The sequence below is a fragment of the Rhinolophus sinicus genome, linkage group LG15, assembly GCF_036562045.2.
Source record: "Rhinolophus sinicus isolate RSC01 linkage group LG15, ASM3656204v1, whole genome shotgun sequence".
Taxonomy (NCBI): domain Eukaryota; kingdom Metazoa; phylum Chordata; class Mammalia; order Chiroptera; family Rhinolophidae; genus Rhinolophus; species Rhinolophus sinicus.
Window position 1 is genome coordinate 33,813,874 of NC_133764.1, and position 144,179 is coordinate 33,958,052.

The following is a 144,179-nucleotide window of genomic DNA, read 5'->3' on the forward strand; positions in this document are numbered from 1 at the left end:
CAAGCCAGGGTGAAATATTTCTACTTTGCAGTAGAGAGAGAAAGAAAAAAAAAAATTTTTTTAGAAGATGCTAATGAACCACAAAAGAAAAAGAAGGAAGTATATATTTTTTTAAAATGAGACCTCACTTTTGAAAACAGCTCAGTTTGCAGCCAATTTTTGAAGACATGTCAGTTATTCCTTCGGGAGCTGTGTCAGAGCTAAACCAGGCTTTAGGATGATGGGAATAAAGAAGTGAGCAATTCAGGTGACTTTAGTGACAGGGCCCAGCTTCACCAGAACTGACCTTTCAGATGCTTCCTTTCGTCTCTAAAAAGGATGGAGCTGTAAGAGCCAGTGCTGTCAGGCAAAGGGAGGGCCCTTGGGACCTGGGTGGCAGACTGCTTTGTGGGGTAACTGTGTGAAGGTGAATGGTGTTGGGAAAGTAGTCCGTTCTTACAACTGTGCACTTGAAGGCAGGGGGGATGTCCTGTAGGCCAGTGAAAAAGAATGGAACCCACAGGTGGCTCTCAAAGTTGACGTGTCCTCTTCATTGGGAGGATTCAGAACCCTTTGGCCCCCAAGGTACCCATGCTCACTCCACTCTCCAGGATTCCAGTGCTACTATGACAAGAGACAGTCGACAGGCAGGAGTGCAAAAGAAGTGAGAGAAAGGGGAGCTCAGAGCGAGGGTGCCCCCCCCCCCAGCAGGGAACCAGAGTCACACCAGGAACAGCCAGGCCACCTTGGCTCTGCTCTGAGATGAAGACATCAGGTGTTGAGGTGATCTATAGAGCTGCCCAAGAAGCAGCCCGGAGGTTGTCAGTGAAAGAGGTCACCACCAGCTCCTACTCCAGTGACAGAAATGTCCTCATCAGTCGGGACTGAGGTGGGAGGCAGAAAGAAAGGAGCAAGAATCACGGCGTCTGACTGTGGAACCCTACTGTTTGCACTCCTCCAAATCCAGAGTGGCTTTCTTCCGCCTTTTCTCAGCAGGAGTGAGACATCTGGGGGCCCCACACACTGCAAACATGACTCCGCTTCTTATCCCACTCTGTCTGTCTGTCTGTCTGTCTGTCTATCTGCCTATGAAAAGTCATGATTGTCAGGCCGTTGTCCGGCATGGGTTTCCCCCTTTCATGCACGTGGCACTGTCAGCACTCCTTACCTCCTTTAAGTCAGATATGCCATGAGATTTGCTTTGGTCAATGGAATGTGACCATAGGAGAAATCAGACACTTTCAGGAGGAAGACAGGTTTTCAGAGCCAGTGCACAACCGCCCGTGCTGTGTCTCCCCCGTGCCACCGAATCCAGGCTATTCCACTGCTGGCCTGCTTCCCTGAGTGAAGAGAAAATGAGGCAGAACCACCCCAGCCCCAGCCACTGCCCCAGCTCGCTGACCCACAGTGAATGTGTAGTACAAATAAATAATATGCCTCTGTTATTTTCAGCCACTGCGATTTGCAGATTGTTTGTTCTTGAAGATACAAAAATAGAACAACGAAGTCTAAAAGATTTCTGATCACTTCCTAAATGACTCCTTTGATAATCTGGCATTGCCATGAAACAACCAAATTCTTTCACAAATTTCTCTCTTTTTGCTTATGGCATTACAGTGGTGTGTTAAGCATGGACCTTGTCTGCCTATTGGGAAATCTAACCCTCCTCACCGTAGAAACTCAGCCCTGGGGTAAAGTGCTTTTAAATATTGTCCTAAGTCCCCTCCGCTGTCATTTGTCAGCCATGTGTCCTTGGAAAATTGACTCAAACTCTCCAAATCTCAGTTTTCTTAGTTATAAAATTATTTCAATGTATTGTGCCATGGCGGCAGGGGCAGAGGGAGTATACAACTTGCAGGGACTCCCCCCATGCTTCTCCTGCAGCAGAAATGTCACTTGACCCTCCCAAAGAAGGGCACTCCTTCCATACAGTGGGGCTGACAATGCCTGCCTACCCACTAGGGGTCAGGATTAAATAAATCAGCCTTCAGCTCTTTGCAGGTATGTGCAGTCAATACATAGCAGTTGGTATAACCATTGGCATCACTGTGTTAATAAATTGCATAGGACCTGATATGCAGTCAACAAATCTTAGCTGTTCCCCTTGCCTTTGGTGGCAGGCCCCTCGGTGTTCAGGACTGGGGACATCCATATAGTCTTATCAATAGTTAATTGGCAGGGTGGCCAGCAACCTACTAAGAAGAGAAAAGGCCTTCAAAAAAAGAGTCTCTACTTTACATCCGTTTATGGCAAGACATGTCTGGATCCTTAAGATGCCAGGTTTTTTTCATTCTGCAAACACATGGCTTCTATTAGTTGACTGATACTGACACATCCGAGGCTTCCAAAGTACTCGGGGCCTCTGATGAGTGAAAGGTTTGCATGCCCAACAAGGGAAAGACAGGCTCTGCAGGCATGAAAAGGCGGCCAGGGGTGGGGCAGCAGAGGTGTTGAGTTTAGGTAGGAGACCAAATCTGGCTCTGTTTTTAATGACCATCCTGTCCACACCTGAAAATAAACTAGCCACACCTGGTGAGATTTCTCATGCTCCGGAGCTCGGATGCGATGTCAGTGTGCATGCAGAGCCCCCATTAATCAGAGTGAGTGTTGTGGGTGCGTGCTGAACGGACCAGAGAATGGGGAATCATTTGCACAGTGTGCACACACCACACCGTCTCTGCTGAGCTTTCTAATCCAAAGCAAAGCCAAGCCCCAGTGTTCTCCTTTTATTTTGTGTTCTAAGGACATTGTTGTTTGGTTGGCTTCTCAGAAACAGGCCTGAATTCTAATTAGTTTGCAGTTAGAGGCCGCATAATGGTAACTCAATCCTCGCCTAAACTTTATCATCTGTTTCCCATCTTCAGAGCTGCACGGTCACTTTTGTGGTGCTCAACAGTATGCTAGAGACCTCATTGGTGTTTTCTGTCTCGTAGCAACAAGTGCTATTTGAAAGGGGGGAAAAGGCGGGGGCATCGCTGACCTGAGAAGTTTGGGACAATTCTTTGCTCTAAATTTCATCCCCAAGGGGATAAGTCCACGGAAATAAGGCTTTGTGTTCTTGATTCCAGAAGAGACATACTGAGTTGGGCTGTCCTGGTATCTCTCAAAAAGTTTGCGGTTTCAGACTGTGCAGCAAGGGTGAGCAGATAAAAGTGTCATGAAGCATAATGACACTTTTGCCCAATTCTTGGAAGCTGACGACGTGTTTTCATATATACCAAATCATTGGATTCTTTCAACAGCCCTGCGAGTCAGGTGAACAGTTACTATTAGCCCATTTTACAGGGGAGGAAAGTAAGACTGAAGGTCAGCCCCCCTTGATTTGCATCACAGCTTTACCTGATGAACTCTTAAACCCTGGGCTAGTTTCTCCATCTCTCTGTGTCTGTGTGTCTTCACCTGTAAAATGCGGGGAAACAAGTCATTCTTCATGGGTTGCTGTTAGGTTTAATGAGCTAATACATGTATAAGTCTAAAAGTGCTTGAAGATCATTTGTGGCGAAGGAAGTGTTTAATATATGTCAGCCACTGTGATTACGAGGAAAGGTATAAAGTGGAAAATTTGGGACCCAAGAGCCTCTCCCACTGAGAATATCCGTGGGAAGAAGATTTGGGCTGAGATGAAATACACATCACCATAGCACAGAGCGAATAACAGCAAAATGCCCTTGTTCATATAGCTGTTCAATTCCCATCCCAGCTGCACGCCACACTCTGTCCTGGAATGTCCTCAGAAGGATAGAGGACACAAGTCCCTCATGGTCACCAGGAAGATTCTGACCAATCCTGACAGCTGACCGTCATATATTCCCCTCTTGTTTTCCAAAAGCACATGCAAAATGTAAGGGGGTGGGGGGAGATAAAATTTGATTCCCCCACCAATCCACTGAATAATGGCTGAAATAAACTTTTCTTATGTGCCAGGCACCACGTTGCACATATTTTTCTCATAAATAGGGTGACCAGTTCTCAGGACTAACGAATTACCTGAAACCTGGGTGTTCAGTGCGAAAGCTGGGAGAGGCCCAGGCAAACGAGGACAGCCAGTCACCCTACACGCGGTAGGTACTTTATCCATCCCATTTTGCAAAAGAAAGAGCCTAAGGCCGAGGAGTCCCAAGTTCACACAGACAGCCTGGCTAACTGAGGTTTTTAAACCTTTGCTTTTAAACTATTACACAGACACTAGCTAAAAAGAGCCTCTTCCTATGGGGCAAAGTTGCAGCACATCAGCAAATGAGTGAAATTAGCTGTTGGGCTCCTTATTAGACAGGGCTTACCGTCCTCCTAGACTGTGTTTCTCTGTTGTTGATGCTGTTTTCTTTCTGTTCTACTGTTGTGATACTTCCAAATGATTTGGGTCATAATCTAAAATGTTAATTCACAGACATTGAGGAAGGGATTTCTTATTTTGATGTATACTGAAAACTTTTAGAAAACGTACATCCTGGAGAGAATTCAGCTGCACGTCCATTAAGGTTAAGAACAAGACAAGATAAGCACTATCACTACAACTGTTGAACATTATTTTAGAAGTCATGTTTAAGGTTATAAGACAGGAAAAATGTGACACACAGTTTGAAAGAAAATTGTTATTTTTATCTTTTTTTAATTAAAGTATAGTTGACATGCAGCATTATATTAGTTGCAGGTGTATAACATAGTGATTCAACATGTATATTCTTTACAATTGCATCACAGTAAGACTAGTATATCTAGTATTACAATAATGTTGACTGATTTCCCTCTGCTGTACATTGCATCCCTATGACTTATTTATATATGTATGTATATATGTGTGTGTATATAGATATATAATAAAATATAATATATATACATATAAAACTGGAAGGTTGTACCTCTTCACCTTTTTCACCCATTCCCCCACCCCCCTCCCCTCTGGCAACCATCAGTTTGTTCTCTGTGTCTGTGAGTCTGGTTCTGCTTTGTTTTATTTGTTCGTTTACTTTTTTTTAGATTCCACATGTACGTGTAATCACACAGTATTTGTCTTTCTCCGCCTGACTTTTTTCAGTTAGCCTAATACCTTCTAGGTTCATCCATGTTGTTGCAAATGGCAAGATTTCATTCTTTTTTATGGCTGAGTAATACTTCATTTTACACACGCACATGCACACACACACACACACACAGAACAACTTCATTATCCCCTCATCCATGGACACCTAGGTTGTTTCCATATCTTGGAGATTGTAAATAACACTGCAGTGGATATAGCGGTGCATATATCTTTTCGAATTCGTGTTTTGGATTTCCCCAGATAAAGACCCAGAAGCGGAATTTCTGGTTCATGTGGTTGTTGTATTTTTTTATTTTTTTTTAAGGAACCTCCATACTGTTTTCCATAGTGGCTGCACCCATTTACGTTCCCACCAACAGTGCACAAGGGTTCCCTTTTCTCCACATCTTGACCGACACTTGTTATTTGTTGACTTTTTAATAGTAGCCCTTCTGACAGGTGTAAGGTGCTATCTTATTGTTGTTTGGATTTGTATTTATTTCCCTCATGGTTAGTGACGTTAAGCATCTTTTCATATGTCTGTTGGCCATGTGTATGTCTTTGGAGAAATATCTGTTCAGGTACTCTGCTCGTTTTTTAATTAGCTTGTTTATCATTTTTTTTTATGTTGAATTGTATGAAGTCTTTATATATTTTGGATATTAATCCCTTATTGGATATATCATTTGCAAACATCTTCTCCCATTCAGTAGGTTGTCTTTTCATTTTGTTGATGGTTTCTTCACTGTGCAAAACCTTTTTAGTTTGATATAACCCCACTTGTTTATTTTTTCTTTTGTTGCTCTTGCCCAGGGAGACATATCAAAAAAAAAAAAAAAAAATTGCTGAGAGCAATATCAAAGACTTTACTGCTTACGTTTTCTTCTAGAAGTTTTATGGTTTCAGGTCTTTCATTTAAATATTTAATCTATTTTGAGTTTAGTTTTATATATGGTGTAAAGAAGTGGTCCAGTGTTATTTTTTGCATGTTTCTGTCCAGTTTTTCCAATACCACTTATTGAAGAGACTGTCTTTTCCCCACTGTATATTTCTGCCTCCTTTGTCATAGATTAGTTGACCACATAAGTGTGGGTTAATTTCTGGGCTCTATTCTCTTCCATTGATCTGTGTGTCTGTTTTTGTGCCAGTACCATGCTATTTTGATTATTATAGCCTTGTAGTATAATTTGATGTCAGGTATTGTGATATCTCCAACTTTGTTCTTCTTTCTCAAGATTGCTTTGGCTATTTGGGGCCTTTTCTGGTTCCATATCAATTGTGGGATTATTTGTTCTAGTTCTGTGGTTAATTCACAGACTTTTCGTTTTGAACCAGTGTCATCCTACCTCCGAGAGAGTCAAGACTAGATTCTCTAAGAGACGAATTCTGTTATATTGTTTTTCTATTTCCCCCTCAAAAGAGATCTTAGCCAGCGATGGCTTTCTGTGAATTACAGTTTCAAAGACCACCAGTGACTCTCAAAAGGCATTATTTTACCTCCGATTTATGTACTTCCCAAAAGTATTTCAAGTCCACATGTCACCCACTCTACTGCGTCTGTAAAACAGAGTCACACAGTGGGATCCATGGGTTGTGTGAACCATCCTCTCAAGTTATCATGAGGCCCAGAAAGAAAGGTTCCACCTGGACAAGGATTCTTCCCATTTCCCAAATAATGAATGGATTTACTTAATCAAGGGCTTATTACATCTCAAAAGAGACCAGTGATCATAGCTGCAAGATGAACATTGCATAAATTTTAGGGCTACTTGGGGACACCCTAAAATGCCAAAGCAAAATTGGCTTTCTTGATTTGCTAGGAGAATAAGGCCAATTGGGAGTTTAGGCCAATTGTTTTTCATGAGTCATTTTGTCTGTGGATATGCCTCACAAATTAAAACACACATAATAAAATAAATTTTTTTGTCTCTAGGCGTGAGATGATTCAAGTTTCAAATTTGATCATTTGAAAATCACAAAAGTGTTGGATGAGAGCCAGGCTGTTTTGGGGATTTCATTTTCCTTTTTAAAATTCTAGGAGTTGCTGAGCTTATAAAGAATCCCTGATTCAAATAAAAACTGAGAGTATTTGGAGAGAGTCATTCTCTTTGATATCAGATGTATTTTAGTCTATAATTTTCCACTCTGGCTTATGTGGATGTCTAGGCTTGATTCCATCAACTCATTTAATCTCTGATTTCATTTTTAAAACATGTTTTCTGTTTATTTTCATCCAAACTGAGTGCAATCTGTGCTTTCTAGCTCTTCTAACAATCCCAACTTTCCAAATTTCATATCACAGTGCCTGTGTGGCATGGTAAATCTGTGCTTGTCTTGACAGGTTGGAAACTACATATTCACAGTGAAAAAATTAAGTTCCTACTCCCAAAGACAACCATTTACCAAACTATAATTTAAAAACTGATCATCACGTTAGTTTACTAGCGTTTACTAGGAGGGAAGAGAAGTTATGACAAATAAGCACAGAACTACAAGTTTAAAAATTAATGGGGAAAGTTTCCCCCAAAACATTAAATTTTCATGTACAAGCTAGTTGCTGAATTAGAGAAAAGGTTAGCATTCAATACAGGCTCATTGGAAAACAACCAAAAAAAAAAGACCAACCAAAACAAGACACTTAAACCAGATTCACTTAGTGTTACTTCCTTCTGTTTCTGAAAGCTGAGAAGACTGATTCAGCTTCAGCGAAAGCCTGACAAACAACTATTGGACCACAGAGACCAACATTTTAATATCACATACGCACCAATCCAATAAGCAGATGACGACACTGAGGACTAGCTTGTGTTACTACTCACGGTCCTTGTTTATAATAATTTGGTCATGAATTTATAAAGTTAGATTCCACTTCATTGTATACATCATTGCACCAAAAAGACTTCCAACTTCCAATAAATAAATAAAAATAAATTATTTTTATGGTCACAAACATTTGCTTCCCAAAACATTTGCAAGATGCTGTTTATCAATTTCTCAATATATATTTAGGATTTGTCCTTTCTGAGTTGTCCTTAACACAGAAAATCAGGCCTGAAAGAAGTATTAATTTTCTACCCCCACCATACACACACACACACACACACACACACACACACACACACAGCAATAAGTACAGTCTACCACATACCATGAATCAGACTCACTTAAGTTCACTGTTCATAGGGAATAAAGTCTTAAGAAACAACCCGAAAGGCTCAGATAAAGGCAATACATTTGGTTACTCATTTGTTTTTATTTCCAGCTCCTCATCAGCTATATAACTTGGGTCTTTTAAAAAAGAATTTATTTGTAAATAGGAGTAATGAGTTGGCAGTTGGATTCAGGTCTGGCCATTTTACCTGAGCAATGAAAAATAAATGACATGGAAGCCTTCAAAACTTTGTAACACCCCCTTTGGCAATCCTCTTGCTTCCTCCTGAAGTTTTCTAATTACAGAGTAATGCTGGAAGTATTCTTCATTTGTAGATTAATTAGTTGATGCCTAAGCAGTTCTTTGAACATAAATGGCTACATGTAAATCTAAGTATAATTATTCATCCTCAAGCTAATGGTCCTTTAACTAGTGTTTTCTTCTTGTTTAATGGTCCATAAAGAAGAGGGCAATTTGGGGTAGGGGCTTCTACCATTGCTATAAGAGAGGTTTAGGACTGTAGATCTAATTAGAAAGAAAAAACAATGTTCAGTGTTCAAATAAAGGTTCTAAGATTGAAACTAAACTGGGAATTGACTCTCTCCTCTCCTGGTAACTGGGGGCCACGGGGGATATGAAAATGAAGCATACCTTTTGGCATCATTTGCATATTTCCAGAGTCAGCAGTCATTGTTTAAATGAGGTTAATCTTTTGTGGCAAAATCAAAGACCTACCTGAAGTGCCACTTATAGAGCAGAAAAGATGTTCACTCTGAGGTGTGTTTGAACATGTCATGAAGGTTCTCTTGCCCTCTTAGTAAAATTGGATACCAAGTTTTTAAAATAGGAAATTATGTCCAGGTTGAAAGTCATTAGATGAAGCTAAGTGTTTTGCAAAACACCTGTATTAGAGCTTCTTACATGGTTTTCTAATTAGTTTTCTGTGTATTCATTCTCCTACTAGATCATACACCCACAGCCAGGTACGTTGTCTTTTTCATCATTCCGTTTTCTGCCTTATCCAGCCAACTGTCAAGATTCATTAAGTGAGTAAATCAATGAAGAAATAATAACTAGAAATATACACACATAACTAAGATGAGCAAATACATTTCTGGGTATAAGAATTATTTCTATGAACTTAAAAAAAAAGCCTATGTCAAAGAAATCATGACCGGTTCTGTTACCAGAAGTCCCAGCTCTGAGGCTGGGTCAACATAAACATCACAAACAGATGGTCCAGATTACATTCTCAGGTAACCTGACAAGCAGCTTTATTGGTCTATCTACTCGATATTTGCATCGAATGGCTTCCTTAAGTCACAGTTTCATCAGTTATGAAATGGGGCAGTTGTGACAATGAAATGGAATGGCCATAAATCTAACGGAAAGTAATTATTCAGCGTCAGCTATATTAACATCAGTTAATTTTTCTTTTAACAGGAACTTCGATTCAAGGAAGAAGAAAAATAAAACTTGCTGGAAAGATGTGTAACCTTCCCCTCCATGGACAAGAATTTACTTTGTTGACAGATAATTCAGGTAGCACAATAACAATTTTGGATATTTCATGACAGTAAGAAGCACACCCCACACCTAAGCTTTGGGGCAATGCTGTAAAATTAAAAATTCAAAAAAGTTTTTGTTTTTTTTTAAATAAAAGCAAAAGCAGTTATAAAGATATACAAGTCATGCTAGCTTTTTCTCAAAAGAAGAAAAAAATTTAAATACAAAGAATTTAACATAGCGAAAGTAAACTATAGTTGAAGGGAATATAATTATTATGCTATTTGAAATTTGACTCAAACAAAGAGTCATTTAAATAATAAGTGGGAGATAAGTATCTGAGAGTATTTGGAAGTCTACCCTGTTTTTCAGAAGGATGTTTTTCATGTTCCCTTCAGAACTTCTGGAAGAATTTCTAAATCCAATTTCCTGAAAAATTTCCACATCACATCAGACAACACGGAAGCCTCAGACATGCCTTACCCAGGAGGCTGGCAGCAACATGCATTTGACCAGATCATGAAACGTGTCTCAAGAAGGTCTGTTGGAAAGGTTCTTGCAAAGGATGGGCACACGGAATCTCTGCTGGCATTGAACCCACAGGTAAGACGTGATACGCAACACACCTTCTCCCTGCGCTCTTGTGACAAGTGTTCTGCCTGGCTTAGCTGCCAGTTCATCTTATATCTTGGCCAACTTTTACAGTGTATGAAAGATCTTGGTCTCTGCATCTGAAGCCATGTAAGAGAGTAGAAGACAATAGATCTCAATCTGAGTAAAATATCAGTTTTTAGAAGGCCTGAATCTGTTTAGAAACAAAGCAAGAGAAAAACAGACAGAAAAAAAAAAAAAAAAGGAAGCCTCCACTTAATATTATATTTGCTCAATCAGAAGACAAGTGTCACCTAACATTTTTCCTTGGCACCTTTTCTGAAGACGAATGCTTTCTGTATTTGCTTGACACTACGAGGGTTGGGGGGGGAGGGGGATCCAAAAACAGAACAAAATCTTTATCACTGATGATTTCTTTTATTCTCAAGTTTCTTTCCTGTATTTAGAAAACCAGGAAAATAAAAACAATACACAACAAGCACACAAACCTAAACAAGAGATGCTAGATTCTGTGACATTTACCACATTGCAGCTCCATTGGTGAAACAAGATAAAACACATGAGCGCCCATTTGCAGAAGTTATGGGCATTATGACATGTAAGGAAATTTCCTTTTAACATAGGAAGCCAAGTGAAATAGGGTGAAAACCTACGCAGATCATGCACCAATAATTAAAATACAAATGTATTTCATGAAGACTCCCCCAGACAGCTGCCCCCACTGTCCTCCTCCCCCTTTTATTGGAATCTCTGAAACTACTTTGCTTGGGGGAGAACGTAGATTTTAGTAGAGTGGGAAAAATGCCAAACATCCATGGCAACTTACAGTTTTTCCACTTTCTTTACATGTTCAATTGAGACCTTCATAAAATTATAAATGAAAGGACATATTATGAGCACTTTCTTTGAAGGAAAAAAAAAAGGGGGTCTTGCCTGGAAGTAAAATTTTTGGAGTTTATATCCTTCGCTTAGAACACTTGGGAGCTTTCTCTGCCAACAACAAGACCCCTAAAAGAGCTTGCCTTTACCTTCAGAATTCAAAAAGGGGGAACCATCAATCGTTTCCCTGATTGTGGGGGAGACAGTGAGCGCCAGGTTGGTCCCTCAGGGGCTGAGGTCAGCGGGTCCTGGCGCCTTCTTTCCACCTCCCTCCCACCCCGCCTTCTCCCCTCCCCCCACCAGAGACTCGCTCCTGTTTACATTGGGGAGACTTGCAACTTCTGTTTCTCAACGTCTAAAAGAAGGTTAAAAGCTTATTAAAAGGCTCTTAAGATTTTTTTGGACACCAAATGCCTCTTAACAGAACAATATTTTGATGAGTTCAGTGTAAATGAATCAGAAACCTGTGTATTAAATTTCCCTTGACATACACATCAGTTTAAAAAATGAATGGAAAAAGTGCCTGGGGCTCAAAGTGTTTGGGGTTTTCACAAACCCAAAATGCTTGAACACGAAGAGTGGAAATCCATTTGCATCAGCCAGGTTTGCTAATTCCCATCCCACCCTCCCCACTTGCCCCAGAACCCTAGTGATAATGGAGGGAGAAGCATATCTGGACATGACCTGTGACTGGCTGGCTGGGGACATGTCGCATTCCTGGTCATCATGCTTGGGTCACAGCAGAAGCCAAAGGCTGGCTGACACTGTGGAGATACCCAACCGCTATTCACGGAGGCTGACCCTAAAAGCTGTCTTTTTTCTAAGATGTAGGAAACTAAATAAACAATCACAGAAGACCATAAATCACTGACAAAGACATTTAGATCTAAAACAGCCCGAGAAGGCAGAATGTGCCACAATTTGTCCCTCAAAGATTAACTCAGTCCTGAGTCCTATTACTGTAGATTCCATAACTTCTGAGGCTCAATGGCAAAGGGTCAAAACTTGAGAGCCGGTAGAGTTGTGTTGTGTGTGTATATGTGTTTTAATGCTGATTCTGGGCCCAAGGAAACACCCCCAGGGACAGAAATAACCCAAAGTTTTGCAACCACACTTGATCCCTAAAATGATCGTTCTTCTGATTTTTGAAATTAGTTTTCCATTTCTGTGTGTTCCAGTTTGTGAATGGAGGACCACACTAGGTGAGCACCTGACAGGAAGACTGAGCCAAGTGAAGAAGATTTGGATGCTGTCCTCGTGTGTCCCGTAAGTGACCTGACCATTTTGGGACGTGTGTCACAGATAGTACAGTGTGAGCCATTGCTGATTCTTTGGTGAAACACGCTGTGTGTCCCGTGCGTCACAAGCCCAGTCATCAGGTGCCCTGTCTTAGGCATCTTTGTCCCCAGGACTAATCTCAGTGCCCAGCAAGGAGGGACCATGGATGTGGACTCCTGCCCGACTAATCCCCACGTTAGCACTCGCTCTGCTAAAGCAAAAGCTTTCCGTGAACCAGAGGAGCGGCCTCCACATAAGAGCTGCTACTATGATTTTCCAAATTCACGCCCACCATCCCCTGCAGGAGGCCTTGCAGCTCCCATGTTTCAGAGCACACCTGCCATGACCTCTAGCTCAGGAAGAGTGGAGATGCAAGACAGCGTTCTTTGGGTGGATTTGTGCCTTGCTCGTCTTTTGTCAAAGAAGCACTCCCTCTGAAGCTTGGCAGGGCCTTGGGGGTGGGAAAGGGATCTTCAGAGAAACACACCTTTTAAAGACAGCATTCAACCTTATGCCACTCAAAGCATATACTGGATATATGTTTGTTGAGTGACTGAGTGAGTGAGCAAACAAGAGCTCTTTGCACAGTGAAGTCGCACAGAAAAAGGAAAAGTTACAAGACATAAAACAGGCATAAAACAAATTCCCTCCACCTCACATAGCTGTCCCCTCACCACAGACAAAAGGTCCGTCCTCTCCACACAAAATTTTATTAGGGTTCCATAGGAAAGAGAAGCCATATAGCAGTGAAACGCCCCACAGAGAGCACAGGAAAGATTCCTTTGTCTTTTCTGTACCTTTCTAGTAGACACCAGTTTTTGAAAGCTCCACCGCTTTTTCACAGAAAATAGGAAAAAGAGGAATGCAACAATAGTAACAGCTTTATGGGAACTGGCAGACACAAAAAGGCTCAAAAAAATATGGAGGTGCAAGGACGCCTGATAACAAGTCATATTTCCTCTCACTGAGATGTGGGAACTGGAGAAATGTTATCAACAGGGAATGGGACAGACGTCAGAAAGGACCAGTTCCAGCACATTCTCTGACACTCCTTTCCCAGGCAAAGTTCAAGGACAAGGACTTGGGGAAATAGATAGGTATTCCTGCCCCCATGTGATCCCCTTTCGTCCTAAGTATTGAAAGCACCTCAGTTCCCCCTGGCTGGGCCTCTCTTGGTCCAGGTGAGAACTCAGGGTGAGGATGCTCGGCTGCCCTCTAAGGTTTGCTCAGGTCGGTGAAGGAGCTAGAAAGAGAAGCAGTCACTGGTGTCACCAACTGTCCCTTGATTGTGTGCAAGTTTGGGGGCCCATAGTTTATCCCGGAAAAAGCTCTGATGCTTGTTCTGATGTTTTCTCCCAAGCCCTACATCATCCTGTGTTCAGGGGATACAAACTCATTGTAGTGCTAGTTAAGACCCACCCTCCCACTAGGGGAACTTCTATGCAGGTGAAAAGCCAGCAGAATAAAAGTTAGGCTTCAAGGCATACAAGAATACCCACTGCTCAGCCCTCCTCTGGACTAATTGTAGCTGAGGGATTCTGACCGTACTTGACTTTGCTCGTTGGCTCAGAGGAAGAGGCACAGAAATGAGGTCTAGAAGTTCAGTTGGTGTCTGGCATCTTTTGGGACTTGGGCCTAACCCCCCCCCCCATCTTCCTCCCCTCCTGCCGTGGAGGACCTGATGTGAGAATGCACAGATTTGCTTCCCTTTCCCTTTGAAATGGACTCTGTGCCTACAGGGCTAAAGAAAACAGCCCTTTTGGAATCTGATTTGCCTCCTGCCCCCACCCCAGGGCTGTTAATCTCCGACTCCGCTGCCACAGCTTTGCTGCAGTTCAGAGTCGGTGTGGTGTCGTGGGGGCGAATGGCAGGGGTTCTTTCTTCTTTGGGTTTGATACATCCTTCCTTCCGCCGTTCCTTGCAATCAAGCGCTAGGAGAAGGAGGGAAGCAGGCGGGAGGGAGAGCAGGAGGCTTCCGGAAATCTCTTTCCTCCGTTGCCGTCACAGGTTGCCCCATAATGACCCTGGAGACAAGCACCTGCCCCCAGTGAAGGAATTGGTTACTGTCCCGGAGCCCTCCCAGGCATGCCCCCTGTTCACTTCCTCTTCTTCCTGCCCCCGGCCTCTACCCCTCCAGCCTCCTGTGGCTTCACAGCCAAGTTCCCCATCTCAGGAAGAATGAGAGGGAGCCCAGTACGAGTGAGCTTTCAACGCTTCACTCCACGCTGCCTGGCCCCTAATCACACAGGCTCCGGCAGTTGCCTTCTGGGTATCGCTTGGGAATCTAGAAGCATCAGGGTGGTTTCGAAGATAGTATGTAGCATATTCTTTCTTGTGCCGAGGTGCTAGAGGAAAGGACATTTCCATGTATATTTTTAAACTAACTTAGAATTGGTTTTAACGTACAGCCCCTTTCCCTGGGGTCCAACTAGGATGTAAAGCCTAAACTTGGGGCTTCTTCAGCTTTTTATTACAGCGGGAGGGGGGACTCACTCACTCACCTACCCTCCCACCCACGCACTTACTCACTCACTCACTCTCACTCACTTACTCACTGGTTTTGCCCTCACTAGGCACCTTGTTTTCTCTGATCTGGGCAGACTGAAAACAAAGGCTAATGATCTTCCTCAATTCTCCACTGACACACACACCCTTACCTGCAGCCTGTGGCTGAGTGAGACCCCAGGCAAAGGCACTGGTATTTAGAAAAAGTTTGTACGTTTGTTCCATGTGGCTTCTTTTATTGGAAGAATCATTATGCACACCTGTGGCAGTTAGGGTCTTTTATTAGAGTACTTACAGCGCTTATGATTTTCATGGAATCAACTCCCTCATTGCCAATTAATTGCACATTGTTGCAGGGTCATCGATCGTATCCCTAAGCCTGGCCAGTTGTTTCACTGATGTGCGTCCTCGGAGGCCTGGGGCGCGAACGTATGGATGGCCCAGCATAACCACTACTTCTGTTAGAGATAAACAACTCAAGAGACATGTCCCACAAAGAACAGACCACGGTTAGAGGCAGGCATAATTGTCATCACTGAGTTAGCATGGTTCTCTCGGCCAGGGGCTAATCTAAGCCAGACCTCATGTCGTGTCAGGCCATGAGGCCATCACAATTGCAATTAAAGGGAAAAAAGATTAAATCACCCTTGCTTCCCAAATGTTTGTTTTTAACATAGCAGGTCCTTAGTGATAATATGAGATACTAAGTCATCTGGAATAAGCAAGAAAGGTAGTTCGGGTGAGTCATCTTGGAAAGGCTAACGGAGTTTTAGTGTATCTGCAGGGCCAAGCCCGCATGCTCTCCCTCTCTCTCTGACATCAGCCACATCCGTCTGTCCATCCCACCTCTGTTGCCACCTCTTGATGCCACCCCAGATCTTAAGTCACACACAGTCCCACTGTGTTTGCTGGTTCAACTCCAAATGACTTCCCTTACTTGGTCAAACCTGCCCTCCAAATGCCCCCGACAGGACACGGTCCTTGGAGGCTCCAAGTTTGGTCTCTTCTTCTCTTTTTAGGTTGTCCTAACGTCTGCCAGGCCTCAGGCCTCCAGACTGCACCCTAACCCTGAGCCTGCACACAAAGGCAGAAACCAAGTCTGGGACCCAAAACACGCGTGCTGTCTCACTGGTAGAATTATGAGTGAATTTCCCCCCTAGAATGAACTTGCATTAATTGTGCATTCAAAAATGTATTTATTCATTTTTTTAAGTTCACTTTCAAAATTCAATACACAGACACACCAGACTTCGCTTCTCCTTTTAGAATTTAAAGACTTTTAAATTATTTTCCTAGTCCACAACCCTGGATTCCTTGGAACAGTTTGACTTTGAATTTGCCACTTAGGTGATTGGAATCAAAATGGGTAGCAGAGATCCATTGTGTTTCTACAGGTCCAGTCATATTCCAGTGTCGCCAGTGATTTCTTTCTGTGGGGAATGGGCAACGTGTTTCGCACAGTTTTCTTTTTGTTAGGGGCTTCTGCCTTGATAGAACGTACGCCTTTTCCTGGCTTGGACCTTGTAACCCCTCTGGTCGTAGCACAATACATTGTGAAAACCTTGGCCAAGTATTGGGCTCTACTGGAATTTCACCTCTTTAAATTCTGGAATGAGTAGATTATCAGCAAGACTGTGGACAACTTTTGATCATACAGAGCAACTCATTGTAATAGGATTTTTTGTGTGTTAATGTAATGATTTAATAAAGACATTTGGCACGTAAGTAAGACTCGTAGACCAAGCATTTTTAACAACGAGAGGATTAAGATCAGCCTATAGGGCATATTAGTAAAAGTGTCTTTTCTAGCTTTGGTAAAACTCTTCCATCTGTTTAGAGATAAATTCATTATTCTTAACTAAAAACCCTCCTGAAATAGATGTGGTGAAAAAGTGCTGCCCCTGTTATGAGACTTTCCAAACAAGCTTAAAATTGCTTAGAAACAAAAGGCAGGAGGAAAAAAGAAAGGGCCACGTCTCCAGATAATGAGGTCCTGCCTTTGTGTTTTATCTGCAAAACAGCACAGTTTGAAAAGTCTGGATCCCATTTCATTTGAACTGAACATAAATGCAGTGCCTGGAATTCTCCCAAATGAATAAGTTCTTTGCTGATAATTTTTAAGTGAGGAAAGATCAACAGGATAGGGGCATGAGGGAGGGTTATGGGCTCCGGGGTGTGTGTGCGTGCGTGTGTGTGCGCTTACGTGTGTATGCGCTTACGTGTGTGCGCGCTCACGTGTGTGTGTGTGTATGTATGTATGCATGCATGGAGTATGTGTGGGGATACTAGAATATAAATGAAAGAACACAAAACATTCTCATGAGTCCGTGGGTATGGGAAGCAGAAAACAAGAGGGGTGGGTATTTTTGTATTTAGCTGGACAATTGGGAGAGTTCTGGACACAATGTTTTTTCCTTTTACTTTTTGGTGTGCCATGCTGATCTCTCTCTCTCTCTCTCTCTCTCTCTCTCTCTCTCAAAACTCCAATAGATTTATTTCCCCTAAAAGAGCCCCTGCTGACTATTGCTCTTGTTAAATCCTGCACTTTTCCTAACCCATCCTGAGGACAGCAACATGACAAACCTCCTTCCTTACATCAGCTTCTAATCTTCTTTCTCTGTTTCTATAGGCTGGTCTTCCTCCCCTGGATGGGGGCCCAAAATGACGCCAATTTATGGCAGGTCAGAGAATACACCATGGACCATTTCTCTCTTTAACTTTCCTCCATTTTGTGAGGTCCCTCTGAGTACCGTCTGCAGCTTCTGTAGTGATGAAGAGAACCAAAAGCTGTAGGGTCATCACATTCATTCTCGGGGTCAAGGTTACCAAAGGAAGAACTGAATGATTTGTTTACGTAAATCTCTCCATCAGCTTCCAGAAGTCTGGCAAGGAACACGCTTCTCTTTCGGGCTGTATGTTCTCATTGAGCGTCTTTGTTTGGAAAATGGAGGAAAAAGAAAAAGCCAGTGAGTCTCCTCCTTCTCTGACCACTGGAAGAAAGGGAGAGAAAAAAAGGGGGGAAAATTAACAAGGAGAGGACACTCCTCCTTCCTGCCCCTCTCCCCATCCACAGGCAAAATCTAATAACGATGATTAAATTACATGTCTTTTCCTCCCATTGAAATCTACTGCATACTATTCAAATATTAGAACTCAGGAAATAAGGCAGGACAAGGTCCCTCATGAAACCTTAGAAGGCAGCACTGGGGTCTGAGCTGGAGGTCTGCCTGGCTGGGCGGCTCTAATTAAGAAATCACCCTGCTGAGCAGAACTTAATCTAAATAAAATATAAAAAGGAATTCAGTGAAAACCATTACCTCCTCCCCGCACACCTCATGTCCAGAGTCTCCATCCCCCTCGGTCCTAGGTTCTCTCCCCGCCAGGAGTGGGGAGTTCTGTGTTCTGTGTGCCCACAGCACAATCAAGTAGAAAGACGAAGAGGCAGCTGGGGCTCGTGCCGGCCTCTTGCTGTTGGGCCAGACTTTCTCGGGGCCAGGGGCAAATTTAGTCACGGTTGTGTTGGTTTGGAAGGGGCAAGAGGATAGGATTTGGTCAAGGATGGATGATAGACTTGGACACCTGGCCAGCCCCTCCATCCGTAACACAGTAACCTGCCAACCCATCACCTCGCTGTAGGGCGGCCGAGTTCCTGCCCAGCCATCAGCTGCCTTTGGTGGAGTGGCCACTTTACAGCCAAGACCAAACGTGTGGAGCTTGGTTGTGTCCAATACCCTTGTACTAGTTCGTACTTCAAACTGTGTACATCCAGGTCCTGGGTTGTCCCTCTGATGGTGGGTGACGTTTGTTCAGCCGTATCTCCATCTCCGCCTCATACTAGAAACCTGTTTTGTGTTTTCACTCTTGACCCCTGCTGGTGTGTTCCTGTCTTTTACACCTTTGTAGCTTTGTACAGGCTGCCGTGTCTGCCCATAACTGATTCTTAAACTATTGAAAACCTGTCAAAAGGGATGAACCCCCTCCCTAGGGAAAAAAAATCCACATATGCATATAAACACAGGTTTGGGCAATTTCAGGGAGTACCTGAACCCTCTAAGGCAGGGGTGTCCAAACTGCGCCTGCAGGCCAACTGCGGCCCATGATCCATCGTTAATTAGCCCGCAGCAAATTCCAAAAATATATTTAGTTTACTTAAATAAACGAGGGGAGGCAATACGTACTTCACCTCGAGTGAGTGGCACGGCTGTTTGTGTATTTTACCGCATATGGCCCTTGGTGAAAACCGTTGAAAAAAGTTTGGACACCCCTGCTCTAAGGAGTCCATGATCACCAGTTGAAGAACCCTTGAAAGATTGTCCCTTCCCTCTTTTCTTCTCTGACAAAGACTCAAAGATTCTCTCCTGTGACTGAACTTGAGTCAGGCTCTTGAGCCCTGTGTCTGACTAGGTCCAACCTTGGGCTCTGTCTTTGGACCATTTAGTCAAGTTTTAGCAAGAATCCTGCTGGAGCAGTTTTTGCAAAAACTCCCCACTGTTGACATCTGATCAAATTCTTTATCTCACACCCCAGATATCTTATCACCCTGGCCAGCCTGCAGCAAAAGTCCTGTCAAATTGTGTTAGCCAGAATCCCCCTACCCTTGATGTTTCCTTGTAGTAATTTTCCACTGACTGACCCCCACCCTGCTCCTTGGCTATAAATTCCCACACATACTTGTTGCATTCAGAGTTGAGCCTTATTTCTCTCCCTCACTACAAAACACCATTGGAATAGTCTCTCTTAAATAAACTCTTCTTTGCTTTTACCATCTTGAACAAGTGCCACGGATAAGTTTTCCCTTAACTCCTTCCATTTTAGGAAAACCCTTACTTACCCTTAAGGAGAACTCCAAAAGCCTTGACCAGCCAGAAACAAGAACGGAGAACTCCCGCTCTGTGCTCCTGGTAACTCTGTCTGTAAGTCTCATCTGTCACATATCACAATGCAGTAATTATTTGTTTGCATGTCAATCTTCCTCTAGACCAGTGGTGGGCCAGTTTTCTCTTAAAGGGCCAGGTCATACATATTTTCGGCTTTGTGGGCCACACGGTATCTGGAGCATCTATTCAACATTGCTTCTGTAGCAAAAGAGACTGTAGACAAACGTAAATCAGTGGGCGTGGTTGTGTCCCAATAAAGCTTTATAGGCACTGCAATTTGAATTTTGTATCATTTTCATGTGTCACAAAATATCCTTCTTCTTTTGTGTTTTCAAACATTAAAAAAAAAAACCTAAAAAGCATCCTTAGCTCAGGAGCTATACAAAAACCGAGATGGGAGAAGATTTAACCCACAGGACATAGCCTGCTGGCCCCTGGTCTAGACTCCAAGGTAAATCTTATTCATTTTTGAGTTTCATTATCTAGTTTCGCCAAAGCAATTCCTCTTTGAGTGTCGCTAGCTAGTATTCACTGATACATAAAATGACTGAGTAAATAAGCAACTAAACAAACAGTTGACTACACAAATGTCCTTGAGACAGACACCGAATAGAACGACTGTAAATGTGGCTTTCGGGACACTCTAAGGGTCCATGTTTCTTCATGATTAGGGACACGATATCTTAAGTGAGCTCCCAAAGCTCCAATCACAAATCCTGCAAGTCTGGGATTATTCTGCACGTCACGAATAGATGCCAAAATCATCTAAAGCAGCCCGGTATCCACAGATTCAGAAAATACCCCCTGTTAAAGATAAGATTTCTTACACCACTTTCTGTTTTGTCCGAATCATGACCCTTTCTTTAACAATCCCTTCACCTTTGTGTGGTACTCAGCTTCTGACACAGTGACCACCCCCCTCCCCGGCATTCAATGCCTGTGTAATCCTCTCTTTTTGAGTGTGAACTCTACCTAATGATTCACTTCACATCAATGGAAGGCACAAAAGTGATGGGCTGTCACTTCCAAATGAGTTTATGTAAGATGGTGACTTTGGTGTTATCAGCAGACTCTCTGCTGCCTTCTCAGCTTGCACACCTTGACGGCAAGTCGCCCTGTTGGAGAGGCCCATGAGGCAAGGAACTGAGGGGTGTCTCCAGCCAATCGCTGGTGAGCAGCTGACACCCTCTCTCAGTCCAACCACCATCAAGGAGTTGAATCCTTCCAATACGCACATGGGTGAACTTAGAAGTGAATCTCTCTCTAGTTGAGGATCCAGATAAGACACCCCCCACACCCCGAGAGCCTGGACCAACACTTTGATTAGTTGTGTGAGAAAACTTACAGCAGAGGGCCCAGCTAAGCCACGCCCAGATTCCTGACTTACAGAAACTGTGCGATGACACATTTGAACTATCTTAAGCCACTACATTTTGGGAGCAATTTGGAACACAGAGATTCATAACTAATACATCTACCTATGTGACAATTGGATGTATATTTGCTCATTTTTCCCCACCAAAATGTTCAATTTCTCTAGGGTAGAGCTTAGTCCTGTCATACTCATCTTGTACCATAATACACGTTTGACGAACGTTTGTTAAATTAACTTGTATTTTGAGTTTCATTGAATTCAGTTAATTTAAGTAACAGCAATAACACAGAAATACGCATCCGTGGTAGGACAAAGCCGAAAACTGCTTAGGGCAGAAAGTTTTTGACAACTGTGAGGGGAAAAAAGTATTTGAATTTGTAGCTATGGTACCCAGCTTATATTTCAAAGACTTTCTGGGGGTTTTCATGTATCTTCCAAAGACTTTGGAGTTGATGCCTCCATAGTACACCAATGAGATCCCTGTCCTCGTGGACCCAGCCACACCAGTTTGCCCATTTGTTGGTCATTCTCATTATTGAAGCGATTCTCCTCCCTCCCCTTCCTTCACATTTCACCTGGGCAGTGGGCAGTGCTATCGGGAGAGAGGAGAAGATGGAAGTAGAGAGAACAGTGAAAAGGCCGGGGAACAGTGGAGAAGAGGAAAGAAAACAGAGCCGAGGAAAGAGAAGAGCTGGTCAGAACACCCAAGCCAGAGGCAGAGAAATGGTTCAAAAGAAAATGTCTGATTTCCCTCTCTCTAGTCATAAATATTTTGACAAGGGGCTTGGCTTTTATCAAAAAGGGGGGAAAAAGAAAAGCAGAGGTTGTCTTCCCGAGGACCCAGCACTCTTGGAATTCTATGACCTAATTCTGTGTAAGGTTGCAGCGTACAGCTTGCCACTCTTGTCTGAGTCCCATGGCATCCAGACCTCTGTTTTCTCAGCAGCACATGCCACACCACTATCAGAGGTCAGGAAAAAAGAGCAGGGGATGTGAGGGAACAGTCTGGACGCTGTGCTTAGAACACATCTTTTTCAGTCACTGTAGATTTTCATTTGCTATCTTACTGTTTCCTTATCTTAGCAGCTAAGTCAACTTTTCATTGCTTTTGTAGACATTATATAATATCTTCTTCCCCCTGCCCCAGTCGCCAGCTGTTAGTTGGCCAGTCTCATCCCAGAATGGGTAGGGGGTGGGGTCAGCTGGAGCTCAATTAACCTTCATGCTGACATTTGAGGGAACCAATTCCCAGCCATTGAACAAACCTCAAGTTTCTGCAATTATCATAGAACCAAATAGATCTCAAGAAAGAAACCTGAGAGTGTTCAAAGGTCAAAACAATTCGAATTAATTACTTTAAGCCTAAATGTTCTCATCTGTAAAGTGGGGACAATAATACGTGCCTCATAGGGTTATTTTGGAGGTTAAATATACGTAAAAACCTCAGTCTACTGCAAGATTACTCAACCTTAATATTTCAAGTGGGATAATTCGTTGTTGTTGGGGCACGTCCTGTGCATTGTAGGAAGTTTAGCAGCACCGCTAGCTTCCACTCACTAGATGCTAGTAGCACCACCACGCCCCACCCCTCTACTGTGACAATCAAAAATGCCTCCAGGCATTTCAAATGTCCCCAGTGGGGCAAAATCACCCCTGGTTGCAAACCACTATTGTAGCGTTTAGCATCTAGTTACTGTTCCATAAATATTAGATGCTATTTTTATTATCATTAAAATTCTTAGTGACAGCAGCATGACCCTGCTGTGGTGAAAGATCATCTCTCTGACTGAATCCTTTAGTAGTTGCTCTATGTCTGCATCTTTCTGAGAGAAAGGACCAAAAAGGGTGAGGTCATTAACTTGACAACAAACCAACAGGACACCTACTGCCTCCTGTGACGTCTTCTTTCGTGTTCTGTGCCAAAAACTAGGTACAGTCTTTAGCCTCACTGCTTGTGAGACACTACAGATTCTTCTGTTGGCATCAGTCTTCCAGCCGCAGGCACTGCTGGTAGGGATGACTCTTGAAGTTGCCCTTGGCAATTTCCAAGGGTCTCACGCCCGTACCTGAGAAAGGAAAGAAAGAGATGTTGAAGAAGAACGCTTAACAGAAGTTATTCCCTTTGCAGTTTTTGGTGGTTTCGCGCTTGTGTGGGTTTACAAGTGGGTTTTTTGCCCAAATTGTTCCTGCATATTCTAACAGGTATTTTGATACCACGCTGATTTGAAGGTACAGATGTTTTTCATGGCATGTCTTGTGGTGAGTGGACAAACTGAGAGGTGAATGCTGGTGACTGAATGGAGTGCAGTATTCCTCAAAGTTTTTATCCAAATAAATGCTAATGGCAGAGAAAAGTTAAAAGAAACAAAAAAGATTTCTCAGGGTCTGGGAGCAGCCAGCTGAAACTATGAAATGTCTCTCCACCTTCTGTTTTTGTCTTTAATGCTTGTGCACATTTTATTTTCTCTGCTGAAATACTCTTTTTCATTTGTTTGAAGGTAAAATTTGTAAATGGACTAAGTTGAGCCTTATTTATCCCGCGACTCTTCCTTCTCTCTCTTTAAAGCACACACAATGCGCTTGCAAAAGGAATCTGATGGACCTCCATGAAAATTAATTTTAACTGAAGAAGAGAATCAGCCTAGCCAAGCACTCACATTTTACATTTATCCCTTCTTTATTCTTTCCCTTCCTCCTAATACTGCTTTGCTCTTCCCATCATGATAAGTGACTCTCTTTCTGTCCCGTTCCCATCACCCACCAGGCCATGCCAACTTCCTTACTCCCCCTCTCCATCCTGCTCAAACCTTTCTCCTTCTTGGGGCCCCTTCTCTCTGTGACCTTACAATTCTTCCAAACCTATCTTGAATCCAAGCCACCTATGAGGGTTTCTCGGATGAATTATACTCCATGACAGCTGCCCTTCCTGCGTGTTCAACATACCTTGTCAATTAAAGACCTCAACACAGAGAAATGCTTTTAAAAAAACTAACTTTGCTGTCAAGCTTTCTTCCCTCTTATTTTGAATGTGTACAATTTTTAACCTAAGGATGGCTGTGAAAGTGTGATGTCTGTTTGGGTCTTGACAGATGTATTTGCATTTCACAAATCACGAATTTCCTAGTAAATAACAGACTCCATATTTACATTTTACAATAAAAATATAAACAAGAGATTGTGATACGGACAGGGTAGTGGCAAATCCTGCTTATCTATGAAATGCAGTTAACATATCAGCTGGACCTATTTCCAAAACGCAGGGTGACCCTTCTGTTATTTAAAGATGTGAAAAATACTGGAGACTTGAGAAAAAAGGCCATGGAAATTGCCATTGATGATTCATTAATGATCAATGATCGATTTCAGATACTTGTGGCAGCAAACAAAGCAGTTCACCGGTACAAACTGGGAAAAATGAAGATGAGAACTCCATCTATTGAAATTATTTCCAACCTTTCCTCAAATAACCATATTTCAGAGGCTTTGAAAAAAATTGGTATTTCAGCAAATGACACTTCAATTCTAATTGTTTACATTGAAGATAGAGAAAAACTAATAGATCAAGAAGATTTAATATCTCAGGTAGAAAGTCATCAAGTTTCTCTGAAAAATCTTCCTGAAATAACAAATATTACAGAACTCAAAAAGATACATAAACTATCTTCACAAGAAGAAAGTATTGGGACATTATTGGGTGGTGTCATCGTAGAATGTCAACAAAAGACGTTTTGTGAAATGACAGAAATATTAAAAATTTGCATCATTTATAAATATATGTGTGTGTGTATATATATATATATAACTTATATTCCCACTTAATGGCTTAATTGTAAGCTCCTTAAGGGTAGGAAAATTATCTGCTTTTTATTATGTTTTCCTCTTAGCATTTAAATCAGAAATTTAGACATTTAAGACCTTCAAGAATATATAAGTTGAGTGAACCTAAGAATGAATGACTGATTATGTTTTTCTAATTCATTTCTATGAGCTTTAGTTGATGTGCGTATTTGGGCAAAAGCACATCATTATGGTATATGGTCAGCATCGTGCTTACACAATCTTTGTTGCCTCGTCCTTGTTGTCTAGTTCTAGGCATGGTCATCGAGTCTCTCTCGTTTACACTTCACCTCATCCCTGTCCTTCAGAGCTCCAAGCATAGGGTTTTGCCTATAGTAGGTACTTGAGAGATGTATGGAATGCCATTTGCTGCATAATAGAAAGAGCATAGGCAACAGATTTTAGAGAAAAGGTAATCAGTTAAAGTGAATCATAGCACCTTGCCTCCCCAATACGGTGAAGGTTAGATAAAATGTTTGTAGGGTGAGGGAAAACCATCTGGACGAAGAATGGTGAGTGAGTCTGGAGATTAGGATACCAGGACCTAGACCAGCTCTGCAAATACTGCCACCTCTCCTTACTTTCCAGGGTGCTGGCTTAATGTCTTCTGGACTAGGAACTGGATGGAGGATGGTATTTTTTTCTAGATACTTGGGCTTTCTTGACTCCTGTCTCTCAGGCAAGGGGAAGGTCTGCCTGTAATGAGGATCCTGTGACCTTCTGGGGTGTCACGCAGTTAATTAAAAATCATAACTTGTATTAATAATGAGTGTGGTCACAGGCCAGTCAATGCCTGTGGATTTTTCACTTATAGATGCTGTCGGGACTTTCAAAATGAAAACAAGCCAGCAGTCACAATTAGAAGCAGTAACATCAACCGAGGGCAGAATGCATCGATTGATAGAAGAAATAGTGGGAACTGGGATCACGAGGGCAACCTCGTCATCCATAGAAACTGGCATTATGCCTTCGCCTAGACCAAGTCAAATACCAGGGCCTGGGGCTCTTGCCCAGCTCTCACTGCCAACCAGGAAGTTCGAAAGCAACACTTAGAGCTTGTAGGCTGGACGTTACCCTGACAGGAACCAAAGTTCACATGAGGCGTTGTTTCATGGACCCTCTGGGCCCACTCTTAATAGTCTCGTGTGATTTGCTTGTGACGTCCTAAAGTCCAATATAAGTCAACAGGACACCACATTTAACAGTTTCTGTCTTCTGACCAAGTAAAGATACATGTGGTCCTCCAGTTACCAGAACCCATCCAGGTAGGACAGAAAGACAGCAGCTTGTGAGCGAGGGATTTGTTACTCCGTTTGACTAAAGAGTAGTGAGAATTAATCACCTGTATCTGAGCAGGACTCTGTTCCAAACATGTGATAAATGAGAAATCTGCAAGGGGACCTCTCAACTTCAGGTATATTTTTTCCAGCAAGAGTGAAGCAGAGCTGCACTGAGATGGGGGAGTACTCAGAAGAAAAGTTCTTCGATTAGTGAGCCTTAGTATAAAGGAAAGTTTGGCACAGGAGTTGTTCCAGGATGACCTTGTCTGGTGGCCATAGTCAAGCTGGCACTGACCCTGGCACCTGTCAAGCAGGTCCAGTGACACAACATGGGGGTGTTGTAATGGTCACACAGCATAAGGTGTGTAAAATGACAGGTCACGTGCCTGGTACACTGTAAGCATTTAGCCAATGCTTGACCCAGGAGAAAGACCAATACCCAACCACCCACCCAATGTCACACCTACCCTGGGACTCAGATTCCACTATTGGCTGCCATGGAGCAGTGCTGACCGAGAGAGCCCAGCCTGCAGAGGGTCAGTGGAACTTGCCTGCAAGCCTATCTGCATCTACAGCTCACGGAGGGTGATGGACTCCGTGTTCCCCAAGTGAGTCTGAGTGATGCAAGGAATGCTCCCCTGTGAAACTTTTCATTAGCTGTGGTGTGCTCGCTGCATCATCCCACTACTGAAGTGGCTTCCCTCCCTTACAGTAACTGTCCACTAGGTAGCTTGTGGCCGGTGGGCAAAGACACAGAAGGCAGTTGGAGTCAGCCTCCTGAGATGCCAAGAGGAGACCTTTTTCTCAGGTTTCTGGGTGGGTTTGGAAGCCAACACCCTTGAAAGGGAAGCAGAGGCTGCCTGCCGCAGGCATGTGGGACACAAGGCCCACACAGTGTTTGTGAACAGTCAGTATCGCTCCCTGACGAGAAAGGGGCATTCACTGTGGGCAGAGGCGCTCCGCGGGAGTGGCTGGAGCTGGGGCTCCCGGGCAGGCCTCGGGCTGGCTTTGCAGCCAAATTTCTTTTTCCACCATCTCTAGAATTGAGTAGGTGCCAATAGAGCTAAAAGCTTTCAGAGACACCCATAGACACAGATAGTGAGCCCCCCACTCCCCCTGGCCCCCGTCTTTTCCGTGGAACTTAGCAGCAGCTACCAGGGGCGTCATCATAGAGCGTTAATTTTTTCCCTTGCCTGGCTTCCCACATTCTGTGACCACCTCGTTCTATGCCAGGGAAAATATTGAGAGCCTAGGTAAACGAAGGGGAACCCAACATTCGCCAGTCTGGCCTTAAAATAGCCGGTGGAACGCCCCCATCCCAGAGAGTACACAGGCGGTGACTGTTAACCAGTGTGCTCAGAGCACCCGCCCACCCCACCCCAACAGCTCACCCCGATTCCCATGAAAGCCTATCTCAGAGAGAGGACAAAGAAGGAGCCAGACTTTGCTGCCTCATTCCCTTTGCACCGCCCCCCCCAACCCCGTGACTTAGGTGAATATTAATGAGCACAAAGTGAGCTGATGCAAACCAGTGCACACCACTGCACAGAGGTGGGGACCAGGGAGATGTATGTCTGGGGTGGGGGGCAGGGTTGGGCAGAGCAATTGGGGAGAGTCAAGAGGAAGAGTGTTCCTGGAGGAGAGGGGAGACCTCAGGAGTTACGGGACACACCCCAGGCTGGGTACCGGGGCAGAAAGAAAAACGTCCCCACGCTGACTGCTGGATAGCCTGTGACATTGCTGTACAAGTTGCTGCTATGTCACAGGCGGTGTATTCTGGATGAAGTGCATGCAGTGGGGTGAGGGGGCCAAGAGGAAGAAGTAGAGAAGAGAAGGAAGGAGGGAAGAAATAACCTGGGGTGGAGATTAGGCAGAATGTGTAGTGTATACTGCACCAGCATACGTTTTTCAATGTTTTCTCAGTGCTCTCGACGTAAAGTTGCCAGATTTAATGTAAAAATGCAAGATAGCCAGTTAAATTGGAATTTCAGATCAACAACAAATACACATTTCAGGATAAATGCAATATTTGGATATACTTATATTTTTTGAATTTTTTTTATCAGAAATGTAATGTCCACTTCAATTTGTTTTAATAAACAACAATTTTTAGTATAACTATGTCCTGTGCAAAATTTAAGACGTAATAATACTAAAAATTTTCAGTGTTTATCTGGAATTCAAATGTAAATGGGTGTTCTGTATGTTATGGGCAATTCTATCGCCATGTCTTGCCCCCTCAACTAGAATGAAAACCCTCAAGGTCAGAGATGGTTTCTGCCGTATCCTCTTTGCAAAACCTAGTGTTTTTCATTCCATGTGCTACCTTGCCTCGTAATACAGCACAGAAAGGCATGATGACAGCAATGAGTGTGCACATTCTGTTCTCTGACTGCCCTGTGTTACTCCACCTAGTATTACTCGTGGGATCTTGAGCAAGTCACTTAGCCACTGTTTCCCCAATTTTCTCATCTGCTAAATGGGACAATGAGAGTTGCCTACATTAGCTCTTACCAGAAAACAATATAGGTAAAGCATTTGCTGTATCCTAGGCTCAAGGAAAGTATTCAATAAATGTTAGCTATTATTATCCCTATTAGTAGTAGTAGTCGATACTTGATAAATAAGGAGTGTGATAGAAAGAAAGTAGTTTCCGCGCATTAGAGACCTGCCTGAGCTCCTGAGCTGACCACTGGGCTTCCTCAACCAGCGCTGTGACCTTGAGGGAGACTTGATCTTTCTGAGTTTCTTTTCCTTGGGTTTCCAAGATTTCTTCCAATTCTAAAACCCCATCATTTAAATAGATTGAATGGATAAGAACCAAATGGAATAAAAAACAGGTCAATAGAAACATGGAAGGGGTTAGAAAGTAGACGCGCAATGGGGGAAGTTTCACTAGACAAGTGAAAAACACCATCCCCAAATGCAAGACTCTGGCCTTCTCCATTCTCTGATCTTGGGAAGGCTGTGTTTTCAGAGACTAACACAAAAGACAGCCTACAGGAGAGCTGAGCTTCTGCCTCAACTTGGATTTGCTCCCAAAGGAGCGTATTGTAAGGCCCAGTGGGAGTGCCTTCCCTGGAAGCAGCCAACCCAGTAGCAGTGAATAAATCCATGGCAGCTCTGTGCCAACACATCAGAGAAGTCATGGCCCCCACCACCTATGAAGCCTTTTGTGGCCAAGACTGAGTCTTTGGGGATTTGCAGCATTTCCAGATAATTTCACATCTCACGAGTGACCTTTATAGCTGTTTTTCACCACCTCTGGGGAATTATCACTTACCGACAGAGAAAATATTTTTCCCTCTCATATCATTCTGAGCAAAGAGTATGGGCACCAAGAGGCCAGGGGATAGACATTCACAGTCATGGTTTCCTCCCAGGTGGCTCTTTCCTATATCAGGTATTAGAGGTGATGAAGGGTTCAGGGGCCTTTGGGGAATGATGCAAAAAAGAGAAGGTACAGTCCCCTACCCAAGAACATTCACAATCCACCTGACAGGCAAAATCATTCTTCAATATAGTAGTGACTTGAGAAGCTGAGATAACAGCCTACTGGTGTCAATAAATGTAAGGCAGATGGAACGTGCTGGTGCTAAAATGACCAAGAATGAGCCACGTGGGTCTAACCACGATGGGAGCTTTCAGTGGGTAAGTGCGTAGTCGGGGAAGGATAAAGAATGTCCTGTGCAAAGATGGGAAGCTTTCAAGGCATGCCAGGAAATGGTCGTGGACAGGAGCCTAGTTAAGCGCGAGGCAGGAGACCGGGAAAGTCTTCAGCATGTAGGCTGGGCTCTAGACTCCTTAAATTAGCTCACAGGCCAGGTTGCACCTAAATAATTGGGTTCCCTATAGTTTTTCCTGTTGTGCTGAGATTTAAAGAGATCAAAGCAGAAGCACTGAATGGGCAACCCATTTCAAACTATTTCCTCCACCAACGTGAAATCCAGTCCACTGAATCCTTTTGACTGTACATTACTGGGGGAGTTTAAATTGGTTCACTGTCTATAGAAGGCAATTTGGCAATAGCTCGAGGAATCACAAATCACATTCTCTTTAAGTAGCAATTCGACTTCCAGGAATTTATCCTGCAGGAATACTTGAACGTGAACCAGGTTATTTATTTCAGCTTTGTTGACAAGTCGAAAACATTGAAGCAACCTAAATGGCCATCACAAAGGAACTAGTTAAATCAATTTTGCTAGTAACACATCCATAGAATAAATGCAAATTAGTAATGAATATGGAAGTTCTTTACATACTGATATGGAACAATCTTGAAAATATGTTTAAAACAAAATCAAGGCACAGTAAAGCCTGTAAAGTATGTTGCCGTATTGTTAAAAATGAAAGGGGCCTCAAAGAGGTAGAACATAACTCCCCACTCACTGAGTATGGGATGAATTTAGTGACTTTATTCCAAAGAGTCCATATGGAAGGGAGGGAAAGTAACTTTGCAGTGGAGAAACCTGGCAAACCCTACCTCAGCCAGGTGATCAAGCATCACATCCTCAGTAAAAAGGCATGTGGATACCATACGCCAGTGATACAAAGATGAGAATGGCACTTCAGCTCTGAGGTCTTTCTCCCTAAACCCCAGAACCCCTGGGTGGTCATTAGAAAACGCATCAGCCAGACTCATATTGACAAACATTCTACAAAGTACTGGACCGGCCCTCCTCCAACTGTTATGGTCAACCAAAGAACGGAAGTCTGATAAACTGTCACAGACTAGAGAAAGCTAAGGGGACATGGTGACTGCATGTAAGGTGGTGTTCTGGAGGAGACCATGGAACAGAGAGGGGACATTGGGTCAAAGCTAGTAAAATCTGATAAACTACGGAATTTAGTTAATAGCAATGCACCAATGTTGGTTTGTTCACTGTGACAAATATACCGTAACAACACAAGATGTTAACAAAAGGAGAAACTGGGTGATGGCATATATAGGAACTCTGCAGTATCTTTGCAACTTTTCTTTAAATTTAAAACTTTTCCAGAATACAACATTGGTTAAAAATTAAGAAGATGCAGAGATGATATAAGTCCTCACATGTGCATAAACTCATTTCAGTTGCCTCCACAGAAGGATCTGGGTTACTGGAAGGAAAGATTTTTACTATGTTCACGTTTCTATTTTGAATTATAAATCATGCAAATTTGCCACCTCTTTAAAAATAATCAAATTTACATTTTACAAAAATGAAACAGAATTTTTAATCCAAATTAAGTTTGTTTCTAAAAAACACACTTAGTTTTGAAATGCACTCTTTTTGAGTAATGCATTAAAACATGGCTCCCAAAGGATTCATTAACTTGGATTAATTTCTCATATTAATAAGTTGGATGGCCCAAAAGTACAAGGCTTCAAGGAGAACGATTTTGGGTTATGGAAGTTTTGAGGGAAAGGAGAATATTGGGAAATGGTCTCTATATATGGTATTGCCCAAGAATATACTGAACACCCAGGTGACAGAATGAAGGTACGTGGTACCAGAGAGATGATGGGAAGAGGAGAGAGAGAGAGAGAGACGATGCCCACAGGAGGAGACTGCATGCCACAAAGAGTAACTTTGCTGACACGAAAGAGAAATGACTTAGTTCTCCCTCTGCTTCCCAGTAGACTATGTCCTATATCATCCCAGTGCTGAAACAAGCCTTTCTCTGCCTTTGGCCCTTAACCAAGAGAAATGTACTAAACGGTTGGACTTCTGAAAGGTAGTCTGGTCCATGAGGGAGCTGACTCTGGAGTCATTCTTTCCTGCCCTGACCCATCACCCTCTATTTCAGCCACTACTTGGCAAAAACCAACAGGGAGGTGACAGTGAAGTACGTTTACACTGGACTCTGTGAAGGCTCTTGAGGCAATGCCATGAGCCTGAGAGAAAGGGCACAGGAGTAACAGGTCACTGAGCCAGCCAGGGGCGAGGAGCCAGAAGGACACCCACCGAGAGAGGCAGGGAAACGGTTAATAATTCAAGGTGACAAATTAAGCCAGCTACTCAGGGGCTCCAGTTTGGCTGATTGTGAAGTCTAAACAGAGCTGTCGGAAACTGGGAAGGCGCTGTCACTTTTACTGTATTTTTCCACACGTATTTTTATATATTTTTTTTGATTTGGAAATGTTTGTGGGGAGCTGGAAAACGCAGGCCTGGAGAACTCCTGGGGTTTGAGAGGGGAGAAAATGTGTCTCTGCTTGGACCTCAATCTAATTCAGATCAGCAGCTCCCCAAGGGCGTCAGCCATGGGTGGCAGTGAGGTTGCCTGGCCTTGCCACCCTCCCTGTCCCCCACACCCAGCCCTGTGGAAACACCCTCACCTTCTCTCGTTTTCACTGCCCTGCGGTGCCAGCATGCAGCCTCCTGCCAAATTACACTAACAGCGTGCCCCGTCCACCAGCCACACCAGCCTCCTTGTTACTAAACTCAGCAGCTGCTTAACAGGGAGCAGATGGAGAGAGACGTGAAACACCCCTGAAGTGGGCACCGGGGGATCCTGGGCCGAGAGGCAGGGGAGAATTAAAATACTTGCACTTACCCCTGTTGATATGTTGGCAAGGACCCTGCTTTCACGATGCCTAACACACAAACCACCACACCATGGAAATTCACGAAAAGGAAATGGTAGGTCAGGGCGTTGAACATGACCGTGGGCCCCTCTTCGGGGACAGTGTTTAAGAAATGAGCACGCACCATGACAGATGGACACGGAGCTTACCTGCCCCTTGGGTCTTACAACCCTTGAGCTTCACATTCGGACCTGCTAGACCTGCGTACTTACTGAGCACTTACTTCCTAAATGAGTCTCATCACAACGGGACATTTCAATAACACTTTCTGTGTCAGACGGCATGTCCTCATCATAGACTAATCTTGCAGATTAGTTTAACTCCTCGTAGAGCTGACAACTTGATTTCTGACGTTAAAGATAAACATGTTTGCCACCCCCCTTACACGCACACACACACACACACACACACACGCACACACACAAAATGTACACTAATGGTTCAATCTATAGGAACATCACCGCTTGGCATCTGTACTTCAAGTCTTGGTTTAATATCATCCATTCTAAAGAAAACAACAGTTTTGTTGAGTGAAGTTTAGACAAAAGAAAAATGGATAAAATGCAGTGCACACATGAGCAGGAATGCATATGCACACGTGCACACACACACTTGCATACATGCACGTATACCCACTCTTCTCTGTGTCTTCCAGCAAACATTGCAGTTGCTCTGCGGTCCCCCAAAGGGCACTGAATATGATAACCCCAAAGCAGCTGCTGCTCAGGGGGCTTAGCTAGTCAAATGTTTCCCTCTAATTTGGCCCAAACCAGGTTCCTTCACGATGGCTTGGGGCAAATGCCCAGTGGGTCACCCATTGCAGACGGTATCCACACAGTTGCAGGGCCTGACCTAGCTCATGGAAGAGCGCAGAAACACAATTCTGCTATTGTTCCCAGACTTGGAGATTGAGGGAGGGGGAACATGCACACACAAAAAAACTCCCTCGAAAGATTAGTGCAATTATTAGCCAACAGTAATGGCTATAAGCCAGCCTACTCTCAAACCCTCCTGAGCACCAAGCCACCTCAGAGTCTCTTAAAGCCCCAAACACAAGACTGTGTGTTCTCCTGCATCTTGCCATGTTGTTTGCTGGGTCAGCATGTAATGCACCCTTACCCACAAGGCTAAAAAGCAGAGAGGGGAACAGTGCACAATGAATGTGTCTGAGCCCTGGGTCCCCATGCCCAGTAAGCCTGTAAAAGGCTGATGTCCAGGCCCAAACGTCACTGAGGCCTGCTTCATCCGACCTTATTTGGGCAAAATGCTTTTTAAAACAGGTTTGCAGATGGTGACTTGTGGTTAGTGTTAATTGTAGAATTCTCCAGAGATGAGGTGCTTTGTCCCCCTTTCACTGTGTGTGAATAACAGTCTATAACCCCTGTGTCACCACTCTGCTGGCCATCCCAGCCCCTCATCTGCAGTTACGGGTATGTATGTGGAACAGAAATTAAATTCTGTTCTATGACTTGGTACACGCACCCTTACACTGCATGCATATTTCACACCATAGTGTCAAAGAAAATAAAGTGCTAATGTTCACCTACCCCATATATATTAATATATATGATATATATTAAATATATATAATAATATATATGATATATTTAACATATATATATAATACATATTGGTTAAATGCATATGATGGTAAATATACAAAGAAGGAAAGTTGAAGGATTAAAAGGTTGGTGATACATTTGCGTAGCACCAAAGCAATCAATTGATTGACTACATTTAAGTTACTGATAAATTAAATGAGACATTAAAAAAATTTGTCAGTTGAGCCAGAAGACAGCTAGTCCAATAACTCTGTGAATATTCTACTCGAGAGAGTACAAATGTGTGTAAACAAATACCGAGGTGAACGTTACCTGCAGGTCAAAGAACTAGTGAATCATTCCTTTACCATCAAACAGTTCCTGAATCCCTACTATGTTCCTGGCACAGGTTAAAGCTAGAAGTTTGGTAGATTTCTCTTGGAGCAGTCCTATTAAAAGCCCTTTTTACTTCCAGAGGAATCGGTGCTGCTAGGAAAACAGGCACGGGGGGGAAAAATAAAAAGCCTGAAAGCTAAGAAAATTAAAGAGGACGTTTTTTATGTGGTGGCAAATCAGGGATGCCTTCGAGCACCTACTGTTTATGATCGAGAAGACCCACGTGTGTTAAACTTTGTGAAATACATTTATGAGGTATTAAATAAAACCCCGCTCCTACGAATTACTACCCAGCCCCTGCAGCACTCAGACTCATTTCTCCTGCATCAGGCTGTCAGGAAAGCCTGTGTCGAAAGGTCTGGAGCCAGAGTCTTAATTAGCAATCACAGTGACTCCAGTATGATTATTTTATACTCACACACACACACACACACACACACACACACCCGAACAGAACAAGCACTAACCCACCGTTTGTACACCACATCCACGGTGTGTGTTCTCATACATACGCTCTCATAGTGCTGTGCTAATACACATACACACACACACACACACACACACACAGGCTTTCTCAACTAGGAATTTTAAGGTTTTAATTAAACTTCAGGAAGACTTCCTTTACAACAATTGGAAGATAACCGAAACCCCGATTAATTAGTGTCTCTACTCGCAAAATGGAGGTTAAAATAAATAATCATGAACGGGTCATTTGGAAAGTACCTGAAATCCTGAGGCTAAAAGTGGTGTATAAACACACGAGAGCCCGATCTTGTAGAATGTACACACTGAACTACCCCTGGGTGTTTTTTATTCGCTGATGAAAAGACTGATGCAAAGACACAGCTGGCAGAATGCGCTTCTTCTTAGGATGCCTGCAACTAAGCACCTGACGTAAGTCCACGTCCATAAGCAATCCAGGCGTGTCGAGGGTTTGGAAGCAAATCTCTGTGAAGTATGCCTTTCACATCTAGTCGTGCCTGCCCACACACAGGCACGAACCCATGCAAACCTGCTACTCTCCTCGCTGCAACACTGATATCATTTCATTCTGGTCTATTACTAGATTATATCCCCAGTAATGGTGATGGCTATCCAGTCAAAAAAAGAACAAATAGTAGAGCAAAGAATAGTGAGGCTCTGATGAAGCACAGAGCCCCAAAACCCTGGGGTCCCCCCTTTCATCTTTAGTTACTTGTCAACCCTGAGGCCCGGCCTATTGGAGCCAAGCTCGCCAGCACCTGCGCATGGATGAACGTTCTAGACAAGACACTGAGGACTGACTCACAGGAAGAAACCAGATCCACAGCTGGTGCCCACTGCGCCCACACCTAAGCCTCTTCTCTTTGAAACCAGACATGGTCAACCATGCCCTTCTGGTGAATCTTGCAAGTTGAAAGCAAAGGAGAGTTAGAGGGGAGGTGAAGGCAGAAGATAGGAGCCCGGCCAAGAACAGGAAGATGCGTGGCAAGACAGCTTGCCTCTTGGGAGAAGAATCGTTCACACTGCCCATCCACCCGTCACTGATTATCCCCCCAAATCAAGGGAGCCCACCCTTTTCATTCCTGCACATCAGCCCACCTCCTTGGCGGAGTTTGGCCTGCTGCTCCCACAGTGGGCGGCCAGACAGGACTCTGCAGGAAGCCCACAGGTCACCACCAGGGCCTAAACTGTGACAACAGGAGAAGGAATAAGAATCAGAACTGCAACATCTGTCAGAGGTGGGGGTGGGGGGATAAAAAAAAGTCAGATTCGACTGACAAACAGGTTTTTAACCCAGGCAAGTACTCACCTGGATCTGGCATGAGGGTTGACAAAGAAAGTCAGGTCAAAATCCAAAATCCGAATGAGCGAATCCAAGGCTCTCTACCCTGCCCTCTTTTCCTCTGTCCCTGGGTCATCAGGTGTGGATTAGCTGACCAAGGACACGGCCCTGATAAATTCCGCCAGGTTATAAAAAGGGGCAAAGGGGTCTAGCCTAATCCCGCCACTATTCCTCAGTCTCGAACCAGCTTTGGACTCCGCAGGCCCAGCGGTGGTGTGCAGAATGCTTGCTCCCGACATTCACTGAGCCCACAGAAGACCTCAATCCGATCTTTTATAGTGCTTTGTTTATTACCTGTGTGCCCTTATTTCATAAGGGAACTGAGAAAGAGAGAGAGAGGGAGCAGGAATGATGAAGATGTCTATTAGTAGCAATCCAAAGACAGCTTTTCTTAAGCTTCATTCATAGCAGCAAATGTGGCCAAACAACCCAGCAATTGTTCTCTCAAATGTCACCTTTCTGTATGGGCCACTGTGCCGATAAAACTCGGCTCTCGCGTTTTTGCTCCCCCTGGCCATCCCCCCCACACTAAAAAAAAATTGCTGTGTGATCCTCCAAATATCTCCAGAGAAACTGAACCTACAAGGAAAGCTTTTCTTCTTCTCCCTGCCCCCCCTCCCCGTTTTTTCTTTCTTCTTCACGCAGCTTGAACAATTTGGCTCTGTTCTGGGTGCATTCCTGTGGCCCATTCTCTTTCAGTCCCCTGCGCAGGGCAGAGGACGGTGGACCAGGAGAACACAGGCCTACATTCAGACCCAGGACGGCACTTGGGGCTGGAAGGGGGGGGTGGGGGTGGGGAGAAAGGCGAACCAAATGTACCTATGATTGTTACGCCACCAACTTAATACCTGGGCAGAGAGACAAAGGCTCTTTAGAAAAAGGCCAGGCTACAGGGTAACCCATTCCCTCACCCTCCAGGAGTTCAAAAGATAACAGGAGCTGAAAATGAGGCTCTAACATAATTAAAGTTTTCCAAGTCACTGCAGGAGCTATTACAAATGATGACAGAGAACTTCACTGCTAGCCCCTGTCAATGAACAATCTGTGCTCCTACGTGCAGAGTGTGTGTGTGTGTGTGTGTGTGTACGTGCACGCTCACGGAAGCGCACACAGCCCTCCATTCCTGATACTGTCAGAGCCCTCCACCTTTCACACGAGCAGAGGTGGTTTAACCATTGCACGGAAAGTCCCCGATTTAAAGGGACTCTGCAAAATGAGGAAGCCCTCTCAACATGAACTCTATTTTACTCTTAACCAAGGGTAAGTGGGCATTTAACCTTTTTTTTTTTAATCAGTGTGTTTCTTTCTGCTCGGGGTCCAGAAATTGCACTTGCCCGTGGGAGTGGGTGGAGGTCTCAGAATAAGTTCTATTGATCAAGGAAGGGGGACTACTGCCATCTAAACAAATCACAGTGCGTTTTGAGGACCTCTCCTGGAAGCGGGGCGGGTGCCACGTGCCTATAGTCAGACATCAGAGGCCAGCGTGGACACCACACGTCACGGTCCCTAGCTCCATGGTCCGTGGCCAAAGACTTTGTGAAGAGAAGGAACTTGTAGCCAGAAAACTGGAGAACAGCACCAGAGAGAGGCAGGCCGAGGAGGTCACTGAGAAAGAAGAACGGGACAAATTGGCACTTGAACCCCAAGCAATATTTTTTCTGTCTTGTAATTAAAAAACAAAAACAAACAAAAAACAACACATAGAAAACTGCTCTAAATCACTGCTTCGATTATGTCTTTTTCAAACAGACTGTAAGCTCCATGAGAACAGGGACGGGCTCACTGGGTCCCCAGCCTTGAGTACCTGTAAGTACTAAATGACTCTTGTTGCGCGTTGAAAATTTCCAGATTCACAAGGAAGAGAAAAACAAACGCACAGCGGTGGCTGGAACCAGCTCGTACCCCTCACAGGGGCCGATTGTTACATTTACGAGAGTTTTGCGAGCCAGTTGTTAAACACGGCCCCTCTTAAAAGTTAAATTCTATAAACTTACAATTAAATAAGTTATACTAGAAACAAAGGTAAATAAGCTTATCACTTCCTTACTATTTTATAGTGTTTTGACTATTATCCCTGCTTTTGAGGTTATTTACATTTATTGTGTCTATATAATGAAATATTGTACAACAGTGACAGCTGCCCATCTCTCCGCGACTCTGGGTGCGATGATGTCGCGTTTATAGCTTAGCTTGACGTTGGATGTGGAAATCTAAAAAATCCTACACGTCAGGGTTTCATTTATGGTTTTGTAATTGTCTAGACTTCAGAGAGTGATGAACAAAGTGCTAATAATGCAGATTAAACATAAAAGTATATGACTTCTATAGTCGTTATAGTGTGCGTAGCCAAATATATATATATATATATATATATATATATATATATATATATATATATATATATATCTTAAGGAAATATTCTTCCAGTATTCAAAAACTATTCTTTGATTCAGTGAGGAAATTACTTATATCACTAAGAACTGAGGTTCCAACGTATATCTTCATTGTATCGTCTAACCCCTTAACCAGACTGAAAACATCAACCAGCATCTGTCCTCTCATCAACTGCAAAAGAACAGTCAGCAGAATGTTTATCGAGAATAAATTCGCTGCCTAGGATTTCCAATAAAGGGTATTGCATATTTTATAATTACCTGCAAATTAGTGCTACACATCCTTTTTGTCAAGATTTATCAACTTATGCGTGTCTAAACATGAATACTTTTTTACAGAGCTGGTTGTTAAACATTTATCAGCACACCCCTGTCCAATACCAGCATAACTGCGCGTAACGAAAGTGGGTAATTTTAATGATTTATAGGATGACAAGTAGAAGTATATGTGTGGGGGGGCGGGGGGTTCATCACTTAGGTTTGGTTTAATAGAGGCAGACCAGAAAACATGGAAAGAAGGCTACTGGTAGCAAAATGACATGATGGGACCTAAGCCTGGGTTTCATCGGGGCCACCAAGGGCATGACCCATCGCAGGACAGGCAAAGGAGGCAGGAGTTCACCCTTGATTGTTCCCGTTTCCAAAAGGTCTTCTGCACAAACTCTATCCTGTGAGTCCCAGAAGGAGGGCCTTGTGATAGAGACCAGATGGAGGGTGTTTTCACTTTGTGGACGAGCCCATTAAGGCTCAAAAGGCTTGTGTGTTTGCCCAAAGTCGCGTGACTGAGGGTGGCTCAGATAAGACCAGAATCTAGGTCTTCTGATTCCCAGTCCTGTATTCCTCAAGGGAGGATCAAAATGCCCTGTAATGCGGGGTCTCTGGTCCCGCTTCCCACACAAGAACGCAGGACATGGTGAGGCCAAAAAGGAACACCCACGGAGCCATAGATAGGGGAGTCATACCACTATAGTCTCTCTGATGGCTGGGTTGGAGACATAGGGAGCAGGAGCCACACGATCTGCAATCCGCCATCCGCTTCTCTGCCAACCGACCAACCCCTTGCTAGTTGCAATGTGCCTTCTGCTTCTCTGCTGACCAACCAACTAAGCCCCTAGTGTAGCCATGGCAATTATATCAGTGGCCAATGGCTAACTGGTAACAGCTGATGGCCAACCAGTCACAGCTGATGGCCATCGTACCCAAGCCAGCACCTTTCCACATGAGGCCGAGAGCCTGGAAACTGCTCTCTGGGGCTCTGTCCCCACATACCCCCTTCGGGGCAGCTCCTCTGGAAAGTTCCATCCTTCTTAGATGTGAGTGTGAGCAAGGAGGTGGTGCAGTGGGAAAAGAAGGCACTGGGGAATCTGAAAGTCCCGTTGTCAGCCTCAGTCACACTCACTAGCTCTGTCTCCTTGGGCAGTGAGGCTAGAGTCCACATTTTGATCTGTTGGTCACTTGCAGCCTCTGGGCAGCCGCCACCAGGCCAGAGAACCAACACAGCAGACAGATACGCAGAGTCCACGGCCCATAGCTCCACTGATTGGAACACTGGTTTTCAGACTTTATCTTTTTTTAGAATAACAGAAACCTTTTTATTTTTTTAAGCAAAATCCTACATGAAACAGCAAAATATAATTCAGACAAAAAGGCCAGTTTCTGTCGTTGAATTATGATAGAGGGCGGGGGGCTGGCCAATTACAGTTACAACGGCAGTCTGCTCATGGGGACCCGTAAAGTGCTCCCCAGAAACCCTAGTGTCCTTGAACTGCTTTTTAACAATCCACATTAGCATTTCACGTTAATGAGGGCAGTGTGTGTGTCTGCGTGCGTGTGTGTGGGTGTGTGTGCGTGTGCACTGGGGGCAGAGGTTCCCATGTGCTACCCTGTGGGTCTCCTCCAGAAGCTCAGCCAGATACCTTGGCATCTGCTGCCACTGGTCACAGTGCACAAAATGAAAGACTGGAGGCCCCTCAGTAGAACTGGGAAGCAGGAACTAAAGCTCCAAGCGTACATCACACCATAGAAAAGCAGGCAGGTGAATCTTTAATCCTCGTAACGGCTGGTGGGCTTGTTAAATGCCAGCACAGCTCTGAGCACTTCAAGTGGAGCATCACTTTAAACGGTTCACAGCCTCCCTTGGAGATCGGCACTCCCATCATCTGGACTTCGTAGATAAATTGATGCTTAAAGAAGTTAAGTAACATCCTCGAGCTTTTACTGCTCGTAAGTGGTGAGGTTGACTCAGGGCTGGCTTCCTGGGCATGCAGGGGCCATGCTTGGGTTTAATGTTCTGCAGCCTTCGTCTGACAATTCTTAATAATTTTATCTTTGAATTTGTGTTTTGTAAAGTTAGATGGAGCACGTCCAGGGGCTTGGGGCCTCTGCTCACACGTGGTCCTGCCTCTCCGGGATGGGTCCCCAGCCACACGCTTCCCATCCCTCAGGCTCCCAGTCTGGCCGTCCTCTCCTTTGCCACCCCTGCCCCTGACCACGGCCCACCCTGGGGCAGCACCTGGGTCCTGCAGACAAGCCAAAGCTCGTGTTCTGTCATTACTCCCCACAGCCAGCAGGAGCCTGGCCCAGGCACAAGAGAGACAGGGCCAAGTGCAGGCCCCGGGTTTCTCCACTGAGGAGGCCCCAGCCGTTCCCCTCTGGGGGAGCGAGGAGGCCTCTCACCCACCACCCACCCCAGATTCTGAGCACGTCCTGGAACGAAGGTTGCCGTCTCTTCAAGGTCATATGTCCACTGTGGGTCTGGGCTGTGGGCCCGTGACTTCCCTGCTCCCGGTCAAGGCCTCGCATTTTCATTTTGCAGTGGACCCCACATGTCACGCAGCTGGACCTGGCTAAGATTCAAATCCAGACACCTCAAGTCAAGACATGGAGCTATTGGTCACTGTGTAGAACGCCTCCCTCTTCTGTCCACGAGGGCCAGCACCTTTTTCCTACTCCTTTCGCTGTTCAGCCAGCTTCTTGTTCCGGCATGGATGGACCGCTCCTTTGCCGGCAGCCGTGTAACAAGTGTGACTAGTAACCACAAAGCCCCGGGTTTGTCCTGTGCTCATCCCCCGGGAAGAGGGACTCCCCTTCCCGGGGTATATCTGCCCCCAGGTGTTCTCTTCAGGTTTCATTTACCATTCTAGGAGCACTAATGAGGGAGGATAGGGTTCCCCCAGCTTGTGAAAAGGACTATAATGTTCGAAGTTCTCCAGTGAAAGAGAAAGCGCAGGCAAGGAGCCAGCCAGAGTTCCTAGAGGCAGCCTTTCCCACTGGTGACCCAGCTTCCTAGAACCATAAGAGACATTTCCATTCCTTCTTGGGACGATCAGCATATTGGTTCCCGAAGGGCAGGAGCTCTGGCCGTCTTGCTTGCTGCTGGCACAGGACAGAGCCTTGCGATAGCTGATGCTTCATAAATATGTAGGGAATTGATGCTGATGGGTGAATTATCATATCTATGAACTCTGTCGCTGGCATTTGTATTGTCTTTCGCACTCCGATGTTTAGAATTAGGAGTGAGGAGGGCAGTCTCCCTCCTCTCGCTTGTCCCTTCCTTTCTTCCCCTTGTCTCAGTCTCTGCAATAACCAAGAGCAAACAGGCCAGGGCCCTTACCTCCCTTAACAAAGCCAAACAGGTGTGAGAGATTAGCTCCCTGGCCGGAGCCTCTGTCCAATGAAACAATGTCAAACTCCCCCCTAATAGAGTCCAGAGCTGTAAGCAATTCCCCTTGTTATTAAGCAGGAAAGAAAACAGCCCGGCTCCTTCCCAATTAGCTCGGAGGACCCTCCGATGAGCCGAATTTAAACCAGAGACCTGCCATGATCTGGCTTCCAGCGCAGACAGGGCCTGCCCTCCCCAGCGAGTGGAAACTCACTGGCCCAGGTTCCCAGCCATCTTGGCACGAGGGTGCAGACAGCCCCCAAGCCCCCACCCCAATATCCATGGGCTGTCTCTGCCTCTGATTCAAACCATCTTTGCGACTCCCTGCCAGATCCCTTACTTTGATTTTCCATATGTAGCCTCGGTCTCCTTTGCCAGGTTAGTGTTTATAGGGATGGGCTTTTTGACAGTTTTGCTGTCAGTGAGAGAGGGGATGGGATCCCTCCCCTGAACATGAATCACTTTCTTGTCATCCAGAAAAGGAGAAAGATCAACATCCTGAAGGAATAACAACAAAATGGAAACCCCAAGGGATCTCTCAGTGGGAATGTCTCTCCTTTCCTTCCCAGCCCGCACCGCCAGCCTCAAACTGGTAGGTGACAGAGCAGAAAACAGACTCTGGGGTGCTTCCGAAAATGGTCCCTAGCTGTGTGACCTGGTGTTTACACACGGGGTTGGAGGTACTGAGACCACTGAAGGCATCTCCCCCTTCCCCCACCCCGCCTTAGACAGTGAGGGGAAGCTGTGCATCTCACCTGAATAGGGGATGGTTAAGCCGTGTCCATAATAAGCTCCGAGTAAAGGTTATGATAGCGAGGCACTCTCCTAAGGCTTTACAGCATGACTTTAATTCTCAGAAGAACTGTATGAATTCTGTAAACTAAGTATTTAAAAAATGATTTGTCCAAAGCACACAGCTAGCTACTGGTAGAACTAGCATTTGGGCCCAGCATCCAAATCCAGAACTGAGGTTGACTTTAGTGCTGTTGGCCAAATATTCCTTTTCCCTCCTCAGCTCCCCCTTCTGGGCACGAGGTGGGATTACATTTCCTGGGCTCTGCTGTTCAGTGGGGCTTCATGACCAACACTGGCCACCGAGTTGTGGACAAAGGTGATGTGTAGCACATCCAGGCTGAGCCATTGCAGTCTCCCCAGAAAGTACTGTTCCCTCTGCCACACTCTGTCAATATTCTAGAAAGTTCTGTCAGCCTGGGTCCCAGAATAAGGATGACAATGACAAGGGATCAATACCCTCACTTTCTGGTGATCGTGTGAATTACCAGTGTGAATAAGGAAATAAACTTTGCAGCTTAAATGCATTACGATTTGGGAGTTATTACTATGAAAGTGAGGAAAGTGGTTAGTTTTGGAGGGGGAGTAAGGACAGCGAATGTGAAGGGACTTCTGGGGTGCTTGTCTAAGCTCCATTTCCTAACTTGAGTTCCGATGACAAGGACGTTAGCTTTACAATAATATGGTAAATCATCGTTTTATGTGGACTTCTGTATCCTCATTTCATTTTATACTAAAAGGTTAAAAAAGATGTGGGGGCTGTTTGTTACCACACCATAACAGCCCTGACTGATACACCTTTGCAGCCCCTGTGATGAAGTGCTTTCTCATGTCTTAGCAACCCCCTTTCTGCTTAGGTGTCAACAAATTTTTATCTTCTGAGATGACAACTGAGACCTTTTGTTTGTTTTTTTCTGGTAAGTCTTGTCATGAAAAGAACATAGTAGAAACATGAAACGTAACATGAAATACATTAGCTGGGGCGGAAAGGCTCCAGAGGGTCCTCATCCAGAATTTCCTTACGGATTATGGCTGCATTCCGAAAGGCAAGACATGGTCGACTCTGAAATAGAGACTCCAAATAGGGGACATCACCTGAACCTTCTCTCTGACTCTGTGTCTCTCGGCTCCAGCACCCTCGACACAGCTTCTTGTGGTTCCTTGAGCCGCTGGTGCAGGCATTCTCAGTAACTGCACCCACTGAGGGAGGCAAATGGAACAGGGGATATTTAGGCAGCAGCATTCACCCAAAGGACAGGAAGATCCCGATGGTCTTCAGTTTGTCTCCTTTGGCAACTGCCTGAGAGCTATTCAGAGGAATCTTCTAGCTCATCTAGAGGTAAGCCAGGGTACAGCGTGCAGAAGGAACCTGTAATGCCTTTCCCCTGCCATGACCCCAGCTCAAGCAAGGAAGCCTGGCTCTTGCAACACCTGGGAGCTTGAAAAACTAAGGAAGCACTAAAAACTGTGCCAAAACAGCTCCCCACACTCCAGCCCATGTTAGCCGTAGACAAGCAGGATGCTTTTCCCCAAAAGCCACTGTGGTGTCCTGCAATCCCTTTCCCTTCTATGCGATACCTCCCTCCTCCCCCCCCCCCCCAATAAAGCCATCACTGTGTGGGGAAATAACAGGGACTACCAGTGAGGGGAAAAAAGACTTTTTTGGTTTGATTTTGGTTTTGTTTTGTTTATGTAGTTACTGATCTCATGTGCAAAAGCTCTCTGCAGGTTCAACTATATTTTAGAACTCTTGTCCTCTTGAAAACCTATTCCCAAACCAAACCCCAGATTCTGACCACCCACCTGCAGGCAAACTGCTGAGTATTCACTCCACATTCAGCCCTGCCAGGGCCCCCTGTCAGCACTCGGAGGCTGTTGACCAACAACTATTTCCCAAGCCTGGCGCTTGCTGATCTAACCTCATTAAGCCAACGCAAGAAGTCTGTGAGATTGATTTATCCCATATAATCAACCCAGGCTATTAGTCACCAGGGCAGCCTGGCACATGATCTTGTCCTTTCTGTAAGAGGTGGCAAACCAGCAACATAATAAACCGCCCTGCAATCTGGAGAGAGATAAATTGCTAATCTGTGGCTGTCATACCATAAATGAATTTTCATGACCGTCTATATTGACGCTAAACTTCAAGGTCCTATAACTATAATCCACTGATATTTTATTGTCATCTGCTAAGAGCAGAAAACATTATTATCACCTTAATACCAAGGTCCAGTTGGGTGTGAGCCCTCCTGCTGTAAAGTACAGGTGGCAGCAGATGGACGCACAAGGGAAGGCAGTTATGCCCTCCCCCCGCCCACCATACCTGAAAACACATGCAAGACAAGCTCACACCAGGCATGAGTCATTTAAAGAACCATCCAGTCGGGCCACCTTTTCCAGGCACAGGAGTCTGCCCTTTCTCTTTCAATGGCCTTTCTCTCTTTGTACCTTATATCTTAGCTATTTGCAAGCAATTAGACAACCTACTGGTAAAGGGTGCAGACGTGGGAGGCAAAATTCTTCCACTTGAATTCTGGTTCTTCTTATTCTTAGTGGTGTGACCTTGAGCAATTATGCCTCAGTTTCCTCCTCTGTAAAATGGCAGAGTAAGAGTATCTACTGGCCTCACAGTGGTCCTTCTGAGGACTGAGTCAATTCATGGCAAGCACTTAGAAGGATCCCTGTACAGAGAAAGCATTCAGTGCAGCCCACATGTTATATTATTACAACATGCGTGACAGTGTGGGTGGTTGCCATAGCTTGCCTTCTAGACTGTAAGTCACCTGTTAGTAGAAAACTTATTTCAGACATCTTTTGATATTTTTAGATATTTAGACTGAACTCTAAAGGCAAATCCTGGAATGTACCTATCACTACGCCCCACGGGCCCAGCAGCGTGCCTGGTGTGTAGTGGGTACTTAGTTATAATGTTCAGAGGACTTACACATTGTAAATATCAGAAATTCCTGTGGCATGAACAAATGAATGGTCAGAACTGATTTGTATTTGCTTTTCCTTTAAGGGGTCATGGGCTCTGTTTAATAGGTGGTGGTGGTGAACACATGGAGCCTTAGGGAGGAAAACAGTGCTCCCCTGAGCATGAACGGACGTAGCGACAGGACGTGGAATTGGGACAGGAAGAATGTCCTGTTCACTTAAAAAGAGGCTACAGTCTGCCCCTGGTTGCGTATCCTGTGGTGCACGTGTTCGATGCTGGGGACCACTTTTCAGAGGGGCCCCGACAAACTGCTGTGTTTTAAGAGAGGTGATGAGAATGCTAAAGGTTCCTGAAAGCATGTGGTATATGGTAAGCTGAGTGCCACAGAAGAGAAGACTCCTTTGGAAGCAGGAAAACTGTGTTCCAGGCACTGCAGGATTTGGCACGGCGTTCTCAGTCACCCTCTAGGTACAGGGGTCACGCATACGATGTGATCTTCCTGCCTCCAACGTGGCCTCGGCCCCCAAATTCCTGGTTCTCCTGGTTCGGTCGCGAATTATACTGCTAACGCCTGTACATTTTTCACTTTAATGGCTCCTCTTCTCAGCGGAATAAAGTTCGGAGCCCTTGCCCTGCCTTTCAGGGTCCATACAGACCTGCTCCAGACCAGTGCTGTCTGGTTCAGGCGTGCCCTGGAATAGATGAGTCTAGTTTGGGGATGGGTGACCCAGTGTTCTCTTCTGCCACTTTCTCAGCCTCATGACATCTGACCCTACTTCTCCAGGCTCAGTTCTGAGGTCACATCATCTGCAAAGCCTTCTCCCACCTCCCCTAGCAAAACTAAACCCTCTCCCACCTGTGTCCCCCAGGAACTTGGCGCATATAGGACTCTGTCACCATTTCCATTGCTCCCCTCCGAACCCCTTAAAGGCAAGTCCTGGGATGTACCCAACTTTATGTCTCCCGGGCCTCGCAGCGTGCCTGGCACGTAGTAGGTATGGAACAGGAACAGACATGGAAAGACTACAGATTGGAAGCAATGCCCTATTCAGTAAGACAAAGATGTTTTAATTATGAGAATAAGCCCCAAATTGGACTATGCTAGACAGGTAAAAAGACCTGTGATTCCCACGCAGAGATGTTGTCAGAAGGGTTCCCACATTCAGCGGAAGGTTGGACCAAAGGACCCTGAAGAGCTTGTATCAGTCTCGACTTGAGGTTCAAGCAGGTCGGGAGCAACTTCAGCCCCTGCCCTGCTGCCATGTCACTGGAGAAAGAGACAGATGGAAGTTGTGGTCCTGAGACTTGTCATCCCACGGTGGCGTTTCTCCATGAAATGGATGGTTTTCACCTGTGGGAAATGAAATAAATATGAAAGTTTTTAACTCTAGAGCGAAAGAGATCACCTAGCAGTGATTATAACCTGGAATGTCTAAGACTTGTCTCCAAAAAGATTTAAAGCAATAAACGTGCTTGCTACGCACCAAAAAAAAAAAAAAAAAAAGCCTTTATACCCTATGTTCTCGTGACTCAAAGTGGGAACAGGCGGGGGCAAAACGTGGCCTTCCCAAAGTGTCAGCATTGTGATAAGTCATGTTTAAACTTTACCCAAAGTGAAATAAAGTGTCAACAGAAACTGCTGCCCAAACTCTCTGATCAGGTCAGGCAAACAACCAATCGAAAAAAATCAATCAAACGTGAAAGGTGGACCAAAGGGATGGGAATACCCGACCCTGCGATTCCCATAGGAGCCAGCTCCATTTCACACGTTTCCTGCCAGCTGGTGCTTCTCCTCATGGCCATGAAGCAGCCGGAAGTAGGCCACAGGGTGTTGTTTAGTGAGCCGGCTTGGCCGTGAGCCGGCTAAGAGCTCGGTGACACTGGCCGGCGAGGAAAGGATGCCTGGAATGGTGGACGCACAGCAGCCCCAGCCCCAGTTCTTTGGGACAAGAGGTGGCCAGAACCCCAAAGAGGAGTGGAAAATTTGACCTTGATCGGGGAATACTGAAAATGCCCAAGGAGGTTGGCTCTCATGGAAGGAAGAGAGAGGAGAAATTTCTAGGTCAATATGACAGAATGACAGCAGTGTTCTTCCCATGCAGTTGGAAACAGACTTCATCTCCCCGGGGGAGAGGGTTCAGTAGGAACCAGCCAGGGGCTCAAGGCCCCAGCCAGGCAGGCTAGTGTTTAGGACAGGGTTTCCATGGCAAGGAGGGAGTGAAGCATAAGCCAGGGATTTGGGGAGCAAAGGTTCAGTCTTATGAACTAAATAAACCGTGGAATAAAGTGGGTTTGGTGGACAGGAAAGTGGGTCTCACCACCCACAGGGAACCTAATTCTAGACCCATAGAGCAGATGGAACTCCTAACGTACACCCCATCTTGTCAAGATTGGTTCAGGAAACGGTGGGGCTGACCCTCCGGTGGTTTCAGCAGGATAAAGCTGGAAGGGGGCGAGGGTTTGACACCATAAGCTGCTCACAAGCTGCCCATTCGGTGGCGATCGCCTCCAAAGCTCACCCTCCTCCCCACTCTCCTATATTTTAACTTGAGCTAAGACTAGGACTGAGGATAATGCAGCTTCACAAACCCACCAAGAACCAGCCTCAAATAACAGTACCCGATGGGAAAGAAAAATTGGTACAAACGCTCTGAAAAGGAACCTGAAGTCACCCGGTGACCCATATCGACAAACACGTATGTGCTTTAACAAAATGGCTACAATTCTAGCCTCTTACTCTGAAGGGCAAAAAAAAAAAAAAAAAACAAGCATTAAAGACAGAGGAGTAGGTGGAGGGGGAGGAGGAGAGTTGAAAAGGACAATATCTCGAATGTTTATTACTGTTCTATTAGGAACCCTACATGGATCCCCGCATTTCATCTTCACAAAATCGACGAGATTGGGCAACGATGCCCATTGTAGTGTTGTTTATAATGATGAAAAATTGAAAACAGCCTTCTTGTATAACTGCTGAGAATAACGTTATGCTGTGCCCACGTGATGCTTTCCCACCAGACCCTTAAACACTGTTTATGAAGAATTCTGTGCTCCTAGGGGACAGTGCCCAACGTGTAAGGGCCATGGAAATACACAGCATTGTATATGCAATAGAATTACCAAAATCCTTATGTATTTTACTTGTTTATATGTGTGTTGGTGTGTGTGACATAGCGTGTTTCCCCCGAAAATAAGACCTAGCCAGACCATCAGCTCTAATGCGTCTTTTGGAGCAAAAATTAATAGAAGACCCGGTTTTAGGAGCATAATTACTTTAGCAATCAGACAGGCAAAATATGTCATGGAAATAGGTTATTTACCATAGGCTTTTAATACTAATACCTGAAGACATATTACCCCTCCTCTAAAAATACCATCATCCAAGGAATTATAGTGGCCGTATTTGTCAAACAAGGACACATCACCGACACCCGGGCAACAGCTAAAATGCATCCATACTGCTTGCTGCCATCAGCCTTGGACTATACCTTATGCTCTCATAACAAGCAACACCACAAAGAGTGTGGCCCCAACATCAGTGAATACATATTCAGTGTGTTTCTGGTCTGAAAATAACATGAGCTGCTATACCATTCTTTACTGATATGGAGACTACTTTGAGACTGACGTAGAAAATGATTAAAACCATATATATTTTATTCCCACATTTTTTAAAGAAAATAAATGGTAAGTTGTAGTTTACAGCATGTTTTATCAATCGATGGCAGAGCTAACATCGTAATCCTAAGATAAAGAGTATCATAAACATTCTAATAAGACCATACGGTGGGGGAACTGGATCGGGCCAAGCCTTTGAAGGGTGCTTTTCTTTCTCCAAAACACAGTCATAAAAGGTGTGGGAAGGCCTCAGGAGATGAAAACAGCCTGGACAGGACCCAGTAGTTCATCACTGAGTCCCAGCCTTTTTCGTGGGGAATTAACGGAAGTGGGTGTGGAGGCTCTTGAGTGTCATTTGACTTTCCTTTGTCCAATCAGGACGATGCCACCTTCCTTTCCCCTGCTCAACTCTGGAGCCAGAGAAGCAGCCCACCGGTGCCCTCATCGGTAGCCAGGGATTCTACCTCAGAAAGGGCTGGAGAAGTGCAAAGAAGGCACACATGAAGGCAAGTCATACTGAATGCCAGGGGGCTTCACTGGTTTGCAGGTTTAGCAGCTATAAATCATGGCTATTCCAAGACAGACCAGATGGGATACTTTTTCATTACATTCCAGAGTTTAGAGTTAAGCAGATAAGGTGATGTTAGCCGGTGACCTCCATCCTCTTAAACATTCAGGTGTGTTTCCAAGAAAGGTTATATAATATCTTGGTCAGCATGTACCATCAATAAGGTAGCTATTAAGAGTAGATGGCTGCCTACAGACAACAATTTGAAGAGGAATCAAAGAGACCCGTAGCTATAAAGGTTGTCTTCCTTCAGGTGTTATCACACTTGAGGCTCCACAGCTGGAGTTCGCACCTGCCTGTGTCCATTCTGCAGACTTGATGAGGTACCTTATAGCTAAAGAACATAAAACTCAAAACTGGAAGGAACATAAAGACCACCCACTGTAAACATAAAGACATGTTTACAATGAATTAGGGAAGGTCGTGGAGCTGAGTTGTCAGCAGCAGAGCAAGACCAGAACCCAGGGCAGAGGAGAACGGGCAGCTCACAGCTCAAAATGAACCCATCAAATTGATGGCAATAAGGGAAAAAGTAAGTGTCAAAGCAAAGAAAAGCCTCAAACCATAACAGCCAGTCCTGCTTGAGAGGCTCTAGCTCTCTCCGGGGTAACAAGAACACTCTCAAGAATATTTTTAAAATATCTGTAACCTGAAAAAAGAAACATATTCCACAGATCACTTTTTGAAGCTCCCACATAGTATTCAGAATGGCAAGGCTTTGGTCGCAGTAAAAGTGCTAGACAGGCTGTTGGAACAGGGGAGGCAGGGTTGATTTTTAAGCCAATGAGTTGTCCCCACTTCCCCCCCTCTCCCCACACCATCCCCTGCTGTCATTTATCAAGACTGGCCAGATCCTGTGGAATTCCACTCATTCTTCATCAGAGCTTTGACCCCCTGCAACCAAACAAGCAAGGTGCATTCTGGGAGAGTGCTCATACCAAGGCCTGGGGGGTGAAGAGGAGGAACCAATCGATGCTCTAGGACTTTCCCACACTCAGCAGAATCAATTTCATCGGTGTTTGGACACTGGGTGTCAAGGCTGGTCAGGTGGAAGCCAAAGGTTCTGTGGGGGTGGGGGGCTGCCAGAAGGCTGCTGCTGTGGCTTCAAACACAGGACAGCGTCCTAGAAGCCGCTGGCTAATGGCCAGCTCCCAGCACCTGCGGATCACACGCTGCCTATCCAGAGGCTGAGGGTCCCTCCCTCTCTCTCAAATGGGGGGAAGAAAGACCCCAAACAAAGGTTCCAGCGTGCCCTCTGGACACCTTGGAAAGCCACAGGGAAGTGTGCTCACAGGAAAAGGCAGAGTCCCAGGGCTGCGGACCCGCCCTCAGGAGTCCATCACGTGGCCGCCTCCTCTCAACTCTCTGAGAGCCAGCCGATTCTCCCAACAGTGTGCTGCCTGAGTCTTCTGCATTTTCTCCTCCTTTGGTTGCTCTCTGGGATAGGGATGATGAGTGCTCTCATCAGAGGCGAGCAGAAGGTGAAACCCAAGCCGGTGAGGCTGCTGCCTGGGCGCATGTGGGAGCAGAGATGGAGGCTGCCCTCATGCAGACCCTAAGCTTCTCATGCTCCCCCTCCCACTTTCTCATGGACACCGGGCTGTCCCACACGTCTGCATTCCCCTGCTTTGACACTTACTTTTTTCCTTATTGCCATCAATTTGATGGGTTCATTTTGAGCTGTGAGCTGCCTGTTCTCCTCTGCCCTGGGTTCTGGTCTTGCTCTGCTGCTGACAACTCAGCTCCACGACCTTCCCTAATTCATTGTAAAAATGTCTTTATGTTTACAGTTCCTGCTGATGCTTCCCTCCTCGCCACCCACTGAGTGCCCCTCCTTCTGTCAGCACTCAGGTCCCCTCTCCTCTCTGGAGCTGTCCCTCGTGCACCTAGTTAAGTGACCTCTCCCTCAACTCCGTTCCCACTCTGTCCAAGAAAAAGTGACTCTATTGCTCTATCACACACACCGACTAATTTCACCTGAGTCATTTTCCGATTCCGTCATGGTGGCCAGTGTCTGCTCGGCACTCCATAATTATTTGATGAGCATATGAATCTCATCATAAATCTGTAGGTTTATATTATCCAGATTTTTCTCTACTCCTTATAATCCCAGAAACCTGAGCCGTCAGTGGGTGCAGATGCTTCTCGAGACCAACACGCTGATTGTGCCCCATGAAAATGACATTGGTGGGGTCCTCCAGAGAGTCTGTCAATTTCCTCTCTGTGGCTCAGCCCAGCCCTGAGTGCTGTGGAGTTTCCAGTCCCCACATGGCGGGACCAGGGGCACTGGCACCACCGCCCACAACTCTGATTGCTGCAACCTCCTTCTTCCCTCACCAACCCTGCTCTCCTCCCCAAGCAACACATTGTGCAAATAAGAAAAGAGCCCAAGAAACCTGGAGTTCCAGATGTCAGCCCTACCACCATGAGCTGCAGACTTCATACTCAATCAGCCACTTCCTAATCCCCAGTGTCCCTAGAGGTGACCCATGTATCCTCTGGTAATCTGAAAGCATCCTCTCTACCTGTGTGAGGCGGTAAGCTATTGTCTCCCAGCTCTGAGACCTCCTGTACCCTGCTTAGGATGCTAAGTCCACTCTGCAAATGATAGTCCATCTTCGCCAGCAGCTGCTTAATGGGTTCTGGCATGGAGGGGCACAGGAGAGAGACTGAAAGCAGGTGATGGGAGAATGCACTCCCCTCTTCTTTTTACTTGCTGTTCTTACCAGTGCCACCGAGCAGCCGCACTCCATCCCTCCCCACAGCAACAGCTGGGTCAGCCTCCATCTCCCAGAGCCAGCCTCCAAGAGCTTTCGCAGAGGCACACGCCCCAGCAAGGCAACATGCCTCCTTCCTCAGAAATCTGAATTCCGGCTCCATAGGCCCTTCCTCCAAGCTCTTCAGAGGCCACCACAGCCGTACAGAACCTCCTCAGAGGGTTGGGCCGTGGCTCCTCAGGGCCCTTCCCTGATCTCTTAGGTCCCATGGCTTGTGTCTCTTCTTCCCTCAGCCTTAATGGGGCAGCGATGTCCACCATGTGACTTCATTGTTCCCACTTCACTGTTTCAGCCTTCCAACACTTACATAACCAATCCCCTCTGTCAACTTCCCTCTGTTGAAATAGCTAATGTGGTTTCTGTGTTCCTGCCTGTACCCCTAACCAATACAACATCCAAAGAGTCTTTCTGCTTATTGCCTAGGAAGAAATCAGCCCTGAGAAATCAACCCAATATATTCTTAGCTCAAAATGGCAGCAGTCTAATACAAGGGTATAATTTCACTATAGGTTTGATGCTAGTTGACTAAATGACCTCAAACAAGTCACATAACCTTCTCAGTCTTCAGACCATAAATGGAAGCAGATACGCTCAGCTCATTCCCCTGGCCCCAAAATGCAGCAGCTATAGAGATTACCATGTTTCCCCGAAAATAAAACCTAACCAGAAAATAAACCCTAGCATAATTTTTCAGGAGGATATCCCCTGAACATAAGCCCTAATGAGTCTTTTGGAGCAAAAATTAATATAAGACCTGGTCTTCTTTTTGGGGAAACATGGTGGGTGGAAGAGCTCTGAGACCTATGTTAGAGAGGCACCATCATCTACACAAAAGTATTTTGAATTTCAACAGGCTGTAAAGACAATTCCTCGTTTTGATCTCAATAAGCCCTGCAAGACAGCTCCTCTCACCTGTATCAACCACACAGAAACTACTCCAGATTTGCTGCTTTGTGAAAGACACACCTTGATGGGAAGAGGTTGAAATCTCTCATTTCCTTTATCGATAAGAGCACAATCACCCATTTTCAAAATAAGATTTATTTTGGATGTTGCAGTGCCAGGTTGACCGTCCTCCATCCTGAGAGAAGTGTTGGGGGAGGGGTGTCAGTTTTGAAGACAGGAAAAGAAGCAGAGGGGAGGGGAGGAGTGAGGTATGGATTGGAATAATGTATTTCTTTCATGGTTGGGGTCATGCCAAGCTGCTACGATCCTGTTAAGAACGGCTAGATCTGCAAGAAACTTGAGGGATTAGTTGGAAAGTGGGGGTGGGGGAAAGAGGCGGCACCATCAGTTGCCTACAATTGGCCTCAAACAGGTTTCCCCATTGTCCTGCCAACTGGTTTTGCAATAAATTGGAGGAAATTTGGCGAGATGTACAACCAGGGTATGGACAGTGTATTGGAACCAAAATAAACAACTGAAAACTTGGCAGTTTCTCATTGGATATTTCAGAAGTGGCTTGTGAGACACCAAGTTGTGACTCACTTGGTCCAAGTTTACTTAACAAAAATTAAAATGAGGCCAATGATGACAAGTTTTGTTCTTAACATTTGAGAGTCCAACACTAAATAGGAAACTCATTTATGAAACACACAAAGAATTAGAGACAGAAATAGACTCAGGTCATATTTTAAGATGATTTACATATAGTCAACACATTGAAATCAAAGAATTTGGTCCAGAAAATTCCACATATAGAAAATATCCAGGCCTTCTAGGAACTGGGACATTTTCTTTTTTTTCTGGAAACATATCCCTGAGACCCAGCCAATGCTATATTTTCTTGAATTAGTATCTGTGAATGAACAGAGTTTCTTAACAATTTGTGTATCAAGAACCCCTGTGAAAATTTGTGGAAGCCTCTGATCTCAGAATTGTATGTTTAAATGCATAGCTTGAAATACATAGGATTATGTTTAAAAAATACATTGAAATGCAGTTATCCAAATATTTAGAAAACAAAATTGTTGTATGTGATATAATGTTTCTTTAGTAACACATCTGATAACAATTTCTGACGGTGGGTTTACCACCATAATTTTGAAGTAATGATGAGCACAGGTCATATTTTGAGGTATTTACAACACTGCAGCGTGATATGAAAATATCTGTCATTTCTACTAGTGACAAAGTCTCAGGTGTGGCCAATAATTTTGCATACGTTCATAATTTTTAAAATGTAAATTTCAATTAGCGGTTAGAAAAAATAAAGATGTAATTTTTTTCTCATCCTTCTTCAAGGACCCCTTGAATTCTAGCTACAGTTCACTGTCATAGACAGTGAAACTAAGGATCTGTGGCCAAATCTTAGACATTTATATTAATATAATTTCCAAATCATTATTTTTCCTATTTCCCCAAAGGATTGACTCTGCCCATCCTAAACAAATGGATTTTGGCTAAGGTAAATCAGGTAATACCACACACCCTTACTAAAAATTCTCACAGGTTCTGTTTCATCTACATTGTGTTCTGGCCTTCACATCATATTTATATAAGTCAGCGCCACAACAGGAAGTAGACGGCCCATTTGGAAAAGGAGAATTTGAGAAGGGTTTATCTACAAAGGAAGTAGTTAGGGGTGTGGGTACAGAGGAATCACGAAAGACGCTGCATGTGTAGACCCAAAGGGACGAGGAGAGGCAGAAGTTACCTGGTCTTTAAAGGAGGGGTTGGCCAACGTTAGGCAGCCAATGACCTTCAGCTGGGAGAAGCAGCCAACCCAAGGTGATTCATCATGGGAGGAAACAATGGAGCAAATACTCTGACCGCCCTTTTATTCTCCCTTCTTCCAATCTCCTGCCAGGGATCTTCACTGGGTGAATCCACTGGAAGCTGGAGGGCAAGGGAACCCATTGATGTCCTTCCATGGGTACCGTGGACAAGGGTGGAGAGTGATCTGGAGGGACAAACCGAAGAAATCCAACATGGTATTACAGACATTTCAAGCTCTAGTCCATCCTCCTCCTGCCTTCTTCTCTCCCACCCCTCATTCACAGGTACCCTCCATAATGGACAGCCCTAAGCTTTCCAAACATGCCAAGTCCTTTGAGTTGTCCATACTTTTAACATAGTCTAGACTGGTATGCCATTGGCCTCTTTCTCTAGTTGAGTTCCTGGCCGAGTACTTTCTAAGCCTTCAGGATCAAGGTCAAATGTCATCTCCTCTCGGAAACCCTCTCCACTATTCCAAGGCAATTTCAGTCAGTGTTACCTCTGCGGTTCCCCAGAATGTCGCATCACTCCAACATTTCCCAAAGTACTCCCCTAAGAACCTGAGTCCTGGCTGGTGTTATTAGATGGAACATGAAATGCTGGTTCACAGGGGATCAGCAGTCCCTGGAATACATCTTGAGAGGTGACACTCTGCTCCACTCAGCAGTTATCAAAGTCCTTTCGATTCTGGATAGGAAATTCCCAGAAGGAGGGGACAGATTGTTCAGAAGAATGATCCAGCTAGCAGTGAAAGTAGAAGAAAAATAGAAAGTGTTTGTGCCCTTATTAATCATACATGCTGCGTAAATACACAAAGAACAAGCGTCTTTCTCTCACTCACAACCCTGTCCTCGGAGAACACACACAGAGGAATACACGGATTCGAACAAGAAAATGCCAGCTCTGCGTAACTTGAATCAAAGCAGGACGCTTAAGCCAACCAGTTTCTGAGGACTGAAAAGGTCCCAGATCACATGGGACAGAAACAGGAACCAGAGAAATGAGGACAAAACCTGTTGGTTCTGTCAGCTGTTACTAACTAGGCAATATTTTCGTTTTCTAAGAATTACTTTTGGAAACACAACCTTTTCATGTTGTCCCTATACTTTCTCTTTTTCTTCTGATTAAAAAAAAAAAAAAACAGTGATAGTTTTGAAAAATTTTAGACAGTCTTTGTCTAAAGAAAGATTAAAAAAAAAAAAAATGTCTCCTCACACTCCCCAAGTTCCATCAGGAAGAGGGAGCTGCACCACCGTGGGCTGAGTGTGACCACCTTAAAGTGTCACCAGGAGGGAGGCAGAATGTAAGGGGTAGAAAGTCAGAGGCCCTTGACTTTTCCGCCTCTTCCCCACTAGACTTGTATCTATCAATACCTGCCTTTTTTATGCCACATCAATTGAGAAGGGGTTTGTTTGTGATGGTTCCTAGCCCTGTGGGTTCTCAGCCTACAGAAGTGACCGACCTCAAAGCTGCAGCACGCCTGACCCATCTGCGCCCCTCACTGACGCCATTTTTCAAACACTTGTTTGTCTGTGAAGAATCGCTTGTTGATAATTGAACTAGAAATGTTCATGATAACACATGGATGTTTTCTTTAGCTCCTTTGGTGGGTGTTATAGATACTGTGCCTTCATGGCAAGGCTGTGAGGGGAAAGTTTTAAATCAGAGGTGATTTTCAGGAAGTGTGTCCCAGCAGCAATCTGGAAGCGTGACATTCAGACCTGTCACATCCAGTTAAGATCTCCATCAGTGGCTGGTCTGGTGTTGGCAAGGTCCTAAGAGTGACCTGCGTGACCTCCTTGCTCAACTACAAAGGTAAATTAATCTCTTCCAAATGCAGTTCTTTACATTTGGCTATTAGGGCCTGAGTAGTCCAGATGGCTGGGTTAATTGAAATGAAAACCATTTTTCTTGTAATCAACCTATAGTTTCAAGTCAAGCAGCCCAGCAATGACTTAACCTTTTTTCTACTCCGGCTCATAAAAAGATCTTCAGAGGGCCGAGCATGTGTGCATTTCCTTGTTCATAGAAGATAACCCAGAGGTAATGTGCAGTGATGAAAATCCTCTGGGGACACGGGTCATTCAGCTCTTACGAGCGTGTCCTGACATCTCTGTACCTTGAATTTTTTATTTGTAAAGCACACTTAGCGGACGTGACTTCTGAGCTTGGGAAGCAATGTGACTAGAGGAGAACCTCAACCAAGCTGAGCGTCACTCTCCCCTTAGTGACAACCACCACCACCACCCCAGCCCACCCCCAGTTGCTCCCAGAACGCCTTGCTTCCTTTCTCTACCTATTTATGCCCTGCCAACTTACCATACTTGAATACAAGGAGCTATAAAAAAAATCCAGATCTAGGTCTTTCGGACCCTTCATCAATCTTTTTAGTTATGGAAATGCCTGGAAACTCCAATATATCAACCTCAAGAATGGATTGGGTGTGTGGGTGTGTGTATGTGGGCACATGAGTGTGTACACGCTTTTCAAATTGCTTTATTCGTAGGGGATAGCTACTATAGTTACAAAATGTACAATCAACGTTTTGTCCACTACAGCAGCCTTTTACTTAGGACCAAAAAAGATATAAAAACTACATCTCACCCATGTTTATTTTTCTTCTTAATTAATATTGCAAAATGTATCAATGGAACGTTTTTGGCTGCAAGTAACGAAACACTCAGTTAAAAGTGGTTTAAATAGTAAAGATAGATCAGTAAGTCGAGGTAGGTGCCTCCAGGAAGGGCTAATTCAGCAGCTCAAGAACTGGTCTCTCTCAGAGTCTCTTGGTTTTTCCTAATGGTTGCAATTTGTCTATAGCAGCTTCAAGCCTTTCTACATAGCAACACTCAAGGCAAAAAGGAAAGGCCTATTTCAATGAATCTTTTCATGCAATGTTTTCCAAGAGCCTCTGGCAGATTGCATTCAAATGCCAAGTTTAGGATGCCGACCTCTAAGCCAATCACTGGCAAAGAGAAGTTCAAGAGCTTTGTGATTGGCTTAGATCACTCAAGTTCCCTCCTTTAGCATCTTCCTGGACCACCGACACATTGTTTCCCTAAACCTCAACTAAATCAGGATTCTGTTAGGAAGACATAGCAGGGACTAGCCACTGAGTAGGTAACCAGCATTTGCCTGGTTACAGCTATTTTTTTTCATTGCTCAAATATATCTGTTTGAATACAAAGTATATAAACTTTCTTAGCTGAATAACAGATTACATTGTTACCTATAATTGGAACAGAGATCTACTGTCTATATGACAGGTACGCGAAGTCCTTTATTATAACTTAACATGGATTTACAGCAAATTTCCAATGATTTCTGGCTTCTCTTTTGTTTCACTTTATCAGGGGTATTAAAATCCTAACATTCTTAACCAAGTTGATTTTCACCACAAGGATCCCTCTTATCTTGGTAGCCATGACAGGGAACTGCCAACCAAAAATGTCAATAAATACCATAAAGGGACTAAAAACCCAATCACTTGTCATCACTTCTGTTTTTACCATTGATATATCTAGCAGCAATAAAACAAGCATTGCTGAGATGGAAATGGATAGAACTACACTCAGTTTATAACATAGCAAAAGGTTTTGTGTGTGTGCAAGCCTGTGCATGGGAGCAAGTGTGTGTGAGTGTGTATGAGTGAGCGTGGTATTTGTCCTAAACTACCCAAGCCAACAACACACTTCAATATGGCTTGTGGATATGGTTCTTGATTTAGACAAAGCTGCACAAGTCACCAGCAGCGCCCCTGAACTTAAGGAATAGGTTAGATGATTCCACAGGGACCAGGCAATGTGTGTAGTCAGCCACATATGGCCTTACTCTGACACTGGATCAACACAACTTTATAGAAAGGGGGGAAAGCAAATACATTTAGAGAAAATAACTCTAGAGTCAGAGAAAGCTTCATGCAGCTGAAATCACACCTGTAAAGTGAATGTACCCAGCTTTTATGCTCCTTTGTCCCCTGAGAGACCGCCTTCTATGTGCATCCCCCACTCCCCAGCCCCCAGTGATTCTATGTCAACTCCCAGAGAACCAAAACTTCTTTTCCAGATGTGCAATGAGCATCTCAACCTCCCTTCCCCCGCCCCCATCAAAGCTTACCTATCTTGTGTCTTGTTCCAAGGTGACTCTGCTTGAGGAAATGCCAGTTAGTCCTAAAGATGCAATTAAGTGACAGTGTGTGCTTTGAGATGATACTTTTGCACTGGGGCAACTGTGTGGGGGGCATTCCTGAAAGGGATAACACCCCGGGAAGTGTGGAGGCATCTTAGCATCGGCGGTAGGACAGGGAGAGCCTTCCCAGATCAGACCAGGTGACAGCCTCTGACTCAGTGTAGGCTTCTAGCCAGTTCTGACCATGAGGACAGAGGTTTGGTCACAAGGCTCTCTTGGGCCCACGTCTATCCACTTTTAAAATAGACAAGTGACCCAGCCCTCAGAACCTGAAATGCAAAAGGCTCAGAGTAAATCCCAGACTCTGCAATTCACTCTTTCCCCACAGGCCAAACAAGAACTAATTTTAAACAAACCACCGTGACCAAGCTTGGGGGAAAGGCCCGGAACACTGAGCAAACGGAGCCGGCAAAACTGCATACCCCACCCAAATTGTTTACTTCTCCGAACCGTGCAGGGGTGTGGGACGCCGTCCATTCCACCCCAAAATTCCCTTTTCAGGTTGGGATTAGGAAATCTTTCCCCACACCGGTCCCCTCCGAGCCAGAACCTCCTGGCTTCATCCTTTGGGTTGTTTGTTTGTTTTCATTAAGAACTCAAGTCTGGATTCCTGTTATAGATGAGCTGAAAAAGAATCCTGCTAAAAATTGTCTACGTGCATGTTTAAGTCATGGGTTTCCATGTCCGTCAGGGTTCTCCAAAGACACAGAAACAGAAAGGGACATTTTATACACAAATGTAAATATACACTTACATATATTATATATACACTTATTTTACATATATATCAGGTGTGGGTTGATTCTGCAGTCTGGAAGCAGAATTTTTTCTTTTCTGGAAAACCTTCGTTTTGCTTCCTTCAGCTGATTGAATGAGTCCTACCCACATTATCCTGGTACTTTCCTTTACTTAAAGCGAACAGACTGTAACTGTTAACCACACTTACAAAATACTTTCTCGGCAACATTTAGATCAATGTTTCACTGAGTAGCTCAGTTCTGCAGGTTCAGCCAGTTGACACATAAATCCAATGGTTTTGTTGGCAGCTGAGTCTTCGTGAAGTTCTTGTATCATGAGAAGTTTTGGGGCTGTCCAAACCTTTTAGCTATGTCAAGCCACAGACTTTGTGGACCTGGAATACGTGGGTACAGTTTTAGCCCAGGCCAGGCAGTGCCACCCCTGGAATGGGGTCCTCAGTGTCTAAATAAATAACAAACCAAATCTCAACTTGCATGCTTATGATGTTAGGCAACTTGCTAAGCAATTTAGCAGCATCATTTGACTGAAGTTATTTCACTGAGATGAAGGCTCTCATTCTTCCTTTCCAAATGAGGACAATCCAGGGATCAGAGAGGTTAAGTCATTTGTCCGAGATCACACAGTGCTTTCAAGGGAGGAGCGAATGTGAACCTGATGGCTGTAAACCCTGAGGCCTGTCCTGTGTCCTATAGATCAGTATCTCTAAGGCTAGAACTGAATGGGTTAGGACTTTCTTCCTTCTTCCTCCTTTGCTGCCCTCGCTTCTTTCCCTGCTTTCATCCCGTTGACCTTTGTACAATTGCTCTGGCCATAGCCCTGAGCTTGGAAGTTGGCAGTTGGAGGGGGAATAGGAATAATAGGGAGGGGTGGGCAGAGCTGAGGTGTTGAGAGTTTTCAACTAACAACTAATCAGGGAAAAGCAGGAAGAGAAGTTTTGAGTTGCAAAACGTGTTTTTGCCAAAACTGAAAAGTTGGCTCTGAACAGAGTTAAAATGTTACCTTCGGCCAAAGATGTCCCGGGAGCATCTACCTTCACTTGCAGTGACACTTGCCCAGATCACATTTTTGATGTACACGTTCTCTGAGTCCCAGGCTGGAAGGGGGATGCTGCTCAAATCCATCCCTGCCTTCAAGCAAAAATGTTCATCACACTCTAGAGCTCCCCCGACATAGTCCCCTGCCCAGTCCATGACACTTCGTACGTCTTTGCAGGGTTTGTCCTCACCCAACCTTTGGTAGGACCCTCAAATCCACTGCATTGTGCAACGTTCAACATCAGAGACCTGAAAACACCGCTCCCTAGAAAGGCTATTGGAAACAGAGCCTGCAGCAATACAGCCCAGAACGGTTGTATTTCACACACATCAGGCAGCTTCTGTCACAACTTTTTCCTCCCAGTAAATCAACACAAATAAAAACTGGCCGATGCTCTTGGTCTACCAGCCCGAAGAACAAAACCGCGAAATGGAAACTGCCCAATTCTAATTGGATTCAGAAGAACCGGGGAATCAGTGCACGCCCACGGAGCCAACGGTACTGTGGGTCGTCTACCCCCCCCGCCCCACCCCCGCCGCAGCAAGTGCCGTTCAAATCGCTCCCAGAGCCCTGTCTTGGTGAGTGGCATTCTCATGGTTACATTGCATGGAAACTCTTATACACCGTAGGAAGAATTCACTTCCCAAAATAACTGTGGTACATCTCCATGAGGCCTGCCTTTTGTCTTTCTTCTTCATGTCACTCAAGGTCCTACTCAAATGCCCCCTTCTTCAAGTGATCGATCGTTCCTGGTCACCCACTCTAAAATGGCAGCCACTACCACCCTACAATCACTACCCTCTAGATCCGCCGTATTTCTTTTCCTGGCATCATATCGTACATGTGTTTGTTTCCTTGTGATCTGTCTCCCCTGCTAGAATGTCTCCCCTCATAATGTCTCTTTGAGGACAGAGACATCAATTTAACCATAGCTATGTTTCTAGCATCTAGAACAGTCTCTATCACGTAGGAGGGGCTTGATAAATATTTGTTGAATGAACGAACGGGGGGGGGGGGGGGGGGGGAACTGGTCCAAGGGCCAGTCACCTGCAAGGCCATGCCGAGAATGAGCAGTCTTGGGGTTTGGTGTGTGAAATTTCTCTTAGTAGAGAGCTACCCTGAAAATTCGAGACCTTCAGCAGTTTGTTTTCAAATCCCTGTGTTATGATTAGACTGTTGTCAGGGAGTATCTGACTTGGCTGGTCAGAAAACCAGTTGTGGGACATTTCTACTTGTCGCGTGGACATAAATACCTTTGAAGAGGTGTACATTCGTAGGAATATTGAGATACAGAGTTGAAGATCAGATCACCCGGATCCAAGTCCTGGATCGGGCACTTCCCAGGCGAGTAGCCTTGGCGTATTGATTTTAACATCTCCATGCTTTAGTTCCCTTGTCTGTAAAACAGGGACGATACAACTTGGACCTACTTCAAAGGCTCTTGTGGGAGGAAATAAAGGAGGGAAGGGATGCAGGCAAAGCCCCCCAATCATCAGATGCCCACGTTGTCCACACACATTTCAGAAAAATGGCTCAATGGTTCATTCCTACATATCATGATGTAGTTGCTGCCATGTTGTGCAGAAACACCAACCCTGCTCTCTGACCACACCTGACTGCCCCAGGGAACGGTCGATGAGTCAAAGACAGATACATATGGACTGGACATGAAGAAGGCTAACTGTCTCTGGGTCCCATGGTTTCTAAGTTCGGCCCGTTACCTCCGTCCATGTAGCATAGTGGCAATATAAGCCCCATCAACTCCTCTCTTTCAGGAAATATGACGACTAGGCGAACAAGACAAGATGGTCTCAGTTCTCCATGAGGGTTGATTCACCTTCCAGTCCTGGGAGACACGGTGATGGAAGACATAGTATCCCTTTCTTTCCCAAACCCACACCAACCCTGCAAGACACCCCCATTACTGAAGGCAACCTGTGCGTGTGGGGTGGGGGAGGGTTCTTTGCAGAGCCTGAGCCAAAGTCTCAGACCCAACCTCCAAATGTTTTGACGAATTTTAGTAATGAGACAACCACAAATGAAAAAAGGCGGAAATGCCCGGAACAAACGTGTCTGTCATCATGTCCTCCCAATGCACATCACTGATTTTTAGGGATCAGGAAGGCATCACAGTGATGCTCGTGATGCCATCACATATGTGGTCATGTCTCCATTGTGTCTGGAAGAGGACTGAAGCTCACAGCTAGAAAGCAAACATGTTGCTGTACAAGCCTGCAGCTCCATAGGTTTACTTAACACGTTGCGTACGGCGGGGTTTAAATCCCTCGTGAAGATTCTCGTGATCTGTATGCAATGTGTTAATCCCAGTATAGTGCCCTCGCCCTGTGAATAGTGGCATATATGGCAAAGAAATCTGTAATTGAATCAATCTTTTAGTGACCAGCTTTCAAATCATGGCACCAGAGCTGCTGAGCCATTGAAATCAAAGACAATGCCACATATGCTGCCACCTGTATTCCTTCCCCCTCTTCCTTTGGCCAAAACATGGGAGTGGGTCATCGTCCAGTGGGCTGCCCCTTCAAAACTGGATGTCAAAGTGTTCACACCCAGGTTCCAGATGTCCTGCTGAAACAGCTGGGAGTGGAATTTGACTCCCAGGGAAAGGACTGAAGACATGATTAAGTCACGGACTTCCAGTGTTTGCTCTGGCTCCTTACAGGGGAGTTCGAAGTGGAGCTGTGAAGTTTCCCAAGCTCCATCCAGGTGACAAAGGGCGGCCCTGCAAACAGCGGTCCTTCCCCTTCGGAGGACCTGACACGAATGAAGCAGCGAGGAAGGAATTTTCTGGCCCTGCGCTCCCTGGCACACTCATTCCCCGGGGTCACCTGTTCTAATCGGTCAGCCTTCGCAGCTGAGCTCAAGAAATCTGTGTCTGGTGATCTGACTGAGTTGGACAATTGAATCAGAAAACGGCAACAAGCCCTCGCAATGTTCAAACGAGTCCAGGCCTGGGCACCTCCCTTCCTGCCTCCCACACTGGCCTGCCGTCTCCGGAGTGGACCCGTGAGGAGCTGGTGTCATTGACCTCCGAGAAGAGATAAGTCAAGGAGAGACATCGGCAGTCAAGTCCGGGGTGTCCACTTTTTAAAATGTCCATTCACCTGCCACTTAGCTGTACATCCTGCTGTGGTGGTGACGGAGCCCACTTTTCGGGACCTAAGTGCCAGCAGAAGATAAGAAAACATTTCTATTTTGTCATTAAGTACAAAGCTGCCATAGTTCTTTTCGACCCTCTCTTTCCCCATGAGCAGGTGACTTATAGCTGAGGTAGAAACGCACTCAGGGCCTCACATCAGCGTCTACAACCAAGCGGCTTCAGCAAAATACTCTTCCAACGTGCAGTGCCAGGCGGGGACTAGACTAATCCGGGGGATATCACTTTGTAAGTTATGTAAATGTCTAACCACTATGCTGTACGCCTGAAACTAATGTAAAATAATATTGAAGGTCAACTGAAATTGACAAAAAAAAAACAAAAACAGCATTAACAGCCAATAGGCTGAATGCCTGCAAGCTCAGCCCCTCCCTTTTCAATGTCCCATAAATGAAAAAAGGACTGAAAGCCAGGAAGGGAGCACACGCTCTCACTGGATTAGGGCAGGGCTCCACCCACGGCTGTGTTAGCTCATCTCCCCGACCCCAAAGAGGAAAATGGCATCACCCTTCAGAGGAACCCCTGGACTATTGCAGTAGATCGGGAAGAATTCCACTGCCTTCCCACTGTGAGTGGGGAGGAGAGAGACGGAGGCTGTAGGTCTGCAGTGTGGGACGTGCTCTATCCCAGCGGCCGTTCCCCTTCTACGACGCAGTGGGGTCATGTCCGTCTCCAGCTCCACAGCCTCCATTGGTTTGGGGTAAATTCCAAGGTCCCTAACACGGCGTGCAAGACCTTTTCTGCTCTGGCCCCAGACTATGTCCCCAGCGTTCCCTCTCAGCCACCCCACACCCTTGCTGGCCCTCCACTGTGGAGTGCCAGCCGTCTCACTGACGCAGTTCCCAGAACCATGGCGTCTCTTGATACCTGCCTTTTGCCTATGCTGTTCCCTCTGTCTGGAACTGATTTTCTCCACCTTTCCTTTCTCTGGCGAACTTCTCCGAAACTAAAAAGCATATGACAGGAAATAAACACTACCAGCCCTCCGCCCGCGGCGTGTTTGCATTGTATGACTATTTCGTCTCTCTGAAAACTCCAAGGGCCACAGCATGTGCAGAGCACACATCACCCCATGCCGTGTGGTAAACAACTGTCACCAGTAAATGTTAGATGCAGTGTATATGGGCTTACACCAGTTTGTTAAACAGAGGAACATCAATTACTGCAATCTTAAGATTTATTTCTTTAAAGTGACCCATTTAGAATTGGTAGGTCACCCTTTTTGAAATCAGATATACCTGGTTTTGAGTATTAGCTCTGCCACTTACTAGCATTGTGACCTTGGGCAAATCATCAGCCCCTTTCTGCCTCAGTCTCCTCAGCTGTAAAGTGAGGATTACCCTCGCACCTGCCTGATAGAGTTGTTGTGAGGGTCAAATGACATAATAGGAATAAAGTGCTTAATGCTATTTACCAGGTGCAGTGGGCTGAGTGTTCCTATGTCCCCAAAATTGCTATGTTGAAATCCTAACCCCCAATGTGATGGTGTTAGGAGACGGGGCCTTTGGGAGGAGATTAGGTCATGGTCATGAGGGTGGAGCCCTCATTAGTAAGATTAGTGCCCTGATAAGAGACACCCCAAAGAAATCCCTAACCCCTTCGGCCATGTGAGGTTACGCTGAGAAGAAAGCCATCTAGGATGAAGCCAGCCCTCACCAGACAGAGTCTGCCAGGGCCTTGACGTTGGACGCCAGCCTCCAGAACTGTCGGAAATAAATTTCTGTTGTTTATAAGCCACCCCGACCATGGCATTTTTGTGACAGCAGCGTGAGCTGACGACACCGGGCATACAGTAGTTTCCAATCAACTCAGTAACAAACACGGTCACCATCTCCATTCTCGTCGTCATCGTCATCGTCATCAGGCTGTTAACATGGCCCTGCTGCATCTCACGATGGTGGCTCCTGGTGCTTAGACACTTGCCACGTTGGCACCATTTGGCAGCCCCCGAAGCCCCTCAGGCGTTAGCACGCCTACATCACTCTGATGAGCAGCGACCCGCCACCTTCAGCTACAGGACTCTTCTCACGTGGTTCTACCCTGGAGCGTGAAAGTCACTGAGACATTCATGGGGGTCTGAACAACAGCACGTGTAAGAGGGGGGCAGGGCAGATGTCGTTCGTCTCCTAATTTTAAATATGAGGAAACTGAGGCTTTTCAAGGGGAGCCGCCCAAGCTCACACAAGTAAATTGTGCGCCCTGCCTTCCGGTTATCCATCCCCATGTCCCCACCACTCACCCCCTGAGCAGCAGCCCCTCACCTATATCCTTTCCCTTCCCAGAGGCGCCACCAGGCTCCTTCACACAGTTTAGTTTTCCCTTCTCCCAACAATGGCCGTCTGTAAGAGGCCCTGGGCGCCTGGAATTTGAAATTGTTTTTCTTCCCTCCCTTCCTGAGGACCAGATTGTTCCCGAGCTCCGAGCCGCCCGGCCAGTGCAGGCCTGACTGGCTGGCACCTAAGGTTTGCATGAAGGACGCGGGTTTGTTTTTGCAGGATTGCTCATGACCGATAGAGTGCTGGCGTTGGCTTCCTCGTGAAAGGTGCATGGCAGTTAGGCATGTGTTTGCAGGGAAGTAAACTTCAAGAGTAAACAGAAAATATATACACTCCACATCCTGCCAGCCCAGCCCCAGCCTCCCCCGTCCTGACAGGTGATCCATTCTGACTTCCTCTCGGAGACACACACCCAGCAGACTGCAAGCCCTGAAGCATGGCGGGTGGGGTGGAGCGGGGCACACACCTGGATTCTCCACTTTCCAGTGGGGTGGGCTTGACAAAGTTACTCGGCCCCTGTGCCACAGGCTCCGCCTCTGAACACCTGTCCGCACTATATTGGTTCTTCCAACACACTAAAGCCTTTCCCACCTCAGGGCCTTTGAATGTACTCTTGGCTCTGCCTGGGATGCTGTCCCCCTCCTCTCCCTCGCTCCCTCTCGTGAATGGCACCCCTCATCTTTCAGGTTTCAGCTTAAATGCTAACCACTCCAAAAGCCTTGCCCCAGCTACTTCTGTAAGTAAAAGATGTCGTCCTCCCCCCACCCACCCCACTTATTTTCTATCTTCAAATGTTTGTCACAATTTCTAGTCATTTTGATTTGCTCTGTCTTCTTGTTCCAACTTGAAGCTCTTTTTGAGGGCTGCTGTCTGCTGTGCCAGCACTATGCCTGGAATTCAATGGGGACTCAATCAATATCTGTTTAACTGGTGAACACATGTCCTTGCTTTGTCCAGGCGTGATTAGCTCAAGGGAGAGATCAATAACAGTCACCAGAACCAGAATCCCTGATCCTATGGGCAGTTTTATCTTCAACTGCATGATAAATATCAGTGGCAGAAAGATGCATAACCCAGAAGGCCAAGGAAACTAAAGCTCTTGTTGCTAAAAGGACATCACAAACTATATGCTGGGGCCAGTGCACGACACGAATTGTGTTGCGTTTTTCCCACAGCCACCTTGGAGCCTTTTCTACCTGCATAAGTGTCTTTATGAAAATATCTAACTCACTGAAGAGTCTAACAGCAGACCCGATGAAGTTAATATATAGAAATCCACAACTGAGTTCCATTCACACAATACAGATTTGTGGAGGACCTGGGATTACAAATAAATGAATGATGCATTCTATGCTGGAGAGCTAGCAGTCTTTCCTGCCATTGGTAGTTGCCCTGCACATGAGCTCAGTTGAAGAAGGGGGATTAGCGTAGAAAAATTACAAGGTTTGCGAACTGGAAGGATCCATTTGATTATTAAGTAGAGCCCCCCTTATTCCAAATGTTTTTGTAATTGAAATATATTTGCCACATAACATTGTGTAAATTTGAGCTGTACATGTATATTTGATACATGTTTATATTGTCATATGAGAGCACCTCTATCACGTCACGTAGTTCTATGTTTCCCGAAAATAAGACCCAGCTGGACAATCAGCTCTAATGAGTCTTTTGGAGCAAAAATTAATATAAGACCCAGGTTTATTTTACTATAAGACCCGGGCTTATTTTACTATAAGACCGGGTATATTATAATATAACATAATTAATATAATATAATATACCAGGTCTATATTAATGTTTGCTCCAAAAGATGCATTAGAGCTGATTGTCCGCTAATATCTAAGCACATTCAAAGATCATAATAATTATCTATATTCACTAGAATCAGTATTAGCTCTCCAGGACTTACTTATCTACAAGCTGCAAGTTTATACCCTTAAACAACACTTCTCTTATCCCACCTCCACCCCCACACCACCCCCTCCCCCCCATAACCACCATTTTACTCTCTGTTTTTACGTGTTTGGCTTTTTAAGATTCCACCTATAGTGATATCATACAGTATCTGCCTTATCTCACTGAGCCTAATGTCCTCAGGGGCCATCCATGTTGCCCAAATGGCAGGATTTCCTTCTTTCGTATGGCTGAATAACATTCCTGTGTGTGTGTGTGTGTGTGTGTGTGTGTGTGTGTGTACACCCATTGTCTCTCTCCATCTAGCCATTGACAGGCACTTAGGTTGTTTTTATACCTTGGTTATTGTGAATTGTGCTGCAGAGAACATGGGAGTGCTGATGCTCCTTCAATATCCGATTCCTATTTAATTGGGGAGAACCCCCTTAATTTCAGATGCAGAAAATGAGGCCCAGTGAGGCTCCTGTCACAGAGCGGGGGGTCAAGGAGTCAGGAGCCCAGGCAATCAGTCTTTCTACTACATCATCCAGGTCATTTTAGGAGGAGGTGGGGCAAGACGTCAGCACCAGAACGAGCGAGCAGGATGTGGCAGGGGCCATAGCAGTAGAACTAGGCTAGGGGTGGAGAGACGTGACAGGAAAGGCTTGGAGGTGAACTGAGGGGTGACCCGTGGCTGGTTTCCTCACAGAACATCCTTATTTGGGGCATGTTGACTGGCTGAGCGGCACTTGAGTCATCCTTCTCGAGGCTAGAAACCAAGTCAAATAGAGGAGCTCACTCACCACTCCTCTCGCCTTGGTCTTCGTGGGCGCCCACCAAATATTTGTTGATCTGCTTTAACGCTGATGCCAGACCTATAAGTGTGCAATGGGGGATTCTGTGTGTGCCACCCCCATAGAGTGCGCTATTTATCTTGGGAAGGGTCAGGGCAGGAAAAAATAAATCACCCCTTTACAGATAGCAGACATCGCTCCTACTGAATCAAAATGCTCTTGTTGACATGGAAACAAGAAACGGTTGAGCTGGAAGAACGTGGCAGAGGATGAAATGTAGCATGGAGGTACGACCTGCACCCCCCTCTGCTGGTTACAACCCCGCCCCCTGTGGCACCACGGGTGTGGTCCCCTTCCTCTCTCTGAAATAAGAGCCTCCCTAGAGAAATGTGGATTCCAGGTCTACGTTTTAATAGCTACACAACCTGGGACGTGACTTTTACCCCTTTGAGCCACAGGCCCTTCATCTGCTAACACAGGTAAAGCCCTCTGCGTGATGCACGGCCAAGAGCAGGTATCCGGCAAATAGAAGTAGCCCAGAGAGAGAGGGCAGGCTGCACGGAGAGGCAGAGAACAACCCTTGGTGTTCTGGTGGCAGCAGGATGGAGGTTTGGGGGCAGAGTGTGTAGTAAGGAATTCTCCAATCCTGGAGCAAGTCTGGAAGCTTCCAAAGAGGAAGGAATGGTGTGAAACTAAGAGCACGGTTCAGAACACATGGGCTCAAAGTCCCTGTAAGGCGAGAGCGGCTTGGGTGAGTTGCATTCCCTCTTTTGGACCTCAGCACCCTCAGGTAAAAATAAGAAAGTTTTAGCATTGATCTCTGAAGGTCCTTCGAGCTTTTTGGTTCAATGGTTTTAAGTACTATCCTGGCAGGAAGTAAGGGCCGGGGCAGGAGATGTTTCTCCCTCACTGTCTTTCCCATCTTAGAGCAGAAGCCACGCAGAGAAAGAACCTCATCAGGACTTCCTGGATTTAGCGATTCCAAGGACAGTCACAAAGAGAGGACAGTAAAGGACATACACTCTTTTCAGCCTGGAGGGTCTCCACTAACCCCAAGTTCCAGTTGTGTTTGGGGGAAATTGCGTGAGACGAGTGTTCAAAGGTAACAGTCGAATCTATATCAAAGGGCTCTGAGATTGGTCATGCAGTCCATTCAAATCATCTGTGCTTTGCACCACACTTGACTAAAAAGTGAACTCCTGTTCCTAGCGTTTTTTCCCTTGGCTGCCCTTTCAGGGTGAAGGGAGGGAAGCTAAGGGGATGAAGGAGGAATTCCAAGGGGAAGTCCATCCTACCAAACAGCTGTCTCAGTTACATCCTGACCTCTGGTCGTCGTGTGACCTGGGACGTGCTTGCGGTCGATTTAGTCCCCCGAAACTCAAACACCTTCAAGATAAGCCAGGGACTGCTGGGACTTCGGTGGTCACGGCCCAACGAGCCTGAGAGCCTCCCAGGTTGGAAAAGCAAAGGGCACATGTATTCCTTGGCTTGGGAAGGCTGCCACTGTTATTCCCGTCCAAATTACTGGGCTCTGTGGCAGTCAGGTGTATGAGCTGCCTGGGGCTGCCATCACACAGGACCACAAGTGGGGTGGGTTAAAACAACAAATGTATTGTCTCCCAGTTGTGGAGGCCAGAAGTCTGAAATCATGGTATCAGCAGGGCCGTGCTCCCCGTGAAGACACTAGGAAAGGACTTGTTCACGTCATCCTCCCGGCTTCTGGTAGCTTCAGGGCTTCGTGCCTTGGCTCACAGACGCAGCGGTCCGATCCTACCGTCTCATGGTGTCCTCCCTGTCTGCCTCCCATATGTATCTGTGACTAAAGTTTCCCTTTTTCACAGGGCACTAGTCATTTGGATTGGGCCCCAACCCCCTATTCCAGGGTGACCTCATCTTAACTAATTACATCTGTCATGACCTTATTTCCAAATGAGGTACTGGGGGTTAGGACTTCAACCTCTTTTTTTTCAGGGGGGGACACAATTCAACCCATAACACTAGCCTTCTGTCATTTATTATCAAGAGGTCAAGATTTGAAAGTAACATTCCCAAAAGATTACAGACCATGCCCATTGATTCCTTGTTCCCAATACTCCTTCCCCAGAAATGCTACATTCAGCCGGACACCAGTACAGGCAGCTCCAGCAGATAACTAACTGGCCTGTAATCTCTCTCTGCCTTCACCCAGCCCATGTATTATTCCTATTACTCCCCCATGAGCTTCCAGACACTAGTAATGCACTCCAGTCCCCAAGTAACACACACTTGAATGGCTCTGCAGCAAAGCTGTTTATGTAACTAATGAGCCCTGATTACGGTTCATTTAAGTAGAAGTAAAATTTTTATTCGATTCAATGACGGAGGGCTTCCTGAGAGAAGGGGTTACAGAAGATTGAGAACAAAGACAAGCACCCAGGAAAAGCCATGTATACGAACAGATCTCAACACTGAAACAAATATCATACCAAGGCATTACCCAATTCCCCAAGCCCCAAAAAGGAACATTCAAGCTAGACTATTTTTGCAGGGGGAAACACACCCAAAACAACATTTCATTGATTTCCGCTTCAGGAACGGAAAGTTGGGGGGGGGGGGGAGAAGACAGGGGAAGAGAGGGGGAATGGGGGGGGGGAGAAAGGGGGAGGGGGTCATTCAAAAAGGCTCCCTTGCTGGTGTCTTCTAACATATTATTTCTACGTTAGTATTATCAGGCTAGTTACCCAAAGACAGACGCCGAACAAGAAACTGATCACATTTCCCAATCTTATTTGCAAACAAGCGTTCATTTCCTGCTTATCAAGGCGCAGTGCGGGTACTTTGTCCATTTAAATCATTGTCGTAAGCCAGTGATGCAAACCACGGGACAAGGCCCCCTCCAGCCCGAGCCTGGACGCTCAATGTCATTGAACTCAAGGAGCAGGTAATTAGTATTGAAAGGTGTGATTGCAGCCCTGTTGGCCAGGTAATCAGCCCCTGATTTCTCTTCAGGATTCTAGACCAGTTGGAAATCTTAGCCCAAGAGGAGGCTGGAGGGAATTATCCTGGAAGTGTAGTATCCCTTTTCAAATATAAACACTGGACAATTATCCCAGCCAGTTAGCCCTTCCTCGCTCAGCACACTGTGTCCCGGGCAGTGCGCAGAGGGGAGCTAGCTCTTCCCAGGCAGGCCTGCCTCCCAGGCTTGGCTCCCCAGGGTTCTTCCATCAGCTCACATCTTCCAAGACTGTCGCAACCTTGGGGTGTCTCTGCAGACCAAGCCTCTTCATCCCGGTGCTTGTTTTGCAAACATTTGGCTGCGACGTGAAAACCTGCCTCAACCTGAGGCCTGAGCTCCGTCTTGGCTGAGATGGAAAGGCTTCCCAAGAAGGCCTGGTCTCCTTTCCCACTCAGATCTGATGGCTTGAGGGTGACAAACTGGAATGTGTCTTTCTGCTATCCCTTCAAAATGGGATGCCAGGTCTCAGTTCTCAGAAGCCAACACCAACTTGGACCGAAAGCTTGGCAACGTATTTAAATAGGCACTCACATAGAAACGAAATGTTTGGGCATTTTGATAAAGTGCCCAAGCACAGCTCCCGCCTCCTTTTGCCCATGGGTGGCCCCTCCTCCACGGACAGGAACGCCATCTGACAGGGAAGATATGCGTGGAAATGCAGTTGTCTTGATACCAAAGGATGCTTTCTCCATCTTCTTTACTGGGCTTTGCTTTAACCAAACTCACAACGGCTAACATAGTTAGACAGCAAAATAAACATGCGTGTGCATATAGTACTGACCCTGTGAAGGCCTTGCAGCCAGCTACCTGCCCCTGGTCTGGGAGGGAGAGGCCAGCAAGTAAAGAAAGTCTGCATACAAGACTCCATGTATTATCAACATACGTGTTCAGGCTTCGCCACCCTCACAGCAGACACATAACTGTGTTGTGTAATGTGGTGATCTGTATCATTTGGAGAAAAGAGACTTTTCGTTCCTTAGAACTTGTCTTCCACCTAAGGCATATGTCCTCTGTGTCAGGCCAAGCCCCTGAATCAGGGGCCCTGCTCCCAGAAAAGGTGCTCAGAGCTTCGGGTCACTGCTCCTCCTTCCTGCCTCTAGAAAATGATGAGATTACAGCATCACGATAGAGGATGATTTAAAGCACACTTTAAAACACACCTTCTCGCAACCGTAGCTCACAGCCGACTGACTGCACTGAACAAGTTGAAACTTGTCACACCGTTACTAAGGTGCCACGCGTGGCTTCCCATATTGAAGATCCCTGCCTCTCCACTGGATGGCACTCGGCAGCAGCGTGCACCGTAGCTTTTGATCACACATCATACGTTGTTATTAGCAGCCACGGCCACTACTACTGCCCTATTAAGTATGAAGGGTGGTACCCCCAAACTGAGGGTTCACCTGAAGAGCTGTTTTCTCTATTACAGGCAAAGACCCTTCCGCAGAGCACTGCCCTGAGTCCTCAGATTTTAAATTCAGAACACCGGATGTGATAAGGACGTGGGGAACGTGCAGATGCCATAACTGGGTACTTCTACCCCCTATCAGACAAACAGAATTCAGACACAGTCACTTGTGCAAGTAATAGCTTTTACTGGCTGGATCATCTTTCTGTAAAAGGTGATTGATGGGAATCTATCAAATCTAAACTCTGTCTGTATGCTCTACTGTAAACATGGTTGTGGACATTGTGGAAGTATTTCCAGACTGGTTCATCCCTCGTCTGTTCAGCTCAAAGATATTTTCCGTGGTGGCTGCCATATAAAGTTCTAAATCCTGAAAGTTCCAGAGCTGGTGCCCCATGGAGGATTCTCTCTTCTCTGTTTCTAGGGTAAGGCATAGGATTCCTTAAAGGGAACAGGACTGCCACCTTTCAGCCCAAAAAGCTCTTGATGGCTTCCAACGCTTCTCTCACCCTAAGTTCCTTTGGACTCACTCTAAGCAGGCTCCTCCATAAGGGACTATGTCAGAGCTCTCTAAGGTAAGTCCCCCAGCCTTGGGAAAGGCACAAGAAAGAAAGAATGGATGCTAAATGTTGATGAAGAACCGCCTTTGAGTAAGAAATACAACTGAAGCCCAGAGATGTGGAACAGCTATTCTAAAATCACAAAGCAAGTCAATCAAAAAAGAAGAGAGAGAGAGAGAGCTAGGAGTTCTGAATCCAGAGCTTGCTGTGCATTACATCAGTAATAATACCCATTAGCATAAGTCCAGAGACCCTGGAACTGAAAGAAATCCAACTGCAGAACAAGTGCTTTGGAAAAACTTGAAAGCATCCTGATGACATTGTCTTTCTCATAGGGAAAGTTTCGTGATAGGACGCAAATGTCACGATAGGACATCGTTGATGCACCTGATCAAATGTGCATCCAAGATGAAAAAGAAGGCGCATAGTCTGAGTCTTTGTCATTCATAGTTGAAGAAATTACAGTCTGGGGAGAGTTGGAAGTAGAGTTTGGGTAAGAGATCCCCAGGCCAGGAAAGAGACAAAGATCCAAAGGAGTGGACATGTTCGGAAGGAAATGGACCACTGATAGATACAACAGCAAAACTCTCCCCAAAGTAGAGTTACAAGGGCCTCCAGAGCTGTAACGACACAAATAGGATTCTTGCTAAAATCTAAAGAGAGGGAGAAGGCGAGAGGGGGAAAGCAGGATGAGATAAGGTAGCAGGGTCCATCAGAAGCCCACGTGCATTCGTGAGAATTGTATTTACGAACTTGTTATTGGGGAAAACTACCCTGCCAAAACATCTGCTCACAGGAATCCTTCCTTGGGCCACGGAAGCTCACCGCCAGCAGCTGACATGTCATCGCAGAGAAACAATCGAAGACGGAGAAGAGAAAGTGATGTTTTAGGTGGGCTGGCAGGCTGTGGACTGCCCTGTTTTTTAACATACCCACAGAACTATGTGAAGCCAAAGTGTTCTTTACGCCAGGCCAGACTTTCCTACCCCACCTTGGGGGTCTGCCAGTTTTCGCTGGCTCTCTCTCTCACTGTCAAGCCTTCTTGTGAAATGACTGGTACTTCCTGCTTCCTGTCGCACCCCAGACCCAGACACACCACCTCTCCCTGGGTATCCGCCCTATGGTTTAATGAAAGGGAGCCAAGGGGCTCTTGAGGACACAGAAGCCCCTGTTCCGATGAGGACAAAAGAACAGGGCATTTCCCCCCACCCCACCTCCGTGTCTGAGTTTCCTTCCACCTTTCTCTGCTCCCCGCTTCCCTTCCCAGACTTCCTGCCTCCTGCCTCCAATGCAGTACCACATTCCTGCTCCTTTGTGTCTCAGCGTCCTGGCTACAAGGCCATAGGGATGTTCAGAGAGTTCTAGCTCCAAGAAATGCTCATCTCCATAGACCTGTCTACCCACCCCCCACCTGGCCTCCAGAGAAACAGCCCACATTCCTTCAATCCCACAGAGAAAGGGTGTGACTGGCATTACTCAAGGAGGCCTCCGAGCCAGCATCTTATGCCCCCAGAACAATAGATTGTATTTTTCTTGGCCTTCATTCATTTCATTTGGTTTCTCCTTTGATTAGCAGAAAGAACTCCTGTCCCTCCCCCTACGTTCCTTTTTAATCCACCAGCCTAGTTCTCCGGCTCCTCCTGCAGAACTCCAACCCCCAACCTCAGGAAGGTAAAGTGGATCGTGAACTTGAGTGATGTCAGTGAGCTTGAGAAATGCCATCGGGCTTCTCCCGGGCTTTCACACGTGGGAATCATCTCTGGGGAGTCTGCAGCCCATCTCTGATCTGTTTGTTTTGGATGCTAATCCCAGGACGCTGGCTGAGGTGTTAGTCAGACTGACCTTTCCCGTTTCTCTGAGTCAGTCATCTTAGATCACTAAGTCAGGCGCTAAGTGTTGAAAATTAAAATCAATGTGTGGGGCCCATCAGAGGTATCCAGGAAGGTGGGGACAAAGGGGTGAAAAGCGAAGGTGACACCTCGGTTTGGGTGGAAACAAGCAAACCAAAACCTATCTATCTGCTAGCAAATCCATCCTCATCCAAAAGGATCCTGCTTATTTGGCATAAGGCTCACATTACAAAGCATATTCCATGGACATGACCCCCTCTTGACACATATTACTTCAGAAAGGGCTGGCACATGTCGAAATCTCTCAAGGGTGCTTCTGTCCATCTCTAAACAACCAAATCTCCTGGTATTCAGGGAATTTTCCGTTTAGTTGTCTCCTGAGCACCTGGAGGTATGTCAAGCTGCAAGGGATATTCAAGAAGGGTCTTACTTCTCACCAGGCTGGGGTATTTAGGGCCCCCACCATTTCTGCCCCCGGCTTCCCTATGGTGCAAACAGATCTAATGGAATCACAGTGCTAGTAATGCCAGGTGTGGGTTTGGATTGGCTTTTTCAATCCAGCTCTTATCTCAGAGATCAAAGCCCCTAGTAATCCTGAGTCAATGCACCTTAAATATCTGGCAGTTCAGACAAGACAAGGTCCCATTTTTAATATGAGAAATCTGGCTCGTTCAGAAGCAGAGTGTTTAAAAGAAGGTACACAACTATTTACAGGAGCACAGAGGTCTCGTTCTTGGTCTAAGGAACTCTGGATTTAGGATTATTACCTGAAAGATACAGGAAGGTTGTATTGTGTTGACAAAAATGGGCTGTTAGTTTTAACGAAATGTCCTGACCATCTGCGTAAGCTTCATTGCATTAGAGTTTTCAGAACTCTCATATCTCCCCAGCCCACAATAAAACATTCTACTCCCACCCAACCGATTCCAGCATCTAGTGCTTAAACATATCAAGCATAGCAGGTCCAATTCTTCCCAAGTATGTGTTGAGCATCAGTTACATGCCAGGCGTTTGCTTAAGTCAGATAATAAAAAAAATACTAAATCTGCTTGTGCAACAAACCATCATATCATAGTCTCCATTAAATGTTTCCAAATCTCAGCAACTTACTCTTCTTTTTTCTACAATCTTGTTTTCAAGAAGAGACAACTTGATTAGGAAAGGAAAGAAATTATCCCTATCTTCTCTGAGAATGCGCCTACGCACACATAGGCATGCACGCCCATATAAAATAATTATTCGCTCAGTAAGATTTTGCACATATATCCTGGATGTAAATACACTAGACCTGTCTAAATCTAAACTCCAAGTATGCACCATTCTTTTTAAGGCTCCACAAAAAAAAAAAAAAAAAAAGCGAGACAGAGAGACAGAGAGAGAGAGAGACAGAGAGAGACAGAGAGAGAGACAGAGAGACACAGAGAGACACAGAGAGAGAGAGAGAGAAGGAAAACTCAACAAGTCAGATCCCTTTCTGCATTGTCAGGTAATTGTTAGCAGAAATCGCCTGTAATAACAAGCCATTTTAAAGGAATGCCAATTCAATTCTATCCTGCTTAAAGAAGACCCAGAGTCCTCCTTTGTTCTAACCTGGGCAGTTTTGAGAAAATAACAATACGTTCTTTCAGAAACTGTGGGGCATCTGAAAGGTAGGGCTCCTGCTCCCCCAGATAAGCGCTGGCAGGAGAGGTGACTGCTATGCAGTGGGAGGCTGGTGTTAGCTCCAGGGTCGTCAGAGGGAGCCAGGCGAGGTGAGGGGGCGGCAGGAAGAAAGTGTCTCGCTTTCAGAAACTTAAAAAGGATTTCCACTCCTGCTTGGTGTGGCCTGCACGGTGGCAGAACCACCAGCCTCCTCGGAAACGTCTCTTCACCCTCCCTGCTGATGGCATGTTTGCAGTCTGGGACTATTTCATGCCTCTGGTTCCTTCCAAGAGTCTGAGGTTTAGGGTTTGGGTGAGCTTGATGGTTAGTCTTCCCCCCCCCCCTTACCTTTTTATTCAGAGTTTCCAATACACAAAGTGCTTTATAACAGCCATGGAAACCTTCACAGCCATAGAATTAGAAAAGAGCTATGACCAGTGGCAGCCACGCGCAGGAAAGGCCTATGGGAGGGCCCGGTTATGTGGCACGGATGTGTGGCTTTCTCATTTGCTAATCTGGCCCCCAAAGTGGCGTTTCTTTGCACAGACCAGACTGACAAGGGCTTGGGCTAAGAAAGCAGCATAGCCTGACATGACGGATTCAGGAATGCAGCTGCCCTTGAGCTGGTCAGTTTGGGAAGTTGTACAGCTCCCAGCCAGGCCTCTCTTAGACATTCGTGAAATGTTTGTGGAATGAATGTGTGCTGCTTTTTTAAAGGGCTCTGTGTCATTGTTAGGGCGCACTGGATGCTTCCCAGAAGCAGGCGTCCCAGCGTTTGAATTTGTCATTGTTCTCTTCGCCCCTAGACTCCCTGGCTCCCCTGACAGGGAGCTGAGCTCAGGGAATGACAATAAAATGTGCTGCGAAACAAGCTGACCTTGGTCCTTCTCTTGAAATCTTCTGTCCCCGTGCTGCCATATTCTCTGGAGATTGCCACCAGCAAATGCCTTTACCCCATTTTTCCTTTTTTTTTCCCAACCAGTTATACAGGAATAATTGCTAGAAACTAAGACTGAGCCCACCTGAACTGTCATCTGGCTCTTCTGTGGCGAAAACAGCTCCCAAATGATGGGCAGGACACCCACAGGGCCTGGAAATCTGAGTTCCAGGCCTCGCAGCCATCTATCTGCCCCACCTTTCTGTCACCTTCCTCTTTCCTTACACCAGCACACAACCCTCTGTCCATGTGTTAAACAGGATGGAGTTTTCAACACCGGTCTTTGTTGTGCAAGGGAATGTGTTATCATTCAGACCAGGTTTGAACCAGAGGATTCTCATCTTGATTGCTCCAAAAAAAAAGAGAGAAAAGAAAAAATGCCTTTCCCCTACATGGTCCTTCAAACCAGGGGACCAATCAGGAGTCTGGACAGAGGGGGAGAATGGCTCTAAGAGCCCCGAAGGGAGGTGCAGATAACCCATGATGACATCATCGGGTCACGGTGTCAGTCACAGCTTATGCAAAATGCAAGACAACCACTGAGATTCAGAAATTCTCAGCAGCCCCTCTTCTCTCCCAATGCATTCTCTTCCATTGACAACCTTGTTTGGGGACTGTCATTCCCAAATGTGAATTAATATTGCCCCACAAAACACAGAGTCCAAAGGAAATAAGGCAAGGCCAAAAAGAAACAAGACCACGAGTAAATGGCTTCCCTCACTGGGAAATAAAGATGAGGATGACATAGCCCATTTGGTTTTCTGTATTAAATAAGTCTTTACATAGTAAGCGGCAAGTATCCAAGAGTTGATGGTTACTGTTTTCTTGTTTCACTGTTGTTGTTGTTGCAAGTGTGGGTTTTTACTCCTTAACACATAGAGCTGTGAGAGTCTGGACAAGTGAATTAACCACTCTACCTTCCCCTCAGCTTTCTCATCCATTAAATGAGGAAAAGATTAAGAACTATCATGAAAGGTTTTCTGGGGGAGATACAGGGGATACACCCAGGAAAAGCCCCTTGCAGGTTGCCAAGCACATAGGAAGGTTTCGGCAAACATTTCTTCTTATGAATAAATATCCCGATAGAGCAGAAAAGAAAAAAGGACAGGGTGATAATGGAGGGCCCCACACTTCCAAAATGATAAGGACTTCTCTGGGTTTCAGGGGACAGTGATGTCCCATTTCTGCTTTGTAGAACAAAATGATTTTGAAAATCAGGACAGGCTGGATCAAGATGTAAATAAAGAGGCTGCCACATAACCCAGAGAAGGAAGAAATCTCAGCACCCAGGGGAGAAAAATCAGTGTTAGGAAACCAAGTCAAGCAAGGCACCACTCCCACAAACCCAGAGATGTTCTCACGGAAAGGAAATTAAAAGGAGGGAAGACAGGATAGATGTGCACGGTTCAAATCACACTTTGTTCTCTGCTCCTCTGAGACAAAGGCAGCCAAACCCTGATTAGGGGAGAAGGGAGGAGATAAGATCAGAGCCTCACTTCACAAAAGAGTGGAGCCCCAGTCTCCCCGTGTGACCCAAACAAGAGCTGGAGCCCAAGCGAGAACAATGTTGTGGAGGAGTATGGCTTGCTGGACGCACTGGCCTGCGTGCGTGTCTGGGGCCAGCGTTCCCAGGTCACAGCCGCCTGTGGAATTCTGTGTGTGCAGGGCCACGCGGGGGAGGCAGACGCAGCACCCCAGCTCGGCTCGGAGCCCCGGATCTGCCTCTCCCATGGACTATGTGGCCTTGAGCAAGCTGCACGCTATTCTCAGGGCTTCTGTGTCCGCACGTGCAAAGCAAAGAGTGATTTCTTCCCCTCACTGCTTCCTAGGGATGTCTAGGGAATAGAGTTGATGAGTGGATGTAAGGGCACTTCAAAAGCAGAAGCAGGAAACAGTGGTAAGGAATACTCATTAGCAGTGAAATTTTTGTTTTCATCAATAGGTGAGAAGGCACAAGAACAGATGAAGAAGTGTGCTTTAGAGTGATATTTGAAGGGGGGTAGTGAGAGTAAGATACGAACCTCCAGGATCCCTTTATGTGACTGAATGATTCTACAGTGTGTGAAGCCGGGGTTCGGTGGGAACCGTGTGGAGCCGTGACACGTCAGTCCAGGCAATCATTGCTTATGGGGGCAAAGGGACAGAGACCCCCGTGGAGGTGGAAGTGGACACAGTGCCTTGGACGGAGCAGGGAGTACACAGGCCCGAAACAGATGAGGCCGAACCAGAGATTGTCCTCCACAAGCTGGCACCCCACGCCTCCTCCATGGGGTGACTGCCCAGGGACTGGGAGACAGCGCCCATCCTTGACCCCTCACTGCATCACCCCACGTTCTGAGCCACAAGTGTCACCCAGGAGCAGCAAAAAGCTGGCCTTTTGATGTTTTATAAGCAAATGAATACCTGTTGAAATCGAGTCTGTCCACCCCGCCCCATCCACCAGCCAGTGCGATGGTCCCAGAAGCTAGTGTTTCTCTCCTGTTTCTCATTTCCCTCCACCTCCCTCTTCGTCTCTTAGTCCTCTTCCTTCTTCTTCCAAATATATAGCAGTTTGGAATTAGGGGCAGGGGTGCAGATGGCTGGGTTTTTTGTTGTTTTTTGGTGTTTTTTTTTTTTGTTTTTAAATGCCTCTGGCTGGAAAAGAGGTAGGGTGTCAGGTCCAAACTGTATTGCAAGAGTCCCCGAAGTCCCCAGACTCCACACATCCAGATACACGCACTTTCCTTCTCTCTTTCCCTTTAAATCCCCCCACCCCCACCCAGGAAGAGTTGGGGAGGGACTTGTGCTTCTGGGGCTCTTGGGGGGCCATCTGGGAGTGATTAGCCTACAGATTTCAGGTAGCTCCAGCCACACGTGCAGCCCACATGACACCCTAATTCCGTACCCACAGCTCTCCTTCTCCAAACAAACAGCAGCCGCCGTTTGCAGGGAAAAGAAAATGCCTTCCTTAGAGGAGCTGCAGAGGAAAGCCAGGGCATAACTGTCTCCTCTGCATGGACCCCCAACCGTCCCACCCACCCCGCCCACCATTCATTCAACAGCCAGCCACACTGTGGTTCATCCGTGAAAGGGCTGTGCCCTGTGCTTAGAAAAGCAAGCAAGAAAACCAGGAAGAAAAAAATATTTATTATCGTATATTTGGGTAGCAAGGTCTCGGGGTTTTTAAAGGTTCTAATATGTTAATAATGATTTCAGTTTGTGGTTTGATTGTTTTCTCAAAACCTGTAAATCCAGGCCAGAAATGTCTAAAGATTGCAATCTGAAAGTTTTATATTCATCACTCCAAATATTCTCCAAAGGCATGTCTCTAATACCCTTTCTTATAGAAAAAAAAAAAAAAGTCAAAGGGTAGGACATTTAGAAGAGAGTTCCAGGACAAGGGCAGAATTCCTTGTAAGTGGCATAGGCAGCCATCAAAAGGACATATTCTGAGGGGAGTCACAAAGACAGCCCATCTAACTAGCGAAGGTATCCCACTGTGTGTCTGATAGCTGTAATCTACCATTAGGTATTCATTGCTTTGGCTAAGTTTTGTTCATTCATTCCTTCACTGAACATTTACTTAGCAGAGTCTATATGGCACATAGATTGGGGATACAAAGAGGATAACACTCTGTCCTTATCCTCAAGGAGATCAGTTTAGTGGTGAGCGTATATGCACAAAGGACAAATGACAACACAAAGAGGCCCGCACGAACAGAACACAGACACGGAAGCAAATGTCTATTCCTAGGGAGACCTCAAGTCTTCATAGAGGGGTTAGCACTTGAATTGGATCTCTATCCCCTAGTACAGTCTAACTTCCTCATAGACTAAGAATAGACTAAGCCTTAATAGTCATTTACTCCATAGTCTGAAGGAGTCTCCCATTCTTTTCAAAGAGAACATCTTTTTTCTTTTATGGGGGAAAGACACCCTTCCCTGACAAGGAAGGAGCAAATGAAGGCAAATCAATAGTTCTTTCCCCCCGCCAGGAAGCATTGCTGAGGCTTTTTCAGAATCAAAGGAGAATCTCATCTTTTCTTTGCACCCATGCTTAGGTCTCAAAGGCAACCTCCCTCCCACGTCCTGGCTTGCTCGAAGAAAAATCAAAGAGCCCCTGACAGCAGTGAAGTTAGGCTGGGGAAGAGGGGCGCTCAGTCAGACACCACCTTTCCTCCCAGTTGCTGAGGGAAACATCTCGACCTTTGAGACTGTCTCCATTGTTCCACGAAAGTATATTTAGGGCGCTCTCAGACTCGATTGCACCCTCTGCCTTGTCAGCATAGTCCACTTGGCTGATGATACGAACCCAAGAGTTGCTGAAGCAGGTCTCAGGCCGAGCTGGGCCGAGGAAGGTGGGCCTAATGCCCCACCAATATCACCCCAAAGCCCTGCTTTGCTCAGACCTCAGTTCCTGCAGGAGGGTCAGAACCAAGAGAACCTCCAAATGCTAAGAATATAAAAAGCAATTAGTGACGTTGGCTTTAGGCAGAACCTAAAGGGGAAAGAGAAATCTTGGCACCCCACAAAACTCCACCTCCCTAGGCCGCTTCCGGAACCACAGTGTTCAGCCACTCAGCGTTTGGCCAATGCCACTACTCTCCTCCCCCAGAAGATTTCTTTGCTCCTGGAAAATCATCTGGAAACTGTCATCACCACTGTGCTGGTTGGCAGATGTCCCCCAAAGAGAGAGTGAAGCATACCACACACTACAAGGCATTCCTGGGCTCAGACCAAGAAAGGGCGGGGGTGGGGGAGGGAGATGGCGGCTCGGGCAAAGAGCAGCACAGCATCACCAGGTATAGAACAAGAGAGGGGACTCCCAGGGCCAAGGGTTGGGAAGGAACCCCACACTGGGCCGGGAGCTGCAGACCACTTCTCCCCGGCAACTCTGATGGAACTACGAGGATGGGAGGCAGCTCTGTGACCTCTGTTCTTTCAGAGCAAGAAAGGGACGATGCGTGGCAGAAACAGAGAGAGTCTCAGAACAGTGAGCCCAGAGGGCAAAGCAGGCTGTGGTTGACAGAGGCGGAATTCTGAGGGAAACCAGACATGGAGACAGTAGCAGCAGGGACCCAATCTTGTTCCCTTTGGATATTAGGCACATAGTAAGCCCTCATGTGATATTTGGTTGATGTTGAGCTAACTGGGAGAGAGATGACAAGTGACAGAATGACAAGGAATGATATAGGATGGAGAGGACAGACAGGATATCTCCTCTGTGTGCACTTCCTCTACCCAGAACTCCACTCCATCCTTCAGACCTATGGACCCCTCACACCAACTGACCCAGTTCCTGCACAGCCTCTGAAGTCCATGCCTGGACAGCAAGCACCTGGTCTGCTGTCCATGATACCTCAGTGCATTTAATACAGTAAAAGCTCAAAGGAAAGCTGGATGGGGGCTCCTTCAGGAGAGCCGGGAGCCAGGTATGTTGGGAGAAGTGGACCCTAGAGGAGTGGGGTGAATGCCTGGGTAGACAGTGTCTGAACCAAGGGCACCCACCCTGCTTCCCTTTCCGACTAGAGAGACACCTCAACCCTCAGTCAGACACCACCTTTTCTCCCAAGTACTGAGAGGTACACCTCCACCTTTGACATGTCTTCATTGCTCGAAGACAGTGACCATTTAAGGGCAAGGTGCCTCTGTTTAGGGCGCTCTCAGACGCTATCTGGTTTTTGAAGAATAATAAATTGCCTGATATTTGAATCTATAGTGACCCCACCTCTAAAGTATATGAGGAACTGCTTACTTGCCTCTGCTTTGCATGTGGATATTAAGTCAGATGAGACTAAAAAGACAGCCCTCCTTAGCCAACCGAAATTGACAGTTCTGTGGGCTTGAGGAGCACCCCAAGAGGAAGCAGGTTTCTGCCATCAGTCTATGCCTAGTCCAGGCTGGAGACCTGCCCTCACAGTTCAGCCAACCTGGACGTTGGGGGAGAAGCAGCTTCCAGTCCTATGGTTCGGTGTGAAAGAGAACAATCTGCCTGTTCCCCTTAGATGCAAATGCATTTTGTCCTAAAGTTAGTGGCAGGGACACTGTGAGACTTTTTGGGTCTTAATGACTTAACGGGGGGAGGGGGGGGACCCTGTCCCTCTCTCCTATACCAGGCTAAATTTCACACTCATCAATAAAATAATAAAATAAAATAAAAATGGTGGGGGTGGACAGATAAAAGGCCATTGAAGAGTCCACTTAATATTTTTTACATCCGGGAAGGGGTCTTGGGAGAAGATGTCATAGAGAGAAGGAAAGAAAAACCTGCTTTCTCAAAATCCCTGATCTGCCTATTCCAAGCTGGGGGAGTACCAGAGACACTTCTCTTCAAACAAACCTGGGACAGAATCCGATACTAGTGCAGCCTGTCTTTCCTGCAAGCTTGCAGACAGCAACGTGCACCAAGAAATTAATTTGAAATAAACAGTGACGAGGCACGAAGCCTTATGGGCCCTGGGTTACTTGCGCCCCAACTTCCCGAAGCCCAAGGGCTGCTGAACCAGGTTTTCTGGTCGACGACCCCCTGCAGTTTTTGTGACATCACAGCTCCGAGAATCCTCCATGGCCAGAACCCCCAGCCTCAAGACTTTACTCTCGGAAAACTCCAAAGTTGGGGGCTGACCTCATGACCTTGGCCCTCCCGGAACCCTGGGGCAGAATGCACTGCCGCGGAGCTCCGACCAGTAGGCAGGAGACCCGGCTGCGCGCTTCTGCCACCCGCTCTGGGCTCAGCTGCTCCAGAGCGGAGCCCAAGCCGAAGCAGAAAGGACGCACGCAGGGCTTGGCCCCCGTAAATCTACAGGTTTGAGGAACCAGGGAGATGCGTTGTGCCCCAGGGACCTCCCGGGTGCTGCTGAGATAGAAAAGGTTTGCGAGAAAAGACAAAAGATACATCGTCTTCAATTCAGTTACCTTCGGAATTGTGTATTAATAGCTGTCTCCCTTTCCGTGCTTTGATAGAGACATTTTCCCGATTACTTAAGATCCGAAATAATCACCCACCCAATAGGACATCTTAGAGGCAGCAGCTGGTTAGAGACCCTTCAGGCTGAGATGAAGCCATCGCTATAGAGTCCACTGTCCACTCGGGAAACCATACAAAAGCCCTGAGCATCTCAGCTCTGTTCTGTCTGCTCCCTCCCTGGTGTGAACACCAGGTAATGAGAAGGGGACGCGGGGAGGGGGAGGTACAGGTGCGAATCCACGACGCGCAGGAAGGTCATGGGGCTGAAGCGAGCCCCCTGGCCGGGTGCAGCGGGGCTGGCGGCAAAGGAGGCATCGCTGTGCGGAGCGCTTCTTTTATTTGTATTTTTAAGTAAGCAAGGCGAAGGCACCTTCAGCTGAAAATGCCTGAAAGATTTTTAAAAGAGGAAAATTGGGGAAGGGGAAGAAGAAAAAACAAAACAAAAAACTTGGCCTAAGAAATTTCCCGCAGGCCGTTCTAGAGACGCGTTGAGGAATCCGCGTGACGCGCAGCTCCCTTGTATGTACCCTGACTAAAGATGGATATTTGGGGGAAAGGATTTAAATTTTTTTTTAAAAGAGCATACTTTCTTTGGAAGCATAGCCCTTTTGGGACTGGAACTCCCCACTCCCACCGGTCCTTTTCCCCTCCGATAGCCAACCGGTAGTCCCAGACAATCCCAGCTGTCCTGTCACTTGTGGCTCCGGGCCGCACCCCTGGGGAGCCCCGCTGGGTTACAGCCACCGCTGCCCCACATCCCTGCTGGGTCACCCGAGAGCCCACTGAAGGTTCACGCCTCTCTCACCGGACATCTCCTGTCCACGTCATCCCTCTCTCTCTCTCAAAATAGAAAAGGGAAGAAAACTGAAAAGCCCCCTCTTGGCCTGCAGTTTTATGGGGGCGCCCTGGATCGTACAGTCCTGGGTAACACATGACAGAGATTCTCCCTACGTAGGACTCCTGATTGGGGACAAATATACATGTAGGACTAGACCGTCACCTGTGTTTTCAAAACGTGTTTCTAGGTCTACAGGCCTGTGAGGGGACAGGCAAACCCTCGGGCAAAATGTCCAAAGGTCACATTTATTCACTGTTCAACAGATATTTATTGCACCTCTACGAAGCTACTGGCACTTTCCTTTTCCTTTTTTCTGCTGCTGTCCAGCTCAGCGTCTGTCCTAGACTCGGCTTACCTGCCGCTCCTTCCAGAGAAGTGGTGTCCGGTGTGAAAATCCACCGGCAAACATGCTCCACGCCCAGTGAAAAGTACCAATTACCGAGGAGCGGCCGGGAGCGCAGGGCGCGGGAACCTGAGGTCCCGCCCGGGGTTGGGGTCTTGTAAAAATAACTGAAGGGAACCGGGTCCCGGGGACTTGGCAGAAAAAAAGGGTCACCCCCGTCTCTGAGCACTTCTATAGAAAACGTTGCCCAGGGCTGAGATCTTTGGGAGACTCCGCAGCTGACTCCAATCAAATTCTTCTAGGACGAGCATCCCTGCTGAAATCGGACTTAGACACGGTCCCCACTTTTGCTTAGGAATTTTGGGGAGGGATGTTGTAGTCCTTAATTCCCCAGGTAAAGGGAACCCCATCCGCCACCCCTCCCACCCCCATCCCGAGTCGGAAACCCCCCTTGCACTGTGCATTAGCACGGCGTGTTTGCACCGCCCCCCCGAGCCCGAGAAACTCGCTCTGCGCCAACAACTCTGGGCTCCTGCCTCCGCGCCCGCGTAGACACGAAGGGAGATTGGCGGCTCTGGCTGGGGAAATTGAGCCCGGCGCCGGCCCCGGACGCCGAAAAAGAAGGAAGGAATCCCAGACCTCAGCTTCCCGAGGTCCCCCTTGGGATCTGCTCGCACCTCCGTGTCTCCGCTCCCGGCGGCAGACCTCGCGGCGCTGGCTCTGGAGCGGGGACCAAATACACGTAGCTGACGCGCGAAGTGCCGTTGGTGCCTGACCCTTTCCTTGACCAGCGCCCTTTCCCTCGCTCAGCCCCACCAGACTGGGGTTCCCGGCGCGTTTAGCTCTTGGCAGAAAGCTCCGGCTAAAACTGGGCCAACAGCCTCAGTTTCCCGATATGGAACTTCAACACTGGGAAAAGGTGCCTTTCCCTCTGGCTCTCTCTGATTCAGGTCCTCAGGTCGGGGACTGCTAGCGTCTTCCTGGGGCAGTGAAGAGAGGTCAGGGGCGACCCGGGAAAGTCACGCAGGAGTGAACTGAGCCCCTGAATGGGGACGGAGGAGTTGGCACCCAGGCCCCTGCAGAAATGCAGGACCGCCCCACTGGCTAACCCATGGTGCCCACGCGTCAGACTCGGCCTGGTCCTGACACGCCAAGCAGAGGGCAACGTTTGGCACCTAGGGGGTGACTGGGGGTTGGGGGGGAGGGTTCCTTCTTCTGGTCTCAGTCTCCACGTTCTGTGCAAAATACGTTCTTCGTGTCAGGCATCTAGAAGTCTCTTTTTTTTTCTGTCCGGCCCTCTATAGACACGGACCTCCCAGTTCCCCTAACCGGGATGCCCAGAGGTGCATCCGCACGACAGGGAATATCGTGTAGGAATTTCTGCAGAGATAAATCTCAGCAGCAAAGCAATTCTGATTGAGTGAAACACACCACCATCATCAAAATGTTCCTGCAGTTTCTGTGAGGTAGACGTTTCTAGGCTTTTGGCGCCCCCTCTGGATACAGCTGAAAATTGCAGCCCATTTTTTCAAGTCAACTGTTTATCATAAAATTTCAAAGATACAATAATACAAAATGCTTGCATCAAACGAACAGAAAATATATAAAGCACCGTCGCTTATGGTTAAAAAAGCTATATATTACCTATATCCTATTACATAACTGTATTAAATATATTTACATATGTACGTATCTATCTTGACAAATATTTAGTGAAATATTCCAAAATATCTTAAACTCACAGTCGCCTTCACTGCCTTTATGCCAGTAAACATGGGGATTACAATAAAATGCAGGTAAATACAGACGCCCTGGTTAGAACTTCTGCCCCAAGTTCTGGCCTCTGAGTCTTCTCCTGGGTCAGGTGTCTGCAAATCACAGTTATACTCACAAATGTCCCCTCCCAAGGACACAGATCAATCCATACTACACGGGACTTTTTCTCCCAAAAAACGATTAAGTTGGTCTTATACTTTCCGAGCATATTCACGCGACCACGACGACAAGACTATTCTATAGAGGTCTCTCAAACGTGTAAACAAACTATAAGGTACCAGAGACGTCCATTGTGAATTGCATTCGATTAGAAAGTAAATACTACTTAACAGGGTCGCAACTTACTACCTTCTGAAGAGTTCCGTTTCCTATAAGAAATGTCGACTTCTTCGGAAGAAAACTAGAGAAAATGAGATTTTAAAAAAATATCTTCAAGGAAAAATCTTTTAAATCTTGTTATTTGCAAGATTTGCAAATTAGAAACAAACAAGTCTCTGATATGATGCGGGCCGATTCGCAATAGCAATAATTTAAATCGGGGTGAACATTTTCGAGAGCCAGAAAGGGGGGAGTCGAAAATTAAGACTTTTCCATAGTTGTGAGTATATTTGTGATTCTGAAGACGTGTAACCCGCAGGCGACTAAGGGTTTTCTTCTTCCCCAGAACAGATACCCAACCAAACTCTAAGCATTCGTGTCAACACAAAGATTGTGCTCAAATCACACTTGAAATCATCAGACACCCTCCTCCCCTCCCCCAGAACTCCCAACTGTCTTCGAGTCACAAAAAGGATCGGACTGAAGTCTGGACGACAGGCTCTCGCCCTTCCAGGTGTTTGTAGAGGAGGACGAGAGCAAGCCAGCAGCGCGACTCCGCCAAAGAGGGCTGTTTTGTCTGCGGCGGTGCCCATTTGTTTGGCCTTTTACAAAACGAATGATCGGCCCCAGCCTGGCGGCCCGGGACGGCCACATTCGCAACGTTCGATCTCTCAAAGCCAGAGCGGTTTGCAAACTCTTTCCAGGGGCAACTCTGCTGACGTTTTGACTCGGCCGAGAGGTGAAGAGCAGAACGTCAAAGCAGTGGCCCTGTCACTAAGGCGTGTCAGCGGTGTGGGAGATTGGGGGGCTGGAGAAGCACTTGTCCCAGTTCAAGGTCGGCGGGGCGCGGGATGGCTTCACGAGCGCGGGACAGTGATGCCGCCACAGCCGCCAGCCTTCGCCCGCACTTAGCTCTGGTTTTTCATTGATTCCCTTTGCAAGAGCGCAGCAGAATCCCGACCCGCCGCACCAGCCCCGGCGAACCAGAGCATGTTAATCTATTTATATGGATTATTACAGAGGAACAGCGGGCGTTGAGTCACCAAAACATTTGCTTCAAAAGACCATTTCTAAGCACTCTCGGAGGAGGCAGTCTCCGTACGGAGCGCGCGTAACCTGGGCTGCGCGTTAAGGAGCAACTGCTTTTCGAATACTGCAAACTCCAGCTAAGTCCCTGGTATCTCGGAGAAAGTAGTGAAAAGAAATGCTTGGAGGTGGGGGTAGATCCTAGTCTCGACACACACACACACACGCACACGCACACGCACACGCACACGGAAAGATTCGCGTGGGGACGGCACCAAAATTCTGACATTACGAGAGTACGGCAAACTTACACACTTGGATGTCCCTGGTCCCCCGCCTTCCCCGAAGCACACCCCACCCCCCAGGCCGGCAGTGGGACCAGCGGCAGCGCTCCCCGCCCCGCCCCTCCCCTCCCCTCTTGCTCCTCCCCTCCCCTCCCGTCACCCAGCCCCGTGCCACAATCCTCCTCCCCCCAAAAATCGCATCCAATCAGATGCCTGCCAACCCCTGAAATGCCACGCTGTGATTGGCTGAAGGTCTCTAAGGTGAGGCGGAGTATTTATTAAAGAGCCGCTGGGCTGGGAGTCCGAGAGCAGAGAGCGGAGCTTGAAACTGACTGGGAACTTCCGTGGCTCAGCGACTTGCCAGTTTCACCCCAGGAACTTGTCTTTGCAGGAGAAGAAAAGGGGAACAAACGTCCCCGCTTTAGCTCTTTCTTCCCCTCCTCCTTCTCCTCTTCTTCCTCACCAATTCGCCTTCCCCCCACTTGGAGCGGGCAGCTGCGGGCTGGCCACCCCGTGCCTTCCCAAGTGCTCGCCACCACAGCCGGGTGAGGTGCCAGGCTCCCCGGGAGCCGCTCGCTCCGCGTCCGGGCAGCCGAGGGGAGAGGAGCCCGCGCCTCGAGTCCCCGAGCCGCAGCGGCTTCTCGCCTTTCCCGGCCACCCGCCCCCTGCCCTGGGCCCGCGTATGAATCTCCTGGACCCCTTCATGAAAATGACCGACGAGCAGGAGAAGGGCCTGTCCGGTGCCCCCAGCCCCACCATGTCCGAGGACTCGGCTGGTTCTCCCTGCCCTTCGGGATCCGGCTCTGACACGGAGAACACGCGGCCCCAGGAGAACACGTTCCCCAAGGGCGAGCCAGACCTGAAGAAGGAGAGCGAGGAGGACAAGTTCCCCGTGTGCATCCGCGAGGCCGTCAGCCAGGTGCTCAAGGGCTACGACTGGACGCTGGTGCCCATGCCGGTGCGCGTCAACGGCTCCAGCAAAAACAAGCCGCACGTCAAGCGGCCCATGAACGCCTTCATGGTGTGGGCACAGGCGGCGCGCAGGAAGCTGGCGGACCAGTACCCGCACCTGCACAACGCCGAGCTCAGCAAGACGCTCGGCAAGCTCTGGAGGTAGGGCGGCGCGGCGGGGTGGGCTCCGCGGGGCGTGGGGCGCTGGCCCGGACCTGCTCTCTGTGTCCGGCCTCCCTCCCGGTGGGGGGGAATTATGATCCTGAAACAGGCGGGGTGGGGCCGGAGGGGGTGGGGACGAGGTGTAACTTGGCTCAGAGTTTGACAAACTTGTTGGATTGTTCTAAGGAAGGGGGGGGGGATCTAGGTGGAGGAGAAGGGAGCTAGCCAGAGGATAGGAGACGACGTACAGGGTACACGGTGGGAGGGGGCAGCCCCCTGACCTCCCGTTGATATGAAGTTCAACCCCAAGATGGGGGCTGGAGTGCGAGGTGAAGTTTGCCTCTCCCTCCCTGGAACTGTGCTCTCTGGCGCAGCCCTCCACCCGCGGAGGTGGGATGGAGGGTGGGGGAGAAACCGCGGCGAGAGGAGTCCCCACGGCTGGAAGGGGAGGGGAGGAGGCAGGCTGCTGGAAATAGGTGGGCGCAGTGTTGCGGAGGGGATGGGGGTAGCGTCAGGAGGCTATCCTAGCAGATTTAAGTAGTTTTTTAGAAAGTTTTTAAAGGCTGTTGGGGCGGGGGATAACTCCAGTAGCAAAGGCATTTAGAGTGGGAGCCGAGAAAGCTATTTTCAACTGTAGGGTTTCCAAAATAGAAGAGAAGGGGAGAGGGCGGGGCGCGGAGTAACCGCTCAGGTCCGACTAAAAGGACTGAGATTTCTTTTTTCATTTACTTTTTTTTTTTTTTTTTAAAGAAAAGTTATGAGCTGCGGCAGTGGCTGGAAAGCTGGGAGGAGGGAGGACGAAGGTTGTGTGCCAAGCCGCGGAGAGGTCGGGGTCACGTCCCCCTCCCACCGCCCTGACAGCTCTGAGAATTTCACAGACCCCCCTCCCCATTCTCTTTTTCTCTGTGTCCCCTCCCCCGCCCCCAGACTGCTGAACGAGAGCGAGAAGCGACCCTTCGTGGAGGAGGCGGAGCGGCTGCGCGTGCAGCACAAGAAGGACCACCCGGATTACAAGTACCAGCCCCGGCGAAGGAAGTCGGTGAAGAACGGACAGACGGAGGCGGAGGAGGCCACGGAGCAGACGCACATCTCCCCCAACGCCATCTTCAAGGCGCTGCAGGCCGACTCGCCGCACTCCTCCTCCGGCATGAGTGAGGTGCACTCCCCAGGCGAGCAGTCGGGTGAGTCCCCCCCACGACTCCCCAGCCTAGCCATCCGAGGCCCCGCCTGGCACACCCCCAGACCTCCACCTAGTAGGCTCTGCTTAGGGACTTTGCGCTCCCCGGGGAGGGAAACACCACTTAATCGCCCTCCCCTCCCTGCCCTGGGCCCCACGAAGCCCCTAAATGCGCGCGCGTGTACACACACACACACACACACACACACACACACACACACATCGTAACCCCTACCTCCTAGCAGATCAATTTTTATTGCGCGCTATAACGCCTTTACAGCTTTACAGGACGTCTCCGTTCTTCGCTTTGCTCCACCACCCCAAAAGCACACATGGGGCTCTTCTACAAGTAGCAGTTTGGTCTTCCGGACCCTCCTGGCCTCAGACCCTCCTCTAACAAAGGAGCCTGCCCAGTGTGGACTGGCGGGTTAATCATTCAGGGTCTCCTCTACAGTGCAGCGTGCCATCCGCGCGGATGCGGGCCTTGTGACACTTTAGCAGGGAGGGAAGGTGGGGTTTCCTAAAACTAGATTAGAGCCTGTGCACAGCCCCTGTTGATTTTCCTTCGCTTCTTTGGCTTTTATTACCTGCAGGGCAATCCCAGGGCCCACCGACGCCACCCACCACCCCCAAAACCGATGTGCAGCCGGGTAAGGCTGACCTGAAGCGAGAGGGGCGCCCCCTGCCGGAGGGGGGCAGACAACCCCCCATAGACTTCCGCGACGTGGATATCGGCGAGCTGAGCAGCGACGTCATCTCCAACATCGAGACCTTCGATGTCAACGAATTTGACCAGTACCTGCCGCCCAATGGCCACCCGGGGGTGCCGGCCACGCACGGCCAGGTCACCTACACTGGCAGCTACGGCATCAGCAGCACAGCGGCCACCCCGGCGGGTGCGGGCCACGTGTGGATGTCCAAGCAGCAGGCGCCGCCGCCGCCGCCCCCGCAGCAGCCCCCGCAGGCCCCGCAGGCCCCGCAGGCGCCCCCGCAGCAGCAGCAGGCGCCCCCGCAGCCTCAGCCGGCGCCCCCGCAGCAGCAGCAGGCGCACACGCTGACCACGCTGAGCAGCGAGCCGGGCCAGTCCCAGCGAACGCACATCAAGACGGAGCAGCTGAGTCCCAGCCACTACAGTGAGCAGCAGCAGCACTCCCCGCAGCAGATCGCTTACAGCCCCTTCAACCTCCCGCACTACAGCCCCTCCTACCCGCCCATCACCCGCTCGCAGTACGACTACACAGACCACCAGAACTCCGGCTCCTACTACAGCCACGCGGCCGGCCAGGGCTCCGGCCTCTACTCCACCTTCACCTACATGAACCCGGCGCAGCGGCCCATGTACACCCCCATCGCCGACACCTCCGGGGTCCCTTCCATCCCGCAGACCCACAGCCCCCAGCACTGGGAACAGCCCGTGTACACACAGCTCACCAGACCTTGAGGAGATCTTACACAAAGGGTGGTGATTGGCGTGATGATCATAAAAATTAACCGAAGAAAGAAATAACCAGAACTTCCTTTGGCAATTTTTTTTTTCTTATTCCTTCAAGACATTTAAGCTAAAGGCAACTCATACCCAGATTCCAAGACAGAAACTTTAGCTACCCAAACGCATTTCCATGGCGTTGCGAATCAGTGGCCAGGCCACTCTTGGCTAGATGGACCAGCGGAATCGACAAGAAACTGAGCTTGAAAACCTTCGAAGCAAGCGTGGAGGATGATGGGAGAATCGTGTGACCAATTTGCTCAATCTCTCTGCCTGTTTGGACTTTGTAATTATTTTTTAGCAGTAATTAAAGAAAAAAGTCCTCTGTGAGGAGTATTCTCTATTTTAAATATTTTTAGTATGTACTGTGTATGATTCATTACCATTTTGAGGGGATTTATACATATTTTTAGATAAAAAATTAAATGCTCTTATTTTTCCAACAGCTAAACTACTTAGTTGAACAATGTGCCCTAGCTTTTCTTGCGACCAGAGTATTTTTGTACAGATTTGCTTTCTCTTACAAAAAAAAAAAAAATGTGTGTGTTGTATTAACATAGAAAAAACACAAATTTGTGTTATGTGATCAGTTTGGGGAGTTAGCTTTGCTTAATGCCTCAGGCTTTCTGATTCAAAGAGGAGCTGCCTTAGGAAAATAAAGGCCTTATTTTGCAAATATGGAAGTACACGTTAGTCTAGAGAAGCATTTGGTAAGCTTTATCATATATATTTTTTTTTAAACGAGAAAAACACCTTGAGCCTTAAAACCATGCTGCTGAAAAATACTCGCGCTCTTTTAGTGCATTTCCTCCTGTATTTGCTTGTTCATTGCAGTCGTAAGAAAGAAGAAGCAAAAGTCAAGCAAAGGAGACGAAATCTGTTTTGGGGATGTTTCAGCAGCCAGTTAAGTGCCCCAGCACACTGCCCCCTGGTTGCCTGCCCTGCCCCATGTGGAACACAGATGCTAGAATCCTCTCACTTACACTGTCACCTGTGCCTCTCTGAACACCAGCGGTTAACCTTCAAGACATTCCACGTGCTAAAATTATTTATTTTGTAAGGAGAGGTTTTAATTAAAAAAAAAAAAACTTCCTTTTTTTTTTGTTTTTAAAATTTACCTTCTTTAAAATAGGTTGTTGGAGCCTTCCTCAAAGGGTATGGTCATCTGTTGTTAAATTATGTTCTTAACTGTAACCAGTTTTTTTTTATTTATCTCTTTAATCTTTTTTATTATTAAAAGCAAGTTTCTTTGGATTCCTTGTCCTAGATTTGTATAAATGCCTTTTTGTCCGTCTTTTTTTTTTCTTTGTTTTTGTTGAAAACAAACTGGAAACTTGTTTCTCTTTTTGTACAAATGAGAGGTTGCAAATGTAGTGTATCACTGAGTCATTTGCAGTGTTTTCTGCCACAGATCTTTGGGCTGCCTAAGTGTGTGTGTGTGTGTGTGTGCGTGTGTGTGTAGTGATACAAAACAATGCAAGCGTGTATATTCCCCTGCATGTTCTCTTGGAGAGAGGGAGGAAAGGGGGAGGGGTTCGGCCCACTGACAGACCTTAATTCTTAATTACATCTGTGGCTGGAGAGTTTGAGGATTGCTTTTTAAAAAAGACAGCAAACTTTTTTTTTTTTTATTTAAAAAAAGATATATTAACAGTTTAGAAGTCAGTAGAATAAAATCTTAAAGCACTCTTATAATATGGCATCTTTCAATTTCTGTATAAAAGCAGATCTTTTAAAAAGTATTTCTGTAACTTAAAAAACCTGGCATTTAAATCATATTTTGTCTTTAGGTAAGGTTTGGTTTGTGTTTGTGTTTTGTTTGTTTCCTTGTTTCCCCCCAGACCTTTTGTTCTCTCTGTGAAACTTTCCTTTTTTTTTTCTTTCTTTTTTTGTATATTATTGTTTACAATAAATATACATTGCATTAAAAAGAAAACTGCCCTATGTACTTATTCATCCTGTTCTCTTGTCAAAAGGATGATTTGAAGAATTTGGGCCCAAAAGAAGTTGTTCCATGCCGATCACTGTGTTATTTTTGTTTTTTATGTGCACTTTTGGCAATCCTAAAATCAGCACTGAAGAGAAGACTGAGTCCTCAAAACTCCACGCAGAAAAATCTTGACAAGTGCCACCCCAGTAGGTCACAAAGAGAATTACATGTCAGTAGTGGCCTGCTCAGGCAAAATGTTTGTTGTGGTTTTAACAACCTCATGCTTCAGGGCAAAAGTTGTTCCCTTGTAGAAGTCAGGAGGGAATATTAGACCTGAAATCACTAGCTTGTCAGAAGACAGAATGCCAGAGGGGTTGACTTCAATAGAGCTTGTCTGCATTCAATAGAGCAAACTTTCTGTTACCCAATAATGGGCTGTCCATTTAAAAGGCAAAGGAAACCAAAGTAAAACAGTGTCCGAAGGGGACCAGAGTGACTTCTGTTCTATTAACCCATTAAATAATTCAGAATTTATCTGCAGGGATCACGGAATGAGATTATTTTTCTGTTCTCTCCAGTTTAACTCACTCTGAGAAGACGCAAAGCTATCGTAGAAGTAATAAGACCTAATCCTGTTTTCCTTGGCCCCAGTTAGATGGGAGTTTCCAGGATCAGAGAACCGTTCAGGTCATTTTTCATTAAACAGATGAAATCACTCCTTCCCTCCCACCCCTACACAGAGACACCCCACCCCCACTCCAGCTGATTGGGGACGTGTCTCCAAGGGGGCTGGTCTCCTTCCTCACCTCAGGCTGGTTTTACTGTTGGGCCTGCATCTTTGAGTCTGAACCAGCATCCAAACTCTCTGGTATTACCTCACATTGTCTGTTTTTGCTTATTAGATTAGTTATCAATTCGAGGCAACATTAGTACTGGGCTTCCTTGGCAAATTCCTTCAACAAACATGGATTGAGGGCCTGTGATGGGCTGAGTGCTGCACAAATACCTCCCTGCCCCCCACCCCCACCCTAGGCGTCAGATTCTGTTGCTTGCTGGTGCCATAAACATCCCATTTGCTTAAGCCCAGAGTCTATCTTCCATTCTTACAAAATCTCTTTATTTTTTTCTCCCTTACCGACTTGCAGAGTCATTTTCAACAGTCTCTGTGATGTTGAACTCTTCTCTGCCTTTATTCGCCCAAATCCCTTTGTCCATTAAAATCAATACACACCATTCCATCCTGACCACCCCTTTCCCAACAAATCTATAATGTTTGCTAGATAATTCTCTCTACTCCTAGAAGTGTCCTCTTTTCCTCAGTATGTGACCTTTGGCAGACCTTCTTAAAGCCAGAATATCCTGTTAAGACATAAACTTGCTAGGTGACCTAGAGCAAGCTGCTTCCTTCCCTGGGCCTCAGTTTCCCCTTCTGTTAAGAATGTTGATAATTCCTCCCTCATCTCATGTATTGTTATTAGGACAGTTTTTAGCATGGAGCAGTCTGAGAATTGACTGGCTCTGAATCTCCTGGTCTATACAGGATTCCTACTGCTTTGGAAGAAAGGCAAATGTTTAGGGTTTTCACAAGCTCTCCAAAGGATTCTGATATGCAGGAAAAATACAAGCCACACCAGAGTGCAGAGAGAGCATCTCTGAATCCGCTCACCATCATCAACCATATCTAGTCCAAGACCGATATCACCAGATTATAAAATATCTTAGAGGAAATTTTAGTCTAAATCCAGAAATGCAGAGCTTATCACCCTGACAACAAGGCATTTATTAGAAGCCTAGGAAACAGTCCTCCAGACCAGAAGAGGCTTGTATTTAGATCCAAGGTTATTTGTTTATTTGCACTATTTTTTTTTTTCTATTTTAACAAAAAGGGAATTTTTAACCACAGGGAATAAACAAAAGGGAATTTAAAACTCAGAGCCAGTCTTTTGGGCTATTACTAAAATGGCCCCTTTGGATTAGTTTGAGTGTGTGTTTGACTTTCCCACCTCAACTCCATCCTATCCTTTCTCTTCCCCTGATTTCCAAAATCCAGATTTTTGAGGCATCAGTGTGACACTTTTTAACTTAAATTAATTGATGACCATTACTATAGTCAGAGATGGACTTACTATGACAGCAAAGAAACTAAAGCTTCAGGACTCGTCACTTGCACAGACTCCTATTAAGGCCCTATAATTAATCTTGTACTTTTTAATTTTAAATTTAAGTTCTTTTTCTTGAAGACCCCCCGCCCCGAAAATGTTATTCAGACATAAGACAAGATGACATACTGCCATTTGCGACAACATGGATGGATCTTGAGATTATCATGAGAAGCAAAATAAGCCAGACAGAAAAAGTCAAGAACCATATGATTCCATTCATATGTGAGATATAAAACTGAAAGCAACAAACAAACAAGACAAACAAATAAAAACTCATAGACACAACAACAGTTTAGTGGTTGCCAGAGGGTAAGTGGGAAGTAAGGGAGGTAGAGAATGGTAAAGGGTGTCAAAAAAATTAATTAAAAAAAGACACAATAGAAAAATAAAATAAAAGCAATTACTTATGTAAAAAAACAAAAAACTGATAAGCGTCAAGTCCCACAAAACCTGGATCCATTGGACAGCAAACCATATGACATCAGAGGCTATAAGCAAGACGCTTTTCTTTCTCTTCTCAACAGTGCCTGGCACTTAGTAGGTGCTTTGTAAATATAACCTTTCATCATGTCTGTGGACCCAAGCAATGTCACAGAATCCATTATTAGGAATCTCTACCACAGCTTTCTACCACTTGAGCTTACACAATTTTCTTATCCCTCTGAGACGCAAATGATTTTCATTTCTCAAAAGATATTATCTCACGGGTATAATAGAGGTTCAATGAAAGAAAGACCACAAGAAATGTTAATTACCTTTCCTCCCCATTTCTTCACTGCCCCTTCCTACTCATTTCTTTTTTCCTTTCTTACGCCACCTCTCCCCTGCATTTTCTTAGGGGCCCCCATGGATGCTAACAGCTGGAAAAAAAGTTTGCTGAACCCTAACTGGGCTATTTCTTTTCTATCATTCACAAGTTAGCACTCTTTTACTCCTGATAGCTGAAGAACAATTATTTTGAGAACAAATACAACAAGGGGCAATATCAGATTTGCGTTCATTCAAAACAACCAGGCAAAATTCAGGTAATAAGTACAGTACCTCGAAGCTACTGCTAGACATATCCCTTGAAATTTCAGGATTTTATATTGAACTTAGTCCAGTTTCCATGATTTCAGGTGGCCACATTCCACCGTAGGAAGATTCCTACTCCTCATTCTCATAAACATTTGTGGAACATCTCTTGTAGGTCAGGATTCAGCAGTGAACAAGGCAGACGTAGCCCCTGCCCTCATGGGGCTTACATTTTAGGGTAGAGAAGGCAGGAGAAAACAAATAGTCTTCCCTCATGCTTTGTTGTTCACGTGCTATAAAAGCAACAACAAAAAAAGACAACTGATGAGGGCCAGTTTGCAGGCTGTTGAAGCCATCCAGGTGAGAGATGACGGCGTCATAGTCTAGGATGGCAATGGGACGGGGTAGTTGACGGGTTAGGGACTGGTTTTGGCGAGAATTTCCTGCACTCTTTTGTTCTCTCTCCTAATGTCCATCCATTTTTCAGTGATATGAAATTTATTCTGACCCAGTTTACATGTAAGTCACCCACTCTGTTTTCACCTTAGCCATTCCCTCTTGCCCATGACAATAACCCTCTATCAGTCCCTCTACCTCTTGATGAAACACGGATTCATGTAACTCACAATCCCCTTGTTTACCAGAGACCTCAAGAGAAGGATCCAGTCCCTAGTATCCAAGAGGGCCTCTCTCTTTTTTTCGGGGGGGGGGGGGGGATTTTCGTAAGAGTTTATTTGAACCAAGCTGATGACCTAGGCCAGGGAATAAGATCTGAGATGCTCCTCCAAGAGGGTCTCTTAATCTCCAGAGATTTAGTTAATGCCCTGCAGGTTTATGGAATCAGAAATTTGGGATCAGAAATTTGGAAGTTATGATAGGAGGTCGTTATTTTGTGCTCTCATTGCAAAAATCCTTTCTACAACATCTCAGCTGGTGTGTCTCCTCAGTTCTTCTAGAATGCTTACGTGGATTGAGAACTCACTTCTCCTATCATGGAGAACTAACTGCAGAAAAATCATATCTCAGCAGTTTCCTTGAGCCAATGGTGCAAGGTGACCCACTGCTACACCAATATGATGTGAGTCTCGTCTTTGTTCCAAATGACAGCTCTTCAACTATTTGTACAGTTTTCAAGTTTTCTTTTAGTATTTTCCCCGTGCTATGCACTCCAATATATTTTACACCCGATATTGTTCCCAAACCCTTCCGTAACTTGTCATTCTTTTTTGAATGCACTTCACTTACTAGCATTCCCCTCAAATCAGCATGCCCAGAATTATTTCCAGGACACCAATTTTGGTTTGACTAATACGGAATACAAATAAATTCAACTCTTTTGTAACCAGAAGTTGTAGTACTTCTGTTAATTAAAATTAAAATTGTGTTCATTATTGGAGTAGCCAAATCACCAGGTTATGTGATGGTGAGAGATTTCTCACTTATAGTGTAATTGTGCAATTGATTTTGTGAACTTAATTACCAAGTTTTACATTTACCTCTGTCTTGACTGGAGCGTGACATATACAGGCTCAATGGAAGGAAAGAGAGGAAAGGGGATTTACATCATCGAGCCTTTACATTGCCAGGTACTGTGACAGATGTTTTATATACATGATCTCATTTAATCCATTTAATAACCCATAGAGACAGGTGTTATTATTACAGTTTTATTAAGAAGGAAACCAAGGCTCAGAGAGATTAAGCAATTAACCGAGAGTCACATAAACTAGTACCTGGCATAGACAACCACCACTGACTGCCTAACCCCACTATCTGTCACCCCCACGCCCCAACCCAAGTCCTGTTTCCCAAAGAGAATATGAAATAGAATTCATAATGGGAAAAGGAGAATAAATTCTTATGCTGCAAATTTTGTTACGGGGAATCCTTTTAAAGCAAAATATGACCATATGACCTCCCTGACCTTATTCAAAACCTAGCCACTTGGAATAAAACCCAACTTCTTTACAAAGGATGCTGTGCCCTACTCCAGGGGTTTGCAAACCACAGCCCATAGACTATATCCTGCCCATCACCTATTGTTACAAATAAATGTTTATCAGAACACAGTCATGCTCATTAACTTACATATATCACATATGCTGCTTTCGTGCTATGTTAGCAGAATGCAGTCATTGGAACAGAGATCATGGCCTGCAAAGCGTGAAATATTTACTAGCTGGCCTTTTCCGAAAAGGCTTGCTGCCATCTCCCCACACAGTCTAGCCCTAGCCTACTTCTGTGACCTTCTCTCTTGCCCTTATCTGCCTTATTCTCTGTGCCCCCCCAACTTCTTTTTCATTCTCAAATCTCTCAAGCTCCTTGCCATTTAAGAGCCTTTGTACTTGCTACTTCCCTGACCGAAAGCACCTTTTCATCAGAATTTTCCCTGTCTCCCTTCTGTCTTTCAGATCTCAGCTCAAATGTCATCTCTTCCTTGGGATCACCCTTACTTGACCATCCTAGATTGAGTGGTCCATACTGCCATAATCCAAGTCATTCTCCCACTATCCTGTCTGCTTGTGCAACCACGTCACTTCCTGAAATTATCTTTAGTCATTTGCAGGTTTGTTTCCTCTGACTAAGGCTTTGAACTTTGTCTTATTCCCAATTTATCACCAGGACCTAGAAAAGTGTTCAACACATAACAGGAGCGTCAATAACTATTGGTGAGTTCATTGATATATTAAGCGGTTTTTACTCCCCCAGATCCTCAGGTGGGAACTGAGTATGAGGGGTTCAGAGGCAAAAAGTTATCAATTACTCTGTAGTTAAATAATCAATTAAGTGAATATTTTGATGAATATTTACTATTTCAGGGCAGGACTCCAAAACTAATAAGATAAGGAGCTCACAAGAAAAAGGATGGAAGTCAAGTAATTAAACCAACAATAGTGTTCAGTTAGAGGTGTGCAGAGAATGCTATAAAAATACAGAAGATGGAAGGCAGAGAAAGCGGGCTGGAGAAAGGGGCAGTTGGCTCACTGAGGCACAGAGAAGGGACTATGCAAGACCATGGGATATGAAAGAGGTTCACATTTTGAGGCAAATACAAGTTGGTTGGGTGTGACTAGGCGTGGATATGGGTAGGTAAATGGCAGAGAATTCACTGAGAGATAAGCAGAGGTGGAATCATGGGGAACTTTAGAAAGATTTTAACAAGAGAAATGACAAGAGCAGCTGTGTGCTAAAACGAAGGCATGACTCCCCCTTCACCAATCCAGATGTTTTACTTTGTTGGGAGAACACGGAAGAGTCTCTTCTATAGTCCACTGCAGAAGAGATTAAAGCCTGAGCTGAGGACAGGGCAGTGGCAATATAGGGGAGAAAAGGGGGTGCTTATGAGATTCTAGGAGGACAAGTGGCAAAATTTGAGAAGTGGTGGGATGTAGATCAAGAAAGAAGAAGGAATTAAGGATGACCTCTGCGCTCTGTCCTTGGTGAGAAGGTGACAGGTGGTGCCATTGAACCAATTGTGGCATGTGGGGAAGTAGTTGAAACTGCTTCTTGGGCACTTGAACGTGCGTGTGGATGAACCTACAGTAGAAAATAAGCATAATGTGTAGATTGTGATCAAATGCAACTTTATTTTGCCTTTACTGTCTCTTTAGACTTTATTCAGGAGCTGGGATCTTCCCTTGGCCCTAAGTGATCACTGGGGGTGGGGCTGAAACTTGGGGGATTGAGAACATGGCCCTTCCCAGCATTCTCAGAAAATAAAATGTCCTCTGGTTATGGAATTATCACATTTTTAAAAACTCATTGAAATGCCCCATCCTAAGTAATAACTAAACTGGCTTCATGTTAAGTCTTTGCTCTTTAACTCATGATGGCTTTCTGGTGGAAACCTGTAGTGGGGAAGAGGGTTTCTCTGCATGGTCCCGCTGCCCCCATTCCCACTAGCTCGCTGCTGCTGTTTCCTGTCTGCCCAACAGAGTCGAAGGGGATAGGACACGCAAGGACGGAGAGGAGGAGAAAGTGAAAAGGACACTTATCTAGATGGCGTCTCACTGTTGGATCCTAGTAGATGGTTGACGCCGGGATCCCTGGGGGGCCAGGCACCTGATTGGAGCTGCCTGTTCTCCCCTGGGGCACTTTCAGGACTCCCCATTTGTGCAGCTGTATCGATTCAGGCAGATACAGTCCTCCTCAGACTGCTCAGTTTCAACTCCTATCGCACTGGTGAGCATGCTCAGAACACCTCCAGCCTCTTCCTGTGAGGTCTCCTTGCCCCAGCAGGTGACTGCCAAGCAGGACCTGACATGATCCCAGACTTGCTCTCTCTCCCAGGGAACCACATCGGGTTAGTGGAAAAACATCGCTTACCTAAGGGAAGTCACCGCTCACACAAGTTACCTGGACTCTTGAGACAGGCACCAGTTCTCCGTGTTTCTTGACTCATTCCAAAGCTGTGTGAACAACCGCTTTTAAAGCGCCATTGGCTGAACTTGCGGTTAGTGCATAACACCACCACGCCTCCCCAGTGAAGAGAGGATGGGTACTGTTATGTGGCAACAACTCTCCAAAAATCATCCTTCACCGATTGCCTTTCTTTTTTCTGACTCTGCCCCCCTCCTTTGTTTTATTGAGGTGAAAATTGCGTTTGTTTTTTTTAAAAAACCTTACCTACATTGAAATGCATAGATCTTAAGTGTATAACTCTATTAATTTTGGTAAATGTGTATGTATATCTGAGCAACCACCACCCCTATGAATGTAGAGAACATAACCATCATCCCAGAAAGTTTCCTCATTCGCTTTTTCGGTCAATCCCCATCTCCCACAAGACAACCACTGGTCCGATTTCTATCACTGCACATTAGATTTGCCTGTTCTTGAACTTCATGTAAATGAAATTAGACAGTCTGTACCCATTTCTATCTGGCTTCTTTTGCTCAACGTAATTTGCGTAAAAGCATCAGTGCTCCAGGTATCAGTAATTTGTTCTTTTCTCTCCTTGAGTAGTATTCCCTCGTATAAAGATACAACAATGTGTTTATCCATTTCCTGCGATGGACGTTTGGATTTTTTCTAATTTGGAACTATTGTGAATAAAGCTGATATAAATCTCTCTTGGGAAAATACCTAGAAATGTTATTGCTGGGTCACAGAATAGATAAATGCTCAACCTTGTAAGAAACTTCCAAGCCATTTTCCAAAGTACATAAATCATGTCACACCCCCACAAAGCCATGTAGGAGAGCCCCAGTTTCTCTGCATCAATACCAACATTTGTTGTCAGGTTTTAAAAATTTGACACCTATTTTTGTGGGTGTGAAATGGTATCTCACGCTTTTACTTTGCATTTCCAATGACCCCTTTTCCTCAATGTAATTCTCTTGCACATTGTTTTGCATTACAGAATTAATGCGACATCAGATCTGACGACCCCCTACACTCTTCTGGAACCCAGATGTTTATTTCCTTTCTTTGGATGGGAAGAGTTTGGATATCCATTTTTCTTATGACTTTTCATTTTTGCAGCTGTCTCTGCACTGTATAAATCCAGCTAGACCCATATAGGGCGTGCCAAGCACGGTGAGGGAGCCAACAGTACTTGTCCCCCAGGTCCAGCTGGAGACAAAGAGAACTGGGAATCCAAGAGTGTCTAATATGAGACTCTCAGCTCCCTGACAGGCAGCTTGGGAGGTGGAAGAAGGCAGGATAATGGAGGGAAATGTTAAAAGCCCAAATAAACATCGGAACTTCTAGGTGGTGCTTATTCAAATTACCCTAAATTATCTGACCTGTGGAGAGCTGACCCACATTTATCTGACCCACATGCAGATAAAGGGCTTTGTAGAAAGATGACATTGGTGGAGCTTTCGCATTTACAGCTTAAAGCCCCTTAAAAGGGTAATATTTACTCTTCCTCTGAGTATCCTTCATCTCTGTAAGTTCAGAAAAAAAAGAGCACTTCTCTTGTAGGGTTCCCCAAAACAGAGATAGAGGAAGGAGTCTGGAGACGTATTTCCCCTTACGTTTGAGGCCCCTGCGTCCCAGAACGATCATGCACTAGCCCCCGGCTCCCCAGTCAACAGCTCTGACTCTCTCCAGAGCCAATTTTGAAAGTCCCTGAAATTTCTGAAGCCTTCACTGAACATGAGCACACATCTGACCTCTGAGTTGATTTCATCACCCAGCTGGCCCCTGTCTGAACCCCTGCCTCCATGGAGAATTCTTGAAATCCATCCTATCCTCCACCTGCAGCTGTTTTCCGGGATTTGAAAAATAATAACAATAATAATAATAATAATAATAATAATAAGGCACTTTTAAGTCTCCCCTCTGCCCCTGCTCCTGATTCCTTATCCTCACCAAGACTCTTCTGTGTCCAGTTTTCATCGGTGTTTTCTGGTCATTTCGATTCAGCCCTAATGCAAATGCTTAACTGTTGAAACCAAGCCTACTCCACATGCCAGACAACAAAATGAAGATGGCAGGAAAGTAACTTGAGCCAACAGAGTATCAGAAATCAGCCATGAGTAAGAGCCGATCAATGGACATGAGGCCAAATGAAATTCAGCTGTCCAGCTAGAGGCCAGCACCCATAGCTATTAATCAAAAACGGTCCCGCCGGGCATAGACTGTGGAAAGAACTGTCTTGCTCTGGTGTATTCAGACATATTGCTCAAGAGGTCATAACCATCAGGACAACAAATGTTTCTTCCTCGTCTGCCAGCTGACAGGCTCCATGCTGGAAGCTAATGGTACAGAGGGACCCCACACCTAGTAGGGAAAGACCCCCATTAAAGAAGTCATTTTAATAAATTATGGCGAACTATGTTCCTGGATTAAATATCGTCAAGGGAGTTGTGTGAATCAAGAGTTGATAGTCAGGAGTTCCCTGGCTTCTAAAATTCATCATCTGAACGTGTATGGCTTTTTAAAGACCACACGAAAAGTGAAAGATTACTTAATAAACAAATAAATTGATTCACTGCAAAAAAAGAATCAATAGCCCGATTTGTATAGCCATCTTCCACTTGACTAGCATTTAGATTGCTCTACGCCGCCAGGTTGCACGTTATTACAACTGCAGTGATTTAACTGAAACTATAATTGCCACTCATCATCGATGGGGGGGAGGATGACAAAGTCCTCTGTCCCAGAAACGCTTGTCTGTGCTGATGTGCTATTGACACCCTTTTTCACTCCTGATTTCTCAGAGCTCCCCGACTCAAAAGTCCCTGGGGAGGACGAGTCCCACAGCTTTTGAAAGGGAGCCAAGGACTAAATGTCTTTTCTGACTATTCAGTGTATCACCCTGGTCCAGAGGCGATAAAAATGATGCCGTGTGCTGACCTGCTGTTGGCTGTACCTGCCAAGACCCCAGCACCGACCAGGATTCAACCAAGTTGGTGGAATTTATATGAGATGGAGGAAAGAACGACGGCACAGACAGTTAACTACCAGCAGCAGGGAGGGGGCTTACTTGCAAGTCTTCTTCTCTGCTGTATTAAAAGATAATCCAATCTCCATTTTACAGTCTGGCTCGGTGAGTGACGAGGCGGGGGAGGGGCGAAGGGCAGCTCTGCTGACCGGGGAGTGGGCAACATCCATGCTGAGCACACTATTTGGTGACACTCAACCCGCCTAGGAGCAGAATCTTGACAGACTGCAACCCCCCTCAGGCTGGGACCCACCCCACAAGCTGCTGTTGTCCCACCACAGCTGTTTCCGTTTTTTATTACGATTTTCTCCGCCTTTCATTTTCCAGGCCAAGGGGAAGCTCAGGGGGCCCATCTGTTTCTCTCTTGCCCTGTTCCCTGTTCCCAGAAGCAAAGCAGACACATGCACGCGTGCACACACACTCCACACCAGGCCACCACAAGTCCTTTAGGACAATGAAGAACAGGAACCAGAAGTGCTCATTACCCTCCCATCATCCCTCCAGGGACCCAAAATGAGAGGAGGCCACAGGGAGAGGAGGCGGTGTCCTCAGAAAGCTTTACAGGAGGCGTGTACGGTGAGAGAAGCGTCCGGTACAGCAAGCAAACCTCGGTAAAACAACAGGTTTGCTTCCTAGGAGAACTTTCTGTTTTGTTTTTTGTTTTGACTTAAACGTTCCTGGTAAAACAAAACCAAAAAAAAAAAACAGGCTTCGTGTTTCAAGCCCGCAGTGCATATTCACTCAAGCCCAGAAAACCTAAGAGAAATGACCCCATCAGGCTTAAGAGAAGTTAGCAACTAATTAAAAGAGCAAGCTTCCCCTTAAGATGGAGCGAAATAGCATTGTTGTTAGCAAACATGACACTACAAAAGCCAGCCAGAGTCCCTAAGGCCCCAAGGACAAAATCGGGTCTTGGACAACACTGTCCTATCGAAGTACCAAAACTGGACCTTTTATGACAATTTTTTCCTTCCTAATGTGACGGGAGTAAGCCTTCACTTTCTGTCAGTTCAGTCTCTCTACAGACACCCACCTAGAAAGGGCTGTGGCCATTCGTGCTGAAACTGGTGCATTTTTCTCCTCCCTTCTTCTGTCATCAATGTTTCCTGCAGCACCAGTGTTCTTGTTTCCAGATTGTTCAAGAACCTATCGCACTGGATCCTAAAGACCACACGGAGTCAAGCAAAGCTTTAGGTTCTTTTTCAAGCGACTCAGAGCTGGTGTGTCCTATGCCTTTTCTCGTGCTAACAAGATAACTCCCAAGTATTTACTTATATTTTCCTTTGTTGTTGTTTCCAAACTGTTTTATATGGGTTTCTCTCTTTTACAGCAATAGCTTCCAGGCTTCGAAATGACTAGAGTTGTACCTTACTCTGTTTTTCGGTATCACTCATAGGACTCAGCAATTACTACAGTGTTGCACTCTTCACAGAAAGCCCTCAATAAATATCAGTGAAAAGAAGGAAGGAAGGAAGGAAGGAAGGAAGGAAGGAAGGAAACGTAATGACTTCTTGTAGAATGAGAGAATGAGCAGTTCCTTAATTGTCTCTGTCTTTGCCCAAGTATTCCTTTGTCTCCTTACTGGTACCTCCTTCCCAAATTATTACCAGGAAGCTAAAGTCTGGATAACCTGGCTTTAGGCCTGGATGCAAACAGGACTCAGCTTTATGATAAATGACAACTGATTGCATATGCTTTTGGACAAATAGATGCTATCCCAGAAGGAAAGAACACAATATTGCCAGAGATGCTAAACTCGGACCATGTTTACTTTTGATCACCTCTGTTTATAGGGCTGTGAGATCTGCCCACTGGACTTTACTTTTCACCTATGGGATTATTACCCTGAGTTGTGGGGACCCTGAGATTTTTATTACGCCCCCAGTGGTCTCAACTTGTAAATTTCAAGCCACTACTAACGTGGCCAGACAGATTTTTAAGACTCCTATAGAAAGCATACAATTAACCATCTCCTGTCGGCTGGAAAATCAGCTCAATAGCCATTCAAGTTCATGTCCAAACTCCTTTACATTAAAGAAGGCTTAGAAATGTGCCTCGTGTCTGGGAACTAGAATCTCTCTAAAGCTATGGAGACAGAAAGAAGTCCAAAATGGGGGAGTGGAGCCAGCCATGAGAAGCCAGCGTTGTGCAGAGGGGCACACGTGCATATGAGTTATAAGTCAATCACTGTAGTTACCAGTTGCGTGTTGTTGGTTTTTATTTCCCCCAAGTCATTTTACTGGAGTAGTTATACAAGTAAACCCTACAAGATACCAACCCATACATTTTTTTACTAGCCTGCTCTGTCACTGGAACTTCACACGCAGGTGTGTACGCACCTGGGGCAGGTAGTGGAATAGCCAAATAAATCACATGCTTGTCAGTGGCCGGAAGCACCAGCAGGGACCACAGAGCCTACAGACCCTCTCTGTAGTGAAGCAGAAGGAGATATTGGTGCACAGAACAAGTCTCTCACCCTGGGCATCAGGGCCCTGGCTACCAACTCAGAAAAGAAGCACCATCACCAAGCACCATGAAGAACGCTGCCCACAACAAATGCATGTGTCATCCCAAAGAATGGATGCAACAGGACTCATCGCTGCTCAGAAGACTTCGTGAGCCAAGTGGCAGGGAACTAACACTAATAAAAGACAAGCAAGTAAGCCTTCCGTAATCTTGACTCAGTTACATTACTGCCTTGATTTTCTCACCCTTCTCTTTGACCATTGTAGGCGTATTCACACTGAACGACCTATCCTTTCTCCTCCTCCTCCTCCTTCCCCGAATCTCTTGGGTTTGTTTTTGCTTGTATGTCTCCCTGCATCCGGAATACCCATTCCCTATCTCTGTGTGTTCAAATTCTACCTGGATTTCAAGCGTCATCTCAAATGTTACCTCCTTCACAAATTCATCTGTTATTTCTCCAAATCCCATGTTATGGCTGGTAGACCTTGGGAAGAGTGCTGTTGCCTAAGGAGCAATCGTTCCAGAACAATTCTGCTTATACCCATCTCCGATGTTCTATATTATATGCTGTGTTAATAGCGTATTTCACAAGCGCCCTTTGTGTATGGAACACAGTCTAATCTCTCTCACCCAGCCTGGAGAGCTCTTTGTGACCTGGCTTCTCTCTGTATCTCCTGCCTTTCCTTGCTTTGCCTGCTTTGCTGTCTAAGGTGAAGGCCACACCGTACCACATGTCACGCCTCGCTGTTTCTCGTAGCCGTGGCTGTACCTGAACGGCTTCCCTCGGCAGATCTCTTGAGCCCTTCACCTGGGTCCCTCCTACTCATCCTCCAGGCTCTACATGTGCGTGATCTTTGGGAAGCCTTCCCCTCCCCCAGCAAGCTCAGCCTCTTCTCTGTACTCTCACAGCACCTTACTGTCACCCCCTTTCTAGAATTTTCTACATTGTACTGCAATAATCTGATCACCATCCTTTTCTCTCCCATGAGGTTAAGCCTTCTGTGAAGACATTTTATTTAAATTTGCCACCCAGTGCCTACCAGAGCACAGCAGAGTACCTTTGTACCTTTTTTTTTTTTTTTTCTTTGCTGTGAATATAATTGAGGCAATGTGAAATTTTGGTGGAATGCTTTATTTCCTAATCATCAGGATTGCCATTCCTTCGAAAGATTCAGAAGGAAAACAATGCTCCCCGAGGGGTCAGGGTTCCCGCTCACCTGGGACCTGCTCTTGTATCTGGTTCATCCCGGCATGATTGGGTTTGCTGATGGGAACTGTCTTTGTCAATATGGACGGCTATAATAGAACATCATGGACTGGGGGGCTTATAAACAACAGAAATTTACTTCTCATAGTTCTAGAGGCTGGGAAGGCCAAGATCAAAGCTCCAGCAGATTCTGTCTCCGGTGAGAGCCCAATTCCTGGTTTGTGGAAGGCCCTCTTCTCTCTGTGACCTCATAAGGCAGAAAGGGGCTAGAGAGCTCTCTGGGGTCTCTTTGCTAAGGGCACTAATTCCATTCATGAGGAATTACCCTCATGACCTAATCACCTTCAAAGTTCTCACTGCCTGATACCATCACGTTGGGAGTTAGGATTTGACACATGAATGTTGGAGGGTAGGGTGGCATATCCATTCAGTTTATAACAGACACACATCAACTTCTATGCACCCCGTGCAGGGGATCTTATTATGAGATGATGTCATCAGTGACATATCATTACTTTAACCATATTTGAACCTCAGGATTGTCAAGAACTAGAAAGTAAAATCATCATCATCATTGTCATCATCCAGACAGATTTCTTCCCATTAAGAAGGAATTTTCAACCCTCTGAAAACTAAAACCCACCAGAAGGTTGCTATGATTTCTCTCCTCTTGCCTGGACACGATACCATTTACAGTGAGATCTAGCAATTCAAAGATTTCCAGAGAAAAAAGAAAAAATTACTAAGTCCTGAAATTCCAGGAGAATGCAGAATGGATCTTGAATTTGCACCTTTCAGGGCTAATCTTTTACAATGCTGATTATTGTTTTCTCCCTGGAGTTACGAATCTCTTTTGCAGCCAAATCGACATTGAAAGCCTTTTCCCAAAATGGAGGCTGGGCAGTGTTTGAAGTTGGCCATCCACCTCCTTTCCCTCACTCTCGGGATGGCTGCTCCAGTGGTCACCTTTTTCCTGCCCAAGGCCCCGCTGTGCAGGAATAAGCAGGATGCAGAGCATGACAGGAGTGTGAAGAGATGAAGAGCAGGGGCTGGGGAGGATGAAGAACAAAACACATGTCAAGTCTGGAAACAGTTAAGCCGGGCTTGTCTTTCTGCTGGCCAATGGGAATCAAAGTTATTATTGATACTGTTGTTCAGCTAGATTTGAACTGACACTATGTCGAAGCCTGGTTAATTTATAACAGTGTTTCTAGCAGAGAAAAAAAAATGCATCCTGAATTCCAAACAAAGTTACCAATGAAAGTTTGGAAACCAGTCTATTGTTCTATTGCAAATCACCTGTGTCTTCATTAAGATATTAAGACTGGATTCAATAATGTTGGCTGCTGTCTCAACACTTTCAGTTCTGACTCAGCTTGTCATGAACCCCAAATCCGATTTTATTTCCATGAAAACCCGTACCAATTGATTTTGAAACTAAAAATTTTCGGGGCTATACATTTGTTCCGCTAGAATGTCGTTTAGTTTATTTGGATCCACTGCTACCGACTCTCAGATTAGCTCGCATTTTGATTGGTAAGTTGGTAAATGTTGATCAATATTAGTTATCCCTTCCAGTTTTTGATCATAAACACATTTCATAAGCATGTCTTTTATGACTTCATCTAATTTTTATGGATTAAACTATTGTGCAGGATCCAAACGATCCTCCTCTGGAAATTTTCCTATCATGTTAACACCCATTTAGGGTTGAACAGCTAAAACATGGTTATAAGATGAGACTCTCTGAGCATATGTCCCCACATTTTCCATGCCATCCTGCCATGGTGCTACCCAGCTATGGTGCGAGAGTTTCATGAGTTGAGACTATAGTTGGTTGTAACTTCCATCATACTTTCTGCTAAAAAACTCACAAAAAGTGCATTTCAATTACCACCTGTTCGATTTACATGTAGTGAAAAATATCTATTTTAAAACACTCAATTAAATGACAGGATAGAAAAGCAAATATTTATAAAACTGAGGCTGAATTAAAAAAAAGTAAAGTGTGGGAAATGCTATTGAACTGTCCCAAACTCATTGTCTAAGCCAGTGGGCGGGTTGTAAGCTCCGTTAGTGAGATGCCCCATTTCTTTTCCTCAGAGACACTGCGACCAAAGCTAAGCAAGTAACAATCAGCTTTAGATGCAGTCATTTCAACCCTGGCAATCAAATCTTGTTCTGGGAAAGAGAGAACACTGCATACCATGAGACATATTGTAGATAAGCCTTCTAGAACTTGCAGTAACTGTAGCGAAATGATTTGGGCTCCTCATCTGACCCGATACAATGTGACAAAACAGGGACAGTTATATCCCAAGGGCACTATTTGATCATGAGTCATCCAGTCCCACTAAGCCTGCTATCCCCTTGGTGGTAGTGGCTAGGGGCAATGGTGGTGGGGCAGGGGCGGGGGTGGGGGGGTAAGGGGGGGGCGGGGGGGGTCTGTCAATACAATCAGTCATCTAACTGTCTAAGAGACCCCCTGGGTTACTTTATAAGGGACATGAAAATCGTGGAGGCCAGAGTGGAAGGATGGTGATATGTAACATTTAGTGGGTGCTTAAGTAGTGCCAGGTAGGTTCTAAGCACTTTGCCTCATGGGGAGAGGCACTATGATCCCAGTTTTCCCTGTGAGGACACTGGGCGACACAGAGTTAAGTCACAGGGCCAAAGTCAGATGGCTGGTAAATAGCAGAGATGGGATGTGACCCCAGATAATCTGGCTCCCAACCCTCCCCTTGAATTCTACAGCCTCCCAGAGCACAGTGAGGGAAGCGAGACAACAAAGCTGTGCTGTGCCAAGTTTGAAGTCTTCTTCAGGAGCACAGCTTGCTCCGAAATAGATTTCAAGGTCCTTGAAGAAAGCCCATGCCACTTTAGTCTCTGTCCTTTCCCCCTCCTCCACTCCCCCCCTAAACCTTGGTAGCTTCTGCCCCACCTGCTCCCACAGCGGCTTCTCCCCCAACGCCATTGCTTACAGCGAAGATCCATTTGTTTTCAATTATACGACACACACTCACACCTTCTTCTGGGTCATTTCCCAAGAGGTGGGAGGGAGAAATGTGGGTCTGGGAGGTTGTGGAAAGCATTCCTTCCGCTTTGTAACACCCTTTCCTGCCCACGGAACGCACTGGGACCCCAAGGAGAGGGACTTGGACTCTGTCCTGGGAGGAAGACTGGGACAGGAGAAAAAGAGGGAGAGAAAAGGGGAATCAGGAGGGGAGGACGAGGGAACAGGAACGGAAGAGGGAGAGGAGGCAGGAGAAGGAGGGGAGGAGAGGAGGGAGCGGAGGAGAGAGGAGAAGTAGAGGTAGGGGAGGAGGAGAGGGGGAAGGGGGTGGGCAAGGGGAGGAGGAAGAAGTTGTCTCCTCAAAGGAAGATCCTTTTCCCATGGAAATGCACTCTGGCTGGTGCCCATTAGCATCCCTGTGCATAATGAGGGTCCGGCCTATTGTTATGCAAATTAATTCAGATGACAACACTCTCTCCTCGACAACATGCCCCAGCTTGTGGAAGTTTCTCACACTGCCTCAGCCAATACTAACTGGCGGCCTCTACACCATCTTTCATTAATTATTTTTCCCCCTTTCTCTCTTGCAAGGTTTGTTTTCAGCTACAATCCCCTTCACTTCCCAGCTGCTGCTGGTTACTTTTCATTCTGGAGCAGTTGACAACGTCCCGATCAATGCAATAAAATATGAGGGGGGAAAAATGAATAAAAACTAGAGGAAAATCCGCATTTCAGAGTCATAATGAAAAAAAAAAAAAAAAAAAAAAACGGAAAAAAAAAAAAAACCCGAGTTTGACTGAACAGAGAGGTGGATTTATTTCCAGGCATCCACGGAGCAGGGTCTCCTTTCTTTAGGTTTCACACTGTGGTCAAACCATCTAAGCACCATCACTTGTCCCCAGTGGGCACCATTCACCTGCCGGTTGTTCCCCCGATAAAGTGACCTCTGGGAGTTTGACTATGGAGAGGGTGACCTATCCTTGCCATTGTTCGACCAGCCCACCTCTTACCCCAGACCACTGACCAAGTATTTCCCACTTGCCCAGTCAGCAGGCTTGGGCAGCACTGCCACAGGCTTAGAGCGGTTCTGGCCCTAAGGGCAGTTCTCTGTCAAAAGAAAGTCAACAGGGGTGGCTTCAGACAAAGCCAAAAGGGGGGAAAACAGAGCTGCAGCTCATGCCTGCTGAGGTGTGGGCTCTTCCCACTTCCTGATCCCCTGATGTCCAGACATTTTGTCCCCAGCCCTGTCTTGTCCTAGGGCCTATCCTGCAGCCTAAAGTTAACAGCTGGCCCTCTCTCCTACTTCTGGATGTCTGCCTTTTTGCTCTATACCAGCAAAGCAGGCTCCATAATTCACAGTTCTGGTGTCTGAGGACCAGTTCAAGTCCTGACTCTGTCTCTTTTCTAGTTGCATGACCTTAGACATGTTATTTACCCTCCGTGTGTTTCCATGCACTCATCTATAAAATGCGGGTAACAATTGTATTCACCTCCTAGGGCTGTTGTGATGATTAAATACATAAGACACATAAAGCACTGAAAACAATGCCAGGGATATTGTAAGCAGTTCCATAAATGTTAGCTACTGCCATTCATTAATTTTCCCAGACTTTACCTTTTTTTTGGGCTTATCTGGCTAATTCTCCCCTTGCCAATTCAGCCAAGTTCTCTCTCTCCTTTACTGCTTCCAACCCTCCCCTCCGGGCAGCCCTGTCCTGGTTTCTTTTGCGTGTGACAATAAAATGCGTAATAACATGAAGGATTGCTGACACAGAAAGCACGTGACCCAGGGAAGACCCTTGTTTTCTGAAAGTCCTGACCTTTCCACCATACCTCTGAGTAGATGGGGTAAGGAAAGACAGGCGGGGGAAGAGAGGGACCTTCTGGAAATCAACTTGAGCTTAAACATTATCTGAACAACAGACAGGCTTTGTAGCCAGACACAAATTATGTGCAAATCATATGCAAATCTGAATGTAAATACTTTCGTCCCAGGGAGAAAATCCTTGAGGAGACATTCCCATTCCTTCCTCCCCTGCTTCCCAAGCCCCACTTTGTTTTCTGATTGGTTGATTTGGAATTCCTTATGAAGATTCAAAGATGCACGTAATTCTCCAGAGGAATTCATTTCACCTGCTTGTCAGAGGTCAGAGCCTGAAGAAACCTTGGGAACGGACATTCCTGCAGCTAACTGGAGGGAGTTCTCTGGACTAGGTCAAGAGCCAACACAACTACGAACCTCTCAGGGGCCTCGGGCTGGGCTGGGAAGGGCCACTCTCCCGGACCCTTGGGCTGCCCCTTCCTGGAGCTGAGGCACCAAAAACCACCCCTGGCTTAACCCTCACTCCACCAGGTCTTGCTTATACGCTTCATTTCTTTCACCAGATTTGAAAGGAAGCACAAAGTAACTTAGCAGTAGGGATAGGAAGTGGGAGGGGGGGAAAAAAAGAGAAAGCATGACTACTTCATTCATTCATTCAACAAAATGTGATTGGGTCCCTACTGGGCGGCAGACAGGACCCCAACCATTCCTGAGGGAATTTCACCTAAGCTTCTCAGAAGGTAGACGGTTCACACACAAGACAACTCAGGTTCACGGAGCGTACCTTGCTCTAAGTTTCATGTCAGCACAGTTGCTGGAGAAAATCATTTAACTAGAAAATCGTTATAAATTCAGAATCCCCAACCACCACTGGGCCCTCGATATGGCCAGAAACCCTGTGTGTTGCTTTAGTCAGCAAGCTTTGCCATTCCAGGGTAGAAATAGCTACACCATATCTTCGCTTTCCTCAAACCTCTTGCTTTCCCACTCTTTCCTCACTGCAAGTTTGATGATCATGCCTCATAATACCTCACAGAGAAAACAAGCCTTCCCACCAGACCCACGGATGTATCCACTCATCTTACCCACCCTTTCCTCCTTCCCTAGTGGTCAGGGGAGGACATGTCCCTTCTCCTTCAAAGACCAATGGCTTCAGATCCTCCCCAGGGACCTGGCTCCCTCCGTAAGGCCTCTCTCTGAGACTTTCTAAGTTTCAAATTCCCCTTCACTTTTGGAATTGGCTCTTCAGCATGCCCACAAGTCAATGGACACATTGAGTGGATGATCTCTGCCGTGCCCTTAGAATAGTGCCTGTGACGTAGCGGGTGTGCCCAAGAGTTTGCCGTAACGGTTCTATGAAAATCAGTAAGCTCACTAATCTCAGGGAGAAGCATCCAGAAGCATTGAGATCGCTTTCTTGGTCCAAGGGCATCAGTCCCATGTGGTGTTACCTGTCATGTTAAACATTCGCTCTGTGACTTCTCAGGTTCTAAACTAAAATGAACTTGCAGACATGCACAAAAAAGAAATATTCAGGAATTCACAATTTGCAAATGCACATGCCGATTTCCAGTTTCTCACCAGTGCAAATTATGCTGCAATGCGTGTCCTTGCTTCTCTGTCAACGGAAAGCAATCATGGGAACCAGGGTTGTTGGGAGGATAGGAGCTAATTTATCTTAAATGACCAACACAGGTTTTAGTGCAAAGTAGATGCTCGGTACATGGTAATTATTAATTAATTAATTACTACTACTACTAATGAAGAGTAGTAACATTAGTAGAGTCAGGTTTGGGATCAAGGTCTGTGACCCCATTCCTAAAGCCACCTGGTTGGCTGAGGTAACACAATTCTGGGGCAGAAAACGCCCCAGAGGAGAATATGTATTAGAGAAGCATCCATGGCTTCTTCAGAAGGGCACACTGTCTGACATCCACTGTCATCCTTGTATTGGGGCCGAGGGTGGTCAGCAGTAGTTCTCCTCCAGGGGCGATTTCTCCCACCAGGGGACCTTTGGCAGTGTCTGGGGACATTTTTGGTTGTCACAACTGGGTGTTACTGGCATCTAGTGAGAAGAGGCCAGGGATGCCGTGAGACACCGTACAGGGCACCCTGCAGAGCAGCCCCCACAACAAAGAAGGACCCAGATCCAAACACCAACAGGGTCGAGGGTGGGAACCCCTGTTGCAGACCGTGGACACAGACAGCCTGAACCCACTCGCCACCCCTCTTCTCAGGAGCTCTGCAGTCACAGGGACGTTACTCAGGCTCTCTAGCCCTCACGTCTCCTTCGGTGACATGGAAATGATGACAATAATACTAAGAGCATGTATCCCATAGGAAAGGATTGTGTGACTTCATAGAAGCAAAGTGCTGAGACCTGCGTCTGGCACATAGCAGGGGCGATGGAGGACGTCCCTGTTATCCACCGTGACCCATAACATGGACCAGACAAACCACACGCCCCTTCCAACTTCAGCACTTGGTGCTAAAGTACAGCCTTGACCTCAGTTCATTTCCACGTAGGATCAATAGAGACAGGAAGTTTCTGGAAAGTTTGAAACAGTAAAAAGTAACCACAATGAAAACTCTGTGTGTGTGTGTGTGTGTGTGTGTGTGTGGTGAGAGTTTGGGAAATTTTACAATTATGCAATATTGCTCTTATACAGCACACTCTGAGAGCTTAAAATCCCTTAGGAGGATGAGAAATATAGGCACATTATACAAACTTGCAGTACCGGGCATGTTTTTAAAGTAGGAATGGGTGAGGGGCAGGGGGTGGCGAATATTAGGACTCGACAGTGACCGCCGTGAGGAATAACATCAGGGCGTTGGCCACTGTCCATCACGATGAGATGATTCTGGAAGGACGGTCTGTCCCTGTGGTCCCATCCATACACTGTCCCTCAGCCTCACTGCCAGTCCTTTCAAAGCCCTAAGGTTTCCTCTTGGGTTCAGCTCCCACCCCTCACAGCTCCTCCCTCTGTACCCTTTCTCTGCATGATGAAAACAGAACAAACACTGGAGTCCCACTGACGGGTGCTGAAATCTCAGCTTCTCCCTTCATAAGCTCTGTGTCCTTGGGTGGGTTACCGAACTTCTCTGGGCCAGATTTCCTTACCTGTGGGCTTTGTTGTCAGTTAGCTGTCAGATTCCCGCTAAACGAGGTTAGCTCTCCTCTGTTACGGGATAAAGTGTGTTCCCCTCAAAATTCATATGGTGAAATCAAAACTATGAATAATAAAATGGCAATAACTACATAGCTATGAACAATTACTTTCAATGTAAATGGATTAAGAGCGCCAATCAAAAGATAGCGTGGCCGAGTGGATAAGAAAACAAGAGCCTTACATATGCTGCCAGATCACACAGACTGAAAGTAAAGGGATGGGAAAAAGATATTTCATGAAAATGGAAACACACACAAAAATGCTGAGGTAGTAATACTTACACCAGACAAAACAGACTTTAAAACAAAGGTTATAACAAGAGACAGAGAAAGACCCAATAATCTCAGTTCTGGGTATTTATCCGAAGAAACCCAAAGCAGTACTTTGAGGGGACATGTGCATCCATATGTTCATTGCAGCATTGCTTACAATGGCCAAGATGCGGAGGCAGCCTGGGTGCCCACTGATAGAAGAATGGACAAAGAAGAGGTGGTACATATATAGTGGAATGGTGCTCAGCCAGGGAAGGGAATGGGTTCTTGCCAACTGCAGAGGCATGGATGGACCCGGAGGGTGTTGTGCTGAGTGGAGTATGTCAGACCGAGAAAGACAGATGCAATGTGATTTCACTTATATGTGGAATCTAAAGAACAAAACAAACAAACAAACAAACAAAAGTGAAACAAACTCATAGAGATACAGAGGACATTTTGATGGTTGCCAGACGGGAGGAAGGTTTGAAATGGGTGAAAAAGGGGAAGGGATTAAGAAGTACAAATTGGTTGTTACAAAGTAGTCATGGGGATACAAAGTAAAGCATAGGGAATATAGTCAATAATATGGTAATAACTATGTACAGTGCCAGGTGGGTACTAGACTCATCAGGGGGAATCACTTCTTAGATTATATAAATATCTAACCACTATGCTGTACACCTGAAATCAAAATAAAATAATAATGAATGTCAACTATAATTGAAAAATTAAAAAGGAGGGGGAAAGGTGAAGGGGACTAAGAGGTCCAAACTTCCAGGTATAACATAAATAGGTCATGGAGATGTGATGTAATATACAGCATGGGGAATATAGTCAGTAATATTATGATAGCATAGTACAGTGTCAGATGGCTGCTGGACTCATGGTGGTCACTTCTTTAGGTATATAAATATTGAATAACTATGGTGTACACCTTACACTAATATAAAATTGTATGTTAGCTATGTGCTAATAAAAGTCTTTTAAAAATAATGAAAGCATACTTAGATGAAACATACTTGGCCTATTTCTGTTGTATACAACGCTGCCTGCGTCCTGGCACTATTTCCCTACACTGTTCTTACCACCTGAAAGCAGTGTGCAGCCTGAGGACCTCTGAGCCGTAATCCTCAGTCAGATCTAAGGGGGTCGGAGACAAGGGGAGAGACGTGAGGCCTAGTGTGCCCGCTCTGGCCGTTCCTCTTGCCTGAATCCTGACTCAGCCCAGGGCCTCACAATGGTTCCTACCAGGCTGCAACAAGGACACAGTAAGTCCAGGAGCCAAGGGCATCGAGACGAACACAGCCACTAGCTCTCATGGACTTTACCATTCTCTCAGGTGCAGTGCTTTGTTCTTTCTCTTTCTGCTCTCCTCTTCTTCCTCATTCTCTCTCACACGCTCACGCTCTACCTTTCTCCATCCCTCTCCAAATTTCACATCTTCTTCCCATGTCCTGCTTTGTCTGTGACGTGTCCCTTTCTCTCCCCCGTCTCTATCCCTCCTTGAATCTCTGGTGGAAATAGGTTGGAGTTAAGAAAGGCAACCAGAACTTGGTCTAGAGGCATGCTTTGTTTGGTGGGGATAAACCACCTTGACCTCTCTTTGTAGGTATCCCTCAGCGGAGAGAATTCCCACGGCCTCACTGGATCTAGTAGTGGACTTCAACTGGGTTGCCCTTCCCCCTCCTTCAGGCGCACAATAGCCGGGGAAAGAAGTTTAGATCCTGGAATCATTTCCAAAAGCCATTTCATTACCAAAATGTGCTTTTCCCAATGCCAGTCTTCCACTGTCTCCCTCTTTCTTTATTTCCCCTCCACCAGCACCACCACCACCATTTCACAGGTAGGGAAATGCAGACCAGTGCGTGCATCTCTTGCCCGCCTCTCGCCCTGCCAGGAGCATGGAGAGTCTCGTGAAAACCTACCACAAAGAGAAAGAAAGGACCCGTGGAATCTAGCCCATTTCTTCCCACTCGATGCCTGGTTCTCATTTGGCCCAGTCTCAGATTTCCAGTGGTCCCATTGCCTGCTTTCTCGGACGACCCGAGCCCATTGAATAGTGCTCATTTTCATTGATGCTTCCTTGTGCCATCGACAAAGATGAATGGTTGGCCCCTCTGGCCGCCTTCCATATGACTTCATTTGCAAAGTCCAGGGAAAAGGACTGGGCATCACATCACATCCCCTTATCAATGTGGGGCTGGGCCGGGAAGGCTAACTGGGCAGAAAGAGGGAAGACAGCTCTTCCATCAAATGACTTCTGTTTTTGATTTTGCAGCTTGCACAATACATCTCACCACGCCTGCCAATCGCCCCAGCAGGGGAGTGGGGGGGCAGTTGGTGGGGGAGAGGAAAGCAAAGGCATCATTCAAGCTGCCTGCCCTTGGCCCGTCATTCCCTGTATGTGCGTGGACTGTGCTTCTCTGTTCTCATAACTCACTTCCCTGAGGTGTCACGGTGTGGAGGGACGAGGCATGCTTCCTCATGGTTTCCTTAATCCCCCCGTGTCAAGTAACATATGCATCACTCCCTTACCCTCAACACAGTTTTGGCAGGTTCTGCACCAACATCTGTTGCCCGAGGTCTGCCCCATACAAGCTTCCCCTTCATCAAATGACAGGGACAGTAGGCAAAGCTCTTCTCTTCCTTCCCCTTTTGCCAGATCGCAGCTTGGGGTCCCAGGGCCCAGCACTTAGCCGTCAAACAAGCCCTGAACAAGCCGGGAGGCGGAGGCGGCCCCAGGAGTGTATCACCAGAGACATCACCCTCCCCATCCCCCATCCGAACGACGCCCGGGTGACCTCCTCTACAACATCAGTAATTTGTCTTGGAGACCCGCCATACCTACAGCAAGCACAGGAAGGATTAGAACACAACATATGCCGCACAGCAACAGAAACACGCTAAGGTCCTTCCTGAGCCTGAAGGATTATTGAGGGGGAGGAGAGGGAGAGACAGAGAGTGCGAAAGATGAATGTTGAATAAGAGAAACCCCCGTTTACTCATCCAGCACTGAAAGGAAATGGATGCCTCAGAACTCGGGTGTGTTGAGGTCAAATCTGATATGAGCTTTGAATTGCAGCCGCTTTAAAGCCTATTGGTGACAGATGTGGACTTTCGCCAAGGCAACCACAAAGTAGGATCAAAGGAAGTTGAAAAACAACAACTGGGGCTCCCTAACTAAAGATTTTTACTGCCCTTGGAATGCTAGCCCAGTGGCCCCGATCAGGAAGTGGAAGACAGACTGGGAAAGGCAACATTAAAATGATTTGGGGGGGGGGGAATAAAGACCCAAAAATCAGTCCGATGCCTTGAGATTTGGGTTTTCTCCATTGCAGCAAAGAAACAGTAAACACTAACCAGGGCGCAGAGTGACACTTCGAACCAGCTACTTAGAGAGGAAATCTCTTCACCTTCGTTCAAGGAACACAGATGGTGAGCAATAATTAGTACATTTTAAAGGTGAAAGGGACAGGAAAGTGAATTGGGTTTCAGGTTACTGGCTTTGAAGTCATATTAGTTGAGTTCAAATCCAGGTTTTGCCACTTCATGGCTGTGTGATCCTGGGAAAGTCACTTAACGTCTCTGGGTTTCGTTTTCTTGTCTATACACAGAATTGATAATAATAATAATACCTATTTTAAAGAGTTGCAAGGATTAAAGACGCACATGTAATGTGCTTAAAACACTGCTGGGGCAAGTGTAAAAACTCAATAAATGTTAGCTATTTTGCTATTAATTTATAAGAATAAATTTACATCCTGCAGAATGTTCACCTTGGGGAAGACAAGATCAAAAGCACTGTGTGTGTGTGTGTGTGTGTGTGTGTGTGTGCGTGTTCACAATTCTAGACTCAAAGAGTCCATCATGTGACAGTAATTTGCAAATGAAAATTGCGCTGTACAAACACTTGTGAATTTCAAATTCCTCATTCTTCACATCGAAAATCAGGTTCAGCAGCACATCCCAGGGAGGCTGAAGACAACCAAAATAACAAAACTAACTGCCTTGAGAAGAAAAGCACACCTCAAAAAGGGTGAACACATTTGCTGGTACTTTCCAGATGCAGCCTTGTTCTAAACCGGCTCTTTAGTCAATGAGGATGATTAGAAACATCAATCACTATTTAATTATCTGGCTGCCCTTACTATCAATGGAATATGTCGGCCTCTTCCAAATTGACTCCTCCCTACTTTCACATAATGCAAAGACCTACAATTCTCAGGTCCTTTCAACCCAGCTCCACGTGGCTCAGTTCCCCAGGTGTCAAGCTTAGTTACGCTGGAGTCCTGTGGGAAAGGGCTTACGTTATCACTGCTAATTCTGGGACAAAGTCTCTTTACACAAGAATCCCATCCACCAACAAATGTTTCCAGCTGTGGGAAGGAGAGTGGGGGGGGGGGTGGCGCCCTTCCACATCACCCACTGGTGATTCCTCTTGGTAGAGCTTCCCACAGAGAAGTTGATACCTACCTCCCCACAGGAACATCTCCGAGGCCAGCTGTGGGAACCCCAGGGGAACAATCTCAGAGTCTGGGGCATACCCCACACCGTCTCTAACTCCACGACTTAACAGAGATCTTTACAACACGGTATGGGGATAGAATATATTTAAAAGGGAAAATCTCATCTTAGAAAGAAATTAATTAGATGAATGAAATAATGTTCTGGTTTGTAGATCTATTCCAAGAAGGCAATGGAAGATGTCTAGGCAGGTGTGGCCAACAGATTCCATCTCATCTCAGCAACCAACCCTAGTTTGGTGGTACCGTGTTTCCCCAGAAATAAGACCTAGCCGGACCATCAGCTCTAATGCGTCTTTTGGAGCAGAAATTAATATAAGACCCGGTCTTATTTTAATATCATATCAGTCTGTGTCTATAATATAATATAATATAATATAATATAATATAATATAATATAATATAATATAATATAATATAATATAATATAATATAATATAATATAATATAATATAATATAATATAATATAATATATACCAGGTCTTATATTAATTTCTGCTCCAAAAGACGCCTTAGAGCTGATGGTCCGGCTAGGTCTTATTTTCAGGGAAACACAGTAGCTTCCTGAAGCACTCTACTAAGATGGACTGTGAAACCGTAAGCCAGCATGAAGTTGGCTGTGACCGATGAGCAATGGCCGCCGTGTGCAGGAGGACGTTCGCCATTACTGGTTAGCAATGCCTGCAATACGTGGTGGCCGTGGGTATGTGCCTTGGATAATACAAGATAAATTTCTAGTTTTCTGATAGGATCATTTCAAGGAATCTTTGAACAATTTCTTAAAATTCCTGGGCCCTCATTTTCATTTATTTTAGAGTATAAAAGGGAGAGGAGAAGGAAGAATTATTATTATTTTTAATGTTTGAATGAACTGGTGTCTGAAGTCAGTTTTTATTTATACATGTTAATGAGGGTATGGAAACCCTCCTATCCGAACACCAGGTCTCGTCCTAGAGAGTTTAGTAAAAATTGATTTCTATGTCTGTAACAGACTTATTTTTTGCCCTCCCTAAAATAATTATCAATAAGATTAACTATCCAGCCACCTACCTCCATAGGCATTCTTGCATCACCACTTGAATCTGACATCTTACTATTAAAGAGTGAGGTACAGGACCTTATTGGGAAAGCAGGTAAATTCCCAGCAGGTGATGTTTAAGATATGGCTGGGGGGGGGCGGGGGGGATAATATTAGTTTACATTGACTGAAATAGATCAAAATACCTCTCTCTATGTCCTGGATAATTCTCTCTCTCTCTCTCTCTCTCTCTCTCTCTCTCTCTGGAAGTCTCCTTCTTTATCTTTAAGAGACATGCCACAGGAAAGGAGGAGAACATAACCTTGAACTATAGCCTAGGTGTCCCTCTACAAGGAAATAAGGGAAAAGCGAGAGATTCCAGACACATGAACAAACTCAGAATTTGGAACTAAAGTTAACTTGTAAGATTGGCTTTTGCTCTCCTGATAAAAGGGACAGATATAATGAATACTATTAATTTCTTTCCTCTTCTTGCCTTGAGTGCAGATGTGATGCATGGAGCTACAGAAGATGTTTTGTGACCGGGAGGCAACATCCATGAGGGTGAAAGGCCAACAAGAAAGGAAATGTAGAGAGATAGGAGGAAGCATGGGTTGGGGGGAGCGGAGGGGGGAGGTCATCAGTGAGTGCTGAACAAGGCTTGAACTACATTTTCCAGACTTCTTTGTGAGTCAATTAAATGCCTTTAATTTTTAAAACACTGTTATTAAAGTTTTATTATTTGCCGCTTAAAGTATTTCTATACAACTCTTTACTACTATAATTTGGTTCTTTTTAGGCATTGTACCCGTAATGATTTCCACAACTGTCTTATGTTGCTTTAAAAAAAAAAAAAAGCATAGAAGAAAACATAGGTACTAAACTTATGGACCTTGGGTTCAAAGAGCATTTTATGAATTTGACTACAAAGGCAAGGGAAGTAAAAGCTGAAATAAATGAATGGGACTATATCAAACTTAAAAGCTTCTGCACAGCAAAATAAACCATCGACAAAATAAAGAGGCAACCAACTGAATGGGAGAAAATTTTTGCAAACAGTGCCTCTGAGAAGGTGCTAATATCCAAAATATAAAAGGAACTCATGCAACTCAACAACAAAAAAATAAACAACCCAATTGAAAAATGGGCAGAGGACCAGAAGAGATATTTCTCCAAAGAGGACATACAAATGGCAAATAGACATATGAAAAAATGCTCAACATCACTAATCATCAGAGAAATGCAAATCAAAACAACAATGAGATATCACCTCACCCCAGTTAGAATGGCTATCATCAACAAGACAAATAGTAACAAGTGTTGGAGAGGCTGTGGAGAAAAAGGAACCCTCATACACTGTTGGTGGGAATGCAGACTGGTGCAGCCACTACGGAAGGCAGTGTGGAGGCTCCTCAAAAAATTACGAATAGAATTGCCATATGACCCAGCAATCCCTCTCCTGGGTATCTACCCAAAAAATCTGAAAACATTTATCCATAAAGACACGTGTGCTCCAATGTTCATTGCAGCTTTATTTACAGTGGCCAAGACACAGAAACAACCAAAATGTCCTTCGATAGATGAATGGGTAAAGAAGTTGTGGTATATATACAAAATGGAATACTATTTGGCGGTAAGAAAAGATGAAATAGGACCATTTGTGACAACATGGATGGATCTTGAGATTACAATGCTAAGCGAAATAAGTCAGACAGAAAAAGCAGAGAACCATGTGATTTCACTGATATGTGGTATATAAACCAAAAACAACAAAAGAACAAGACAAACAAATGAGAAAAAAAACTTATAGACAGACAATAGTTTAGTGGTTACCAGAGGGTAAGAGGGGAGAGGGGGTGGGAGATGAGGGTAAGGGGGATCAAATATATGGTGATGGAAGGAGAACTGACTCTGGGTGGTGAACACACAATGGGATTTATAGATGATGTAATACAGAATGGTACACCTGAAATCTATGTAACTTTACTAACAGTTGTCACCCCAATAAACTTTAATTTAAAAAAAAATAAGAATGCTAAGGATATAAATCTAAACTGTCAAGAGGTCACAGAGAAAAAGTGTGGCATGCCAGCTCGCATAAATGAGAGTTTGGGGATGCATTGATGAGGGTCTATAAAAGAAAGGCAGGTCAGAATTTCAATCTGGTTGACTTTTCTAACATATTCTAGATGATGAGAACACAGCCTGGGCCATCAGTCAGCCCTTTCTAAACAGAGCATTTCCCAAAGCTGTGCCCTAGGTGTCAACACCTTTGAGACTTGAGTCAGAGAGAAAGAGCCCATCTGTACATACAACCTCCACCCACCTTCAGCGTCTCCAGTAAGCAGAGTATGACTGAGTCAGCTCCCAGCACCTGTGTTAATAATTCGGAGAGCACGCAGCCTGCCTTTCCATGAGTACAACTCATAAGAACAACTCAGCAAACAGCTGTGGCTTTAGATTTCAGTGTCCCTGTGTTCATGGGCAGCGTTATTCTGTACCATATCCTTTCCAACACAGCCACCAAAACAGTCACGAAGGGCTCAACGCGGGCTAGGAAGACTGCTTCTTTCCAAACAACTAGATATTACGCATTTGCCTTGAGCAGATAAGCAAAGAATGCTAATGACATCTCTTCATATCCTGATTTATCCAGTTGAAGCCATAGGTAGACCATTCTGACTCCTCTTTCACTGTACGCTCCCAGAAAGAATTGATAGGGAGAGAGGGTAGGATTGAAAAGAGAGGGCAACATTTCTTTAGCCTCTGCTCTGTGCCTGACCCTGTACTAGTAGGTATCTTCCTATGTATGATCTTATTGCAGCCTCACAGGAATTCCAGAAACTAGGAGAAATTGGCCCCATTTTATGGATAAGGAGATAAGGCTTGGAGAGAACAGATGATTTGTCTAAGAGCTATAGCTAAGTGCGTAAACAGAGATCTTTAGCGGTCACCCCTGTTTCTAGGGGCGTGCATCTCTACATTTCCCAGTCCTCCTTGCAGTTGGGCTTATCTGTTACCGAGTTCTGGAGTGTGGACAGAAGAAATGCCCCCCCTCCGATGGCTGCACCCCTAACCCATCTTGCACATCCTCGCTCCTATGACCACAAGCAACAAGATAAAAGGAGCCAGGATCTTTGAATCCCCACTTGGAGGAGAGCTGGTCATCGTTTTGGATTGTGCAAATTGATATTTTTAAATGTAGTTGTGGCTAAAGCATGATCTATATTACATTGTCTTCTACAAAAGTTCCCATTTCAAAGACAGTCTACTACACACTACCCCATGGAGTAATGAAGGAATCTCTGAAGCAACTGGGCCCAAAGATTACACAGGTCCATCATGTCCAGTGCAACAACCAAGCAACTAAAACTAGCCCACAGTGAGTTCAGAAAGGTGGTAGCCTGTGGACAGGGCAGACGGAGTATGAGCTCCCTAGGACATAATATTCTTGTGTGTCTCCCACTTCATCTGACATAGTACTCAGACATAATAGAATCCAGAAAATACACGTCGAATCGAGCCTAGTCCCATCTCAGGTTGGGTTTGAACTTGGTGTGATAGTCCTTGATAATTTCCTCCTAAGGTTCATGTCTCAGTTTCTTCTTTTGTTCATAGTGTCCGTGGCACAAAACCCGTGGCTCTCCTGAAGTGTTCTTACACACATGAAAGCTGCCAGAGCAGACACTCAGTGGGTCTGAAAGGAAAGGAGCCCAGGAAATCCATGGCATTATTGATAGAAATGATCTAGAGAACCACATGCGTGGGTCATTTCCATGTGCTCTGACTGGGGACATATTCCAAGCTGGGCTCAGCTCTGAGAAGCCAAACTAGTAATTATCCCGAGAAGATCAACTTCTATTTAGAAGCTGTCAAAGAGAAGTAGGTGGTGAGATGGATTAGTGGACTGGAAAGAGGGCTGGAAGCTGCTGGTGAAAAGCAACAAAGATTTAGAGCAGAGGATTTTGAATCCTTAGACCTCCTTCTCATTATAGAGCATCTTCCATGCTATGTGACTGTTGATAAATATTCATGGGAGGGGGAATGGACCTAATGTAATGCAAATCACATGCAAAGCAACATGTAAATTGGAACCATTATATGAAGTCAATAGGTGAGGTACTATGCATATTAAAAGTACAGGACAACAGCTCCAAAGGCCCATAATACTAGCAGGGGACCCTCCAATCCAAAAGGAATCTGGTGGTCAAAGAGAGAACATTGCTGCCAAAGAATGTCACCAAGCATGAAGCAGGAACAGTGAGGCCCTAATACAGAGAGAAACAGGAATGGGGACGGCTGCCTGGTCCGTTCTCCCATCCTTTTCAATGCTGTATTCAAAAAGAGTTCTCCTTCATCGCCTTCCCATACTGATCGGACCTGATACTGATTGATTGGTCAAATCCACTGAGTGACAGGGAGGCAGTCTGATCCGCTTGTCCATTAGCCACGCTGTTCAGGATGGCTCCTTCAAGCCTTCTAACAAAAGAGCAAGGGACATGGAGACAGCCCGAGAGGCTGGTCACTTTGAACTCACTGGCACCACACACAAGCCTTTTGCATGCTTTTGTATTCCCTGAAAGCTCTCTTCCCGTGAGTGTCACATGCTCGCAGGCCATGCAGGCGTGTTTGGTACAGATTTGCATACATCTGCAGAAGTGCGTCAAGTATGAAGACAAGCCCACAGACACTCAGATGCATGCTTGTGGCGTCCACCTAAGTCCTCTGGGAGAGGCAGGAGAGTTTGACCATCATAACGGCTCCGGGCCAGAGAAGGTCACAGGCTGTTTCTGATTGGAGCCCTCCACTGTGTTTGCTTTCTGTGCCCCCACAGACCTCCTGACAGGACTGGGGGACACGGAAATAAGTCAGGGGTGACCCTTCTGGTGACCCATAGCTTCACCAGCCGGCTCCTGATTGCAACCTTCTGGCTTCAGTAACAGCCTTTAATTCAGGCCTGCTGGCTTCACCGAGGCCAGAGCGGCCGCAGAGCTGGTGGCAGTAAACAAGGCCATTCTCAGAAGTCCTGTAAGCTCTCTCCACCCGTAAGATAAGCCAAGGTGGTGGGGTGGGGGTGGGGGTGGGACACGCCACAGGAAGGAGAAGAGGTGAGGACAAACAGAGACCAGAAGCCTCTGAAGGATCACAACAGACACTCTCCCTTTGGCTCCTATGCACCCTTCTCTCCCGGGCACTATGCGGCTACCTGAGCTCAGATCTGCTGGTTTCAGTCATTGGATGCAAACCTAATATGAGCACCTACGCCATCGTAGAAGCCCTGCCTTCACATCCCTACTCCTCTGGCATTAAGCTGTAGAAGCTATTCTCAGTTACCTGGTGAGATAATAAAACAAATGGAGACTCAGGCTCAGCTTTATATACCCACAGCACAGTTTATAAGGGACACACACACACACACACACACACACACACACCCCTACCTCTGCATTTGCCACAATCAGAACATCTCCGTACACCAGGGACAAGTGGCTTTTTCAAACAGGACTTGACGTTAGAGAATGGACACGGAAGAGTCAAAGCAATCTCCCTGCTCTCTGCAATCTTATGCATGGGACCACCTCCCCAGTGCAGACAGGGACATCGCATAGCTTCTGAAATTGATAAGTCTTCCCATCGAATTGTCTCCTTTTACAGGCCATCTACTGAGGCCCAGAAAGAAGCGCCCTCATCAGAGTGTGTTGCCCTTCAGAGTCATGGGGATGGCAGGACTCAAATTCCACAGGTGGCTCCCTGTGCCTTTTCCACCACACACACTCCCAGAGGGCTGGCCAGTGTCCAGTACCTCCAGCCACTGCTTCCACAAGCCCTCCCCCACAGACCCCTTCTCCCCTATACAGGATTCTTGCAGGTGGATTTACAGCAGGCAGATCCTAAATAAATAGCAACGATGACCTAAAGAAAGATCCAAGTAGGAAGCAGAGGTGAAATGCAAGATTCTGGCAGCCAAGCACACTGTGTCTGTTCTAATACTTACTGAAGAGTCTACAAAACTGATTCAGACTCCTGGCTGGACCTCCCCTGGCCAAGAGGCCAGGTCTGACCCAGGTTCTTCTGATAGCCAGGCACCATCCCCTCCCCCAGCCTCTCCAATCCGAATTCAAACATATCCTATCTTTCAGAAAATTTGCTTTTCAACTCCAAGGTCCTTTTAGGTTTAAGGAGTTGCAAGACAAATAGTATAAAAAGATGAAAGTCACTGGGAGGAAGTTGGTGTTGATAAGCCATCTTTATAGGGGTGTATACCTGCTCCCTCCCTCCGGAGGACTCCCCAGAATTACCTTTCCCATCCATTCTGAGGCTCGGCCCCTCCCAGCATTGCACAGGATGTCAGCCTCTCAGCCTAAAGCCCGGCTGCTTACAGACATATTAAACACATTCTGTCAAGCCTGTGATACAGGCTTAACTTTTGACCTGCTTTCGTTTTTCTTTTCCTTTTGTAGAAGTGGTGGTGAGTTTGACTTTTAATTTTTTTTTTTTTTTTTTTAGTTTCCTTGTTTTAAAACTTCAAAATGAAGCCCATGTCACACTGGAAAAAGTCAACTGCCAAATCATTCTCAGGGTTCCCTTTCCGTGATTGGCATGGGCTTTGGCCTAAATGCTCTTCCAAGCGCACGCCTGGCTTTTAAAACCTGGGCCCTGCTGGCTGTACCTGATTATGTGGAAGCGTTGTGTAGTCAGAGCCTGAGGAGGCAGGCTGCAGACCCACTCTCATGAGGGGCGTCCAAGTAACACCGAGTAGCCCAGAGTGCAAGAACCCTAGTTACCAAGCCCCACAAGATGAAGCCATTTCGTTTCTAAGGTATCATCTTCTTCATGAAAAGAATTTTTAAGCTTTTCTAGGCAGTTTATTAGAAAAAGACTTTTCCTTCAGCCCTAGTTTGGAAGGCTGAACTACTGAACATGCTGCTAGGGTAGTTTTCCAACTTCAAGCTCCCCAAGGTATTCATTCATTCATTCATTCATTCATTTAACCAACAAACATGGTGAGCAGATAAACATGCCCCCTGACCTCCTAGGGCTCACAACTTAGTTAAGGTGATATTGTAATAGACAATAACCAAAAGGCAACATAGAGCTTTGTGCCAAAAAAAGAAAGGGTACTAGAAAGAAAGGTACTAAGAGGCAGCAAGGGTCCATTCCCGAGGGACAGGAGGCTCCAAAGGCCATCACAAGGGTTTTGGTGTCCAGCCTGGGAATAGCGGGAAGCCATACATCCTGCCTCCTCCTTTCTCCTGCTGTCACGCTGGTCCAGTGGGGACAGACCCTTCTGGTGTCAGTTAAGATTTCGTTTCCATGCCCACTGACCGTCTTTGTCCCAAACCACAGAGTACCCTTCATGTGATGCCACCACAACAGCTTCTGAACCTCAAGCCTTGTCCAGAGAAGATAGAGTGGGTGTTTAAAGTCTGAGGATGAGCCATGAGAAGGCTTGAAACAGTCTAGGCTCCCAGCCTGGACGGGAATGGCAGCCCAGCTGGGAAACCAGTGTAAAGGTGATCAAACTGTAAGTTGGCCAGCCTCTCTTGTTCTGTTTGGAAACGTGTCAAGACGGCGCAATATTAGTGTTTAGAAGCCAAGGTGGGTCACTGACCGTCCCATCCTGGCGCTCGCACATGCTCATTCAGGCAAGGCCGTGGGTTAGCCAGCCACTCCCTGCACGTCCTGACACAGGCAGCGGGCCCCTGCCCCGTGGAAAAGTGGCTTTGCTGACAGCCACTCGATCCAACTTAACAATTGCACAGGAAGCAAAATAAGCTGCGGCGTCATTAGCAAAATGATGGGAAAATATGTAAGCAATTCAAGTCCCATTAGAGTTCCCTTCAATGAACACGTGAACAGAGTGAAGGGGAAAACGCAAGTGTCTGGCCCCATCGGGCAGTTTTGCAAATGTCTTTCAGGAATCTCTAGACTGTGGCAATCCTTCAGTTTGAACGGGTCTTCAAGAATCCAGCTCAGAAAACTTATCACCCATCCTCCTTCCTCGTCCAGTTCATCTTTTCCTGCTGGCCTTCAGAATGCAGGACCTGCTTAGAACGGTTCTCACATCAGGTCAGTGGCTGGGCCTCCCAACCTCTCCTCTGTGGTCTTATTTTCACCCATTTTCTGAATTATAGCCTTGTAAAGCATTTGAAGATTTGACCTTATCTAGTATGTGGTTTCATTGGCTGGAATAAAAAAAAAAAAAAAGGGGGGGGGAAGGAAGAAAAACAGGAAACGAACCAAGTTACCTAAATTCAGTCCCTAAATTCCTGACTTTCGGGGTTGAGATCTTCCAGCTTTTGCTGAAAGGAGAATGAATGAATATCATGTAAAACTTTCCCAAAGTCTGAAGTGACTTCTCGTGAAGAACAATGGCCAGAAAAATGAAAGAGAGTCCAGGACGTGCCACCAGCCACTGAAAGACAACACATTTTCTATTTTTCCTCTAAAAAAAAATCCTTCCCCCAGCCCTTCATTCTCTGCCTTTGTTGTTAATACTGCCACCCATCCAGACGGCCAAGCCAGAAAAACCACACCCCATCTTGGGCCTTTTCCCTTCTCTCACTTTCCAAGCCTAAAAGTCCTTTCAATTTCACCCCCTAAAATTTTCTGTCACCCCTCTCTATCATCGCCATCTAATTTGGGTCACACTGACTCTTGCCAAAATATTATTATGGTTTCCCCCCAATACAGGCATGGATGGAGCCCTCATTTCATCCAGTGCTCTGTTTCAGTGCCACCAACTCAGAGAGCCTTTCTCTGGCCATTCACTCTAAACCATGATTCCCTAGCCCTCTTTATCCTGACTCAGGTTATTTTTCCTAACAGACCTTATTCACACATCTCATCGTGTCACACATACATACACATATACATCATATAGTTGTATGTCATACAATGTACATTTATATCTCAGATATTTAGTTGTGTATATACATGATAGATTTATTGTTGGCTTTCCCCTTTCAGAAAAGCCCCTTCCTTTGTTCCTTGCTGTATCACAGGACCTGGACTGATGCCTGGTATACAGAAGAAGCCCTGTAAATATTTGCCTAACGAATGAACGAGTAGGTGTCCCTCTTTTCAGTCTCATGTATCCTTCGGTCCATTCCCTGCATTGATGGGACTTACTTTCTGAAAGGCAGATTTGACCCCATTATTTGATGGCTACCAATGCTCCCATGCCTTCCAGTCACCTACGGAATAGGTCTCACTGCTACCTGGGAACTACGGGTGCCACGGCCTGGCCCCGCCACTTCTGCAGCCTCGTTTCCCCTGCCCACCTCCAACTCCCAGGCCTCACCCACCCAACACGCCAGCCATGAGCAATGACCATGGGCTTCCCAAACATGCCAGGCTCTTTCTGCCCTCAGTGCCTTCACAGGGGATATTTCCTAAGCCTACAATGGCCCTCCTCCCGTGGATTGCTTAGCGAACTCTGAAAAGCCATCTCTTCTCCACCCCCTGCCCTCCCGCCCCTCCTGTATCTTGCACAATACTTCCGTTCTAAGTTACAGAACCTTTCAGAGTGTCGGGTGTAAGCCTGTTTCTTTGTAGCCTCCCTTGGGCTGCGTAGCAATAGGTACCAACCATATCGTCACCCTAATTGGGTAGACACTCAATGTCTTTAGCATTGGAAAATTCTTCTTTCAAATTAGCATGTCTTACCAAATAAAACAAAGCTTGTGAAAGACATGTAGAAAAAAAGTCTCAAGCCCGCTCCTGCAATCTCTTATTTATTCAGAAAAAAATACATAGAAATCACAAAGAGGACAAGAAAAGAAAATAAAGGGTGTAGTGAGAGATGAATTTTTCAGCCAAGTGACAAAAAAATAATAATAATAATAACTGGCTTTTACCTTTACATTACATTGATTACATAACTGAAGCCTGAACTCAAATGACAGAGAACTTGGCAAAATTACCGAATCCACCATGAAGGGCTGCTGGGCATGTCCCACGAACAAAAACGGCAAAAAGCCAAAATTAGCCTGAAAACTCACTTTGGGCTTTGACTTTTATTCCTCTGGAGTGACAGGAAGCCTTAGCTGGGAGATTAGGACGCCTCAGACCCAGTCCAGGCGATATCACCTCTGCTACCACAGCAATGCAGGCAAACTCTACCTCAATATGCCCACTCACTCCTATTGCTCTCCCCTCCCCTTCTCTCCCCTCCCCTCCCCTCTCCTCTCCTCTCTTCTCCTCTCCCCCCTCTCCTCCCCTCCCCTCCCCTCTCCTCTCCTCTCTTCTCCTCTCCCCCCTCTCCTCCCCTCCCCTCCCTTTTTCTCCCCTCCCCTCCCCGCTCTTCTCCTCTCCAGTTCCCAGCTTTCCTATTAAATGACTCCATCTGTCCAGTTTCCTTCTCTCTGTTCTGTTTTCTTTGATGAGCTCACGCTGAGTGCAGAGAGAGCTAGGAATACTGACTGTTGGTTCACGTCCAGGGACACTAGCCACTATTGTTACCTTCACGCTCACCACCCAAAGTAATAAAAATAGTATATATAAAATAAAATATAAAGATACATTTCACTTCTGTGAAAGGGAAAATGGATTAAAGCTTTGAAGGGGAGCCCGCATTGGAGCATCCAGTGGCTGTTTACTGAAGAAGGATGAGGCTTGAGGGTCAACCATCAGCTCCAACCTCTGGTGAGAGCAGGAGGAGTTGGGTGAGAGGGGCTGACCCCCCAAAGAGAAACACTGGGGGTGATCACACCAACTTCACTCTAGTATATTCACTGTTCCTTGCATTTGAGCAAGGAATTCTTCTCTACCTTAGAAACTTGAGTGTGAAGATAGCTATTTGGATTCCTGTTGCCCGGGTCTCCTAGAAAAGTCTGGAAATGTGGCCTGTGATGTCTCTAAGACTCCAGAAGACACTTCAGTGGGACTCAGCTTCACGTCAGCCGAGCCCAGGAAGGACATGTATAAATTCTTTCATTTGAAAAACAGAGTCACTGTTACAGACTCTGAGGTCTGGTAATATGCAAGCAAAAATCCAAAAATGCTTGCCCTCTAGGAACTTATTTTCTGTTGGGGAAAAGGGAAATATAAAATTCAAAACCAAAGGAATAGTGAAACTCTACGGGGTTTCAGAGAGTGAATGCTAAGGAGGAGAAGACAACAGAGGGCAGGGATAAGAAACGCTGGGGAATTGATTGATATTGTTCCAAGAAGGCTGCACTGAGAAGGTGACATCTGAACAAAGCCCTGAAGGACCACGTGAGGGAGGGTGCAAATCTATAAAGCAAAGATTTAGAGTTATAACAGAGCTTCCCGAGCATCTCACATTCTGTCCTACCCTGAGGCATGAGGAGCAAATAAAAATAAGGCGGAGGAGAAACAGAAACCACATCACCCACTGTTCTTGTTGCCATCTGGCAGGCCCTGGAACTCATCAGTGTATTTGGTTACTGTGTTTACACAGCCGGCAGGACACACACTTTACTCAGGGCTCCCCAGAGCTGTCGAAATGGTCCTTGCTTCCCCAGATTCCTGAGGCCCCCGCATCCGGATGCGGGGGCTCCACCCCACGTAGGGCTCCAAGCATCCCCTTGGGTTGTCCAAAGACTGGGGCCTCCAGTGCCCCCCGGGCCAGGTTCAGATCCTCATCGAGACCAAGTCCTAGGCCTGGGCGTCAGGTTGGGAAAGAGGACTTGGGAAGTCATTGCCTCAACCAAGAAGGGAGACAATCCTGCTGAGCAGGCCACCAGGCTGAGGATAATACATGAATGCGTCATCGAACACGCTACCTGCAGTGCCTGACCCATGGGGAAAGCTCATTGAACTTCGGCTGTTATTAATAACAATCACTGCTCCAACTCTGCCGGGTACATAAAGTATAAACGTGCGTACCATGTATGTTATATGCAGTCTTTGTTTTTGTTTTTCACATGATCCTATCTTTGACGTACTTTCGAGCAAAAACACTGAGGTTCAGAAAGGTTCAATACTGCTCAAAAGTTTGCAGTTAATGAGTGGATTTGAACCCAAGCCTCTCCCTTGCTAAAACTTGGGCTCTCGATGGCTACATGCTACCCACTACCGACATGTCAGGGGGGAAATAGAAGAAATTCCTCTTGGTCTTGTGAGCAAGGCTGACTCTTCTCCTTCCAATTCCGAACATTGGGAGAGGACAGTTTGTACAACGAAACATCAAGGAAGGGCGGTATTCACGTACTACGACATCTAGTCCTTCTTTTCAGAGAAGCTGTGTGTCTTTCAACTGCAGGCGTCGTACCTAGGATGCTGTGAAGAACAAGCGATGGCTTAGAGAGCATAGGCGTCATTGCCGGAAGTGCCTGGTGGGTCCTCCGTCCTGGAAACCCCTGACCCTCACGCTATGTTCAGGAGCATCTCAGATGAAATGCTATTTCATCTGAGTAGCAATACTGGGACTTGTTTCTCACTTCAGTGGCCTTGAAGCTGCCCTAAGAAAGGCTCGAATGACCTGTGGCCTCTGTGTATAAGTAAGGAAACGAGAAGCCAAGGGGAACAGAGGTCCTGTCCGAGGTCACTCGCTGAGTTATTGCAAGAGCCTGAAGCCAGAGACAACCCAGCTAACGCGCTGTGTCACAGGCCATCCAGCTGCTCAGTGCTCAGGACCCAGGAACCTGGAACAGCCTTCTAACCCTTGGACCAGAGTCATCAAGCAAGCAAATAAGGATCCGTATTTAGAGGAAGAAAATTGTTCCAGTTCACCCTAATCCTTGCCCACTACCTGTCACCCTAAACCCCCAGACTCAGATCTTTGAGGCTGGCTGGGCCCACTGGCCCACAGCAGGAGACAGAAGTCAGGGCTTCCCTCCCCAGGACTGGCCCAGGCAGTAGGTCTGGGCCAAGTCAAACAGACAGAGCATCCCACAGCATTATTGACAAACTGGGTGTGTTAATGGAGCCGAGCGTGGGACATATGGGAAGCTCCGAGGCCACAGAGAGAGTCTAGGAGAGAAAAGAACTTCCAGGATCTCTTCTCCAGCCTCCACTCCCCTGAAAGGACCTCAGGTGTTTCACCTGCCTCCCTCCCTGCCTTCCTGCCATCGCTGGAGAGCCTGGCCTTCCTGCAGGCTGGCTGTTTAACGAGGCGGGTTGAGAATTTTCAGCCTCTAACTCATGTGTCCTAATCCTATTAAATATGCACCAGCTTCCAAACTCAGCTTTTTCAAAACTTGCTTCCCCACCCCCACACACAACCTCCCCCCCTTACTTAGTCTGACTTGCTCCCTTCCAGCTTGAAAAGCCATTGCTCAGTTGTTGGCAGGGGTCCCACGAGCGTTTTTTTGCAAGGATTTGGGCTGTGATTCAGCTACCTGCAGCTGTTCCCCAGTTACCACCCACGTAAAGGAATTTCTGATATTAAAACGGGTGACAAACTTCCTCCCCCCTTCCCCCGACACATTAGTTTGATTGACATCCACAGTCCAAACAGCCAAGTTCACCCTCACTTGCTTCTCTGTGTTTACTTGGTGATACGTTAAATTCTACACCCCACCCCATGCCCTTACACATGCCTCCTGGTCATCTTGAAGGACATTCTGATAAAGACCATTGAAAAATCATTGGGGGGATATGTAAAAAACAATCCACGCAATCTCTCGGGAACTAAATTTTTTTTCTCTTTATCATCGAATGAAATCCTCTTCCCACCATTGCAATAAATCTTCCTCATTTCTCCCCCAACATGCCAGGTCATCAAGTGGGAACGGGAAAGGTAAGGCAAACAGAGAGCTGCAGCTGAAGATCCAAGTTCGGAGAGTTCCACGGAGACTTTTCACGCTAACGCTGAGTCCACCGGTGTCTGTCCAACTGCACAGGGATGCCAGGGTGTTCCGTTTGACCAGATGGCAGTGTCTCCAGCCCAGCACACTGAGCGAGTACCCACAAAGCTGGGGACAGGCCTGAGCTGCCCAGCTCCAGCTCCTTTCCTTTGTGTGTGTGTGTGTTGGGGCTGGAGGGGGAGGAGGGGACAGGGGGACATGTGAACAGTGCAGATGGCCCTGCCGTCAACTGCCCATCCTCCTCTGGCAGAAGTCCCATCTCACCCTGGGCTCATCAGCTATATGCTTTCTTTCAAAGGAGGATGAGTTGGAGGCCAAAAACATAGCACCCACCAGGGTGTCAACATTTAGCATTCTCGGGACCTACCTTGAGAGTAGACACTCCCAGGGAGGCTTTTGAGCACTGACCACACCAGGAACCCCGGAATGCTGAGTTCCTAGGCTTTCTCTGAGTTTCTCCATTCTGCCTGGCAGACACTCTGCCAGGGAACAATAGAATGGCCCCACCAGCCCCATCCACCCTGAGGCCGTGTCCCCTTGCTTCTGGGCAGTAGCCAGTAATGCGATCCTTCAAGGCAGCGCCAAACCCCCTTGTTGGGAATTCAGCCAATCTTGGGGCTCTTCAGGGAAGAAAAATTCCTTTCCCTGACCTCTGCAGGTGATCGGATTGAGGTCTCTGCAGCTTGAAATTTGATTTGATCTTTGATCTCTGCTTGCACAGCTGCAATGGTTATTATGACCATAAAGGGTCCCAGTGCCCTTTCTTGCTACTCACCTGCCCTTCAGCGTGAGCGCTTGGGGCCAGGTAGTCCCGAGCTGGGGCAGAATCAAACTTCTCTGTTTTCCTCATACCGCACTGCTCCCGATTCCGTCTTGCCTTCTCATTCCCCTCATTCCCGGGACTTAACCCCACATTCCAAGACTGTGGACATTTTCAAATCCTTCTAAATGAGAGCATGTGGTTTCAGAAAACAACGACGACGACAGACGCCTATGGGTGGGAGCCAAATATTTAACCAAGGTCATAGTCCCAGAAGAACACTGTATGTGTCTAAAGATGTTCTCATAGAAGAGGGGTCCTCAAATTGAGTCTTCCTGGATTTTGTCCACGTCTCAGTCCTGGGGAGACCGTCCTGTGCAAGGAGCTGTGTCTAAGGTTGCAAGTCTACTACGTACAGTTTCTCAGACCTCTCTCCCCTTTTTTTTCAGTAGTAAGTGACATAATAACAGGAGATATTTATCGAAAGCGTCACTGAATTTTGGACATTATGCTAATTACTTTACCTGCATGGATGCTTCTAAGCCTTACAAATTCCGTGAAGAATATCCTATTATTTTCTCAGTTTACAGATAAGAAAACTGAAACGTAGAGGGGTTACGTGGCTGGTTTAAGATTACACAAGCAGCAAGCACATGGAGGTGAGATTCTCCCCAGGGCCTGTGTGATCCTGAACTCAAGTTCTGAACCAAATTCATAGGCTGCCTTTCTTTGGAGCTCTTTGCCTAACTGTAAATGACATGCTATCTTGTCTACATAGCCCACAGCCCAGGAAAACCAATTCCAGATTTATTTTACAGCTCCCTTGATTTAAATCTGAAACCAAGATCAGAATAATATATTTTTACCCCTTATCTTTTAAAATTAAAATGGAAATTATATGCAATGACTTAAAAGGGTGATAAAAGGACGAAGCGCATCTTTTGAAAGAAACAACTAAATGGATAGAATCTGCAAACTTTCACACTAATATTTACTTCCCGGATCCCCAGGCTGATCTTACCTATGGGCCCAGACTCAATAAGAATATTTCTTTGCAATTCTGTCTAGCAAAGCCAAACACCTCTCTCTCTCCTGCCTCAGAAATTCAAGTCAGATTGATTAAATGCTTTAGTTAGGTGTGTTTTTTTTCTTTTCTTTTTTTTCAGTTCCCATTAAGGGCCCAGGCATTAAAGAGCATTGCAGTTGCTTTAAACCTATAACTACCTTTAATTACTTCAAGGAAGGGAATCATTCCTGGGTCTGCTCACCACCTCCTTCCCTCCCCTTGCCTCTCTGGGGTTTTTCCCCCCACATTGAGCTCCTTTCCCTTTCAGATTTCCTCCTCCACCTTCTATGTGGAAGGAGCATGAAGAGAAAGCCAATTGTGTGTCTCTTGTGCCTCTGCCCACTGCATGAGCCCTGAAAGGTCATCTTCCCCTTTAGAAGTCACCTCCCAGCATCTAGCCCTTCCCATCTTCCCTCCTGTTTTCTCTATGTGGTGAAGGTTTGTCTTAAGTTCCCCCCACTTCTGATCAATAACTTCAGTAGTTATTGACTTACTAACATATGACTGTGTACCTTCTCTTGGCATCTAGCAATCTTTAGAACTGAATTGTGACAAAGAGCTGAGTTACAAAATCTCAACTTATACAAGACACTCTACGCTTATAAAGGATGTGACAGTGGCCTTTCCACTCAAAAGCATTTTTTCAACTTCTGGGTATAAACATTTTCAAACTTGAGAAATCTGAAAGAATAGTACAAGGAACAGCCATATGGTTAGTCCCCAGACTCAGTCATTGTTAATAGTTTTTCCCATATTTGCATTGTCAGGTTGTGTGTATGTGAGTGTATGTATGTGTGAATGTGTGTGTGTGTGTGTGTGTGTGTGTGATTTTTGATTTTTGTTTTGTTGCTGAATCATTTGAGGATAAGATTGCAAACTTCAGGACACTTCACCTCTCAAAAGCCCAGAAGGTTGACATTCTACATAGTCACATACCTCTAATGAACCTAAGAATAACTCACAACTGTTGCCATCATTATCTGCTCCCCAGTGCATATTACAATTCCCCCATTGTCTTAGAAATGTCCTTTAGAACTGTGTGTTTTCACTTTTCTTTCTTTCTTTCTTTCCTTTAAATTCTGAATTAGAAATAAGGTGACAATTTACCAAAGAGAGACCGAGGTTTGAGACCAGCTCTGCACACAACTGAACAGCACGACCTGGTCAAAGCCTATCCCTTCTCCAGGCCTCTGTTTCCTTATTTTCAAAGCCATGAGCTGCTATGGCCTAAAAAGCAAGGCTACTTTCTTCTTGGCTGGCCTCCCTTCAGGCCCTCCCAGGAATAAACACCTGAGGCCCCAAGCACTCCCTCAGATTATAATTATAATTTCCTCACTTCGTCTCCAGGAAGTCACCTCTTTGACAGAAGCCTGAGCAATCAGTGGAAATCAAGACACGGGCAGTGAGCAGACTCCAAGGGTCGGCTCTGCCCTCTTCCTGTCCCAGAAAAGTACACATAGTACACATGGCCCTTAGCCCTCAAGAACGGCCACACTTCATCCACGCTTTTAGCCCCTTTTGTCCCTCCTGTGGATTGCGAAGACCTCACTTTGCTTCATCCGTATCGCCATAAAATGGTGGAAAATACTGTCGAAGAGTTAAGATATAGGTCTAAATTACCTGTGTGCTCTGAGCCCTAGACCTACCTCCTCAGTATATCCCCAGTTGGATGTCCGAGCAGCATCTCGACTTTTATGTCTTAAACACACAACTCTTGATGCCTTTCAAACCATGCCTCCACTAGCCTCCCCCAAAGCATTAAACATACCACTGTTCATTCAGTTGCTCAACACAGAAGGCTGGGAGTCATTCTTGATTCTTCTGTTTTGGCCACACCCCAAATCCAGTCCATTCATGAGTCAGGGGAGTTTGACTTCAAAATGGGGCTGAGCTGGCTCCCTTCACATCAGCTCCATTATTGCCCCTTGAACGAAGCCTGCCGTTTCCTCTTGCCTGAATTCCTGCGAACATTTTCTGAATTTGCCACTTCCACATTTGCCGTCCTACTGTCTAATCGCCACTCAGCAACCCGAGTAATCCTTTAAAAACCGTAAATCAGACCAGATCATTCTCCTATCATGTTTCCCTGAAAATAAGACCTAGTGGGACCATCAGCTCTAATGCATCTTTTGGAGCAAAAATTAATATAAGACCCAGTATATTATATTATATTATATTATATTATATTATGTTATGTTATGTTATGTTATGTTATGTTATGTTATGCTATGCTATGCTATGCTATGTTATGTTATGTTATGTTATGTAATGTTATATTATATTATATTGTATTGTATTGTATTGTATTATATTATATTATATTATATTATATTATATTATATTATGTTATGTTATGTTATGTTATGTTATGTTATGTTATGCTATGCTATGCTATGCTATGCTATGTTATGTTATGTTATGTTATGTAATGTTATATTATATTATATTGTATTGTATTGTATTGTATTATATTATATTATATTATATTATATTATATTATATTAAAGACCCAGTCTTATATTATATTAAAATAAGACCAGGTCTTATATTAATTTTTGCTCCAAAAGACATATTAGAGATGATTGTCCGGCAAGGTCTTATTTTTGGGGAAACATGGTATTCGAAATCTACCAAGAGATTCCCAATGCATTTATGATAAATTCTCAACACCTCACCTCAGCATTTCCTCTTCCTCTGCTTACTGGACCATGTCACCTCATACCACTTTCTCCCTTACCGTACCAGCCACGAGAGGCATTTTGCTCTCCTTCAAAGAGTTCAGCACTGGACATACAGCATTGAGCACGTGACACCTGCTATTGCTGTTCCCCAGGCTGCACTTCCTTGAGATGCCACTTCTGCCACCTACTTCCTTGTACAGCTTACTGCCCTCCGATCCCACATCACTTGCTCAGTGTCTGTACTACGTGCCCAGTGAGAGCAGGTGGCTGCCTTGTGCTGTTCAACAGTGAGTCCCCAGTGCCCAGAATACTTCCCAACCCACAGAGGCACTCCATAAATCTTTATTGAACTCATTAACTAATGGGACATCATTATCCCAATTAAACCAAAAAAGCAAGGATTCAGGTGACAAGCAAAAACACCTCTTGTGCTTTGCCATTTTTGTGACTGCTTTCCATTCACCTGAAAAAAAAATGGAACTGTTACATCTTACCCAACTGGTCCATAATGCACGTTGTCATAATAAAACGTCACCCTGCTCATTTTCTTCCTTCCCTGATCACCATCTACCATGATCTTATTTTATTTGTTACCACACTCTTTTTGCCTGTCTTCTCTATGTTGTAATGTGAACTCACGAGGGCAGGGATCACCTCATCCCTGCCCTCACACGTGTTCAATGCTGTATCTCCAGTGCTGAACTGATGGCTCAGCACATAGTAGGTACTCAATACATGTGTGACATGAATAATTAAATGAGAAACTAAGCAAGACTTGAAAGTTCATTAAAAGACATTGTGATTTGTTCAAGCGCAAGAACTAGAGTTTTTTTTCTTCTTTGCAACCCACTAAAAGCCTAAAACAATCCTTCGCACTTAGTAGGAGTTCAGTAAACATATTTATTGAGTTGAATTTCACTGAACAAGCAAAGTTTCAGAAGCTCCATGTCCTAATTAGAAAAGCTTTTCTGGAGCGGACAAAGGCGGGGAGGAGGCGTTTGTCCAGAGACCCAGG

General features: G+C 45.9%; 1 protein-coding gene, 3 long non-coding RNA genes and 1 pseudogene across 7 annotated transcripts; 3 read left to right on the forward strand and 2 right to left on the reverse strand.

The window, feature by feature from the left end:
* Positions 1–16,106: 16,106 nt before the first annotated feature.
* LOC109451864 (uncharacterized) lies at positions 16,107–36,972 on the reverse strand. 2 transcript variants are annotated; one of them, XR_012492124.1, is made up of 4 exons: positions 36,597–36,972; positions 23,069–23,248; positions 19,762–20,005; positions 16,107–17,920 (listed from the first exon to the last, which is right to left on the reverse strand). It is a non-coding gene; the product is annotated as an uncharacterized LOC109451864 (long non-coding RNA). The 2 variants fall into 2 exon arrangements; XR_012492123.1 differs by having other exon boundaries at positions 19,762–20,002; positions 36,597–36,968.
* Positions 24,402–24,916, forward strand: LOC109451863 (EKC/KEOPS complex subunit TPRKB; annotated as a pseudogene).
* A 752-nt stretch (positions 36,973–37,724) lies between the features above and the next one.
* Positions 37,725–56,303, forward strand: LOC141568899 (uncharacterized). The gene is made up of 3 exons (XR_012492194.1): positions 37,725–37,889; positions 38,379–38,435; positions 56,183–56,303. It is a non-coding gene; the product is annotated as an uncharacterized LOC141568899 (long non-coding RNA).
* Positions 47,285–91,194, reverse strand: LOC109451890 (uncharacterized). 3 transcript variants are annotated; one of them, XR_012492192.1, is made up of 4 exons: positions 91,161–91,194; positions 56,591–56,778; positions 56,030–56,275; positions 47,285–47,764 (listed from the first exon to the last, which is right to left on the reverse strand). It is a non-coding gene; the product is annotated as an uncharacterized LOC109451890 (long non-coding RNA). The 3 variants fall into 3 exon arrangements; XR_012492191.1 differs by having other exon boundaries at positions 56,591–56,832; positions 91,161–91,191; XR_012492193.1 differs by lacking the exon at positions 91,161–91,194 and adding an exon at positions 62,038–62,120.
* Positions 91,195–91,428: 234 nt separating this feature from the next.
* SOX9 (SRY-box transcription factor 9) lies at positions 91,429–96,163 on the forward strand. The gene is made up of 3 exons (XM_074319689.1): positions 91,429–92,246; positions 93,174–93,427; positions 94,017–96,163. Exons 1-3 carry the CDS (start codon positions 91,816–91,818, stop codon positions 94,862–94,864), a joined length of 1,533 nt encoding a protein of 510 aa, XP_074175790.1. The 5' UTR covers positions 91,429–91,815; the 3' UTR covers positions 94,865–96,163.
* Positions 96,164–144,179: the final 48,016 nt, after the last annotated feature.

Bases quoted from the DNA above. Each gene is read 5' to 3' on its own strand.
- SOX9 (XM_074319689.1), top strand. From the start codon at position 91,816: ATGAATCTCCTGGACCCCTTCATGAAAATGACCGACGAGCAGGAGAAG. The intron at 92,247-93,173 runs GTAGGGCGGCGC...CCCCGCCCCCAG, and splicing joins ACGCTCGGCAAGCTCTGGAG to ACTGCTGAACGAGAGCGAGA. The intron at 93,428-94,016 runs GTGAGTCCCCCC...TATTACCTGCAG, and splicing joins CTCCCCAGGCGAGCAGTCGG to GGCAATCCCAGGGCCCACCG.